The 144179-nt window shown below is 41.8% G+C and overlaps 2 long non-coding RNA genes across 2 annotated transcripts; one reads left to right on the forward strand and one right to left on the reverse strand.

The window, feature by feature from the left end:
- Positions 1–39529: 39529 nt before the first annotated feature.
- Positions 39530–103789, reverse strand: LOC309378189. The gene is made up of 4 exons (XR_014171848.1): positions 103706–103789; positions 89692–89794; positions 63539–63622; positions 39530–39692 (listed from the first exon to the last, which is right to left on the reverse strand). It is a non-coding gene; the product is annotated as an uncharacterized lncRNA (long non-coding RNA).
- Positions 103790–117008: 13219 nt separating this feature from the next.
- On the forward strand, positions 117009–136166 carry LOC309378194. Its single transcript, XR_014171849.1, has 3 exons — positions 117009–119943; positions 129577–129690; positions 135899–136166. It is a non-coding gene; the product is annotated as an uncharacterized lncRNA (long non-coding RNA).
- Positions 136167–144179: the final 8013 nt, after the last annotated feature.

Below are 144179 nucleotides of genomic sequence, written 5' to 3' on the forward strand. Positions count from 1 at the left end.
GTGAAGGCAGTAGGCACATTCCTACTACCACTGCGGGGCATGTTTGAACACTCCTACACTAAAGTTCGTATCTCCATACGTTTGGCTGCAGTCTGCACAAATGGCCACGTCAAAATTTGCTTCTGAATCCCACAAAACCAGTAAGGAGGGCAACACCTGATTTGACTTGGTGCCAAACCCTTCAGAGGCTTTGAGTTTGCACTTTTCTTATGATTGTTAACATGGCTTTGCAGCAATGAGGAGAAAGCTCTGATATGGTTCTGATGTATCACAATGATTGTTCATGCAGATGACCCATTCATTTAAGCAAGATAACATTTGCTGCCTTCTCACATCTCCATGCCTTTAAAAATGCAACTTGGCCTCCCGCATAACACACACACACCCTCAGAAATGCGCTTTGCCTGTTCTGTGCAGTCCCTCAATATACACCCCCCCCCCAGTGCTACCACTTCAGGATCACTTAAGAGTCATTGGTGAAAGTGCTGTTGCCACCACCAACACCAATGAGTTCAACCCGATTCCAGAGGCACACCATATCCACCTCTGTCAAATATCCTACCCCTTCCCTTTTCTGGTGAACGGTGGCAAAAACTGAAGAGGGCCATTTGGGTTCAGCCTTAAATTTAACTTTTGCCCTGAGGAAGAAATCCCACATTCAAAATGCATTGGGATTTTTACCTGGCAATAAAATATTACTTGCACTCACTGGCTTTCGGCTTTTACACCTGTTTGCAGTGTTTGATTAAATAATACACTTGTGGGGTGGGAAACTTGCCAGAGGGATGCTGATATCTGTCACAAGTGGAGTATCTCAACCAGTTACATTTCCTCACCTACAGCATCCTTAACTTATGGAATCTTTGACTGAGACCTTCTTGTGATTCTTTGACATGACAGTAATCCAACAAGCCCTATCAGGCTATTTTACAAAGGCACATCTTCAATATGTCACCGATGCAGAATTGAGCAAAACGAAGTGTATGTGATACATTATACTATACAAAGTGGTTTTAGAGCACCACAGCTCCTTAATTTTATTTCTTCTGATGCCTTATTTTCCTCTCAGTTTTAGCTCTACCAACAGTGTATATTTGGAATAAAGTAATCATAATAAGAGTGATTTTAATAATACGATCCTTTGATTAAACTGCTCTTGATCTGCGTCTAGAATAAAAGATCAAGTGATAAATTAAAAGCATAATATCCTTGCTAATGAAATCTGTTCTTTTTGTGGACTCTTTGGTCATCTCCGTCAGTATTTGCTCTCTAAAATCCCTAATGCAGTCCATTTATTTCAATAAGTTGCAAGTATACATACGTTTTATCAATATTATAGATTTCAGTTGTCAGGCTACATTAATTTCAATGTCAACGCCATCCACCATGTTCCTGGGTTTTGAACTGAATAGCTCAATGTACCAGTAAATACACATTATTCTTATTCCAGGATGAGTGACTTTGCAATGAGCTACTTTCTTTTCCTTTCATCTGAGAAGAACGCTTTCCTTTTGGTATCCCTCAGGTGTGAGTTTTAGTTTACACATAGTCAAAGCAAGAGCTTGAAGAGCTCCCAAGGTTTTGTTTTTTGCTCTTCTTATTACATGTCAAAATCTTATTCTGTAGACAGCTCCTTTTCTAGCAGGTTGCGATAAGCAGCTAAATCTGGATTCATCCTCCTTTCGCTAGAGGGAATCACCTTGCATCTGTTAAAACTAAGATTATCGCCTGATTAGAACATCTGAGATCAGAAATGCTTTACATCAAGCTCAGGCAACAATCTAAATAATGAGGGCAGGAGAGAGAAAGAGTTGGAGGGAGAAAGAGAGATCGAGGATGTGGCCCGCATACTCATGCAGAGCTGATGACACATCTTGAATACATAGAGTTTAAATGCTAAGTTAATACAGAAGCATAATTGTGGATTTTTAGGCAGGGAGAAAAAGACGTGAATGGTGTATGCACGCCTGTATTTATGCACTGGAGACTGAAAAGCGCTTCCAATATTCTGTAAAAATTTACTATCCCCCCCCCCCCGTAGAATGAGCCATATCCTTTATGTTTTTTTAATGACTCTGTTTCTCTCCCCCCTCCCTTTTAAGAATCTACATTCAACTTAATGTTTACTCGCTACGAGGAAATATTAGCAGGATAAATGGATGCTTGGTAATCGGAAATACATTCTGTCTCAGAACCACCATAGTCAACAATTTCCATGTAATAAATGCAAGCATTTGAGAATAAAATTTGTAAAGAAAAAACCCCTGTATTGCTAACATGAATTCCAAAGAATCTGATGTGATGCTCCAAATTAGTCAAACCATAGAGTATCATTTGAATTCGTTTAAAGATAATTCTGATGGGTGTAGATGTCTACGAGATGGGTTGTGGGGCTTGTTCATATAGCACTGAAAGTGGGCTGATCTGGGGCTTATGGCGAAGCGGCTACATGTTCAATGTATGCCAGCATTTTCCTGCAACACTATGAACCAATTCCTAGTGTGAAAACAGTTGACAGTAATGAATTTATGATGCCGGGTTAATTCCTTGTAGAATAAAGGTTAGGAGAGAAAGGGTTACAGTTAACTCCTTCCCCATTAACTACAAGGAATTTACTTATGCAATAAGAGGGAGGAAAAGATCACGTCAATTACATACTCATTTCTTTGAAGAGGCACAGAGGAGAGTAGGGAGTCAAACCAGATTTCCCAGAAGGAAAAGTAAAACACACATACATACTCAACATATGCATCCTTTATTGCCATCATTTATAGGTCATACCATCTGTTTTGCATGAAGAAGGTGCCTAATTCAATCCTTAGGATATCCAGGTATAGCTGGGAATTCTCCCTGCCTGAAACCCTGGAGAGTCACTGCTAGTTACTGCAGAACATTACTCAGCTAGATGGGGTAATGGTCTGATTCTGTATAAGGCAGCTTTCTCTGGGCCTATGGACCCCTAACCACTTAAGCTAATGTGCAATGCAATCCTAAGGATGTTTACTAAGTTCAATGGGACTTAGTAAAGGTAGCTCATATACAGGTGGCAACCATTTTAGGCATGTCCAGTTGACACATGATCACTGAAGCGTGGATCCTTTTGTACCCAGAAGATGGCAGAACGGGGGTGGAACAGAGCACAACAGAGGTGGGGCAGGGTGGGGCATAACAGGGCACAGCACATTTATTCATGCTCCGCTGACATGCATGGGGACCGGGAATGGAATGCCCACACAAAATGATCGCCACCTGTATACATGTAGATAATGTAAGTTGAACAGTTAATGTGCATAGTAACCAAACATTGTGCACATTCACCAGGCCTCATACAGAATGTGTTCATGAAGAGAGCATTGTGCACATTTTTTTAGTCAATATACATATGTAGGGTTGCAGCCAACTAAGCTTTATGCAGAGTAGACCCCCTGAACTGAAGGAATCTACATTAGTCATGGGTGGGATTCTACCAAGTTGTTGCATGTCTGGGACAAGGTCTATTCACGTAATAGGACTTCCTTCCTCTCCTTCCCCAGTGCCCCCTCAATCTGTCATGGAGAGTTGTGAGAAGCATGACAGGAGAAAAGGGGGTTGTGCCAGCAGACCTTGTTCTCTGTATGCATACCCCACCTAATGCAAGATGACCACCCAACCTCTGCTTATAAACCTCCAAGGAAGGAGAGTCCATCACTTCCCGAGGGAGTCCTTTCCACTGCCAAACAGCTCTTACCATCAGAAAGTTATTCCTAATGTTTAGTCAAAATCTCCTTTCTTGTAACTTGAATCTATTGTTTAGTGTCCTCCCCTTCAGAGCAGGAGAAAACAAGCTTATTCCACCTTCCATGGGGCAGTCCTTTCAATATTTGAAGATGGCTATCATATCACCTCTTGGTCTTCTCTTCTCCAGGCAAAACATATCCAGCTACCTGAACTGTTCCTCATAAGGCTTGGTTTCCAGACCTTTTATCATCTTGATCGCCCTCCTCTGCACATGTTCCAGCTGGTCTCATTCCTGTACATGTTCTGCCTCATTCACTTACTTGCCAGAACAAGAAGGATTCATCAGTTCCTCTTGTGCTTCATCAGATGATGTCACCGTTTCTGCTCTGAAAGAAAAGGTCCTGTATCTTTGGTCCCTTGTGTGATCACCGCTACATCACCGGCAGGCAACAAGGCATTGGTAGCAATTTGTGTGGAAAGTCTGAGACCAAGATGAGCATGGAAAGTGCCAGCATTGTGTAGTGGTTAAGAATGGTGGACTCGTAATCTGGCGAACCGGGTTTGATTGCCTACTCCTCCACATGCAGCTGCTGGGTGACCTTGGGCTAGTCACACTTCTCTGAAGTCTCTCAGCCTCACTCACCTCACAGAGTGTTTGTTGTGGGGGAGGAAGGGAAAGGAGAATGTTAGCCACTTTGAGACTCCTTAAGGAATAGGCAGGATATCAAGCCCAAACTCTTCTTCTCCTTCTTCTTCTTCCACTTCAAGCATCAGGTATAGAGTGAAGGGTGCTGCTAAAACAGTTGATATTTATGTCACCTTATCATTATAGGCTTTGGCTTATTTCTTACTAAATCACACAACTATCTTTGGGTCACCTCTTACTCAGTCATGCAACTATTGAAGACTAACTTCTTCCATATGAATCTACACAAACTATAAGTTCTTCTTCAGTGGACCTGCTTTGAGTGACCCTCTAAATGAAGGAAGGTGTGGACTACCAGGAGAGGATCTTTTTGGTTATGGCTCCCTGGTGACAATTCAGCCTTCCCAGATAGGCACCATCTTTGTATCCTATTGTTGCCTGGTGAAAACCCTTTCAGATGCCATGTGAAAATAACTTATGTTTTAGAGTCTGAGCCTTTAAGTTGTTTTTTAAAAATAAAATAACACCCTGTGATTTAATTGTGTTTCTTTTTAAGTGTGATATAATTTGATAGAATTCTGACTGAGAGGCGTGGAGAGAGAGAGGAGCAGAACAGGATGATCAAGAAGACAGTGATGACAACTGTTATTACGAACCTGACATCGAATATTCTGATTTTTTTGGATTGCCAGAAGAAGATGATGCTCCAGTTAAGAGAAGAAATACTGTAATGTATTTCCCCAAATACACAGAACAGTGGACAGATCTGCTCCCTGCCTTGCAGGCCTTTTTCCACCTGGCCTGGGACCGTAGGTCCCTGACAGACTCCAGCTACAAAAGCTGAGGCTGGTGAAGAAACTCTTGGGCCGGGATGTTGTTTGGGGGCTGGGGGTGGGTTGCGGAAGGGGGTCGTTGCCGCTGTTGCTGCTGTTTTCTTTGTATCTTCATTTTAGATTTGATTTAGGTGGAAATTGTTCAGTTTGGTTGTGCATTTTTAAAATGTTTTATTATTGTTTATGACTGCTTTTCTTGTAGTTATGTATTTTTTTCATGTAGTGTACCACCTTGAGCATGGTTTGAACTGTGGAAAGGCAGCATTATGTATGTATGCAATAGCTCTTATTATTTTATATTATTTCAGCCCCAGCCAGCATAGCCAATGGTTAGGAACAATGAGAGTTATAGTTGAGAAACCTCTGGTGGACCACAGGTTTCCTATCCCTGTTTGATAATTGTGTTTTAATTGTTCTATTTGTTTTGTGATTCACCCAGAGTACAGTTATCCAGAGTTCTTCAGCTATATACTCCCAGTATGTCAGTCAGTCGGTCAATAATTAGGAAGATGGCACTTGCTCTTGCTGTACAATAAAACAATGCATTGCCATTCCAAATGCTTATGTTGTTAAGCCGCTGAACATCTCTTGGGTAAGGATGTCGAACTGCCTACATGATAAGCTAATTACTTATCTTCTTGCATTTTTTTTCAGACTCGTAAAACTTCAGATCACACACAGATCTGATTCCCTTCCCAGTTCAACACAACTAGCATCTAATGGCACTGTCTTCATCAATCTGGTATCCTATAGAAATATAGAAATACCTTATTGTCACTGTACCATTTGCTTACAGTGAGATTAAACTCCAGATGTTTTCTACTCTGACTCCCATCAGACCCAGCCCGAGCCCCAAACATCTGGATGGCAGTAGCCTGCACTAGGGTGTTGTTATATGTAACAGTAAAGCAAAACCTAAATCCCATGACAGTTGACAGCTATGGTCTCCCCCCCCCCACCCCATGGCATTATTCCTACTTTCTGTAACTGATATTCAACAAAGGATCCTCCACTTTTAAGACCTTTGCTTAACATATTTTTATTTATTTTTTAGGGACATGGATCACAGACTTTGTTTTTTTAAAAAAAAATCTATTTGGAACTTGATCAATGCACATTTGACTTTTTACCTTATTTATTGCGCTTCTGTGCATGAATTATGACTTAATGGCTGGCATCCTTTGAATTCCTTAGCATGTTTTTTATACCTAATAAGTGAATCATCCTGCGTGTGTGCATTTTAAGGCAGTCTTTATAAGTCCTGTGTTTGAACATCTGTCAAGGGATGGAGATTAGCTGAATAGATACAGGATGCAAGTATATTGTATTCTCTGTTATCCTGTATACTGCAATTATCTTGATCCTCAAACAACTCTGTGACAGTTACAGCCACTTTTGCAGACTTGTTATTACTGCAAATTCAGAAATTTATTTTACTTGAATCTAAATTAAATTGATATGTAACAAGGCTCTACCCCCCCATTTCTTTCCATTGCAAAATCATATTTTAAATGTCCTTACCTTCATATGATACAGTATCATTTATAAATGCTTTATAGTGTATTAATTTAGAGGTTTTTGATACCTTGTATCTACACCTTTGGGACACGGGTGGTGCCGTGGGTTAAATCACAGAGCCTAGGGCTTGCCGATCAGAAGGTCGGCGGTTCGAATCCCTGCGATGGGGTGAGCTCCCGTTGCTCAGTCCCTGCTCCTGCCAGCCTAGCAGTTCGAAAGCACATCAAAGTGCAAGTAGATAAACAGGTACTGCTCTGGTGGGAAGGTAAACGGCGTTTCCCTGTGCTGCTCCAGTTCGCAAGAAGCGGTTTAGTCATGCTGGCCACATGAACCGGAAGCTGTACGCCGGCTCCCTTAGCCAGTAAAGCGAGATGAGCACCACAACCCCAGAGTCGGTCACGACTGGACCTAATGGTCAGGGGTCCCTTTACCTTTTACCTATCTACATCTTTAGACTATAGGTAAAGGTAAAGGACCCCTAGACGGTTAAGTCCAGTCAAAGGCGACTATGGGGTGTGTCACTCATCTCGCTTCAGGCCGAGGGAGACGGTGTTTGTCTGCAGATAGCTTTCTGGGTCATGTAGCCAGCATGACTAAACTGCTTCTGGTGCAACGGAACACTGTGATGAGTGTCAGAGCGCATGGAAATACCAGTTACCTTCTCCTCGCAGCGGTACTTATTTATTCATTTAAACAACATTTCTGTAGAGGGGGCTTTGCCCTGCCAGACTTAAGACTTTATTATGAATCAGCAGCATTCTGCTGGTTGAAGCAATGGCTACTTCTTGAGGATACAGACATTTTGGATCTGGAAGGGTATGACAATAACTTTGGCTGGCATGCATATCTATGGTATGACAAGGTAAAGGTGTACAAAAGTTTTAAAAACCATATTGTTAGGAAAGCATTGTACAATGTTTGGAACCGATACAAAGATTTGTTGGAAAGTAAAACTCCCAGGTGGTTGTCACCAATGGAAGCTAAGGCAGTGAAAAAACTCAACATGGATTCTAATTGGCCTAAATATTGTGAAATTTTAGAACAAGATGGCGAAAAGTTGAAGCTTCAAAGTTATGAGAAGCTAAAGCATAAGGTTCGAGACTGGTTACATTATCGTCAGATAAATGAGACATTTAAGCAAGACAGGAAACTAGGCTTTCAGAAGGAGAGGTCGAAGTTAGAAACAGAATTGTTAGAACCCAATACTAAGAATCTATCTAGAATGTATAATTTGCTGCTGAAATGGAATACACAGGATGAAACGGTGAAATCAGCTATGATTAAATGGGCACAAGACATCGGTCATGATCTTATGTTTGCTGACTGGGAACAGTTATGGACCACCGGTATTAAGTTTACGGCATGTAGTGCCTTGAAAGAGAACATAATGAAAATGATTTATAGGTGGTACATGACCCCAGTCAAGCTTGCAAAGATCTATCATCTGCCCAATAATAACTGCTGGAAATGTAAGGAATCTGAAGGAACTTTTTACCACCTTTGGTGGACCTGCCCAAAGATTAAGGCCTACTGGGAAATGATCTATAATGAAATTAAGAAAGTCCTTAAGTGGACATTTGTAAAGAAACCGGAGGCTTTTCTCTTGGGCATGGTCGGCCAATTGGTACCAAAAAAGGATAGGACATTTTTTATGTATGCAACTACAGCAGCAAGAATCCTGTTGGCAAAGTATTGGAAGATGCAAGAACTACCTACTCTAGAAGAATGGCAGACGAAGGTGACAGAATACATGGGACTGGCAGAGATGACCGGCAGAATCCGCGACCAGAGGAAAGAGACAGTGGAGGAGGACTGGGGAAAATTTAAAGTATATCTTAAAAATTGTTGTAAAATTGTGGGTTGATAAGATGTTAAGGGGTAAGAAACAGAGAATTACAGCTGTAAATGTTAATCTTAAGAAAATCCAAAAGAGAGTTAATTAGAAAAATTGATTTAAGGGTTGCTAAAAAAATGGAAAAATAAGGATGCGGTAAAAGGGAGGTATGGGGAAGTCAATTTTATTTGTATGTTTTTGTTTTTTGAGATATATGTGTTTTCTTTTGTTGTTGTTTGTTGTATGTCATATGTTTTGAAAATCATTCAAAATTATTATTAAAAAAAAAAAAAACATTTCTGTGTGCTCTGGTTTCCATCACAATATTTCATTGCTCCAGAAGCGGTTTGGTCATGCTGGCCACATGACCCAGAATGCTGTCTGTGGACAAACACCGGCCTGAAAGCGAGATGAGCGCCGCAACCCCATAGTCACCTTTAACTGGACTTAACCATCCAGGGATCCTTTACCTTTACCTTTTATCTACTTATTTATCTACTCACACTGGTATGCTTTTGAACTGCTAGGTTGGCAGTTTGGAATATACTATTTCTGGGCTTGATTAAAAAAAAAAAAATCATTCACACAGTTTTAATAAAGAAAATTAGCAGAATTGATTCCATTGGCCTAGGTGTGTGTGAACCTTTTCTTCCATTATTTCGTTCTTCCATTAAGGATTCTTTTTTAGAAGCATTCTGAAATCCTGAACCAAAAGTTAGTAAGGGGGGAAGGAAATGTAAGCATTGCTTGTTAGGTTATGTGAGTCTAAGGCTGAAATCCTATACACACTTATCTGGGAGTAATTGCTCAACAAAGTCTACGATTTGACTGTGAACTACGCTCTTCTAAAACTCCATGATGGGCTGTAGTTACATACAACTCCCTGCTCCCGGATCCTATCAATTGCTTCATCTAGCAGGCCTGATCCAGCAAGCTTTCCTTATGGACTTGGTAACTGGACACACCTACTTGCTTTCTTTTCTCTATTACTGCAGCTTGCCATCAGTATTCCAGCTGCTGGAACAATCTTTGGTTCCGTCTATGACTCCGACTTCTCTAGTGTTTCCCGAGCTCCTATTCTTCTTCACTTCTATTCACCACAACTCCCATCACTGCTGGCAATTGACCATGGTGGCTAGAGCTGATGGAAGTGTGAGGTCAACAACATCCAGAGGGCCATAGGCTCCTCATCACAGCATCAAAACTGACTTTGAACCTGTCCTATCCTAAGAGTGGGATTCAGCTACGTTTTACACAGAGGAGACCCCCTAAAATTGATGACCATGACTAAGTTATGTCCATTAATTTCAGTGGGTAATTCTGAGACCGTGGTTCCCAATTAGAATCATAGAATCATAGAGTTGGAAGAGACCACAAGGGCCATCGAGTCCAACCCCCTGCCAAGCAGGAAACACCATCAGAGCACTCCTGACATATGGTTGTCAAGCCTTTGCTTGACAATTAGTAGTCTGAGGACCATATGGGGTCCACATAAGCCACTCAGGGGGTACATGGCACCATTCACAGAACAAAAACTACACTAGAGATATCAAAACTTTCAAAAGTAAGGAGTCCATGGCTTGGCTTTTGAAAAACAAGGGGTCGACAATTCTTAGCTAATTTAGAACCACTGCTCTGAGTAAAGCATAGTGGAATACCACCCTAAGATTTCATGTGGCAGCAAACTGCATAATGCACATAACTCTTCAACGCAGTCTGGCCACATTGAGGTCAATAATGACACTTCATGGACAGACTCTCATTGTCCCATTCTGGAATATCTCATTAGTTAACCAACTTTAACTTATGACTTCTATGCAACTCTATGTCAGTGCAGCCATACCCAAATGGCTACACACTTAGCCAAGTGTCTCATTATCCACACATTTTGGATGTCCTCCAGACTATTTGGATAAATGAAGATGTGCTTTATAGCGCTGCTCCATTTGTAGAATGAATTCTCACATTTTTTATTTTTTTTATTTTTTTACTTCAAAACCACAACCACTCTATCGTAACATCACGTGACCCTTTTTACAACCTTGAATCTTTACTTAAAAGATTAAAATTGCATCATAATATAATGATGATATTACAATGCAATTATTAACTTTCTTTCTGAAATAAAGAATTTCAATTTGGCACCAGCTGCCAATAAAAGTGTTTCATTGTACTTTGTTATCTAGTTATAAAAGGCTCTTGGGCTGGCAGATTCTTCAATACACATTTATTTGCCTATTATCTTTTTTTCTTTTTTGTGGCCCGATCCTATAACCTTCCAGTCAGTCATTTCTGATAAATTGAAACGAAGGACCTATCATAGACATATTTAGATAGATAGATGGATGATAGATGGATGATAGATGATAGACAGACAGACAGACAGATGATAGATAGAAAAAATTTCTGTCATTATCAACAACAAATATAGTTTGATAACAGTTATGGAAATACAGAATATGCAGTCAGAGACTATATGCAGATATTTTCATCCGTCTCTGTGTTAAAAATCTTCTAAAAATACAACTGCCATTTCCCTAAAGTACATAATGATGATTTCCAGTAATTTTTGCAGGTTACCATCAGCCCATTAATGTACATGGGCAGTATTTTTCAAATAACACAGACTTTATCTATGCATTATGATGACAGAAAGTGGGTAGTGTTTTACTTTAGTGTATTTTATTGTATTTAGGCTTACAGCCTTTTGAATCTGTCTCCCCCAACTGGGTTCATCCTGGGGGAAAGTGGCTATGAGAATCCTATGTGGTCGAGCACTTCAGAACCGCATAGCACCAATCTTCAAGCACTTGTACTTTCTGCCTATATGTGACCAGGCTGCATATGTGCCACCAAGCCTGAATCTAGATGTTGCTGTTAGCATGTATGCTACATGACTTGAGACTCAAGTATATTGAGCAGTGTCTCCACCAGAATGGGGTGGAATTAGCATTGCTTCTGCTTGCCAGAAGAAGAAGAGGATCGAGCTGGCACTGAGGTCAGGCCTCTGTGGGTACACCAGCAGAGTCTATCTGGTGCTCGCACTGGTGACCTTGGCTATAGTTCACTCCTCCCCTCATTTCTGGCATTGTGGCTCTACTCCACCAGGTGAGACATTTCTACTATCAACCTGCCCATGAGTTAAGATCAGCAGGAGAGGGCCTTATTGTTGTTCCATCACTGAGGAAAACTTAAGGTGCAGTGGCACAGAATAGGGTCTTCTCTGTGGCAGCACCTCCTTTATGGATTTCTCTCACCCATGAGGTGCATCTACATGTTATTTTACTCTGACACACATCAGCCAATATGGCTGATGTTTAAAGGTGATGAAAGTTGGAGTCCAGCAACATTTGAAGGGCCAAAGGTTCTCCACCCCTGCTCTAAACCAAAATTTGGAGGTTCAGGATGTATGTACTTGCTCTTTCCCTCCCGATTTTCCCTCCTTCCTTTCCTATCATGAGTCGATTTCGTCTTTCCTTCCTTAGGTTAAGAATCTTCCTAGATAAGTTATGAGACCACATTGGCTTTTTAAATCTGAGCTCTATAGGAGCATAATGTTCACCTCATATTCAAAGCAAGCATTATGAGTTGCTGAGATTCCTCTTTATCAGCCAGGAAATGCAAATCGTGGAAACATTGCAATTCAAAACCATGGTTTGAAATGGGTTTTCAAACTATGGTTAGGAAACAATCATGGTTAATGCAAGCTGTAGTTTGCCCAGGTTGGATGTTGGCAAATTTTGGTTATAGGAAAGTAGGCAAATGAGGTGTCTGAAGGAAGAGGAATTTTGTAATGAGCCAACAACATGCTCCTGATTCTCCCATCCATGAGGTCTGAGCTGGACTTAGAAGTTATTTATATGGAAGAGAAAACAGAGAAATGAGACATGCACAGCTTCTCTCTCTCTCTCTCTCTCTCTCTCTCTCTCTCTCTCTCTCTCTCTCTCTCTCTCTCACACACACACACACACACACACACACACATACACACCCTCTCTCTGAAGGGATGGTTTTACATTTGCAACTGCATTTTAGAGATCAAATGAATTAAACCCCCGAGTAGAGCTGGGAGGGTGACCACATCAAAGGGATTTTTAATTGAAAAATAAGCCAACAACAAAAGACAATAATTTATACAAATGTTTTCAATCCAAAGTATCTGATTATATATGAGAAGGAATGACACCTGTTAAATGAAACCATTTAACTTTTTTAATGCATGCTGCCTCTGTCTTTACAATTTCCTTTCTCCTGAGAAATAAACAGTTCATTATATGTGTCAATATATATGTGTGTGTGTGTGTGCTTATGTGTGTGCAAAGATAATCCACTAGACATTTAAACAACTTTATATTTACAATTCTGCTTCACATAATTTTACAAAAGTAGGTCTAGATGCATTTCTTTCCATCTGGCAGCAGGGGGCAGTAGGCAGTGAAGAATCTGATCTCAAAAAGCCCACTACTGCTTAAAATAAAAGCTAAAACGAAATATGTCCAAGACGTTTGCTGCCCTAGAGTTATGAATTTATCAGATAGAAGAAGAACTGTCAGAGAGAATTTGTAAACCGTCTTTTCTAAACAGGAGCTTTCACAAAATACAAGGAGAAAGCTAAATGAATAATAAAGCAAAATTGAGGCTACTGTTACAAGAGTGCATTTGTAAGAGCATCTCCGTGTGTGTACAGAAAAGTACAGCTCTGGTTTAAATTCCACACTAAAGTTCAGGGGGGGAAACTTCTGCTAGCTGACTTCTTCAGTGGAACTGACTTGGGCAGCTATAGATTAATGGAACTATGCTGGCTATGCGGTGATCACAATTATTACAAGACAGCTTGACGATTTGAAGTTTCCATTAAGCATAGACAGTTTTAGTGACAGTTTTCATGGGCCTTGAACCTATCTTACATTTCTCTGTTATTATCCCAAACACTCCCTGCCACTTCCCACTAATCTCAGGTAAGCAGGACTTAGAAAGGCCTGTGCCTGGAAAGACAGACCCCTCTCCACTCAAAAAACTCCTACCACAAACTTTGTTGGGAGTCTCCACTTCTGTGTGCTAAATATTAGTAGCTAGAAGGAGGAATGGACAATTCTAGGGATTTTGTTTCTTTCTGTTTTTCCCAATTTTAAATTCAATTCTTCGCATTTCCACACCCATCTGTGGTGTTTTTTTAAAAAAAAGAAAAGTCAGCATGAAAATTCACGTGTATTTTTCTGTGCATTTCACTTAATGTATGCTTTTTGTACACAATTTTATCTAATGTACACATTTTTGCGAGCGACTTCTGCTGACTCTTGCACATTAAGTTCAGTAATATAAACCCTTTGGTGTGCACATTCCCCAAATAGTCATTTTTATACAACACTTTTTGTTTTTCATAATACAGTACAGGGAACTGTTCTGATGGACAGCTGTATTTTGCATTTTGGAAGTGTGAACTGGGGTAGTTCACCATTAATGCAATACACCCATAACTTGTAACAACTTTCAGAACAGCATTTCTTCCTGGAAATGAATGAACATATATTTTCAAGCAGATGGCATCCTGGGTTTCAAACCGTACACCTGAAAGGTAATGCAAACTGAAAACTTGCTTAATTATTTTTGAGAGGTGTGTAGAGGCAGGAAGACTAAACCATCTATGGCTGTATAATGGGTTCCATATCTCTTCTGTGGGTATAACTGGAAGGCTGGCGGTAGACAAGAGGAAAGCTGACTGGCAGCTTAGCATATATAGGTTGAGACAAATCGATAGCAAAAGAGAAAGCCTGAGAACAGCAAGGTCGTGTTAAGGTATGGCCTGCAGCTTCAAAGTTCAGAATGTCCCTAATGAAAGTCACAAATATTTCATACCTTTTATGCATTGAGAATCTTTGGTTTGGCATGTGTAGAAATCTCCCTACAGTCCTGAGTGTCAACAGGGCCTCTCTCACTTCCAAAGCAGAGTTTGGTCTACTAAAGATGAAATGTTGCAGATCAAGATAATCCCAGGACAACTAAAGTTTGATATTAAAGCACTCTCCCCCCCCCCCTTATATTATTAGCTTTTTCAATCATAGCTGCTTCGGCTGAGTAACACAACTCTTATGTTAAAAAGACATCAGATTGTTTACAGAGTTTCCCTTTCATGAATGGAGGGTGTTTTTCTTTCCACTCACATAAGGGATTGCAATTCAGGGGTAGCTCCCACTGGAGAAAGGAAAGTGTGGTTTTTACCGATTCCCTTTTGCCCCTGAAGCTCCTCACACCACTTCGGAGGGGTCTCCAAACTCCTGGAGCAACTTTTCAGCAGACACAAGGGGCCAAATGAACAATTGTAAAAATTGTAAAAATACAAAGCTCAGGTCGGGGAAGTCCTTAGTCCCGGTCAGGGACTTCCTTAGCTTATCTTAGGTATCTTGATAAAACTGAGGGATGCAGGCATTCTTTTAGGTATGCAATAAATCACATCGAAAGCATGAATTGAGTAGTGGCTGAAACAATATAAGGTGTCAGCTGAAGCTTCAGGGAAGTAAAGAATCATGATGAGAAAACTCAGAGTAGCCTTGCATTTTATTCAGGCTTTTTTGAGCCCTCTCTTAGAATACTTGGGGAGAGCTTTGTGGGTGGTATTTTTGTTTTGTTCTGCTTTGAGAAAGCTGAAGGTGCCTGCCACCTTCCCCACACCAATTCCTTTCATCTGTCCAAGCAAGATGGAATGATCTAGCGGTGCAGAGTAGTTACTACAGACAGAACATGCCTGGTAGAATTGCACCCTTTAGGCTTCAGTGTGCCTGAGCAGTACTCCTTCTAGAGGAACCTCTTTCGGCTTGAGGGCTGCATTCCCTTGCAGGCAACTTCCTAGGGCAGAGGCGGGTTTAGGACAGCATGACTGGTTCCGCCGCACTGGGTGCCAAACCTAGGGGGTGCTGCAGAGCATTGCAAGTATGACATAGATGGATTGAGCAGAACGGAAGGCAGAATCTGAAAGACCAAAGTCTAGCCCTGCCCAGGGCCTGTGTGCCCATGGAGGAAAGGGCCAAAGCCTGGAATTGGTGGGACCTATACCACATAAAAACCTTTATATTCCATTCACATCCTTCCCCCATTCATACATTTACATCCATCCACCCACTTACCTAAGGAGCAATCTCTTCCATCATGGGCAGCTCTGTAGTAGGATGGTCAGCAGCCACTCAAAGGTTACGCTGCTCATCTGATTAGCAGTAAACACCTGAGCAGTGGGGGAAATGGGATTGTGGAGCAGGTGGGGCCAGGTATCCCACCCTGCTATGGAACCTAAATCTGACCTTTAACATGCCTCTTATGGGAGTTAAAAGCAATTCATTGATAGCAAGAGAATCCCCATTTGCACCCCATTTGTTTTGTCCCAGTCTATTCTGCCCCAGGTGATTTCTGCATGATGAGGCCACACGAGTCAGCATGTGAAGAAAGCAGACCTACATAGCTCACTGGCTTCTCGTGTGCTTGACAACCCTGCTATTTTGCAGCCCAAGGAAGGGCAGAAGAAGTGGCAGGCTCACCATGCCCAGAGTGGCAAGTGGTTCAGCTTGCTGAGTCATAAATAGTAGAGATCTGGGCTTGCCAATATAGGATTTTCACCATATGGACCAATTGCTCTACAAGTACATCATTTATTCTTGCGATTCAGCAAAGCCTAGTATAACTGTGTTACAATTGTCTACTTGAAGCAGCGTGCCTGGGATGCCCTTGCAGTTATGAAATGGACGAGAAACCTTCTTTTGGGGGGCTAGATTTTCTTTGCTTTATTTTTAAATTCTTTGAGAAATATTCATTCAGCTGACATTTTATTCTGCAACAGTACATAAATCTCTCTCTTCCCCCCTTCTCGGTTTGGAAGCGCATACCTCAAGGTTTGACGATGTGTCAAAATTAATTGAGAATGCTTTAATTTAATCAAGTTCAGTTCATTAGGCAAACATTTAAATTATTAATTTAAATACTAGGGTAGTTCAATAACATTTATGACAGTAACAAATACAAAAACATCTTCTTCTCAAAGCCTGATTTCTCAGAGATGCACAGCTCAGTAGGTTGCTGTAATTACCATTGTACACGAGCAAATAGTTTTCTTCTTCTTTGCCAGTGTTTAAACTTTTTTTAGCGCTGCCATTTCAGTGGGATTTCCTTCTGATTAGATATGCATAGGATTGTACTGTTAACAAATGTTACGAGCTCATAAATGTTACATACAAAACAATAGCAGGAGGGGGAATGAATTGTTGAACTGAAGCAGCAATAATATAGCCAGGAGGTCAGGGCATGGAAATTTAACACGTATGTAGGAATGCCTGCCATGACAGAAAGGTTTGTCAAATTCTATATTCAAGAATGCATTTACCGTGATATGTTTTATCATTCTAAACTACTTTGCAATGAGGGGGTGGAGGATCCAGAATTCAGGTCAAGTATTACGGTTTTGTCAGAGTGGAACTGAATCCTGGCCTGCTAATCTAAAATCTACCAGCCATCTAGAAGCATGATGCTTAATCTCAACAGACATGTGTGGGGTGGGATAACAGGCTGCTCCCATTTCTGCCAATCCCTGCTCCCTAATTATCATTTCCTGCCAGTGAACACAAAGATCCTAGTTCCCTTGGCCTTCAGATTTACCGTATTTTTTGCTCTATAAGACTCACTTTTTCCCTCCTAAAAAGTAAGGGGGAATGTGTGTGCGTCTTATGGAGCAAATGCAGGCTGCGCAGCTATCCCAAAAGCCAGAACAGCAAGAGGGATTGCTGCTTTCACTGCGCAGCGATCCCTCTTGCTGTTCTGGCTTCTGAGATTCAGAATATTTTTTTTCTTGTTTTCCTCCTCCAAAAACTAGGTGCGTCTTGTGGTCTGGTGCGTCTTATAGAGCGAAAAATACGGTAGTTCAGGAATCTAAATCAATTACCCACTCAGGTGCCTAGGCAAGAAATCACACTCATCTTGACCAACCAGCAGAGCATCATTCCCAGTTACTGAGAGGCTAGCATGGCCTGATTGTAATTTAGCCCTCCCAGTTACAATTAACTTCTGCCTTGTCTCAAACATTGCTTAGGAAGGGGGAGACTAATGGGGCATGTGTTTTATTCTTGAATTTGAGGGGGGTTAGCTTTCATGAAGAAAACTAGCATGCCTTTTTAAAATAGTTTTCAATGAACAATTTTTAAAAATGGTTTTCAAGGCAAGCTGACAGAAATTTGCTCATCACTCCTATAATTTCTAATTTTAGAATATCTCGATGTTTCTTCATTTTACAAAACTGTTTACTTACATATTAGGCTGCAGCTTTTTACACTGAATTATCACCCAGCATGGAAATAGCCTGTTTTCCTATTTACTATGCAGAATACAAAAATATTTAAGAAAATAGTCTATATGCTTCTTTAAAAATGGAAAAAAATCCATATCATAAAATAGAGTTAGGATCATTAATAATTCTTTGTGCCTTGCCTTCTCTGTCAGGAACCATGCTTTCCTTTGAGTATTAAAATTATTTTGTAATGAATATTTGACACAGCTCATAATTTGCAAAAATGCATGAGCAGTATGTGTTTCATTGCAAATATTGTGCCAAACTTGGCCTATGCTATAATGATTTTTTTCTCTCTCTCCAAGATTTTTCCATGATTGGAAGCAAAATAGCCTTTTGTGAATTAATGGAGAGAGCTTTGATTAATAAATAATGTGTGAGATATTAAATAATAATGGTATGATTACACATATGACTCCTGTGCCCACACCCAAAGAGAACCATATAGAACTCAACAAAGCCTTCTTCTACATTCTGTGCTCATGCATGGGCTCATGGGTAGTCGACTAGGACAGTCTGAGGAAAAGGAGGTCTGTACACATCTTTCATATCCCCATCCTGCCCACCTCCTTTACTTGATTAAGTCATGTGAGCTCCAGACCTGGGTCAGCTTGATGAAGCAGAGAAAGCAGGCTGTATGGGGGACATGGAAGGCGCACACACAAACCCCCCTTTCTGCTGACTGCACAAGGCCAACCTTCTTATTTAGCAGAGTGAGGTGGATGCTCACTGAGGCACGGCGGTTTGAGCATAAAGTGCCAATCCTGGCCTGACTGCACTGGCTGCCAATTAGTTTTGGGGCCCAATTCAAAGTACTGGTTTTGATGTATAAACCCTTATATGACTCAGGTACACATTATCTCAAGGATTGCCTCTGTCCATATGAACTGACCTGGACCCTGCGGCGATCACCATCTGAGGCCGTTCTTCAAGTGTCCAGGGGCAACATGAGAACAGACCTTTTCTGCGGTGGCTCCTTGCTTGTGGAAATCCTCTTCCCAGGGAGGCTCACCTGGGGCCTAAAGTTATGTAACAAAGGCACTAGGCAAAAACATTCCTCTTCTCCCAGGCCTTTGGCTAATTAAACACTACAGTGGTACCCCGGGTTAAGTACTTAATTCGTTCCGGAGGTCCATACTTAACTTGAAACTGTTCTTAACCTGAAGACCACTTTAGCTAATGGGGCCTCCTGCTGCTGCTGCGCTGCCGGAGCACGGTTTCTGTTCTCATCCTGAAGCAAAGTTCTTAACCTGAAGCACTATTTTTGGGTTAGAGGAGTCTGTAACCTGAGGTACCACTGTATGTGGCATTTTAAACTATGGGAGGTATTGTTTTTCTTTGCTACTATATTACATATTTTTGTGCTGCCATGCGATACTTGGATGAAGGGCAGTATAGAAATTTAATCAATGATAATAATAATGTATCAGGCAGAAGATGGAAGTGGCAGCAAGATGTTGGAAGAAAGAGCTGGATGTGCCACATAGCTTGTACTGCAACTTCTAAGCTTGCTCTCAAGTGCAGAAGAGGATGCTGTCCTATCACTAGTGCTGAAACAAAATTCTTTAAGTTGCCATCTTCTCCTTCACCTTTGGCAACACAATGTCTTGCGCTGGCCCTGTCAATACGTGTATAACAACAGGCAGAGAAGGAAGAAATAGGATTCTGCTGAGCTCTGTGGGAATCTGCACAAGCAAATAATACCTCCAATGTTTGCAGCTCAAAAACATGGTTGGCTGAGGAAGGTATACCACTACTTTCAATAGAACTTGTACCCATGAGGCAGAGGAATGTTCATCTAGCCATTGCAAGGGTGGGTAACTGGTGTGGCATTCTAAGCCACATCTGAAATATAGCATTCATGATCTGGATTACTACAAGCTATCTGCAATCAAGAAAAGAGATTTGGGAAAGCATCATTCAGGTATGAAGATTTGGCAGTCCTGATCCAGAACACCTCTCAGTTTTGAAGTTTCTGAAAATCCATATCATAATGCACTTAAAGATTTGTAATGTTGTATTTTATGGTATTATTGGCAATGGAAATTGTCAGTGAAACCTGTGGTAATTATGGGTAAGACAGGAAAATGGGTTTCTGGGTGACTACGGCTGGACTACTGAAATTCTAAAGATCCCCAGCTAACAACTGATGGAGGTTTTTAAGAATTCAACCCATGTGACTGGAGCCTTGTTAGACACTGGACAGTGCTTGCCTGTGGGGAAACCATGCTTGCCCACAGGGAAGCCCAGACAGTGACCTGTGCTTTAGTATCTACTGTACAGATTGTGTCTGATAATAAATGAAGAAATCACTTTCAACCAGTTCACCAGCTACCACTGATTGGAAGGGCAAGTTCATGCCAGGATCCTGGTAGAATCCAGTGCAGTGCAAAGGGTGGGGTAAGGTCAAGAATTCAGGCATGCTGCTGATATTATGATGATATTGGCCTTCAGATGAAATACACAGTGCCAAATGAATTTCAACAAGCTGCTGCAAAATGCTTTAAACTGACATCGGCGGTGAACCAGATGCTTCCCAGGGAAATACAAAATAGGTGTGGTTGAGGTATATGGACAATGACATGTGATTCCTGAGGTGCCCAATCTTGCACTAAGGAGTGATACAGGATCTTCAGTAGCTGTGTAGCCTTACCAGCCATTGTCCATAACTTCTGGTAGCAACTGCAAGTCTCTCACCACACTCAATGCAAACTTAAAAGAATTGTGTCCAGTGCTGACACTTACAGTGCTGACACTTTGTTAATGCATGGCTAAACATAGCGCAGCATGGGTTTGGTACAACTTACTGTTGTCCACTATCTGTCAACCAGAAACAGAAGACAATGATAGCATGTTCCAGAGATGGCATTTCGTAACATAGATCCAGCGGGATTTTGTAAGATAGATTGATCGATAGGAGTTCTGCACATTTTTAGCTAAATTTAAATCCCACATTTCTTTAAATTGCAATCATTTACTATTAAAATACACATTTCATGATGTTTCTTTATTTAAATAAATGTGTGTTTAATTATTTAAAATGAAGATAAAAAATGCCCTTTTATATTATTTTGAAGTGCCCTTTTGAGTTCATTCCTCCTCCCAGTGAAAATTCATTTAAAAAACCCTGATTTCCTGTGACCTCAATCTGGGATAGGCAATCACATGTTTACCAAGTATGAATTCATGGTGGCTTTACTGCTCAAACAATCTAGACTGTCCTCACCCTCGATGACACAAGTCCATCTTTAAAAGCTCAAATGATCAAGCTTTTCCAACAGCATGATTTTCTCAATTTCCTTTTCTCTTTTTGCAATACTTCTCCAATAACATTGCAGAACTGTAGGAATGTAATATTATTATTTTTTCAGCAAGAGACTAAATCCTCTGTGCTCTTAAGAAAAGCAAAACAACCAACTTCTAGCTTTCCCCACAATTAAAAGTAAAATAGATAACAAATATAACTAAAGTGAGTTTGGGTTTTAAATCTTTTTGCAATCTTTGTTCCTCAGTTAACTGGTTTAAGAGATTCCATTATTGAAAACAGGTTTTAAAAGCACAAAAAGCCTTTCTTTGCACAGTGGGGTTTTTTTTAATCTAGCCCTATATTACAGGTATAATAATGTCTTCTTTTATCTCTCTATTTAATATTTTTATTTCTCTTTGATAAGATTTCTGTTGAAGTAATATAAATGATTAATGTGAGAAATAGACAGTACTTTTTCAAATCACACAAAAAAACACAGAATACTGGGCATTTTATTTTCATTTATTTGCACCAGATTATTCAGAAATAAAGATATTGATTCCTACTGTTAATGAGTTACATTTGTTTTGTTAGGTACAGAGTAAGAGAGACCCATATAATCACTCAGTGCTACGATTGGTACTATTTGTGTTTTGTTGCATATACTATTTATGATGTCATCCTAAGTTTGTGGGGGGTGGAGCAATGGCAAATGCCTCTCCCCAACAGGGCAGAGATAACTGTAGAGAAGAACTCTCGCACTCCTCCATCTGTTTTGCATCTTCCTGCTTTTTGTTTCCAGAAGATGGGATGCTGGTCTAAATTACTTCCCGATTTGGGGACATATCTGGACCCTAACACCAGCAATACATAGGCAGGCAGGAACAAGTAGGTGAGATAGGAAGGAATGCACCATATAATTACACTTCTTTCTCTCCCTCCTTCAAAAGTCCTTCTTTCTGCAGCAAATATCCAAGCCACCACCAGCACACTAGTGAGTGAGTAAGTGGGAAGGAAATGAGGACAGGGATGAAGCGATCCCTGCTATTGTTTTCTTCACTCTCGCTACTCAAAATCACTTCTGGGCAACAATATAAGCCCTCACCCCATTACCATCTTTTGAGTCCAAACACCTCAAAATAGGCAGACAGGCCTACCTTTGGCTACAGCCACCTTCCTGACTAACTCAGAATTCCCTCCAAAAAGAAGGGGAGATTATTATTTCACAGTCAAACAGATTGTAAGGGGACGAGCCATTGCGTGGCTATTCCCTCCCCCCCCCCACAGGTGAATAAATAAAGACACCAGACACAAGTATTATGGTTAATGGGCGAAAATGGCCACAACTTTATTGATTACAGGTAAGAGAGGTATTGGCTTTAGACATTGGCCCCTAACCGACTATCCGGTCTAACCGGGAAGGGTTAAACACCAACAGGGGGAGCTACCCAAGATGCATGTCCCTAGGCGCTCCCCGAGGGGTTACCGCTCGGGGGCGCGCTTTAGGCCCTAGCCTCCGTAGGTTTCGGACGAGGCGTCGCCCCTCGGAGTCCTTTAACGAACTACCCTTCAAGTATTGGGGGAGGTGATGGCGTTCCTCCCCCCCGATCTCATTTGCATGACAATACCCCAGCCAATGCCTACCGCCAAAACCGAGGGAGTTGTGACGATTTGCTACGAGGTAGGCGAAAAAACCAAGTGGCTCCAAACCAGCCAATTAGCCAAATGGAAAAACTCCTACCAGGCCCCTTGCGGCGACCAGCCAAAGCCCATAGCAAGGTCAATGGCAAAACCTAAAGGGTGGGTGGGTGGGAAACCGCGTCAGCTGCAAGGGAGAAAAGGGGCGAGCCAAGGGCTGCCCCGACCTTAAGTGGCCTCTGGAAGGCCCGCCCCCATCGCCAGCCGATTGGCTGGCGATGCGGGGGGATGCAAATTAAGGGAATCCCTGCATCCCGTGAGGCTGACGCCAGCCCCGCGGGAGTGTGGGCGGAGTCGAGAGCCCGCAACCCCCCCTCCTCCTGAAGTTCGGTAGTGGCATTGTGACTCCTGGAACTGCTCTGCAAAGCAATATGAAGCCCGTGTCTCTTACTTCAGGAATATCTTGTTTCCAGTCAGGTTGGTACCTTGCACATTTTGATTCATAACTTGGGAGGGCTAGAGACTTGCTTTTCTAAAAAGTAAAGCTAAGACTTTAACCATCCCGCTCCCTGCAAGCATGCAATTGTTCCAGTTGCACCATGGATAATCTAGCCTTGGGTTCTTGGGTACAGAATAATGAGTCAAGTCACCTCAGCGTTCTTAAGTGCTTAGGTAACAAAGGTATGCCATTTTGAGCTGAGAAGCAGGGACAGAGAGGGGTGTGGCCTGGAGAGAGTTTTGAATGGCGGATAGAGAGGCCAGGAGGGCTATGTTCAGCGCTTGGGCCTGAAGTTACTCACCTCTGCAGAAAAACAAATCAGGATCCAGGTAGAATAAGCCCCAAACCAGGGTGGTGGAATATTCTAAAAAGAAGCTCAAATGTCATTGAACATCTGAGAGAACAGGATGGGTTTCACCAGGCATATAAACGACCACAATGAAGATGCCAGGCGAAGATACTTAGGGAGGTGGTTTCAACCTTGGTTAGCCATCCCTGAGAATATCATCTCACCATTAGCCAGGCACCTAACCTCTTAGAGTGGGGAAACCCAAAGAAGGACTTCTGATTTGCCTGGTGGGTTCATAAGGAGAACTATAAAATGAGGAAATCACAAGGAATAAAGGTTATGAGGGAATTTCCATGGCTACACTGACAGCTCTTCCGAGGTGCAGCAGACCCTCCCCTCATTGATTTTACCAGTTCTGTCATTACTACAGAGGAGTGGAATACAATGTGGAAGAATCAGAAAGGACACTGCTTAGGAAACATATGCCTCAGGATTGATAAAACAGGCTTTTCCCAGACTGTATCAATTTCCCACATGTTCATTCATAAGTCTGTCATGTCCCTGCATTAATCTGCAATTTTTTATCTCCACAAACAGTTTCTTTAAATATGTATTTTAAAATGTATTTATAAACATATTTTATCTCAGAGTACACATATCTAAAAGCATTTTATCATAAAATTTGCATTTTTAAATGTATTTTGGCATGCCTTTGAGCCCAGAATTGCATCACAACATTTGGTGAAATGAAAGGTCTGATTTATATGTTAGTTCAGGATGTGAGAATCAGATCAGTTTTTGCACAGGAGTTCTCAAAGACAGCAAGCACTTCTTCAGCAATACCTGGATCTTGGTCATTCCCATTCACAGCATTTCTCAATGAAAATGTGTAGGGTGTCACTGCAGCTACTGTTTACATGATCCCTTAACCTAGAATGAATGAGAGGTGACTCTAGTCCCTGACCTGTCATGGTTGTTGACTCTTTTTCAACTCACTGCTACTTTTGATTCATCACTTGAATGTATACTACAGGCCAGGGGTTGTAATCTCAAGTTAGTTGACTGTACAAACAGAACCTTAATAGTCCCAATGTTTTTTCAGTATGATTTCTAGAGCAAACACATACGTTCTGCCTTTCACTTTTACAAGCAGGGACACCACTAGTTACTTAAAGGACTCAAGCCCCATCATACCAATTTGCATACAATTTTCATATACTAACTTATATGCATAGATGCAAATTTCAACTGACATTCAAAGAGGGGGGAAAGTGGACTGTGTCCCCAATCCCAAAATGAAGGCTTAAGAGAACAGATTTGATATCAATGTTATATACATTTAGTGCACTTTTTGTGATTATACTCACAGGTATGGAGTACTGACACCTCCTTTTTTGCTCCTCATGACAGCCATTTTGGACTGGTGCCCATGACGCTTTTATAAAGAGCAATAGCACCTCATTTTTTTACACACATACCCCCAAAGAGACCACTTTATCATTTAATAATATAACATGTGGATCTGTGCCAATAGTTCGGCTTAACAAGTGTAGACAGCTGCAGAGGCACCAGGTTGCCCCCAAGATTGGGGAACCTGACACTCATTGTGCATGCAAAATCACGCATGCAACACATGCCGTGTGTGTGTGTGATGTCTCACACATTATATGCATGTCATGACGCAAACACAATGTTAGAGTAACTGAGAAAGAGCCATTTGTTTCCAGGAACTGTGATGAGATTCTTGAAGCATCAAGGTGCAATATGATTTAGTCTATAGCAGCTATAAATAGCTGTGGACTTGTGTGATTCCTACAGAGGAGAGAAGCTGAGCTGAGGGCAGGCAGCTTGTTCAACTGAAGTGTGCCTTACTATCTGTGCGGTAGAAAAGTTGTAAATATTCTTCTACCAGCAAGATTGTCGATGCCTGTCAAGTAAACAATGCTTGACTGAACTTTACTACTTCCATGAGTGTTTTACTGACATCGTCTGTGCACAACTCGAACCTTCAACACTTAAGCTGTGTGAGTGTTACTCTGCTAAGCAAGGGAGCTAGCATACATGCAAGGAAGTGTTGCTGGACCATACATTCTTCATACAATGTTCGCGTGACACAGGAGGCCAAGTCCTCTGGAGGAGCCGGCCACTGAACCAGTGCACAACATGTACAGGGCCACCTGAAGATTGAGGGGGCCTGGTGTCCTTAAAAACAAATATTGAGGGGGCCAAGGTGCCTTTGACCCCGTAGAGTTGGCATGCCTGGACAACTGTAATCTGCATAGATAGCATGGGCAGACCTGCTGCCAAGGCCAAGGCCAAAACCACCCCAAGAGTGTCCCACCATTCTAAATGGCATGATGGGACAGTGTCCATCTCCCTTGAAAAAGGAGCATTGGGTGTATGTAACCATATTGGCAACCCCAACCCCTACTGTTACGTATAAAGCAGATGGCACCCACCAGACCCCCAAGAGCCATTAAAAGGAACAACACCCATCCATGATAAGGCAATCTAATTAAGGATAGTGTGGAAAAAGGTGCACCAAAGACCAATTGAGGTGGACCCTGAAAATTCATAACCACCCCCACCCCACTTCCTGGGTGGAAGAGCTGGATGCTGCAAATAGCCAGAGAGATATGAGAGGATGGGGGTACCACTTTTTATAGCACATACCAACCCCCATGCTGATTGGCCAAACAGTCCATGTGACTGCCTCCCTCACCATTCCCTTCAGAAACAATTCTATTGAGACTCTCTCCTCATTAAATGCCCGCCCCCATCAGAGTGGTAAAAATGTCATAGTGGGTTCCTATGGGTATTTCACTGCATGAGGTGGGTTGGCCATCATGCTGCTTATAAATGTATTAAAACTAACACAAATTAAGGTGGAAGATGGCTGGGTCTCCCTGGTGTTGCATTTTGTACTGTGCTCAGTCACTGTGTAAGCATGATTTAAACACACACACAATTTTATTTTATTTTATTTTATTAAAAAAGGGGGAGGGGAGGCATGCAATTAGTGGTCCAGCAGAAAAAAAAATCTCTGGCACTCATATCCTTGTTTACAAGAAAGAAGCCCAAGTTTGAAATGCAACTCTATTGTCTCTCGTTCTGACAGATAAGAAGCAAAGGAGGTTTAAAAACTTGTTTCAAGCATCTCAAAAGAAATGAAAAGGGTTAAAATAAACCCCAGAAATGTTAGGATGAAAGATTACAGATACCGAACAATAACCGTCCACAGTAAACTGTTGATCTGGGTATCTGTATTAGGTGGTGTTTGTAGTCTCTTCATGTAGAGTGATGGAAAACACAGATTAGGGCAGTGAAAGTTGCACAACAATGTAGTCTGATGCTTTGTTTCCACTTTTCAAAGGCTTTTTTTTTTATTTGATAAGGCCCAGGAAATTGTTAGCGACATGCTGGTGGGAACCTATGGAAAAGAATACGCACTCTATCAATGGCGCAGTTCTTATCCCAAGAGCTGTGTTTGGTGGGTGTGGGAATAGCATGCTTTCAGTGTCTGCTGTTGCAAGGAGATAGCATTGAGAGACCAGGCTGGAGAACAGTACAAATTCAGTCTAGGGAACTAGGGGCTTTATCCAGCTGTAATGTGTGTACAGACAATGTGGCAGTATATTTGGCCGAACAACAAAGAACTGTAAAAGGATTTGATAGAAAGGGATTGGCAGAAATGCTGGATTGGTGTGCAGTATAATAACAACCTTTTTAAGGCATTTAAGTGATATACTTATGACCTAAAAAGAATTTGAAACTATCCATTATCTTTAATAGGTCTCATTATTTTTCAGTATGTTCATTTGATACAAGATGAGTAGCATTTAATAAAGGCTTTAGCAGGTTCAGTTACTTACATTATAGCTATTGAAAAGTGTAATATATACTATGGCAGGAATGGGGCGAAAAAAGGCTTAATAATCAATTAATTTTTATAGGCATGAATTCAATTTGGATTGCTGAAAAGTCAAAGGTGAGCACAAAAATTTTACGGCATATAATGTATCAGATTAGTCCCCACATAAACCTTCATGTCCCTTTCCTATCAAAAATTCAAAAGTGTGCTTTGTGGCCCTGATAAGGGCAGAGTGTTAAAGCTTTCTCATGAAAGCACTGCTGAATCAGGAGTAGATTAGTGATACATGCAGTTGCGCCGATATCCTGTTCTTTTTTGACACATCTTTTTCTCAGAAAGCGCCGATTGCTGGGTAAACAGCCGAGACTCTCTTCCTAATTGTATGCAAAGGAGGAGTAACTTTGGGCAAGGTAGAACTGTCTCCCTTACCAAACTCTGATGAAAGTCGATTACCTTTTCCAACCAATTTGAAGAAGCCTCAGACATCCAGTTCCACCCAGTGCAATATTGAATCAGTAAGATTCTTATCCTCTATCCTCATTGTCACAGACAATTATATGGCCTAATCTAAAACTTTGGAAAGAAAAGGGACTTGGACTTATGGATAGCTCTGGAATGTTTCAGAGAGGAGGCTTGCCTAGTTACATAAATTCTGGGATATGCAAAGAAAGCTGCATATCAACTTGCATGGTGTTTGGTTTTTTCTTTTTCATTTGTTTGCTATTTATGTTGTTTCTGCATTTTAATAGCGACAACAAAAAGGGCATCTTGTTCTGGAGTGGCTTAAGTGAAGCACATTTCCCCCACCATTCAGATTCTAGTCCCTCCCTTCTGTACCCTGCCTGGCATCCTCTGAAGCAGGTCACTTCACGCTCCTACATTGGAGGACAGGACACAAAAAAATTGCTAGGTTTAAGATCTCATGATGTAAGTGGCAAGTCCAAGTTCTGCAACAGACCCCATGGTTTTCTTTATCTTAAAAAAAAGATGTGCAGAGAATCTTCATGTTTGGGTGATTCTTTGACATCTAAGTACATATTTAGCTTGGGCAGACACGCTCCTTTTCTTGCATGAGTTCTTTAGCGACCATTTGCCAAGATGGCAAATACACAAAAGAGGATCTGTGATAGCTTGGGAAAGTGTGCCTATAGCAGAGGCTGATGTCACGCAGGCAGCCCTCTGAACATTGAGGGAACCAGCGCCCTTGGCCTGTACAAAGCTAATTTTGGTGCTGTTTCTTATTTCAATAATTATTAAGGAAATACACACATATCATTTTCATCCTACTCCTTACTCAAGGCAGTGCACATGTTCCCCTCTCCTCTTGCAGCAGCAGCAACCCTTCTGAAGAGATGGGGATTTGCTGAACAGCACCTGCTGAGCTTCATAGCTGAGCAAGAATCTTCCTAATCCAGCTTTCTATATCCACTAGATGAGGGCCACATTGGCTCAAATCCAAACCTCTAAGGGCCATATTGAAAGATGTGGTAATGATTGTTTTTTGTTAACACCCTAAAAAAGGTAAGAAAAAGTGCAATTGCTCTTCAATAGCTGTAAGAGAACAGAATGGAGAGTTATAGAAAGCAAATTAATGCACTCAAGATGTCTTACCTGTAATTATACCACAAAATGAAATCACTGGAATATTGACTGTCCTCATGCTAAGCACCATGTTTAATTACAAAATATCACGTGCAGACACTATTTTCAGCATTTGGAACATATATATGGAGTGCTAAAAATCTCCTGTTCATGGCTGTTTATCTTCAGGCACTGGAGAGTTAAAGAAAAAATATTAAAATTGTGCTGAGGAAGAGGGGCGAGTGAGAAGAGGCTTCCTTATAACATATTTTCATTTATTTCAGTGTGTAATCTCCCCCCCCCCTTTTCTTTTTTTAAGTGGATACACTTCAAAGATAATGTGAAATTGGAATTATGAATATCCCTGCTTTGTAGTAAATGCATTGCAAGCTTCTTAAATAATTAAATTATGTGAGTTCTGAAAATGGAGTGTAATTAGTCATTAAGGAGCAAACTCTATTGCTGTGCTGGGCCGCTACTGTGCTCTGTGAAGAATATCTTAGAGCTTGAGAATATTATTACAGGATAGTTTCAAATACCAATGGAGCAAAATCAACTATTGTCTACCTCATGATGAGAAAAACTAAGCTGTGTTTCAACCCAAATATATTAAACAGCAGTTTAAGAAATGATTGTACATCACAGCCTTTGATTCTCTTGCTTCTCTCACAAATTGGAAACAAGGCCTGAGCCAGACCAACACTGGGGGCTCTCATGGGCAGTCTCTTAATTTGCAGAAGGCAGCAGTCGCTGAGGACAACGGTGATAGTGAGCAGGTTTCAGTTGGGGTGCGTAAAGAGAGTTCCAGAAGGCGAAAGGGTCACAATAAGGTTCAAAGGCCTGCTTGAAAATTAAATTGCAAGAGGCAGACTCTTCCAGCAGCATTCCTTATGGTTATTTTTTAAATACCTCCCAGGAACCAGAGGTAAAGGCAGTAGCGTAGCACGGGGGACACAAGGGCAGTTGCCCCAGGCGCAAAATTGTTAGACGACACAAAATTTCAACACGCAGTGCAGCCTCAATACAACTGTGCACTTCTGTCGCTGGGCTCCATTGAAAACTTCCATGCCAAGCAGGAAATGACCTCTCCAGACAACAGAACAACTCTTCTTTTCCTATTTCTGTGGCTGCAATCTCCTGGGTGCCGTGGACGCTGTTAGGCCATTGAATGAGCATGCGTACTCCATTTCCCTCCCTCCCTCCTTCCTCTGTGCAGCCCTGGGCGCTGGCAACCCACACTACGCCACTGGGTAAAGGTATTCCTCAGTTGGGGGTGGGGGTGTAAAAATCACATGTGTTTTGAAACATTGGGAGAGAAACACCACCCTTTTCCTCTGCTCAGCAATGGAGCCCTGCCTGAAGGGACATTGTAAGAATGGCAAGGGGGAGGTGAGTGTGGTTGTTATTTATTTGAGGGAGGGGGTTTTTATTCGCCAGTTCCCATAAGGTTCTGGGGCAGGTTACAACAATTTAATTATATATTTATAAGAACAGGCAAAGTAAGTAAACCTGTCCCACCAAAACAGATTCCGCCAAAGGAGTGGGTCCCACGAAACAAAATACCTCAACTGTCAAGAGATAAGTCTCCAGCATACAGCAGAAGGTGCTAGATGCACTGACGGAGGAAGAAGAGTGCGGGGGGAGCATACCGCCCCCCGGCAACGTGATCCCGGTGGGGTGCCATTGCGGCTGCCCCCTGCCCATGCTGGGCACCACACCATCACGCCCCCATAGATGGAGAACCACGCTCCCGCCTGCTCTCTGCCCCCCTGGTGCTGAAGCGTGAAGCTCCGCCACTGACTAGATGTCCCTCAGAGGGACTTTCGCAATTCATGGACAGCCTCAGATAAACTCCTCTCCAAACCCACTTTCCACATGCACCTGAGGGCGAAGACACTTGTAAGATCTTAACAACAATTTGCAGATCTTAACAACTGAGAAGGTCTTTGGTGATGGACATATTTGAGGCTTTCAGATATTTGAGGCTTCAGTCAGGTCTTTCATTTATTAGGGGAAGAAGGAAGTCAAGATGTGCTGGCATAAAAATGTAAAAGAAAAATTAAAAAGTTGGACATGGCATCAAAACTAAGAAATAGGAGTTTGTATTGACATGCAAGTCCTGGTCCAAAGTGCCAAGCGCTCAGCAACACATACACAGAGCTACTGTGGACAAAAACCAGTAAGATTTATAGGCACTGGCATGTGGCTATAAAATGGCATGTTAAATAATGAAAGGCATAGAGAGAGTCAGTCTAGCATTCTTGTTTTCCCTTTTGTTTTACTACTTAAGTACCAGAGAGTTGACCAATGGAATAGTCAAGTAACAAATAAAACATAATAGGAAAAGTAATTTTACACTGTGCATAATTATCAATTTGGAGTCCGGAATGGGAAGGGGCCACCATGGCTGGATTATTTGTCTCTATGGGACTTTATATGGACTTATCATTGAAACAATAACCACAACTGCATAAATAATAAAAGGATGTGCCACATGCTACGGGGAATGCGACCTAATTGTTAAAAAGCTGCCTTGCAAAATCGAATGCTTAAAAGCTTTCCTTTGCAAACACTGTTCCTGCTTCCTGTGGGTTGCTCTTGTGCCTCAGTTTGACCTTCTGCCAAATGGGGACAGGAACATTTGTTGTACACCAAAAGTATGTGCCACAGTTTAACTATGGATACGAACAAAATGGTGGTTGTGGGCCCTGTATGGAACATGTCAGCAGCAAAGGGCAAATACACTGGTGGTGCTGGCCTTATGCCAACTGTGATTTGAGGAAATGCATGGTGTTCATTACCAAATCCTTCTTTAGGTGTTCCTCCAAGTTAAGTGAAAGTGCATGGGAGGCAGCAGGGACAAGAACACTCACTCTGCCCACTGGTTCTGCTCCCTGCACTCCCCACAAGTTCCTGAATCTCCATACCCTTTAGAACTCTGATTTTCCAGAGGGAGACTCCATGAGTAGAGAAGACTCCCCATTTTGAGAAAAAGGACCACTCCCACCCCTTTAAAGATCAGGCTAAGCTTATAAATGGCAACTGCATGGCTCCAGGCATTGAAACACTACCTCAGACCTTGTATCACGAAGAGCTTGACTTGAAAGGTAATATTTGGAAATGTTCTTGAGTCAATTTCTCCTGAAGGACTGATTTGTGAATTGAATTAGAGGAAGATTTGCTGTGGCTTTTCTCCTTTTGCTGCATTACTTTAAAGAATACGCAAAACATTCATATGGGTGACGCTTAAAAGTTGCTCTGAGCACAATAAATATGTTTAACTAATTAGTGTTTGCAAAGTTCTTCTGGTTATTTGATAAGAGGCACTATAGATGTGCAAAAGCACAATTATTCAATCATTTATTAATGATTGCTTGCAATATAAAAAACACAACTTAAGTACTATTTCAAAAAAACAGGAAAAATTTAGCTTTCTGATATTTGCGAGCACATTGTAAGAAGACCTTTTTGTTCTTTAAATTTATATTAGAACTGGTAGCAAAAACACATATGGTTACTTCTACTGTTGAAGAGATGCTGCATGTTGATCATCCTTTAGTGCATTTTGAATGATAGTTGGTCTATGGGGACCAGTGAAGACCTCCAATTAATTATTACTGGAGAACATGAAATCATAAACAAAATTCCTTGTAATAAATTTTTAAAATGAGATTGCATGTTTTATTTACAGTACTGGTCCATTTTGGGCTTTAAATCTATGAACAAAAACAAACATGTTTCTTATCAAACTGAAATAAAAAATATATCAATAGTATTTCTTTCCTATCAAAGTAGGACACACAATATGTGGAATGGACTTCTGGTGTGGGGGAGGAGGAAGGAAGGCATTGCTGAACAGGAAGAATAGAATTACTGTATTCCAATTTGTTGAAAGGGAGGAAGGAGAATGAGGAAAAAGAAAAGAGAACAATAGCACATTGTGCCTATGTATGATGGCTAACACATGCTATTGTTTGTGGAGATGTTTGTTATTTTAAACCTCAGCCTGCTATCCAATTAAATCAGCAAAAGATTTAGATGTCTATTTCAAATGGACTTCAGTTTAATTCACTCTTCTCTGCCTCAGGATCTCTTGCCCACAATTTCTCTGCCCTCACCAACAAGGTACAAGGTCTTTCCTTGGGTAGGAATATACAGAGCCAGACTATTGGTCTATCTAGTTCAGCAGTGTCTGCACTAAAGGGGCAGGGGCTCTACAGTGTTTCAGATAGGGAACATTCCCTGCCCTGCCTGGTGACACTGGAGACTGAAGCTAGAACCTTTCGCATGCAAAACAGCCACTGTACCACTGTGCCAGGGCCCTTCACTCATTTCTTCTTTTCTGAAAATTAGAAGGCAACAAGGAACACATACAAGAATGATTTTTCTCCAAGGAAGCCCAGACTGGTGTACCATTGTCCCCTCTTCTATCCCCACAACAGATTCAGCTGCAAGATACGCTTCATGGCTGAATGGAAAACAGAGCCAAATCTCCCTAGTGCAAGACTAACAGTCTCCCATGGAAAGCCAGCATGATTTCTAGCTTAGCCTTCTCCAGTCATGCTTTATTCTGAAAATGTAGATGAGCTCTGATATCCAAAGGCCTTTGGGGATAGGGTTGTCCGCTTGGGGTGTGCCATGCTAGCTACTGGGCTCCTTCAGCCTCAACATTAATTAGTAGTCCAAGATGTCTGCTATATATATGCAGGGGGAATATTAAGCCTAGGGGCAAATTATGGTCCTGCAGTGCTCTCTATCTGGCCCATAGGACTCTCCCTAGGTCACACTCTCTTCTCCATTCCACACTGGCCCTGCTTCTGACCACCTCTAGTTATATTGCCTTGCTGGAAGGACTTTTTGAAGTATGATAGTGTTTCTTGCTTAACTGGCTGGGGGTGGGGCAGGTACAGTATTTCCCAACTTTTGCCTACTGCACAAAGGTAAGTCTCACACCCAGTGCCAGATTTACGTATAAGCTAAACGGGCTATAGCTTAGGGCCCCACTCTCTTGGGGGTCCCAAAAAAAATTAAAGGGAAGAAAAACTGGATACATTTCCAAAATATAAGATAAAAAAACAAATAACATAAAACCTACATACAGTTAGAGCTTAATAATTATTTCACTATTAATATACATCTTCTTAATTGTATTTAACTATTAATAAACTTATTCTTAATTTTATTTCATTTCAACAATTACTTTGCTAAAATACATATTTTGTTATGTGCAAATGGCTTTAGATACCTATTAGGTCCATAAATGGGACGCGGGTGGCGCTGTGGGTTAAACCACAGAGCCTAGGACTTGCCGATCAGAAGGTCAGCGGTTCGAATCCCCGCGATGGGGTGAGCTCCCGTTGCTCGGTCCCTGCTCCTGCCAACCTAGCAGTTCGAAAGCATGTCAAAGTGCAAGTAGATAAATAGGTACCACTCCGGCGGGAAGATAAACGGCGTTTCCATGTGCTGCTCTGGTTCACCAGAAGTGGCTTAGTCATGCTGGCCACATGACCCGGAAGCTGTACGCTGGCTCCCTCAGCCAATAAAGTGAGATGAGTGCCGCAACCCCAGAGTCGGTCACGACTGGACCTAATGGTCAGGGGTCCCTTTACCTTTACCTAGGTCCATAAATTACCATATAGCATATATGCAACACAAAAAACAGCGACAATTTGTTGTTGACAAAGGACAGCTGGACATATAAAGGGCCCCATTACCTTCAGTAGCTTAGGGCCTCATCACACCTAAATCCAGCCCTGCTCACACCTGCTACCCTGCCCAATTTTGCCTCTGGCCCCAACTGCCACGGGCATGAGGCCTCTGAGGGATTGAACTCACTCCATTTGGAAAGGAGAGAGAAAAAGGGGGCATGCGTGCTGGAGCTATGCTTTCTGCTCTTAACCTCTCTGCCTGGCTGGTTTTAAGTGGGTTGGCCAATGCCAACAGCTACTATATTGTGAACAAGTGTCTGGGAAATAAGAAATGTTTACATCTGTAGGGAAAAGAGGCAGCCCTGTGACCATGCTTATGGTACATGGAGATAAAGCTCTGCAGATAAGACATGCCATGTAAGGAGAAAGAGCAGTCTTGCCATCTCTCTCCACCCACTGTTGTTCCCCCATACAAAGTAACTATGGTAACCTTGCCAGCTTTCCCTTAGGCCTCTTCATGCTGTTACTGAATACTAGTTCATGGTCTGGTGTGTATTATGGAGGCATGGGTGGATGATATGGAAGGAGCACTAGCTCAAGGCCTGTCTCCATGCTTCCTGGCTAGCAGACTACCAGTTTTGAGTTATTGTACCTGGTCAAATGGAACAGATCAGTGGTCTGCTAAAGCATAGTTATCACCTCACACATTATGGTTTTCCTGCATGGAGTTAATGTTCACAAAGAGAAGAAAAGCTGCAAACTTTTACTTGTGAAGGCCAGCACAAGTGTTGATTTTACTCTGAGAAGGTGAGTTGAGAAGCATACATGTGCAAGTGCTTTTCATCCTATGGGGCAGATTATCTCTCATTTGGAAAACCATGTGAATGCCATGTGTGATTTGGCTTTTACTGCCTACATTAAATAGAACTTTCTCCTCATTCTTATTCCATTGAGTTGGCATCTCAACAAAATAATGCCTTCTTTACAAAGGTGCATGGCACACTGACAGTGCATCAAAGCTACTTTGGTATGAATCAAACCAGAGGTGGGAGTACTGTGATTGGCTAGTCCCTTTATCAAAGGCATCCATCAATACCCTTGGGCATTTCTCCGGATCAAAGGGCCTTGTGTTCATAAATTTGGTTTACTGGCAGTTCCTCTGTTCAGATTATGAATTGTCACTCTTGCTGCTACTGCTTCAGGTCAAAGATGACACAGAATCATAATAGTCAAAAGTTTTTGTGATAGTAACATCAGAAGGAGATCGCTGAAGTTTCAAACAATGTCCCTCAAATCCCCCAGAGCAAAACATGAAAATGTGATTTAGGAATACCCCAGGCAAATTCACAAGTTGAGGAGGAAGCAGCTCTCACTATTGGCTTGAAAGTTACAGTATTTCCCCCTAACATTATTACTTTGTTCTGACAGAATTATTCACTCTCAGGTGTTGTTGTGGGTTTTTTTTTTTATTCCATTTGTAATGCCCTCTGATAGCTATCAAAAAGGAGACAAACTCAGGAACTCTTCACAGTTTGGTATAGGCATTAACACCTGAGCAAGATTTCTCACTGGGTTAATTTATGTGTCATCTCCTTTACATATATGTGTTGTTGTTGTTGTTTAGAAACAAATAAAAAGAAGCCAATCTAATAACTTTCACGGAATTACAGGTCTTCATGTGTAAAATGGGAGTAATATTGATTAAAACAGGAGAAATATTGATCTTTCTTTGTAGCTATTGTTTGGGATACTAAAGCCAAGATGGAAAATAGGGCAAGTTAATGTTTGAAATGAGTCTGTAGTTAGTTTTTCACTCCTGGTATAATAGGGTGAAATGCATATAGATTGAGTAAGGCTGTGAACATTCAAAATCTTCAAAGCACATTGGAAGCAAACTACAGTGCCCAGAATTCTTTGAAGGTGTGTGTGCTTCAAATGTTCTTTATGTGCGCACAGTCCCTGAGTAAAATCAGAGTAAATAAACTCTGGCAGTTTTGTGGGAGATACTGACGATTTAGAGATACTGGAGTTGATGGGAATATTGTGAATATGGGAATATTTTTTCCTTATTCATGTCCCTTGCCCTTTAGAAAGTGTGTTCCATACCTGGTGCACTAAAATAAAGTAAAATTTGAGTAGTCAAGTCCTGAGGTGTCACCTTTAGACAGAATTTATCTAAGATGTTAACAACATGGTTACAATATCATAATCTGTATGAAGTATTTGAAAAGGATATGAAGCGGGAGTTTGGGGAACAAACATCACAACTAGAAAGAGACCTGTTAAACTGTAATGTTAAAGAAATATCTAAAATGTATATGTTATTGGAATGGGAGACAAAGGACGAACAAGTGAAATCTTCAGTGATATACTGGGCAATAGATATTGGTGATAATATAGAAATGGATGCATGGGCACATTTATGAAATGTGGATATAAAATTCACAGCATGTAATACTTTAAGAGAAAACTATATGAAAATATTATATAGATGATACCTAATACCTAGTAGAGTAGCAAAAATGTATAAATCCAAATTGAATATGTGCTGGAAATATAAAGAGAAAGAAGGTACCTTTTTCATATGTGGTAGTGTAATAAGGTTAAATCTTACTGGGAAATGATACATAAGGAACTGAAAAAGATGTTTAAGATAACATTTATTTAAAAACCAGAAGCTTTTCTTTGGGGAATTATGGGATCAGAACTACCTAAACACTATAGAAATTTATTTATGTGTGCAACCACAGCTGCAAGAATATTATTTGCCAAAAAAAATGGAAGGAATAATAGATCCCAACGAGGGAAGAATGGATACAGAAGTTAATGGACTACACCAAAATGGGGATACTTACCGGGAGAATAAGAAATCAAGATAATTTTTTTTTTTTTAGAAAGGAATATAAATGGTTTATTGGGTATTTACAAACAAACTGCAAACAGATTAAGACATTGACAGGATTAATGTAAAAATCTGCAGTTTCAAAATATATCTGGGATATATACAGGAGTAAATATATAAAATAATATGTTGAGATAATTTGGAGTATGCAGGAGGATGAAAGGAAATGTAAGGACCACAGAAAAGGGGGGGAGGGAGTTGGAGTTTGAAATGTTAAAATTATGATTGAATAATTGTTGTTTTACATATATATATTTATAATTTATATATATATATATATATATATATATATATATATATATATATATATATATATATTTGCTTTCGTAGATTTTCACGGGTACAGGAATGCAGGTTTTGGTGTCCTCGGGTGTCTTCCCGTGTAAAAGTTGGGGTGTCTAGGCGACGTTTCGACGAGGTCTCACTCGTCATCTTCAGGCTGGTGCTTTCGGCTTCTTGTTACTGGAACAGAGCAGGATCTCAGTGTTTGAGTTCCTATAAATACTGTTGAGGGGGTGTGGTGTATAGCCTCCAATGTTCTGGGCAGAGAGGAAGTTCCCAGGCTAGTGTGCCTTTTCTTCTTTTGTTCCTTAATTACTTGAGGGATATCTTGAGTGATTTCTTGAGTGATATCCTGAGTACCACTTAGGTGGGTCATTAGGTGTGGATTAGTTGCTAAAGTCTTTGTGTCTTGACCTCTTGAACTTTGTGAAGAGTTTTTCTGATGACCCACCTAAGTGGTACTCAGGATATCACTCAAGAAATCACTCAAGATATCCCTCAAGTAATTAAGGAACAAAAGAAGAAAAGGCACACTAGCCTGGGAACTTCCTCTCTGCCCAGAACATTGGAGGCTATACACCACACCCCCTCAACAGTATTTATAGGAACTCAAACACTGAGATCCTGCTCTGTTCCAGTAACAAGAAGCCGAAAGCACCAGCCTGAAGATGACGAGTGAGACCTCGTCGAAACGTCGCCTAGACACCCCAACTTTTACACGGGAAGACACCCGAGGACACCAAAACCTGCATTCCTGTACCCGTGAAAATCTACGAAAGCATATATATATATATATATATATATATATATATATATATATATATGAAAATTATAAATAAAAAAATAAAAAAGAGATGCAAAAGCAGTGGCAATACCAGGGGGAAAGGGGCAAAATATATTTCCGGGTGAGCAAGTTGTTCCCCACATATTAAGATCTCTGAAGCAAAATAACGATATTTGTTAATGGCAGAGTCCAGCAATGAAGGCAAAGCTTTTTGTTTAGGAGAAGCCTAAGAGTATGGGCACTTCTGAAGGGGAAAGGGAGGCATGGAATACCCATGGTGGTCCTGAGGATGTTATGGAGGTGCGACAGGATTCACATATTGAAATTGATTTGGGGAACAAGAAAACGCCTTTCAGTTGTGGCATCACAGGTATGGAATATTGTTCCCATGAGAGCCATCTGGCACCAAAACCAGTGCCAGGTTAAAACTTTATTCACATGCATTTTGATGGTTAATGTATTTATTCCTTAGGATTTTTTTTATTGATCTGTTTGTTGTGTTGATTTTGAGAATTTTTATGGGGCTGGGTGGTTTTAATATTGTATGGAAAAAAACTGCCATTTTATTGTTTTTAAAAAGATGCATAATTTGTATGTTTCTGTAAGTCACCTTGAATCTTTGTGAGAAGGTTGACTAAACAATTTAATGAAATAATCATAATATATTTTCCAATTTCTTTATTTTTTTAGGAAATGTTTCATTTCTTGAAATATATTCGCCAAAATATTACTTTCCTGAGCCCATTTCCAAACTGAGATGGCATGAATTTTCCCATGTCTAATGAAAGAGAGCAAGCAACCAGAGGAAGAAGATACTACTAATATGATATTGATATAGATATATTAGATAGATAATATATACAGTATATATAATCAGATATATTTTTCTTTAGCAGGGTAGACTTTAGAAGAGCAAATGCTGACTTTAAAATAAAAAAGCCCACCTTTAATATTGTGAAGAATAGAAATCATAAACTGGGTTTTAAAACACCCATTTGTGGCATGCCGTTGTAAGGAAAGCAAACAAATAAAGAATTCTTGAAGAGATCTGCCGTTGGTGTTTGAAGGTCTGTGGCAGCATCTGAAAGACAAAAAGGGAAATAATTGATTAGTGGGTTTTGTTTGATCTGTTCAGGGATCAAAGGGACAAATACTGTCTGCAAGGATGAAAGAAAGGGAAACTGCTCCCTGTACTGATTCAGTTATCTGCTTAATCATACACTCTTTATTGTGCATTAGAGAGTTGCTGCTACCTGACCCTGCCTCAAACTTTGGGGCCTAAGCACTTCCTGCTGTTGCTCAATAATCTCACATGAATTGGCCGCTGAGGAGTATTGTTGTTATGCAGATCTATAAGAGTGAGATACTTATTTTCCAGAACATGGAATTTCATTGCCAGCCTATTACGTAGCTGGGAGTAATAGGTTCTCAGCTCGTGAATGAGAGCTGCTTTGCCCTCATCTTCCCAATCCCAGGCGCCGAGAGTTATTTGGAGACCCCTCACGGATCTTACAGTTCCCAGCACCCTTAACAAACTACAGTTCTCAATATGCTTCAGGGGAAGCCATGATTGTTAAAGTGGTACAAGTGTATGGTGTGTTTTTGATCTAGATCGAATAGGCTTGAGTGCTGATTTTGGGTGAACATAAGCAGAAATGTCTTAATGGTAAGAGCAGCTTGGCAATGGAACCAATTACATAGAGAGTGGTGCCCCTCCTCCATTGGAGTTCTTCCATTATCTGCAAAAAGGAAACATGCACATTGGATCTGGTAGCGTTATTGGTCATATTATTTCAGCTCTGCTTTAGAATCATATGCCTCATGTGCTTTGCCATCCCTTCTACTACATTGCTCCTTTGCATTCCATTCTTCTTTCCCAGAGTCTGGACAGTTTCGTTTTTTCTGACATAATGAAGGGAAAGCACTGTCAAGAATTAAATTGGCCAGGCTCATGACAAAGCATCCAGTGGGTTTGTCTTTCTCTGTCTGTTTATAATCATGCATGCCTCCTCTTGCACTTATAGTTGCAGAGTCAAGGGTTGTGAGACTTAAGGAAACAATACTAACTAAGTTATGAGAGTATTGGCTGGTGACAACAAGGTCACATGGGACCCTGTGAGGCTGGATCCACAGGATGTCACAGTCTCAGGCTGCCAAGAGTGGCTAGGGTTAGAAGTCAATCCTGCTTAATTGAGCTCTCACCAGCCTTCTCTACAACATAGAGGTGAAACCCAGACGCTCTTCTTTGCCTGCAGATGGCAGAGAAAAGACTGAGAGACATATGAGCACTACTGATAACCTTAAATATCAAGTGGCCTGTTTTTGTTATTCGCTTGCTGCTTTCTAGAAATCAGTTGTAAATGCATTTTCCTAAATGTCTTTATTTATAATAGCCTGGATTGAATCCAAGGATGATCTTCTACATGCCACCCATTCAAAGAACGACTGTTTTCTGCCATACACTACTACAGTGTGGAATGAGAAAAAATGAGACCAGCCCTTCAATCCTGTGGTCGATGGGAGGGCATCCTAGGGAGCAAAGGATGTTTCAGATCTCCCCCTCCAAGGGTAGTTTGACCTCAGAGATCCGATCCACAAGGCCTTTCCGCACAATTGAAGAAACCCCTGCAGCCCTTGCCTTAGTGACATCAGAACATCAGCATCGTTGGAAGTTGAATGAGGTGTGTGCTGGTGTTAGGCTTAATTTTGTGTCAACATGCTTCAGCAATAAGCTAAATTAGCAACAAGCTTATGTAGGCTTAGAAAATCATATATAATGATCATAGGGGCGTCTCTGGTACTATTTTAAGTATTAAACCTTGGTACAGTGGTACCTCAGGTTACAAATGCTTCGGGTTACAAACGCTTCAGGTTACAGACTCCACTAACCCAGAAACAGTACCTCAGGTTAAGAACTTTGCTTCAGGGTGAGAACAGAAATCGCACGGCGGCAGCGTGGCAGCAGCGGGAGGCCCCATTAGCTAAAGTGGTACCTCAGGTTAAGAACGGTTTCAGGTTAAGAGCAGACCTCCGGAATGAATTAAGTTCTTAACCACAGGTACCACTGTATTATATACTCTGGTTCAGGATGCGCACCATTAAGTATGAGGCTTTTAGAAGTATTTTAAATGTAACTGCCCGGCTGCTGGAACAGAAAAAGGGCTTAGTAGTACAGGTTCAAAAAGTGAGAGTCTGGTTGAGAGGGAGAGGTCAGCCAGTTTCACCTGCCCTTTTACCTGACACTGAGAGTGTATCTGTGATGTGACAAGATCGACTGGGAGAATCCAAAGAATCCATAGCTTTCCCAGGCCTCCAACCTAGTGAGACAACTATAGTAACCCTGGAGGCTGTGACGGATCTTGGGGTCTCAAATTTCAGTGCACCCTGTATGATGCCTGAAATATACTCAGAGTCGCATGGTGATTTCATGCTCTTTATTCAGCTCATAGTGGTGAGGAGGAATGAATGAAAGTCCCCTCAAAGTATCTGCTTTATATACATTATTTACACAATGGGCTGCACATGATTGGCTAATTCCAGAATTCTACTGTAAGCCAATCAGGTTGTGGATTCACTTCAATCTGGAGCATGATTGGGTGCTTCCTGCCAACTAATCATACTGCTGCATTGTTCTAGGACCAATCAGACTGCTGCATTCTGAATCCTATTGTTCTAGGACCAATCAGACTGCTGTCTTTTGGATCCTATTGTTCTAGGACCAATCAGACGGCTGCAGTTTGGATCCTATTCAATTCAGTACATAACAATGCCATACCCACCCACCTCTACAGTTGGCATACATCCAGAATTCCCTGGATATAACTGACAATCAGAAGCAGTGTCTGGGCAGAAATCGCTGAAATGTCTTGGAAAATTTGGATGTATGGCAAAAAAAAGCTCAGCAACTTTGACTGAAAAAAGCAAAAAGTTCAGCAACTTTTCTGTCCGGATTCTCACTTTTTGAAATGTGGTAACCCTATATTACCTTCCATTTTGCATCATAGTTGTGGTGCCCCCACAACACCCCCAAGGCTCCATGCCCAGTGCGACTGAACTGATCACGCGCTCCTAAATCCATCTATGCTAGAAGTGGCATACAGTATTTCTGCCACATCATTCTCATGGATGGATGTTGTTGAATGAAATGTCCTTGGATAGACTGGGGCAGGAAAAGATGGAGGAGCAAAGGAATGCTGCTCTGTTCTCTTTTCTGCCCTGCCAGCATGAGCCAGACAGAACACAAGGTACTTATGAGGTGATCTGCCTTCTTTAAAAGATGTTTTACAAGAACTCAGGCATTGTATAGAAAAAAGATGGCTGTCCCCACTGTTAAAGGTAAAGGTAAAGGGACCCCTGACCATTAGGTCCAGTCGTGACCGACTCTGGGGTTGCGGCGCTCATCTCGCTTTATTGGCCGAGGGAGCCGGCGTACAGCTTCCAGGTCATGTGGCCAGCATGACTAAGCCGCTTCTGGTGAACCAGAGCAGCGTACAGAAACACCGTTTACCTTCCCGCCGGAGCGGTACCTATTTATCTACTTGCACTTTGACGTGCTTTTGAACTGCTAGGTTGGCAGGAGCAGGGACCGAGCAACAGGAGCTCACCCCGTCGCAGGGATTCGAACCACCAACCTTCTGATCGGCAAGTCCTAGGCTCTGTGGTTTAACCCACAGCGCCACCTGCGTCCCACTGTTACTTGCATACAATCTCCTTGCATGTCATCCCTCTCCAGGGCATTTCTGGCTTCTTCTCAACCCTTGCGGTAGCTGCTGTGCTTTCTAGTTGCACCAAGCAGCTAAATCTTATAAAAAAACAAACAAGCAAATAAATAAGTATAAAGGAGAAAGGGAGAAATATTAAAGACAGCCCTCAGGCCACCTCATAGAACTTGGCAGCAGTATAAATTTTGGAACAAGCCACATTCCAATCTAAATATTAATCCAGAAGCTGCAAATCAAGTGAGTTTGCCCTGGAATGTGGACACCTTCCTCCCCAAATTCCTCACCCTTTGTAATACCATCACGTCAAGACTACTTTCTTAAAATGTTTCATCAATGCACACATGCACAGTGGTAATGCAGAGCTGGGAAGAGTCTGCAAAAGAAATGAAATCTAACGGAAGAAAAATCTCCTGGTTAAACCAGAATTGAGGGCAGAGTGAAAAAGGAAGCCCAATGAAAAAAGAAATGGGGGGTTATTTCACCCCCGTAATAAATATAACACATTGTTCAAACAATGTCAAACACAGATAAATAGTCCCTTTTGGTTCTCTTTTCCTCAATTATGCAAGATCTGGAAGTCTGAGGAAATGTTTGTTATTCCTTCTGAAACCAATCTTTCCTCTTTCTGTCATCGACCCAAATAAAAAACCTACTCTGGATACTTATTCTGCATCAGAGTAGCTTGAGCAGCTGTTTGATACTGATTGCCAGATCCCCTCTTAGTAACAGGAAGCCAGACAAATTCCCAAACTTCTTCAGTGTCAAACATGCCTATCTTCTTTTGTTAAAAAAAGAACACAACCAGACAATTTCAAAAGTTTATATACCATCCAACATTTCTCCAGTGAAAATAGGGACATCCTATTTAATGATGATGATGATAATTTACTATTTACACTCCGCCTACCCTAAACATTAACGAACGTCACATACCTCCATACCCTCCAGCATTCCTCCAATAAAAATAGGGACGTCCTAAGAAAAAGTGGGATATTCCAGCATAAATCAGAAACTGGGACAGCTTCTGTAAATCCAGGATTGTCCCTGGAAAAAAGGAACACTTGAAGGGTCTGAGATTATAAAATACAGTACATTATTTTGCATTTTCTTACTTATTTGGTAAACAGTAATCGCCCAGATAATTTGCCAGCATCACCTTTCCCTGGGAGTGTTGATGGATGGTTTGTGCATGGCTTTGATAGCTTTGTGCTCATACCACATTTTAATCTTTTTCACATGACCGGAAAAGAAGGGAAACAAGATGAATAATTGATTTGTTAACATAAATTGTGCTGCTGGACCCTTTAGTTGTTTCTGCTGCTGCAACAGCCTAAGACAGTCTTCCAAACATGCCCCCAAAGAAAGATGTGCAAACTCCCATTGGGAGGTTATTCCCCAACTAGGAGAGACGGGGCAAATCAGAGAAGTCCAAGGAAGAGAAGTTAATAGTTTGTCATAGCTTTTCCCAACCAAGTGCCCTTCTGATATTTTGGACCTCAACTCCTATCAGCTCCAGCCAGCATGGCCAGTGGTCAGGTATGATGGGAAAGTCTGGAGGACATCAGTTTGGGGAAGTCTAGCTTATTCTGTTCTGCTTCCTCTGTCCTGATGTGCAATCATGACTAAAGTACCCCATCAAAATTTTATAAAAGATACAAAAAAGGTATGATGCTAATGATCTCCCTTCCTTCCAGAAATAACTCTGCTGCAGTGGTCAGTTGTCCCTCTATTTATTTATTTATTTATTTATTTATTTATTTATTTATTTATATAATGTATAGAATAACCAAAACACATAAGGCAAAAATTGTACTTCACTACTGAAAAGATTAGAGTAGCTTAACCAGGGAAGAGCTGAAACTTCTCAAAAGAAACTTTCAGCAGAGGTAGATGCAGAGCTTTGTCAAGGTATGAGGTGAAATTTACTGGTGCTACCAGAGTTTCCAACAGAACATCAATCAACAATGTGAGTAACCAGGCAGGGCAATAGGATGAAAGGTGCTTCTTCATGCAACCTGGTCCCAAGTTGCTTAAAGCTCTGTAGGTCAAAACTAAAAGCTTCAGCCGGGTGTGGTAGCATATTGGCAGCCCACCCAAGCTGCACTATTAAGAACAGTGTAGCTAACGCATGAAAAGAGAAGACTCCCTGGAAAAGACCCTGATGCTGGGAAAGATTGAGAGCACAAGAAGGGGACGACATAGGACAAGATCGTTGGACAATGTTCTTTAAGCTACCAAACTGCATTTGACCAAACTGCGGGAGGCAGTGGAAGACAGGAGTGCCTGGCGTGCCCTGGTCCATGGGGTCACAAAGAGTTGGACATGACTAAACAACTAAACAACAACAAAGCTAATGCACACTCCACTCAGGACCCTAGCTGCTGCATTTTGCACTAGCAGTAGTTTCTGGACACCACCCTTTTCTGGCCTGAAAATGAGGCCACAACATGGTGGAGAGAGAGGAGGCCTGCCCTAAATAAACATATTACTCTGTGTGGACTGCTGCAGAACACAATACTGCACCTCTTTGCCAATTTAACTCTCACACAACCACTTATTGTTTAAGTTCTTTATACATTGGATTTATTGATGGAGTTCTAGGCATTTGGTGAGTTTGGAGACAGGAATCATAACTCATATTCCTTCTTAAATGGAACAACCCAGTCTGATGCTTGTTTGCTTGGAAGTATGCCCCACAGAGTTCAAGAGAATCTACTTCTAAGAAAGTGTCCACAGGTGTGAAGTCTCACGTCCACTTCATCTTTGAGCATCACCTTTTGTTTAATAATAATATGGGCACCAAGCCTTAGTTAGATCAGCATTTTTCTTCCAGGTCAGTTTTTGTAATGGCATCAAGGTAGCATATGCAGTCATTCACCCACATATTCTTGACTGTACTTTGCCAAATGCAATTAGTAACCAGTTTTATGGCTTTCGGACAAACAAGCTATTTTCAAACATCACAATGAGCTCCTTATTCCTGAGCCCTGTTGAAGTCTCAGTAGGATACATAGGAATTTGCCTTTAATTAGGGCTTCTAATAGAAATGTCAAAAGAAAGATGCAGCTTAACCTTAAGCATAATGGAAAATTAACAATTTGTTCAGCTACCATATTTTCCTAGAAACAGACCCCTTTTGATGTTGGAACGCAAATAAAGCAGGCCAGATCCCCCATAAAAGAAGGTTAACTCTCATGTCATTTTAAAATAAAGCTAAATGGATGAAACTGAAACAACCGTCTCTGTTTCTTCCCATGCCAAAGGGTAGAACATGCAACCATTTAAACTATTGCATTGCTTTCTTATACATTGCTTTCTGATAAAAATCAAAGCATTTCATTCACTTTTCTGGTTTTCATGTTTTGTTTGTAATGTGTGAAGAAGGAGTGGGGCTAATAGCCACGAGATTCGCTTTGTGTATTGCAGTAGTAGAGACAGATAAAGTACATTAGAAATTGCTCATGATTCTGAAATGCTCAATTACCCATCATAATGAAGATACAAGTCATGAATGGGATGAGGGTCACTCACTGTGTTGAAAGAAGAGCTTTGCAACAGATCTCTCAGATAAAGGTCAGAGCCTTCAGTAGAGAAGTGCACAAGAAGGTCAGTGCATCATATCCAATTCCCACACTGGAAAATATAAGCCCAACAGACAATTGTACACATCCCTGTTGACTCACCTCCTAGCCATTTCAATATGGTTAGGATGGTGGGCTCTACATAAAAAATGGTATTCCAGCATCTCAGACCAAACAATCATGAAATTAAGAATCCAAGTCTTTAATTGCCAGATATCCTGACTGTGAAGACGAATAACTAGTAATGTGCACCATGCACAGGTTAAGATCCCAAAACTGAATGGACGCATTGCGAAACTTCTCTTTCCAAAAGCTACCACGATAGGGAGCAGTTTGGGAAAAGTCAGGCTTTGAGTTGACTCTTGAGAAACCCAACTTTCGAGTTAGTGTTCTGCCCACCAATGCCTCTTGGGAAATGCCCCTCAAACCAATTCCAGCAGTAGCATTTGTGAGCAGTTCAGCCTTGAGCAATAAGGTACTCCTCCAGATAGAAATGCAATTGAACTGTAAAGTGCACCTTCACATAAGCATGTTGGCTCTCATGTGAGCTGCACCCTGTGAAGATGATCAGCAGTAACACACTATCTCGTGTCTCAACGCCTGTGTAGAAAGGCATACCAAGCAGCCACCACCTCACAGGCAGAAGTAAAGTCCCTCACTAGTTTCTGAAGCTGCCTGAGAGTCACACCTTTGGCCTTAGAACAACTTTCCAGTCTCTTTCTGGAGGTCAGCAACGTACTCTAAGGGAGGCAACCAGTCTCAGTCACCATGTCAAATTGGTGGCTGGCACCTTCATTTTCTCCACAGCTAAGAGGAAGCCAATATAATCTGTTGATTCCTTAAATTAATGTATTAAGGGCAAATATTGTCCTTAATTGGCAGGGCCTGCAAAAAGCAAATTATTGAGATAATTAATGACACAAAGCAAACCAGCCTTGCCTTGAGGATCCACCATATCTCTATGGTGGCTGGTATCCATTGGGACTGTAAGAGCTTAAGGCAGGAAGCCAACAGTAGGTCTGATCAGAGCAAATAACAGGTGAAACCACAGCCAATGGCAGGCAGAACCAATTAATTATGGTTTTGTCCCCATCCTCATCTCTGCTGCATTCTGCAAGAACAACACTCAGAATAGGAAGGAGGAAGCTGACAGCCAGCATCAAGCTGACCCCCCTAGACTGGTTGTGTATGAAGCTGGGGAGATGGGGGTGGCTGAGGATAGACTGAGGTTGGTGAGGTAGTGCCCATTTGTCCTAATGGACTGGTCTTCTCTCTCTCTCTCTCTCTCTCTCTCTCTCTCTCTCTCTCTCTCTCTCTCTCTCTAGCACATTTTGGGCTGCACAGGGGCTGCAGGGAGGATGAAAGGAAGCCCAGTTATAGGAGCAGAAGTCTGTTCCATTCACATGCAGACACCACTGGATTTCACCCTGATAAAATTATTATGGCATAAACTTTTGTGGACGACACTTCACTTCATCAGATGCAGGAAAATATCTTGGGACTGTGGTCTAGCAAAAGCACACGCACAATTCCAATTAGCTGTGCCAAATTCCGGACTGTTTTGAGGATTGTTTTGTACAGATTATTTGCCCTGTTGATTAAACTGCTTGCAAAGCAGTCAATTTCCAGATACAAGTCGAGTCCCAGAAATATTATGCAGCCCGCAATTTGCCAGTTGTCTCTTGACAAAGACCGAGAGTAAGCCACTTACTACTCTTTTTATACAATGAATCACTTTTCCCCCCTTCTTGCAAAAAGGGAATCGTCTAATGAAAATTCAAATGTATTGCTTTCCAGGATCCAAACATAAGCCCAGGCACTTCATATACTCTGTAAATAAGCCTCATTTGCCGCACTGTGTCAGCTAACAAGTGATTTTAGTTTTACATGCAAACTCCAAGGGGAAATTTTTCAAATAAAAACAGGTAGCTTCATTTCACGTCCAATAAGCAAACATTTTCAAAATATTTAGACATCTGTATATAATAGACTTTATAAACTGTTTGTTCGGAAGCGTAAATAGATCTCTCGGTGTTTGAGTTACCGTCTATGTTTCTCATTGTAGAAAGCAAAACAAAAAAATTCTACCTACAATGCAAAGCTACATGTCGTATTCTTCTTTCCTTTATCTTAAAGGTTTTCAGTCAGGCCTTTACAAAACAAGGAAACAACTTCTTGTTCATGAGGCCTGATTCACCAGTGTGGTGGTGACCATGTGGGTGGGCACTTGGCATTGCAGATGCATAGATTTTACAACATGCAGAACAGTGTAGAAAGCACCTCCTTGTGTAGTTCTCAAAAATGTATGGAGACACCAGCTGGTTCAGAATGCAGCAACTGGGATATTGGATATTGACAGCAAAGCACTGCAGCGGTTAGATCCCACTAGTTCTTAAAGATCTCCATGGAAATTTATGGAGGATAAGGTTTCCAATGACTACTAGTCATGATAGCTATCTTATACCCCCTAGTGTATTGGAGATCTGTACTAGGGAGTCAGTTTGTTTCCAAACACTATCCAAAGTGTTGCCCTGAACAGTTTGGTTTCCATGTAGCAGAGGGTGCAATCCCATGAAGCTACAGATTCCAGCACCCATTTGACTTGCATAACAGCAGCCTCCAACCCACAGTCACTGCACTTGTGAAGATGGTTGAAGAGAGGGTGCTAACTCTTATCCAGGATGGAGGCAGACCAGGCAAAACAGAGAGAAATATGCACATGTGCAAGAACAATGAACATTTGCACAGTGTTAAGACTACAACAACCTATGATGCAGTGTGAATGCGTGTAATACAGGCATAAGCAAAAACATTCATGTCCTTTGATGGAAATGAACAGTTGACAGAATTGAAAAAATAGTGAGGGCACCACAGTTCATATGAGACAAGGCTGCTTTACTATGAGTACATCTGCATATGAATTGTCAACCCGGAAATAAACGTTATTCCAAACCAACCCCATATTCATAGTTCCATTTACAACTGCAGCATTCTTTATATTACCTTCACATTTTTGAGCTTATCTCCACAACCATGAGTGACAGAAACACTTTTAATGCGTGTGGTTTTTATTTTTTGTTAAAGTATCTCAGAATTATAACAAGAAGTCGGGGGACACAACAAGCCACATCACAACTCTGTTGAACCCATGGGCCATGTTGCTCACTTTTGACTGAAGGAATCATTAGGACAACCACCAGCTCAGTTTTTTTTTCGTAGCTAATTTTGCTACTTTTGAAAAGAAATATATTTTATTCATCATCGTATCACTTGGATATCAAGCTGGCTCCCTTTGTGAATCATTAAGAGTATGCCTTTTGTGAAATAATATAAAATCATCCACCAGAGAAAAGGACATTAACCGCTTGTGCTTTGGAGCCAAAACTTATCTAAAGAGTATTTCTACCAGGCTAACTTTTACTTATTTTGCTTTGATATAGAGGGTGCCAGCATCCCAACCAGAGCCTATGGAGGCTGGGCAGGGGGGGAATCTCATTTGTTAACTGCCTGAGAAATACTTACTTTTTAACGAAGTTCACTACTTAAAGACTTTACATGGTATGATATTGCTGGGAGCTGGAACCTGACACCCCCTTCTCCTGCCTTGCCTTTTCTTTCTTCACATATTTGCTTTTATCAAGTCAGTTTTACTCAAGTGACACTGAAATATGGAGATTTTTCTGATCCTTTCTTTTTCGAGAAGGAGCTTATCAGTTGTAAAGCCTACATTTTTTAATGTGAGCTTTGATGTTAACAGCCCCAGTGCTTTTCTTTCTTATTTGGGGCATTAAGTTCAATTACATATTCAAAGTATCTGTTCAGTGCTTTTCCTAGGATTTTTTAATAATTCAAATAGCTAAGGTTTTTTTAAGGTCTCTTTCATCGATGTTTCATATATTTTAGATATGTGATTCAGGTTCAGTCCGGTCTTTCCTATCCATTTTTCCACTTTAGTGGCTAATACTGACCAGCAGTGAATACTTTAGTTCAGGTTGTTTCATGCATGTGGAGGAGCAAGGAATCTATGGAGTAAAAAATAAAGTGGAACAGCTGGAATAGTCAGTACTGCCCTCAGTATGTACACTCATTTCCCAAGCACTTCCAAAGAACTGTGTCTCCACAACAGAAATGGGGGATCAGTGGCCAGCAAATATATCTCCAAATTTACATTGAATTTTCCTGTAAGCAAAATCTTGTGGAGCTCAGGGAAGGGCAGAAGCCCCCTCAGAAACTTTATTCTCCTTATTGAAATAATAATAATAATAATAATAATAATAATAATAATAATAATAATAATAATTATTATTATTATTATTATTTATACCCTGCCCATCTGGCTGAGTTTCCCCAGCCACTCTGGGTGGCTCCCAATCAAGTGTTAAAAACAGTACAGCGTTAAATATTAAAAACTTCCCTGAACAGGGCTGCCTTCAGATGTCTTTTAAAGATAGGATAGCTGCTTATTTCCTTCACATCTGAAGGGAGGGTGTTCCACAGGGTGGGCACCACTACCGAGAAGGCCCTCTGTCTGGTTCTCTGTAACCTTACTTCTCACAGTGAGGGAACCTCCAGAAGGCCATCTCAGTGTCCAGGCTGAACAGTGGGGGGCTGAACAGTGGGGGTGGAGACACTCCTTCAGGTATACAGGACCAAGGCCATTTAGGGCTTTAAATCTCAGCACCAACACTTTGAATTGTGCTCGGAAACGTACTGGGAGCCAATGCAGATCTCTCAGAACCGGTGTTATGTGGTCCCGGCAGCCTCTCCCAGACACCAGTTTAGCTGCCGCATTCTGGATTAATTGCAGTTTCCAGGTCACCTTCAAAGGTAGCCCCACGTAGAGCGTGTTGCAGTAGTCCAAGCGGGAGATAACTAGAGCATGCACCACTCTGGCAGGACAGTCCGTGGGCAGGTAGGGACTTAGCCTGCGTACCAGGTGGAGCTGGTAGACAGCTGCCGTGGACACAGGATTAACCTGCGCCTCCATGGACATATGCATATGGCATTCATTTTATATAAACACACAAACTCTTTTGGCTTTCCCCTCAGTTTTTTTCAGGTATTTTGCCTAAGAATTGTCAGTGTGAAAGCCTGAGGTCATTCCAAAACTTCAGACAGAGCTCAAGCCACTGTTAGTCACTGTAATTGCTAGTTTCCCTCCTTCCAAAACTTATCCTGTAGGGTGAAGGAAAGGGGGACTGATAGGTGCTGAGTCCTAGTCCTTAATTTTTCAGTTTTCTGGCACCAGTGAAGGGTTCCAAGCATACTCAGAATCATCCATTGACATTAGACATGTGGCTCAAGCCGTAAACCAGGAAAGTTGGAAACTGCGTATCAGAAGTCACCCATGGCTTATGATGTCTGCTGTGAGGCTTCCCAACAGCATTCCTGCATCACAAGGATTAGTTTAGGAAGAGGGTCTTGTACCAGACTGAGCACATAACTTCAAGGGCAGGGGGTGGACTCAACATCAAATGAGCTCAGGGAACAAACTCATGAAGCCACCCTTCCAACCCCCTCCATTATGAGGTATCCCTTGCTCCAAAATAAAATTGAAAAGTGTATCTTAATGCTACCGTTTGACAGGAGACAAAGCACTGAGAAGGAAAAGTTGCTTCTTGTTGGGACTTTGCTCTGGCTTCCAACCCAAAGCCTTTTTAGCTCCGAGCAGCATAAAAGGGTAGTTCACCACTGTAGGAGCCTCCTGCCTCCATTGCAGAATTACTAGTCACAACACTGGTTTTTGCCATAATCCTGAATGTATTCCAGCAAAAGACTATACAATTGGCTGCTCTACAGCATTCATATGAACCTTCCAAGAAAGTTTTCTAAGGCTGGAATTATTTGCAGTCCCAGTGCCATTTTGATTGCACAATGTGCTCATATTGGCATTGTACTTGTAAGGAAACTTTTCAGAGTTTATTGGAAATACACATTAATAATAAACAGGAACCGAGATTGGCTATATACTTGCAAACTGTCCTCCCGTAGGGACTATGGGACTGTGGCTGCTGATAAGTTGGAACTGCATGGGCACCCCTTGATTCTATACCTGCCAACATGTGTCCCATTCACAGGAAGAGGATGAAGAGCTAGAAGAGGAAATGGGGTAATGTTGTTGGCCCCATTCCTTTTAACATTATACTCACTGAGACTGGACATCTAAGTATGGGCGTCTGAACATGGATGCTCATTGAATGTAGATATCTTACAAGTTCAGAGCTAGATGTGCATAGGCATGAACAAGATCTGGAACTCTGAACACAATACTGTCACAAGTATGCATGGAGCCCCTTTCATGGATGAAACACATCAAGAAGCACTTCAATGTTTGCTTGATTCAGGGGGGGGGGGCTCAGAGCGGTTTGCAAAAAAACACAAAACAATAAAATTATCAGTAAGAAAAATCAGCAAAAATAATTTGAAAAGTTAAAATAACAATAGACTAAAACAGATTAAAACTCACACCGACTTTCTAAACATCTGGGTTTAAATACCTGTCCCTGGTTTTCAAATACTAGACATTACACAGGAAAGACACAGACGCTACCCACAGAATATAGCATTTACGTTAGATGCTGCTGGATGTGGGATGCTATGATTAAAGAATTGGGAGTGGGGATGTGGCAGGGGAGATGAGAATATGCTGATATAGGGGCCCAAGGTGGGTCTTGAGGAGAGACTTGAAGGAGGTCCAATGAAGAGAGAGAAAGATGCTGTTCTGAAGCAAGAGAGGGAGAAAGGACAAGAAAGGATGAGTTGAAAGCCACCCCCCTCCCCTCAAAAAAACCAACAGGCAGCTATGGTTTACCATTTGGATTGCATATTTTCCACAGTATAACTAAAGCTTTTCTTTACGTATGAGGTATCTGACCTGCTGTACAGAAACAGTGTAACTCCAGTGTCCACACAATGGCCGCCATGTTAAGGATAGGATGCTTAAACTTGCTTGGGGGAAAGGATGTGGAAAGTTGTGAAAATGGAGGCAGTGCAGAGACTTAAGGGAGACTGTTGACAGGAAAATAGTGATGTAAAGGAAATACATGTTTAGCAGAGAACTGCTAAACTGCTGTTACTAATACTTTGTGCATTTGTGTAACTTGAAAATGTGTTTTCTACTGGAAAGTTTACTTTGATGTGATGAGCGATCTCAAAACAATACAGTATTGAACAGGAGGGGAAATCCTAGTTTCCTTTGCTTTGATTAAACAAGTGTTCACATAATGGTTACTGGATTAATTGCACAATTATTTAATAAATAACCTTAGGGCCACGTGATGAACTTTTTTTTCTTAAAAAAACAGCAAACCCTTAAGAATCAGACTCACTAAGCAATTCTTCTGCTAGAGACTCACCACTGGGCAATCATTAGGAGTGGAAATGAGTGGTTTGTATTATTAAACACTTCTCCAAACTCACCTATTAAGTAAAGCAGCAGAGAAGGAGGATAAGCTAAGTCTTGGGCTTAATGTGCTACTCTTTTCCCAGTAAAAGCCTTTAGAAGGACAGAAAGCTAAAACAAAAGCAGATTTGTAATACAGCATCCCATCTGAGTGAAGCCCCCCCCCCCCCCCCGCCCGGTCTGGTGCTTTATTAAAGACCAGGACATACTTGATACAAAGAGTTCCCTTGCTCAGATGAATACGCCTTTCACAATTTGTTTGGGAAGTAGGAAGGGGAGGAAGGGGAGGTTAACACACAACAACAGCAGCAGTAACAACACAAAAAAGTCCATTCATGGGATGAGTGGGGAGGGAGGGGAGTCTGAGGAGATTTTGCTTCATAACTCAAGTGAGAACATTAGTGACACAGAGACCTGCTTAGAAACCTTAAAGTGTGTTTCAGTGTTTAACAGAACAAGTCATTAACAGATATTCAGGCTCAAAACTAAGGCATCTGCAGAAAAACGTGTAATGACGGACCCTCACACAGCATTTGTACTTTCCTAACAGTGCAATAAAGGACACAGGTGGCGCTGTGGGTTAAAGCCTCAGGGCCTAGGACTTGCCGATCGAAAGGTCGTGGTTCGAATCCCTGCAGTGGGGTGCGCTCCCGCTGCTCGGTCCCAGCGCCTGCCAACCTAGCAGTTCGAAAGCACCTCCAGGTGCAAGTAGATAAATAGGGACCGCTTACCAGCGGGAAGGTAAACGGTGTTTCCGTGTGCGGCTCTGGCTCGCCAGAGCAGCGATGTCACACTGGCCATGTGACCCGGAAGTGTCTCCGGACAGCGCTGGCCCCTGGCCTCTTAAGTGAGATGGGCGCACAACCCCAGAGTCTGTCAAGACTGGCCCGTACGGGCAGGGGTACCTTTAGCTTACTTTAACAGTGCAATAAGTAGGTTTGAGATATATAGGGTTAGCCTACCCAAAGCAACAGAATGCTATTCCATTGACCTCTTTGCTTTACTTGTTTTAAAGACACAGAGATGTGCTTGCATACAGGTGGAGACCATTTTGCAGGGGGGTTCTGTTCCCCTCGTGCATCGACAGAGCACACATAAAACCAACACAACCCATGCCGCCCTTTTTGGGCCACTTCCAGGTTGGCAGCGACAAGTGTATGCTTGATTGTGCATCAATCAGATGTGCCTAAAATGGTCACTACCTGAAGATGCTGGTTCAACCAAACCAGTTGTGTTCCAATAGATCCACCTTTGTCTGTGATGCAAGGACTTCCACTTGCACAATGGAACTTTTTCCTCCTCTTCTTCTACCTGGAGGGTTAGGGGGGGAACCCAGAAGAGATTTTGGAGGTGTGGGAGGATACAGGGAGAAGAGAGGGAGGGGAAGTTCCATTGCACAGCCAGAAGTCATTGTAGTGGCAGGTAGGTACATACTGCCCATTGTTTCCTCTTTGGGGTGGGGGTGGGATATATTTTTGTCACCATAACCTTCAGTGAACACTTCTCTTTTCTGAGGCAGTTGCGTTGGTAATCCATTTGAACCAGGAATCATGTTGCGTGTTGAGTTCCACAGTACCACCCCCCAAAAATTCACACATCACACGTTAATTTTTGTTTAAGGTTTTTGGCATATTTTTTGGCCACAACTTTATTAAAATACAGAAAATGTGAGTGGTTGCTTAGGCATTGGTTATGACTATCTGTCCTTGCCCCCAAGGGCAGAGCTGGTCCCTTCCGGACACCACCGGAAGCCAGAGGACAGAGCTGGTCCCTTCCGGGCACCTCGGAAGCCAGCGTGGGAAACAAGTATTGGGTGAGAAAATGAGGCTGGGACACAGACCATCACCTCTCACCCTCATGTTCCGGTGGGGCTTGCACGGCCCAAGCCCGGCACCACGGACAAGGACGAAAGAATGGCAAGCCCCTGGATTCCTTTAACGGAATTCCCTTTCGCATCATTTGGAGGGATAGGCACCTTACCCCTCCAAGCACCAATTTAACCAATGCCTAACCGCCAACCTTACAAGTTGTGACGATTTGCTACGCAGTAGGCAAAAACCAAATGGCAACAGCCAATCAGCCAAATGGCAAAATTCCTACCAGGCCCCCGCTCAAAGGCGAACGACCCCATGACAGGCATAGCAAGGTCAATTGAACCCAAGAACCACCCTATAGAAGGGAGGGGGGGCGGGTGATCCGATGCAAAACGGCCAAGAGGATGTCCTTTCGTCTATCTCCTCTACTTATAGACTCTGACCCCTCCTCCGAATTGGCAACACTCAAAAATCCCCAGCAACCCATTTAACCCTTTACAGGCTTGGGTTCCCAACAAATTTGCCTAGTCATGATGGTGGTCTGTTCCCCAACCGCAACACGTGCTCTCTGCTAGTGAGAACACGCTTTGCGTGTTGAGTTCCACAGTACCACCCCCCAAAAAATTCACACATCACACGTTAATTTTTGTTTAAGGTTTTTGGCATATTTTTTGGCCACAACTTTATTAAAATACAGAAAATGTGAGTGGTTGCTTAGGCATTGGTTATGACTATCTGTCCTTGCCCCCAAGGGCAGAGCTGGTCCCTTCCGGACACCACCGGAAGCCAGAGGACAGAGCTGGTCCCTTCCGGGCACCTCGGAAGCCAGCGTGGGAAACAAGTATTGGGTGAGAAAATGAGGCTGGGACACAGACCATCACCTCTCACCCTCATGTTCCGGTGGGGCTTGCACGGCCCAAGCCCGGCACCACGGACAAGGACGAAAGAATGGCAAGCCCCTGGATTCCTTTAACGGAATTCCCTTTCGCATCATTTGGAGGGATAGGCACCTTACCCCTCCAAGCACCAATTTAACCAATGCCTAACCGCCATGGAGCCTCAGCTCACCGCCAAACCACTCACAGCCCCAACCAAGACCTCAGCTTGGTCACCACCGCACCAATCCAAGCCTCATTCCCTGAAGCAGAAAGGTGCACGCCATCAGCTCTGAAAAGGATGGCCTCTGAAAAGAAATCTCGGGGTGGGAAATCACATCACCACCCAGCTCCAAAGCCTTTTTGACCACTGCCAGCATTGACGCATCTTCTGGCCCTTTCAGTGGCGGCCGAGCAACGACTGCCCCTCCAAACGCAGCGTTGCAAAAGCTTTGACCAAAAGATTCTCGCTGTTGGCACCATTGCCCGCAGCGTCTCCAGGTCACCCAGAATTGCAGCACGTAGTGACAAACAGTCCATGGTCACCAGGTCATTCTCGCTCAGCTGCACCACCATAGCAGCTGGCGGCCCCTCCAGGAGCAACTGCCTCTGGATACTTGGCAGGAACTCTGACCAGCGCATTCCTCGTCTGGACAGCCAAGACAACCGAATGTGTGGAGGAAGGCCGAGATCTGGACCCCATCCAGATTGCCGTGCTGCGACGCCAACCCGATGGACGATACTGTGTCCCACCATCCAAATGCGGACAACCGCTAAACCTAATAAAAGTATAAAATAAAAGCAGTGTAAGACACCAATTGTCAGCGAACATAACCTTTGAACGCATTTGATTTCCAGCGACCCAAATCCTTTATTCTGGCAGCTGACAAGCCCCAGTGGGCTGCTGTCGTGGCAGCCCCTATCCTAAAAGAATGGGGGGCGAAATCTTGGGCTGTGCCGCCACAAGCCAGAATCGCCTTACGCATCACCTTTGCAAACTGGTGTCTTGACAGGGGCAAACCATTCTTATGCCATAGCAGAGGCCCATCCCCTGGGGCGCATACCGCCAGGTATTTATTAAGATCTTTTACAGGGCAAGGGCCTGCTTCCCCCGTAGCAGGGATAAGATAAAACAAGCAAAATTGTAAGACACCAATAATGTTAATGAACATAACCTTTGAATGCATTCGATTTCCAACAACCTGTATTTTATATCCACTGCCTTAGTAACACACTTTCCGGCCTTCTCGGTGGTAGTTTATCTAGGCATTGGTTCACGACTAGCTGCACCTGACCTCAGCAGAGCAGCACTGACGACTGGGCCCCACCATATCGACAGTACCAGCAACATTGTGGGGGAGCAAAGAATCCCAAGGCAATTGCATCCCGCCAGGTGTCGTTCCCCTTAGGGGAAAGATGCACCCCATCTGCCCTAAAGAGGGGAACAGTCTTGAAGAAAAATAGCAGGGTGCAATATTACAGAACCACCTAAAGCAAGGACCTATTTTATTTATTTGATATTTTATTTACTTTATTTATTTTATTCTATTGTCCATCGCCTTATTAACATGCTTCCTGGCCTGCTCAGTGGTAGTTTGTCTAAGCATTGGTTCCCGACTAGCTGCACCTGACCTTAACAGGGCAGCACTGAGGACTGGGCCCCACCATGTCGCCAGTACAAATAAACAGCGTGGGGGAGCAATGAAACAGGATCAGACTCAAGCTCACCCCCAAATGCTCCCAGGGACTCTTGCGTAGCCCTACCCCTCGAAAGGGGTTGACAAAAACATAGTGAATCCTTGGATTCCCTTAATGGAATATCTTTGCGCATTGGAGGGGACAGGTGCTCCAACCCCCCCCCTCCAGACCACCTTGAACCAATGCCTTAAATTATTTTGAGTCCAGGGAGAGCTGCCATCAACTCAATCCAAGTCCTCTTGCATGCAGGAATGCAAACTTATGCTGGAGGAAGACAGCAAACATTCTCGCCCAGCTGTACCACCAGCACTGCGGAAGGACCTGCACAGGTCACACTCGACCACACCAAAGGAAGGATCTCCTGCCAAAGCATTCTCCATCAGGACATCCAGTAAATGTTCACATGGGCAGGAAGACTGAGATGGCGCCCCAGTCCAAACTCGTCAACATGCTTGCCAGCCTAGTGTACGATGCTGTGACCCAAATGTGCACAGCTGCTCCTATGAAGGAAAAGAAAAAAAAAGGAGATAACAGACAAGCATCAGCACAGACATCATTGTGACACTTCCTGATATAACCCTTGTCAGCGTCAGACTTCCAAAGACCCGTATTCACAATCCTGTCTACTGACAAGGCCCCCAGTGTGCAGCCTTTGCAGCAGTCCTATTCGGAAGGAATGAGGTGTGTTCAGCGGTAAGCAAGCCGCAGGCCGTAATAACTGGTGCACGACGTAAGCACATTGATGCCTGGCTAATGGGAACCCATTTTCATGCACTAGGAGCGGGCCAGCCCCCAGGGAATGAAAGCCAAATATTCTGTTATCCATAACCGGGCAAGGGCCTTCCTCACCTGTGGCGGGAACCCTGATTGTGGCACTCCTGCCCACTAAGTCTGTTTTTGAGTTCCCGACTCTAATGACAAGCTCCAAAGGATAAGGAAAAGTCCTGAAGCAATAAGCCTCCAGACTCTCATCCCCGTGCTGGCACCAACAACCATTTCTCCAACCCTCAGTGCGAAAATGCAATGGACTACTGAAAGGAATCTCGCCTTGATCTTTAACCAGCAGACAAGTTTTAACTTGTTGCAGATACTGCATAGGTGAAATTGACCAACTTCCTGCCCGCTGTCCTATGAGGTTGGAGCCTATTCCAACCTTCCAAGGCCCTACGCACTACAAATTTTATAAGGGTCTCTGAAAATTAAAGCTTCAGTGTAACAGACATTGCAGCCGACTGAATTCTGATAGTTATAACAGCACGCCCAATCTGCAGCAGGTGGACCAAATACTGCAGGATCTGCTCAGAGGATGGGGACCAATTCATCTGAATGGCCAAGGACTGCCAGCTTAAGGCTAAGAAATCCATCCAGGCCATCCCATAAGAGCTAAAAGCAGAAGAGGAAATGGAAGCTGCTGCTCTCTATAAATGCTAATTGTTGTCACAATGCCACAGGTGGTCTGGAAAAGTCTGGCAACAGCTGAGTCTGGAGCCCAGGATCTGAAGCGCTTCCTCTGAAAATGGGATAGAGTGCCAGCAACACCATTAGAGGATCCCGTAATTTGGAGAGTAGAAAGCACAATATTAAACCTTAAGCGGCGCAGCTCGAAAGCGTGAGCGGAGGGGCGGAGAATCTGCTGGAGCATGAGGACTGTTTTGCCAAAACGCTCACCACTACCTGGTTATCAGACCAAAAGCAGATCCGATGGCCACTGAACTCCTTGGGCCACATGTGAATTGCTACTACAATGGGGAAAAACTCAAGAAAAGTTATGTCACATGATTGCCTCATCACACCGGGCTTGAGGCCATAGCTTTGCACACCAGCAGCCCTTGAAATAAAACCAAAGGGCAAAGATCCAGCAGCACCAGCATAAACCTGAAAATACTTGTGCGGGTACAAGGTATCCTGCCATGGCGAACTACTATTTCATACATTCAGGAATTGCTACCATCGCCTGATATCTGCCTTCACCACACTTGGTAGGCATACACAAAGGTAAGGGGACCTCAGGCCGCAGGCAGCGTGGCCTAGTGGGAAGATTAATTAAGTGACCCAGCAAGAACGGATCTGATGAACCATCACTTGCTACAGAGGAAGTATTACAAAATAACTTCCTTCAAGGCAGACAGCTTCTCCATAGGCAAGTGGTTTGTTTTAGCAACGATATCCCACTGGATCCCTAAATAAAATGGGAATATGGGCAAAAGGTATTGAGCTATTGCTTGCCAGCTTCCAGCCCCCCACTTGGGCAGGGGCATCTAGTGCTGCCATCATGATATGTAAATTTACAGGGCCGACGCTGGCCAGAACCCCTAAAGAAGTCCTGACAAAGTTACTGCCGAGCCAGCTTCCTTTTCCAACACGCACTCTGTGCAATGCAACTACACACTCTGTGCAATGCAAAAAACACGCTCTGTGCAATGCAACTATACACTCTGTGCAATGCACACCCAAACCCTCCGTGCAATGCAACTACAGACTCCGTTCAATGCAACTACACACTCTGTGCAATGCAAAAAACACGCTCTGTGCAATGCAAATGCACACTCCGTGCAATGCACACACAAACCCTCCGTGCAATGCAACTACGCACTCCGTTCAATGAAACTACACTCCATGCAATGAAACTACACACTCTGTGCAATGCACACACACTCCTTGCAATGCAAAAACAGACTCTGTGCAATGCAACTATACCCTCCATGCAAAGCACACACATTCCGTGCAATGCAACTACACACTCCGTGCAATGCACACACGCGCACACACTCCGTGCAATGCAACCCCACCTTCTGTACAATGCAACAACACACTCCGTGCAATGCAACAACACATTCCGTGCAATGCAACAATACACTCCGTGCAAATGCAAACACACCCTTTGTGCAATGCAACTGCAAATCTCTCATGCAATGCAATGCAATTGCAGCCCGTGCAGCACCGTGTCCTGCAACGCACAGAGCAAACTGCAATGCGGGCACGCAAAGGGGCTTTCTCCCACTTGCATATTGCAAGTGTGGCGCCCATTACATCCCTGGCAGTGAGGTAACCACCAAAAGGACCTAAGTGTCCAGGTAGACCAGTATGGGAGCATGCAGCTGTCCCATACAGGGACCAATCCTGCAACCTAGGCATTACCGGCACTATGACTGACCCAGGGAAACCATTGCTTATAGACCACATGGGGACACTATTCAGGCTGGAGATGCTTCCAGGCCATCGAATTCTGGGGCAAAGCCCTAGGAACACCTGCTAGGCCAGGCATAAATGTTTCCAGTGAAATAGGAGAGTTGAGGTAGCCCACCGCTTGTCCAGGTACCCCTGCTTGCCCTTTTACAGGGAAGCACCCCTTCAAGAAACCCAAAGTTCTTTTATCACAAATGGGCAGAACTACCCAGCAACAGAATAACCTAAAAGGAGCAGTTAGTTTTGTTTTGTTATAACAATGGCTAAGAGGGGGATATGAACCCTGTCTCCCAGGTCCTAGTCTTACACTTTTGCCACTAAGCCACAATGGCTCGTCTCTAAAATGGCAGTTGCCACTATCAGGGCAAAACAAACTTAAAGAAAATAAACTTGTTCAGAAATGGCATAGTTCAAGAGCATATGCAGAGTACTCATAGTCCTTGGAGGCACAGAGAGCCTCTGGGGCCCTCTGTCTGCCTCAGATATACATTAGGAGCAACTGGGCCTGCAAGCAGATACATTCCTATAGCAAGAATGAGTCACGTGACAGAGACTTAACAATTAACTGCTACCTGTAGCACTTAGGCTTAGAAGTTAATGTGCAGGCCGAATAGGCCTCCCTGTATCTGCTCTTGAGAATCTTAGTCTCATAGCAATATTAAAGGAAACCAAATTAGTGCTCCCACCCAAGGCTAGCTTAAAATTTGGCCAACAGCGCTGCACACACTCAAATTAAAGCCAACCTACGGGGATACTATAAACGAAAGTGATTCCAGCTAAGCTGGGAACAGCCCTGACTAGCCCCACAATTTCAACGAGAGAAATGGGGGAAACCTTTTGCAAAAGAAAGCCCCTAACGGGGGTTCTCTCCCTATTGGGAAAGGCAAGCCACGGATACAGGGAGAATCTTCCCACAGGGCAGGGTAAGGGATGGGGTGGGAAATCGGACAGGAAAAAGGGGGAATTAAATTATTTAAGGGACTAGAGAGGATTAAAAAGAAAGGGGAAATAAGAAATAAAGAAATGTAACCAGACAATGAGAAGATTGTCCCAGTGCTCCATGTGATCCGATGCAAAACGGCCCAAGAGGATGTCCTTTCGTCTATCTCCTCTACTTATAGACTCTGACCCCTCCTCCGAATTGGCAACACTCAAAAATCCCCAGCAACCCATTTAACCCTTTACAGGCTTGGGTTCCCAACAAATTTGCCTAGTCATGATGGTGGTCTGTTCCCCAACCGCAACACGTGCTCTCTGCTAGTGAGAACACGCTTTGCTATACCACCAATATACGTCTGGTGGCATTATTCACTTGCACAGTTTACACTATCCCACACCTCACCATCCATGAATTGACAGGAAATGTATGAAGAGGGGAAGCTGCACTACATAGACTGCCTTTCGTGATGTAAAACCCTAATCATGCAGTGTTCTAAATAACCGGGGGAACCTAAACTCCTAGAGGAGATTCCTCTCTTTATATGCTTCCCAATCCATGGATAAAGAGGGTTGGAGCCACGGGGTGGGGTCTCACCCGCCCCCCCCCCACAATGTTAGTTGATTATTGGTACATAAAATTATTAGGCTAATAGAACTGACTCAGTGGATTAGCTGGTTGGAGAAATACCTGTGACAACATTCCATTCTTACCTAAGGAGCAGCTTTCAGGATGCTGCTATATATTCTGATGGAGGCTTCCTGGCCTGGAGTTTTCAGATGGGACTGATTCACCACCTGTTGGACGATAGGCACCTGACCACCATCATTCATGTCCAGCTCAGACTAGTGTAATATGCTCTATGCAGGGCTGCCATCAAGAGTAGTCCATAAATGCCACTGCTCATTTGTTGACTCATCTTGATAATCCTGAACATATAACACAATTTCTAGAAAACAAGAAGTTGCCATTCCCCATTTGCGGTAAATAGTGAGTAGTTTGTTTACGCTGAGCTTAATTACACTCAGAAAATGATTGCAGAAATTCAGTATAACATCCTGTTGCAAACAATTAAATTTAAGTTTTAAGAAGTCCGCATGCATTGATAAATGAAAATACCTTTTTGTTTTCAGCATAGGAAATTAGGCAGCAGTTATAGCAGGCACAATTAATATGATGTGGCATTATTTGTTGTAATCTACATGGCATTTTGTACCCTTTCCTAATCGTTCTGATGCTCCAATGACCCAATAAAATCCCAAACCATGTTGTCTACAATTTTGTCTGCATCCCTGCTTGACATCAACAAAAATTACTGTATTTTTCATTACTTTGGCACCTTTCCAGTTAGGAAAATACAAGTCTAATGTGATTTCTTTATTGGCCCATAAATGCTGCCAGTATGATTATACATGAGACCTCTCATTTCATATGCTAACCCCAATCACATTCTTATATTTTAGTAATTATTATGGGTCAGCAAGAATTGATCGGGCATTGTGGTTTTTCCATATGAACTTCATGCTTTTGTGACAAACACATGCCTTGATGCAGTTTAGCTTTGTTAGCCCTTATTATAAAGAAATCAAGAGTAGGTATTATATCAACATTTTGCATGTTATTACATTGGTCTTTGACATTAGGGTGACACCAGACTTTTGCCAACAAAAAAAACCTCTAAACAAAGGGAGCTGCAAAAAGTTCCACATTACATCCCCTTTGTTTACCTTTTCAATGTGCTACCTCTTACCTGTTCACAGCTGTTTCATTTTCTCATCTGCAGCTTTGGTACCCTTTTAAAAAATAACCAGAGGCTTCCTCTTGAAGTAATCCCAGCCAGGCTGGGCGATATGATGAGTTATAATCTTAATGATTATAATGAGTAAGGGCAATACTTCACAGGGGGAGTTTTCCACATACCATGCCCTATGTCTTAACTGAAACATATTTGATGTACACATTCACTCATGCTGATGGTAAAATATTGACTTTGTTTAATGAGGGAGCACTACCTATTAGAATCTGAGAAATGCAGGACACTTCATATTTTAACACTAACCATTAAAGACAGACTTTCTGTAGAAAGTTAAATCGTATACTTCTAGTTCAATTAAGCCAGTACATATTAATAAAGTGCCATCTGCATCCTTTAAAATCTACTGGTTGCACTCAAACGCTGATTTTTAATGTAAAATGATTGAGAACTTGTTCACCTTATTCACTCAGAAGGATCAGCCTCTCTGATGGAGGCCAGTATAAGATATTTGAAATAATAGCTCTATAATTGGGCACTCAGTCCCCACACACAATTAAAATCAAGTGAGCGGAGCGAGGTATTTGCCCAACCACTTCAGTTGTATCGGCCCACATGAATTTATCTACTGATATCTGCTAACATACAAGGGGTGGGGAACCACCCTGTGGCCCCACCCCTTTCTGTCCATGCATTGGAGGGCAGGATTGTTGTGCAGGAACGCCTCATTGAATCTCCCTCATTTGTGCAAGGTTCTAAATCATGGGGAATGGGGGCTTCAATATGTGCAGCAGACTCCCCAATGTACACATCATTTGTATAAAAAAATTCCTTCCAGTAGCACCTTAAAGACCAACTAAGTTAGTTCTTGGTATGAGCTTTCGTGTGCATTCACACTTCTTCAGATACATGCATGCACACGAAAGCTCATACCAAGAACTAACTTAGTTGGTCTTTAAGGTGCTACTGGAAGGAATTTTTTTATTTTGTTTTGACTATGGCAGACCAACACGGCTACCTATCTGTAACTATATCATTTGTATGTTCTCCATGCCTAGTCATCCATTCCCAGGCTTATGTTACTCCATAGTTTAACGGCTTTGGGGCACACCTAGAATAAAGCTTTACTAAGTTAGCGTATTTACCAGCATTTTGAACTTGAGTGAGCATCTTTCATAGGCTAACAGCTAACCCATTAATTTCGCTTCTGTGGAATTTATGTGTTGTTTTTGTGCAGGCACCATTCACTTTGCTTTTACTAAGGAGATGACAGGATTTGCATTTTGGAGGTTATAAGCTGCTCTCAGAAACAACTACACTAGTGGCCATAAAAACGTATCCCTGGAAAAACTTGGAAAACAAAATGCCAGCAAACTAACAATGGGCTCCAAATGTTCCAGGAAGGACATCTGGGAGGCAGCCAAAAGAGAAAATGTCATAATCATGTGTGTCTTCAATTATCCTCCCACCAACTGAGTAGATATATATCTGGATAATGACAAAGGGACAACCACAGTTCTAGATATGATGAATGATTTGTTTTAGAGCAATTACAACAAGCCTTTGATTTAATTCTGAGAGGTGCCCAGAACCTTATTGACGTAGTTGTTGCCAAACCACTCGGAAGCACCAACTGTAACACTGTATTAAACTTAGCCAGTTTGTGTTCTTTGAGATGGGACACCTCTGCCACAGGAGCAAGTACCCATGCTTTGACCCAGCCTCCCCTAAGACCTCAATCCAGGAAAGGACAGGCTAGGGCTGCAGCATCATGTCTTAAGGTCAGTGTGCCCCTCTGCCCATGCCCTTCAGGGTCTATTGTGTTTGGCAGAAAGGGACTCCAATGCAGCCACGTGTATCAGTTCTCAATAGCATGGAAGTCCTATACACCTACAGTGGAGGAAGACTCCATTTTAGCAGAGATTCCAGGAAGGGCTTAGCATTGAATCCTGCTGAACTGAGCAGGCTTTTCCCTCTCTCCCTCCCCGCACTCCTCATCTGATGAGGAGGGCTAAATCCTACTGCCTTGGTAGAATTGCACAGCCAGTGCAGGATTTAACCTCATCTTCCTTCCCATCAACTGACGGTAGGTGACTGTGGTTTGGGAAAATAGCCTGATAGGCCAGTTGGGGCTTCCTGGCAGGCCAAGATTTGACATGTGTGTCTAAGGTTTCTCAACCACTTACACTCTGTTCTCACAACTCAAACACACAGGAGAATGAGAACCCATGTGAGGAACAACCTTGGGTTATTTTCTTTGGAATCCCTCCTCCAAATCACTGTGATTGGCTTACCGCTGGAAAACATCCCACTATTATTAAAAGTTGGCCTTGTACATCAAAATACCCCCTTGTCTCTCTTCCACACCTGATCTCCTCTTGAGCTCTGAGAGTTTTCCTAGCTGGCTTGGTTTGTTTCTCAGAAAAGAAGTGGGGAAGGTTGCATATTTAACTTTTTTGAAAACCTGAGGCAACAGAGCTACTGTGAAGGTTGGAAACTCTCTGTTCTGCCTTGACAAGCCTTATTAGCAAGCAACCTGATTTGGGAATACTTCAGACCACCCCAATTTGGCTTGTAATTTGGAGTATACACACAGAGCCAATGCACACCCCTAATATATGCTGCTTTCAATACAGATATACCATTCTCAGTGGGAGATCCACACCATGGAAGTAAAACCATCAAAATATATGTGTATTTTCCTAAGAATCAGTGATAACACACCACCAAAAAAGTCCAATATAATCAGAAAATACTCATTAGTGATCCTACCAATTTAACATACATGCAAGTGTGACAAACTATCTTTATAAACTATAAACACCCTCAAGAAGCCATAATAATAGAAAAGCTATCTGTACCCAAATATAACATGACAGTACTGTAGCACCAAAAGAGAAAATGAGAGAGAGAGAGTTACAGACCAGACAAAGACAAAGTTAATTAGTGAATGGGGAATCAGAGCCAAGTGAATCCACAGTTTATTCTAAGTTCTACTGAAACCTTCTAAACAGGAAAGTTGAGTGAATATATGTATTGAACCATGCTTCCTGTATGAAAGTAGAAAGGCAGCACATCCTGCAGGATGATCTTATAAGCATAACTTCAGCTCTGTGTAAGGATAACTTTAACTCCATGCATGTACACATTAACCTAAACATGACTCACACAATACGATATTCCAGTAGCTGTACAGAGAAACAGATGTTGCAAATAAGCATTTAGTTTATACTAAACATAAGAACTCAAATATTAGTCTAATTAAAATTGCTTGTGCAAAACAGGCATGATCTTATGGTGAATGGCCAAACCAAGGGAATCTGCCAGAGTTCACAGAAATGTTTCCATTTTATCTTTGGTTTCTTTCACCTTTTGAAATAAAAATTACAGCAATGAAACTAAGGTGGAAAGCTGGGTCCAAATGCTGAGAAAGGTACCTTCATATTTGTAACCTTGGATTATTACATTCCTCTGCCAGGTCTTATAAATCACCAAAACATCATGACCAATGGTATCCAAAAGCCACTGAAAGTTGAATTAGATCAACAAAGAACATCTGCTTCTGTCAATATCCAACTAAAGATTGTGTATCAGTTTTCTTCCAAAATGGAAGCATCTACAACCACATCCACAACAAGTCCTCTCCAAGCTTTTCCTACCCAGCTGACACTGGCCAAAATGGCCAATAATCCAACCTGCAATTTGTTCCCTGTTTGCCACCCTCTACCCAACACATACCACCTCTGCTTCCCTTCTACACCTGTAAGTGATGCCAACTATAATTGATCCATAAGCTGGACACAGCTGAACTTCTCCCACCCGGAATTCAGATTCTTTTTGAAGATATTGGTGACTTCATCTGAGAGAAAGGTGGGGAATTCAACACAACAGCGATTTACCATCCAGTCACAAGGTAGAACAAATGCAATAGAATGCTCTCAAAATAAATGCTGTCACTGAATAAAATGTTGGACCTTCTATGTCAAGCATATATTTTTTTCTTTCTTTGAGGAAGGGTGCAGTTTAATCTTTAAAGGCTTCTATTCACCCAAAGGTTCTGCATGAGTGAGGACAGCTGTTTTCACTACTGAATGATCCAGTGGCAGATCTCTTGAAAGGATATTTACTGCTAATATTCACCTTTGGCATAGGTGGGACCCATTTGCACTGTGTCTAACCAAGAGGATTAACACTGACAACAAGCCATTGCTCTTTTTGACAAGGGGGCCAAATGATTTCATGATGCCTCTCCTAAGTGAAAACAGTTTTACTGCTGTCAGGGATCTAAAATATGTTCATCTTTCTCATTTTATTGCAGGAGGAGACAAAGCACAGACCAAAGAATAGCGCTTTTTTGTGGTCACCATCTTAATTACACCCAGGAAGATGGAGACAGAACCTCCAACTTCTTAAAAAGGGAAGTGGTGAGCCTTTTTAAATGTGTGCGGATAGAACACATTATCAGTGACACAATAGAGAACAATAACAGAGTTAGGGTTTATTTATGGAGTGTGCATATATACTGACAATGTCTTGCATTTATAAAAAAAAGAGTGGGAGGGGGAAAATGTTTTTCCTGGGTATTATAACAATGAAACGACTACCAAGGAACAGCATTCAATCCGACCAGAGAAGTCAAAAAATTAAACAGACAACCACAATAAGGTTCCTTTTTATAGTTTTATATGTGCACACCTGCAAAAGAACTCAGAGAAATGAATGTTGTGGAGGGTTTGTGTCAGTCAGTGTAGACAGTGGTGAGCTAGATGAACCAACACTCCAACTCGGTATAATGTGGCTTCCTGTGTTATTAGCTAAGCAGGAAGAGTGGAACTTAGGGCAGAGTTAACCAACTGAACAAGAAGGAACAGAATGAGTGAAATACTTTCAGCCCTAGTCAAATCCTCGAGAGCCAAGACCCACTGGTACCCATGGGGAGGAATTCAGTGTTGTGGAACGCCCTCCCATCAGATGTCAAGGAGATGAGTAACTATATAACTGTACAACCTTTAGGAGACATCTGAAGGCAGTGATATAGGGAAGCCTTTTAATGTGTAAAGTTTTATTATGTTTTTATATATGTTGGAAGCCGCCCAGAGTGGCTGGGGCAACCCAGTCAGAAGGGCGGGTGTACAAATTAACAACAATGATGAAGATGATGTTAATGAAATTGTTCCATCAGTGCAAACATTTCAGCTTGCCAGACAGAACAGTCCTGCCCTTCGTCTGCACTGTTCTGGAGGTTCTGCTGGACACCCCCAAGACAATGGCAGGATTCAGGGAGAAGAAGGTCCTTGCACAAATTTCCACTGATGGGACTCATTAGTTGAATCCCACCCATGCTTTTCACTATTGTTTCTCACCTAATCTAGGATCACATTTCATTTTTTAAAAGATACAAGGAATTATATCTTTCTATCCTTAATGAGGTTTTCTTTTTCTTTGCATGCCTTTGCATTTTGATCGGTTCTGTTAAAAACTGTGTTTTGTCCAAAGTGGTCCCCATAACCACCACCACCAGACCAAAGCTCCTGAGACCTGTGTAGATTATAAGGTTTAGGGAACAATAATCTGTCCTTTCTTTTGTATCTCAGTATAGACATATACACAAGAAATCTTCTGAGAAAGCTCACGGTATAATGAGGAAATTCTGGGAATAATTATGCAAGGGATAGTATATACTCCATCAAATGAAATACATCTTTTTATTTAAAGCAATGTTTTTTACCACCAACTTGCTGCAATTAGGAGGTTGTTGGAAAGATATCAGTTGAGATTTGAAGCCTTATTTCTGAAGATGTTTTGAATTAACAACTAATTGGTAGCTTTCTTTGATAACTATTTTATTGTAGGGTGCAGCTCAGATGAAAATCAACCACAAAGGGAACTCAATTTTGTTTGTCATTAATTTAAACAGATGATTTACATAGACCCGCTTCTCCGCCTCCATTTTTGTGTGCCTTACAATTCCTTAATGCCAACTAGCAGCAGTTGGAATTGATGCTGTGTCATTTCCTATTTATATATGTTACAGAATGTTTCCTGTCATACATTAGCAGTGGGTTGTGGGAATGGCTGGAACACTGTGAGAATCCAAATGGGAGCCCTTGCAATGTTATGAAGAAGTGGCAAACAGAAAACATTGTAAGGGCATGGCTGTGTTTGGGTTAGTGAGGCCATTCTAGTCCCACTGGACAATTCAATCTCCATGAATTTACACTTGTAGCACTCCAGGTTTTTTTAAAAAAACTCTCTGTGAACTTGTAAATAAAACTACACATATCTGATTTGAATCAGAAATTATGCAAGTGACCACAAATACCCACACATTATCTACAATCCTCCTATACCTGATGCACCTGATGCAAGAGTTTACGCGTTTATATTTTCTGGTAACTATGAAAGGCATGGACCATGGCTCAGTGTCAGAGCACATGGTTTGTATGCAGAAAGTCCCACGTTCAGTCCCTGGCATTGCCAGTTAAGAAGATGAGTTGGGGGGAGATGAATCAGGCGGCTTGTGATGTGAAGAACTGAGAGCTTGCATATTCAGTGCTAGTCAGGGTAACAAAATGCTTGATGGACTAATAGTGTGATGGGACATTAGGCAACTTCATTTCAAGTGATGACTTGATCAGAATAAGTCACAGAATTCATTCTGAGAATGCACTGGCAATTCACTAAAAAAAAAAAAAAAGCCTCACAACTTGCTCACAGGAGTGGGCTAGTCATGGAATCTTCTGGTACACCTCTCTCAAAGTGTGGATGGGAGAAGGGGTATTCATGAAATCTTCAGAGACCATATAACACCAGTCCTGAAAGACCTACATAGGCTCCCAGTATGTTTCTGAGCACAATTCAAAGTGTCGGTGCTGACCTTTGCAGCCCTAAATGGCCTCGGCCCAGTATACCTGAAGGAGCGTCTCCACCCCCATCGTTCAGCCCAGACACTGAGGTCCAGCACTGAGGGCCTTCTGGAGGTTCCCTCACTGTGAGAAGTAAGGTTACAGGGAACCAGGCAGAGGGCCTTCTTGGTAGTGGCACCCGCCCTGTGGAATGCCCTCCCATCAGATGTCAAGGAAATAAACAATGATATGACTTTTAGAAGACATCTGAAGGCAGCCCTGTTTAGGGAAGTTTTTAATGTTTGCTGTTTTATCGCTTTATTATTATTATTAATATTCTGTTGGGAGCCACCCGGAGTGGCTGGGGAAACCCACCCAGATGGGCAGGGTATAAATAAATTATTAGAATTAGTATTATTAATATGTTTCCTGCCCCCTCAGTTCCCAACCTTCCTTGTGTGATGTGGGGAAGGTCTGCACTGTGCTTGCGTCTGCTGGAACAGGAACAGGTTTCTCCACACAATCAGGGAGCCTGCTTTACTAGGTCCCTAGTTGTGATGGGGGTTCTACTTGTGTAGACCATGTATTCAAGTGAACAATGAATTGCTTGGGACCTAGCCACCCATGATTGCCTTCTCTTTCTCTTTGTGAACTGGAAAATTTAAAAGCTTTCCATTTTTTCCTTTCATGGAAGAGGGGCTATGATCTTGCACTGAGTTCACGGTTCTGATGCAACATTGTTTATGAGACTGTTTCACTTTGATTACAAAATTTGGCTCTTGGGGTGTTGTAGGAATCAGTTCAGGGATAGTCACAGCAGCAGTAGTATACACTAATGGGCATATCCATCTTTGCACATAAGGGGTGTGTGTGTGTGTGTGTGTTATTAAGTGTTGCCTGGCTCTGAGGTCCCACCTGCCTAACCCTATAATGACATGGAATACTCACAAGCAATCTAACTTTTTAGAGGGAAACTGCCAGCAATAGAATATTGCCACCTAGGGGGAGAAATGAAGAGTGAGCTAACTAGTCAAAATCCTGCACAGAGCCTAGGGAAATGAAAAACTGTGTGCGATGTGGCCAAAATTCACAATTACAGGTTCAGAATATGAATTTGGCACACTTGTATTGTGCACCTGTATTCCAAACTGGGCATCATTTCCCCCAATTCCTGTCCAGCTTTGATTATATTCATAATGTATGACTGTACGTAAATTTTGGAAGCATCCAAGAGGCTTTGTTCAAATCCTCTTTTAATCCCATGGTTGCTACAGGCCTCCAATCCACAGATCCTTGCATATAGCATGAGGCAATAGTGTACATGGATATTGAACACCGATCTATGGTGCTAGAGACAAAGTAGCATGAGCTGAGATTGGATTTGAGCTCAAAAGGATTCAGAAACTGTGAGTTAGTACAATCCCACCTGTGATTTGAAGACAGAGCCTCCAGATAGACTTGACTCACTGGCATGTACTTATTTTTAAGAAAGAACACAAAGAAAACAATTGCAGAAAGGTGTCTGGCCTGGCTTGGGTATCCAGTTGAATTTGCATTAGAGGTAGCTAGACAAATAAACCGTTTGAACTGCAAAATCTGTAAGAACTATATGTATGGAACATGTCAAGAGAAAATAAATCCAGATCACCACAATCCCACTTTTAGAAGGTAGTTTTTGTAAGAGGAGTGTTAATCTTACTTTCAATACAGCTATGAAATGTTTGGCTTTTCTGTATAATATTTTAAAGTCCCCGATGAAATTAAAGTGTCTAACTCCTTGAGCAAAAATGTATTTTTAACAGCCTTTCATAATTGGGATGATCATTTAATTGGACAGCTGTGTAAATTATATGAAGGGAAATCTGGATTTATACAATGTCCCCTTAGTTTGATATTTCAGAGTAGTTCTAAAAATTGTAGATTAAAAGTATTTATTTATTTTACATTCAACCTGCCTTTCTGTAGAACAAAATATACTCAAGATGGCTTACAATTAAAACAAAGCAAGGAATATTGCACACACACAGCTCCCTAGAAGTATAATACAATTTAAAAAGAATCAGCAGAGCACCACCACAGCCCAGTTCGCTGGGCAGCACCACAAAATGCTTGCTGGAGAAGGTTAATTTTAGTCTGTCAGAAGGCAAACAGTGGTGGGGCCAGGCCAATGCCCTTGGGCAGCGTGTTCCAGAATCTCAGTGGCATCACAGAAGAGGCCCTACTTCTTGTGCCTGGCTGATTTCGGATGATGGAGGAGGCTACAGAACAGGACATCAGTGGCTGATCATAAGAGTTTAGCGTTTTCATGTTCTTTTCATATGGAAGAATGTAAGATAGATAGATAGATATAGATGATAGATGATAGATAGATGATAGATGATAGATGATAGATAGATAGATAGATGATAGATAGATAGATAGATAGATAGATAGATAGATAGATAGATAGATGATAGATAGATAGATGATAGATAGATAGATAGATAGATAGATAGATAGATAGATGATAGATAGATAGATAGATAGATAGATAGATAGATAGATAGATAGATGATAGATAGATAGATAGATAGATAGAGATAGATAGATGATAGATAGATAGATGATAGATAGATAGATAGATGATAGATAGAGAGATAGGGTACCAAATGCCATCCTTTGCGTCATCTTTGAATCCCAGTACACTGCTAAAATTCCCCCTTTTCAGAAACCTTCTAGATCAAGTATGGGAAACCAGTGGCCTTCCAGATGTTGCAACTCCCATCAACCCTAGTCATTGATCATGTTCACCAGGACTGCTGGGAGTTGTAGTTCAGCATCTTCTGCTCCTGCCCTCTATCTTCTCCCTCCTCACCCCCATCTTCCTCTTCCCAGGCAGTGGCGTAGCGTGGGGGGTGCAAGGGGTGCCAGCCGCACCGGGCGCAACATTTTTGGGGGCGCACTCGGAGCTCTCTGCCCCTACCTGGTCCTGGTGGCTCACTCTCTCTCTCACAGTGCTGGCTGCGAAGGAAAGGACGAGGCTGCGCGCTCCCCAGCCCAGGCGCCGCCTTCTGCGCGCACACTCGCTTGCAGCTAGAAGCCCTGCAGAAAAGGCCGTCGGGTGCAGGAGCGGCGCCTACGTCGCGCTTCCCGGAGGGGGCGCGTCGCCCGGCATTGGCGCGCGTTTGGGCGGGCTGCGGAGGGCGCGAGCGCTGCGTGCGCCCCAGGAGGCCGGCGAGGGCGGGAAAGCGGGCGGCTCGCTCCTCCCGTGCGCCCGAAGGGGCTTTTTTGGCGGTTCCCCCGCTGCTACGGAGTCCTAAGCAACGAGAAGGAAAGCGCCTCATGAGCATAGCACTGGAGGGTGAGTCTCAACTTTTCTGGACGAGCACTCAATGTGTTGCAGATATTAAGCATAAGAAACGCTCCTCATTGTCCACACCCATAAAAATATTCATTTATTCATAAATATTTTATTAAATTTTCAAATACATAATACAAGATCCCTACACCAAAAAGCCAGAACCAAAATACCAAAGAGCCATATAGAAAGAAAGAAATAAAAAAGAAAAAAGAGAAAAATATAACCAACCATTCAGTACAACTTTTCTTATATAACTGATTGGACTTCCTCACATCTCCTTACCCTGCATTATTTATAATAAGAATGTCAGCAAATTATTACCTTGTTTCATACCTTATTTTGTACTTTCCAAATATTATACTTCTAAATTTAAAACAATTTTTATCAATTGCTCATACCTTAAAATTAAACGTAGTGTTGCCTTAAATTTCGACCTTTTCTTACTTATAACTTAATTTTCTATTTTACAAAGTCTATTTGCTGGAACTGATATTTTCTAAATCGTGCAAATACTTAACATTCATACAACTTATAATGTTTTTGTAAATAGTCCTTAAACTTCTTCCAGTCCTCTTCCATTGTTTCTTCTCCCAAGTCTCGGATTCTGCCAGTCATTTCAGCCAATTCCATATAGTCCATCAATTGCGTCTGCCACTCTTCCAGTGTGGGCAAGTCTTGTGTCTTCCAATACTTTGCAATAAGTATTCTTGCTGCTGTTGTCGCATACATAAAGAAACTTCTGTCCTTTTTTAACACTTTCTGGCCGACAATGCCCAAGAGGAAGGCCTCCGGTTTCTTAACAAAGGTATATTTAAATCAGTGGCGTAGCGTGGGGGGTGCAGGGGAGGCCAGCCGCACCGGGCGCAACATCTGGGGGTTAGGGGGCGCAAATCCACGGGTTAGGGGGCGCAAATTACTTGCCTTGCCCCGGGCGCTGACAACCCACGCTACGCCACTGTTCCCAGGAACCTCTAATGACCTACTGCCATAACTAAGAGGCATGGTTTTCAGGTTACCTTGGCTGTGTAAGGATATTGGGAACTCAGCAATATCAAGGGATGTGCCATCATAGTGTGTGCTGTGAGCACAGTGGACAACTGGACATGGCTCAGTTAACAATGGACAGACTCTGCTTCTTTATTTAAAGGCTTTAAAAACTTCTACGCTTCCAAACTTCCTATGTTCTTTGGTTAACTCTGGAGCAATGTTAGGCTATGCTACAAGAGACTGGGGCAATGACTCATGCGTTTGGGCTGCATGGAACATGCCTCACGAGGCTCATGGCAGAAGGCAGGGATTCCTCAGCAAACAAATCAACCTGACAGGTGTTTCACGAAGGACAATACCACTGTTTAAGGCCATTCAGTCACCCTCACAAGGAAAAAATAAAATTGGGGAAGTTTTCTTCCCCAGTGTCTTAATGTGCACACAAATCTGGCACCCTCAAAATAAGTGGATATGTAACTCACCTTGTCATGTTCTCAAAACCACTTTAGAATTATGGCATTGTTCTGGGCACAAATATCTGTGTATTTACGAGGTGTGCGTGCAGGTATGAAGTGGCATATCACAAAAGCAGGTTGTTAGAAGCTACATTAAATCAGATAGTTTAGATTGTTCATATATGCAGCCGAAACGGAACAGCATTGCAGCAAATGATAATTCAAGTATGCTAAAATGTGTGTGCTGTTTTGGAGTCTTCAGAAATGATTAGAGGAGAAGAGTGTTCTGGCTCTCCTGGATAGCGTTGCAGACTGTGAATGCTTTTAAAAACTAAACAATTTATCTACCGTATTATTCTTTAATATGTATTTAAGCAAGTCATTCCACTGACTCTTGTATTACATTACTTTCTGCCCTCTCTCGATATAGTCCACCATTTCCTAAAATTATAGCTGTAATCCAAGCTGCCAGTAGCTATTTGTTTTCCAATTTAGAGCCAGAACTATGCAGTCCGGAATGGGAGAACACAGACAAGCATAGACTGTGTCCTAATAGAAGAAGAAAAGAGTGACCATAAAGTCATCGGTAGCCCAGTCCAGAAGAGACTGCAACGTTAGCCACAATGTAACTTCAAGGTGCACAGATTAACGTGGGAATTGCATGAATTTCACCTTCTGTGAACAATGTCCCAATGCAGTAGCTGTTCAGCAGGGTAGATGTTATTCATAGGACTACAAGGTGCCATCTTTATCTGAAAATGTGTGTGTTCTCTATTAAAAACATTGTTGTATACGAACAGAAATTTGAATCCTATGTGGAAGAAGGACTTTCTGTAATATCCAGTTGTTGGCATCTTTCTGTCTCACAAGACAATGGAGTGTACCTCCACCCTGGGGTACAAGCCTGGGCAGTGTGTATGGAGGTCCTGGGTGCCCAGATGACAAGACTCCACTTTCAGCTTCCCTAATGTAATCTAAAGGAAAGCAGAGCAATATATTTGGCACCAGCTAGGCTGCAGGAGTTATCAGGAGGCAGCACACAATATGCCATTCAACTGTCTTAGGGACTCCACTCTAGATACATGTAGGGTTTACTCCTTAACCTTTTATTCTCCCCAAGATGTCCCACAAGCAGTGGGTACAGATTATTCCTTGGGATTTACTCCTGAAGCCTTTCTCACGAATGAGTAGAGCCATAAGGCAGCGGATGTTTAGGATCTGAGTTTTCCTTCTCCTGATATTTAGTAACTCATGGTATTTAGTGGGTTTCCTACCCAATCAAAGCTGCAGATTGCTCTTGGGTTCCCTAACTGCATGATTCCTTTATGGGAGATAGGATCCAGACTTCCTGTCATGCTTAGAGTAGGAACATTTAGATCAAGGGAACATAAGTTCTAAGCATGACTAAGTCTGGCTCTAACCCATTAGATCTGCATACTGTAACAGCCAATATTGTGTGTGTGTGTGTGTGTGTGTGTGTGTGTATTTGTTTTTCTACATGGTGGGCTGCATTGTTTTCCTGGTTTAGAGTTTTACTGAGAAATGCACTATAGTCAAACATGTGTAAGAACAGCAGGCGTGGAAGTGATACATACTCCATTTGTTGCTTATTGTCTTGTATAAGAAGTGAACTCATATTCTCTTTCACGGGACTCTTATTGCATGGGATTCTTATCCTTTTCTCTCATGCATCTTTTTTCTCACAGAGCAAACTGGAAGTCCTAAGAGCAACATTTCAGCTTCCCCTGTGTGTGTTTCAGGCAGAGGACAAAGAAATTCACAGCAATAGTCAAAAGTATGTTCTCAAAACTATCCAATGTTAAATGACAAGAAGCCATTTTTTAAAGAGTGTTTGTTGTGGTTCCTTTGTATGTTCATCTCATGACAACTATACTTTTGTTTATTGATTCGCTATGACATTTATAAACTTCCTTTCATCCACAGCACTCAAAGTGGCATACATTGTTTTCTCCCCACGCTGCTGTCGCCATTTTTATTCTCAAAACCACTGTTTGAGGTAGGTTCAGTGAAAGACAGTTATTGGCTCAAGGTCATCCAATGAGTTTCATGGCTGAATTGGGACACTCAAACCACAACACTGTGTTGTTCCTCTAGATATAGGGGTTTCTGAGAAATAATCCCTTATTGTGTGAAACATGGTATACATATCCTGCTCCTGGCAAGTCCCCATTTTGAGTTTAGGCTATAGGCCTTGAAATGTTGACTTATGCATCACTTGCACAACTATTTGTTCCTGCTACACGTTATCATGTGAGAAAGAGTCTTCAGATTAAATTAAATTGAGCCCAATTGTAAACAGTTTCTCTTTTCTTTTTTTAAATAAAGGAATAAAAATAAATTCGAAACACCAAATGAAAAATCTATTTTTCATATTGATTTCAGATTTAGAATGTAACGGAAGTGAATTCCACTGTATCAAATTTGTGTTTAGCAACAGAGACTGCTTTACATTAAAAGAGTGAGAACAGATTATCGTGCGGGCTGTTTCTTCCATGGTATCAAATACATTTGTAACACACAGCCTTCTAAAGAATCTGAGGTTCTACATGTCTCTCATATTCTTTTTATAAAAAAATGTCCAGATGTTTCCCTAAACATTTTAGAACTTTATTTGAAAAACATTTTTCTTCTTTTCAAATGAGAATATCTGTAAAGTGCAATTAAACATGTTTTTCCAACTAAGCACACTAGCTTAAACTGTGTGGCAAGAAAAGATAAATAAGGAAAAATAAAAACAAGCTGTGACTTAGAAGTGAACAAAATGTAGCATCCTCTAGTTTACACCAGTTCCTGATTCCAGTTCATGAAGCTGCAGCATACAGTCTCCATGAATTCTAGCTTTGTGTGGCCTTTAATGCATTCATTTCTAATCTTAAACTAATCAGCACTTACCAGCATTCACATATTGCACTTAACAATGAGGTGAAAAAATGAACTGTATGTTGCACATAGAGTTTATGAAGAAATACGTATGAATCGTCAAATGCTTATGTGAACATCCTAACATTTTAGAATCAGAATGAAACCACCATACACTCATGGCTTGCACAATCTCCTATACTGTTTCTCTGCTTTCCCCCAAAATGAACCTCAATTATATTTCAAAACTGTGAAATGATTTAGGCAGCAATCCCATGCCCACATCCCAGAAGCCATCCAAGGGGCATAGTGAAGATAGGGGTCCAGTCACAGAGGCCTCCTTGCAACAGGTCTGCTGCTTTTGCCTCTCTGCCTCTAGGGTTTTATCAGCAGAATAAGCAAAAGGGGGTCTTTATCATGATTGTTGAGGCATAATGGGGTACAGAGGAAAAATCCTGTAAGCTGAAGGAAGAGGGGAAAGGAAGATCAATATCCCTCTTCCCTCCACTTCTCTTATTCTGTCCATCATTTGAAGTATTATATTGGATTATGGATGGCAGTCCCAATCCTGTAAGGGTGATGTCTGCCTTGAGAAATCCAACCTTTCTGCCCCAATTATCTCATAACAATCATTATTTTGTTTGTTTGTTTGTTTCTGCAAGAATTTAACTTAGCTTGCCGATTCTGTTTTGCTAAAATATATGGGGGGATGCATACCTGCCAATTCCCATCTTCTTTTTAAACTGTTTGGGTGCTGGGGGCATGCCTCTATACTTGGCTGGCTCCTATAATAAACAGGGTACTGCAAGGAGCTATACGTGATACTGTACACTTGTCAATTACATATATTTATTTTGGTTTGCACTCATGGTATTTGTTTCTCTATGTTCCAGCATTCAGAGTGCAATGCTGACACTTCCTTTTATTGTATTCTATTGTGCTGTCAGCTCTGGTTTGCAGCACAGTCAAGTCATGGAGGCTGATAATTTGCATACTTGTTATGAGTATTCACAAACACATTACAGCAGTGCAGGTAGAAGATTAGCCACCAGATCTCAACAATCTGCACTTACAGTAAATATTCCACTTTTGGAGAATGAGAATGATGCTTTAAATGTCGGTAGTTCTTTTAGAAACACTCTGTCACATTTATGGATCTCTGCGTCACGTTTATGGCACCCGGTGTCATGGTAAGTTGTCTAAAGTGCCTGTCAGCTTCACTCACAAATTGAACAGAAATGAACACCTCACAAGACTAACATATGTTTTCTCCCCGACCCTGGCTTCTCAATGCAAGGTTTCTTTTCTACTTTTCACCCAAGGCTTGGATCTATAATTTCTCTTGTTCCATATAAATGGAGCAGTTCAATAGGTGGAAAAGTTATAAATACTGAAATCTTATGAAGTGAAATGTCTGTAATTACTCTTTAAAGCAACAACAACATTCTAGTTGAGGGGTGAGCAGAAGGTAGACAGACCGGAAACTACTGGTAGACCTTAGGCTGATCTGCAGTAAATCAGTAAAGTTTTCTAACACCCAATTGTTTAACAATAGCAACAAACAAAACTGCTTTTACCACCTAATTTCAGTTGCTAAAATGAAGAAAACCTACTAAGAGTTTCTTTTTGTATGAAAGATTTGTGTCCTGCTCTGGTAGTGAAAACAAATTCCTAGGCTCTGAATGTTCCTTATTTCTCTTTGGCATCTGGCTCTGGCTGAAGTTTTAGTGAAAAATAAACCTTGCAAAACACAAAAACAAAGGAGATTTAACAAGTCTGAAGTCTGCCCTCTCCTGATCTAGATCTATTAATCTGGATTCAGACCAGGCTTTCGAATAGAAACTGTTTTCCAGAGCGATCCAAGCCACAGATGCTCTTCAACAGAAGGGATTTAGGTGGAGTTAATGTGTCCCTCCATCATCCCTCCCTGGTGGGAAAGCTTTCTTATTGGTGGGAAAGACCCACCAGCAAGGAGCACCCCAAAGTGCCCACGCAAGCAGCAGGTAGGAAGCTACTGCCAGCAGTATCCCTACCAATGGTATAGCCAGAGGAAACCTCCCTCACCCACAATGGGGCATTGTGAGGGGTGGTTCTGATAGCAACAAGGGCAGTCCAGGCCTCTTTACTATGTCAGCCTGTTGGTTTCTGCTTTCTTCTCTGTGCAGCGAAGTGCTTGTCACGAGACAGGTTGTTTACATTCCACAGAGTCTGTACTGTTGGTTTTCTCACGGGAACGGGAGACTGGATATGACGTACACTGGTTTCCTGTTTTTCACTGTGCTTTGCAGTTTCAGTTTGTGATTCTCTCCGTGCTTCAGAGGAGAGATGACGCTTTCTCTGCTCCGGCAGAGGGAAGATGTTTTTCTGTAACTTACCAGCTTTGAACTGTAAATAAAGTAGTATAGAGCATGTTGGCTCATACTTTTCATCATTCCGCTGTGCACTGGACACTGCTTATCCCCAACATCTGGTTCCGGGCCCAGAAAAACGCAGTGTTTTGAGAATGGACTTCAGAAGTCGGGCTCCTGGCAAAGGAACAAAGGAGCACAGAGACGAAGTGCCGGCAAAGCATCGGAACAGCGGCAGAGAGACGGAACGCACGGTATCTGCTCTGCGCGTCAAAATGATTGATGAAGGTATGTGCTACTGCTCCGGGCAGCCTGCCAGCTTCTAATTAATGGCTTTAAGGCTGGACTTTGAACTTTTAAAGCCGTTTTCCACGGCACAAGCGTAGTGGCTTGGATGGCTGGGAAAGTGAAAGTAACTTTGAATTTGCCTTTGGAATGAGGTTTGAAGTAAGAAGAGCAGCACAGGCAAGGCAGAGGCTGTTTTGAAATTGCCTTTGGATTAAAGCAGCTTGATTTAAAGCAGCAGTGATGGCTAGCTGCAGAAGGCTGGATGAGGCAAGTGGGGAATTTGATACCACTGATCAGCCAAATGCTCAACTCACAGTAGCTTGTGATACTGCCATGATTCAGAATGAAGCAGATCGGCGGGGTGCTGGCTGCATGGGAAATGGGGAGACTTCACAGTCGTCATCCCATAGTGCAGTGGAACCACCAGATGGCGCCAAAGCTTTGAAGGCAGTGAAATGCTACTCGTGTGGACGTCTAGGCCATATGAAGAGGGAATGCAAATATCCCAGGGCCAAGACAGAGCAGCGCAGCGAAAGCTCATCGCGTGGAAAAGGCCAGAGCAAAGGCAAAGGTCCGGTGTCCAGGACAACGCAGCACAAGGCAATGGTCTCACGCTACGCTCCAAAGGTTGCAGAGGTTGCGGAGGTTGCAGAGGTCCAGAAGACGTCTAGATCTTTCTTCGTTGTTGATTCAGCTGCAACGCATCACATGTGCAACGATAAGCGACTGTTCGTGTCTTTTACACCGCAGGAAGGTGCAATTCACCAGGCGGATGACCACACAATCCCCAGTAAAGGCTACGGAACTGTTGTTCTTCACAGTTTGGACTTATCGATACAGGATGTTCTTTATGTGCCGGATGCGAAACATAATCTGCTCAGCGTTGGACAGCTGATTGAGAAGAAGATTGACGTTTCCTTTAAAAACAATAGATGCGTCATCACCAAGAAAAATGATTATCAATTGTATGCTGAATTTGTTGATTGTTTGTTTCTTTTGTATTATGATGATGTTGTGCAGGATGACACTTGTTGCATTGCAGGTTCTAACAAAAGTTTGCATGCAGAATGTATTCACGATTTTCATCGAAGATTTGGTCATTTGCATTTTGAGGCAGTATCTAAAATGCCTGCCTTGGTTGAAGGTATGACTATTAAACCCTGCAGGTACCACATGAAGTGCAAGGCATGCGCAGCAAACAAGGTGAAAATGGCTGCGAAAGGTAAGGTGTCTAGTAGGCAAGCTACAGAACCATACCAAATTATTCATGCTGATTTGGTTGGACCACTAGCGCCCTCTTTGGGAGGAAATAGGTACTTCATGGTTCTCCTTGATGCATTTTCCAGGTATATTTTTGTGTACAATCTCAAGCAGAAATCAGAGGCTTTTCCTAGGTTCAAGGAATTCTGTGCTTGGTTGGGAAATGTGCATGGTAAAAAGATAAAGACTCTTTTCAGTGATCGGGGGGGAGAATTCACTTCTCAGCAGTTTGAAGCTTTTCTGGCTGAGAAAGGAATTCAACACGATTTGTCTAGTCCTCGCTCGCCATGGCAGAATGGAGTTGCGGAACGAGCAAATCAGACATTGCTTCAAGGGTTAAAAACCTTGCTGCATGATGCAAATCTTCCAGAGAGTTATTGGGCCGAAGCTCTCTCATGTTTCACTTACAGTTATAATCGCAGGTTATCTTCAGCGATTGGTTGTACCCCCTATGAGAAGATGTTTGGCAAGAAGCCATACATCAAACACATGAAAATTTTTGGTTCGGACATGTGGGTTCACTCACCACAAAACTCCAAGTTAGACAAGCGTGGATTGCATGGTATCTTTCTAGGTTATCAGAAAGGTTCTTACAGAATAATGATGACTGACTCTAAGGAGATTAAGCTCACAAGAAGTGTTGAGTACAATGCCAAGTGGGGGGAGAATGTGGGAATTTTCCAATGTTATCCTGATGACAGTGATGAGACTGAGGATAGTCAAAAGCAACCACAACAACCCACACCCACTGATGAAGGTTCTGATTCTGAGTCTGAAACTGAATCAGATGATTCAGAGGATTTCAAGAGTGCGAAAGCCTCTATGCGACCCTCTGAAGGCTCTGATCAAGAATTGGAGGAACCATTGTTCACAATAGGTCACTTTTCTCCTAAGAAGGAAGAGGAGAGTGTTGAAGACTTAAGGCTAATTCGCAGGTCACAAAGAGCCACAAAAGGCAGACCTCCAAAGAGATTTGCTGATGAGTTTGCTAAGATAGCAGTAACAGCTGTTAAAAGCTCCAAGAAGGTATTTGAACCTTCAAGTTTCCAAGAAATCCAGGATTTGGATTCAAAGGAAGCTGAGCCATGGTTAAATGCCATGAAGGCTGAGCTTGATTCCTTGGAAAGGAACAAAACATGGGAGCTTGTTCCAGTAGTTCCAGGAATGAAATTGCTTGGAAGCAAATGGGTCTTCAAAGCGAAGACTGATCAAAATGGCAAGATAGTCAGACACAAAGCCAGATTGGTAGCCAGAGGTTTTGCACAGGTACCAGGTGAAGACTATCACGAGACCTACTCACCCACAGTGAGGTATGAGAGCATTAGGCTTATGCTCAAGCTAGCTGCAGAGGAGAATCTACACATTAGTCACCATGATGTGAATACAGCTTTTCTGTACGGATCTCTAGGTGAATCACTTTATATGCTTCCACCTGATGGCGTACAGGTAAAACAGGGATTTGTTTGTGCTCTGAAAAAATCCCTTTATGGTCTCAAACAAAGTGCACGGTGTTTGCACACAAAACTCACTGAAGTATTGTTTTCTCTAGGTTTTCAGCAAGGGAAAGCTGATCCATGTGTATTTATCAAAGAGGAGGGGCAAAAGAAACTGTATTGTTTGTTTTATGTTGATGATCTTTTATTCTTTTGGAAGGATGTCACAATGTACAATAACGCCCTAGCTCAACTAAAAGAGCACTTTGACATGAAAGATCTTGGTGAGGTAAACAACTACCTATCTCTGGAAATAGAGAGAGATCAAGATGGTAACATTCTAGTACACCAGTCACGGAAAATTGCTGATGTGTTAAGCAAACTAAACCTGATGGATGCTAACCCTGTAGACATACCGATGATAACAGGTTATCAGGTAGATGACACTGAAGAAGCATTTTCTGACACTACACTGTACAGAAGTGTGCTAGGCAAGCTAAACTTCATTGCCAGATGTTCAAGACCAGACATTGCTGTTAGCTGTAATTTGCTAAGCAGACAAATCAACAATCCTACTGTTAAGGATTGGAAAGCTCTGAAACGCATAGCGCGGTATTTGAAAGGCACTATGCATTACAGACTGAGATTTAACAATCAGAAGTCTGGTGGTCTTGAGATATTTGCAGATGCAAGTTTTGGAAGTGACACTACAGACAGGAAAAGTACGTCTGGAGTTTGCTATAAGTACAATCAGGGTCTATTTGATTGGTCATGCAAAAAGCAAACAACAGTTAGCTTAAGTACTTGTGAAGCTGAACTGAATGCACTGTCTTATTCACTTAAAGATTGTGAATGGTTGTTACAATTGTGCAAAGACATGAAAATTCCTGTCAAATGTCCAATCCAGGTTTACCAGGACAACAAAGCATGTTTGGCTTTGCTGAATTCTGAAGGTTGTAAGCAAAGCACGAAGCACTTGCAATTGAAGGTGCAACATGCTAGGGAACGTATTCAGAAGGGACTCGTAACGGTGTCCTGTATGCCAGGTAATGAAATTCCTGCTGATGTATTGTCCAAGATTGTATCAAGGGATCAACACTGTACCTATGTGCAGAAGTTGGGTTTGTACTGATATTGTACGAACACGCTGCCCAGAGATGTTCACAGAAAGGGGGAGGATGTTGGTTTCTGCTTTCTTCTCTGTGCAGCGAAGTGCTTGTCACGAGACAGGTTGTTTACATTCCACAGAGTCTGTACTGTTGGTTTTCTCACGGGAACGGGAGACTGGATATGACGTACACTGGTTTCCTGTTTTTCACTGTGCTTTGCAGTTTCAGTTTGTGATTCTCTCCGTGCTTCAGAGGAGAGATGACGCTTTCTCTGCTCCAGCAGAGGGAAGATGTTTTTCTGTAACTTACCAGCTTTGAACTGTAAATAAAGTAGTATAGAGCATGTTGGCTCATACTTTTCATCATTCCGCTGTGCACTGGACACTGCTTATCCCCAACAGCATCCTCATCCTTATTGCTGCCCACCTTCTTCCCTGGCCTGTGCAAGCAATGGGTCTGTGGTTGCAGTGGTGGCTGCATGGCTCTACCAAGCCATACCACTGTCAGCCAGGGGCAGACTTAGGACTGAGATGAAAACTTATAACATTATTATTTTGGTGACTTGTGAGGGAGTAAAGAAGGAGCAAATTCAGGCCTTCAAATAGGGGCTAGGCCTACTCTTCGTTATTGTTTCCTTTAGCAGTGGTGGTGGCAGCTTTCATATTTTGTTTTTGCGATTCTCAACGAGCCGTTATACTTCCCGTTCTATTGTACAATCCCATCTTATTGTACAATCCCATTCTATTGTACAATCCAGTTATACAATCCCGTTCTATTGTACTCCATCCTCTTTTACAACAGAGCAGGGGTGCCAACTTGAATAAAATATTGTGGGGGCCCAGGAAAGCCCTTCCCCTGCATAATTGATCACATGACACAGTGCGCGCACACCATTTGAATGGGAATGCCCGTCATCTTTGGGGGGCACCTGCAGACTGTCTCGCCAGAGTGGTACATGCTCTGGTTATCTCTCGCTTGGACTACTGCAATGCGCTCTATGTGGGGCTACCTTTGAAGGTGACCCGGAAACTACAACTAATCCAGAATGCGGCAGCTAGACTGGTGACTGGGAGCGGCCGCCGATACCATATAACACCAGTCTTGAAAGACCTACACTGGCTTCCAGTACATTTCCGAACACAATTCAAAGTGTTGGTGCTGACCTTTAAAGCCCTAAACAGCCTTGGTCCAGTATACCTGAAGGAGCGTCTCCACCTCCATCGTTCTATCCGGACACTGAGGTCCAGCGCTGAGGGCCTTCTGGTGGTTCCATTGCTGCGAGAAGCCAAGTTACAGGGAACCAAGCAGAGGGCCTTCTCGGTAGTGGCACCCGCCCTGTGGAACGCCCTCCCACCAAATGTCAAAGAGAAAAATAGCTACCAAACTTTTAGAAGACATCTAAAGGCAGCCCTGTTTAGGGAAGCTTTTAATGTTTAATAGGTTATTGTATTTTAGTGTTTTGTTGGAAGCCGCCCAGAGTGGCTGGGGAAACCCAGCTAGATGGGCGGGGTATAAATAAATTATTATTATTATTATTATTATTATTATTATTATTATTATTATTATTATGGCCAAAGCCCCCACAGCCCCTAGGAGTTGACTCCTATGCAACAAAATACAAAATGTAAACTTCTTAAAATACACTAAAACGGTGCCTTTCTAGCGGTAAGGAAAGAGAGCTGGGGTGTGGTGCTGGGGAAGAGATTAGGAGCTCTGCTTTTCATCATATTTAACCTGAGATGTTGGAGATCTTCCCAGCAGGAAATATGAGCAAGAAGAACATAGAAACTCAGAAAGCTGACCGTCTAGCCCAGTATTATCTACAATAATAGACAGTGACTCGCCAGGGTTTTAGACTGCGGCCGCTCTCTGCCGTTCTCTGCCTTGCTTTGAGGTTCCAGGAACTGAACCAGGGAACTTTCACACTGAAAGTAGCTGCTCTGCCACTGAGCAATTTTTCTATCTTACCTGAGGATATCGTATCCTATTGATCCCAGTGGGACAAGCAGAATGAGTTTTTCTGGGCTAGTGGCGTGATTTTTGTAAGAGAAAATATTGGAAAGATAAGACAGAAGAAGGAAGGAATGCTTTCCTTTCTGCCAAGGTGGTAGAAAGATATTGTGAGCAGTGAGGTTGGTGGTACAAGCAGCAGACAAGTAAAGTAGAAACAGAGCTAAGAAGAGGACATTTAATTTGTTAGGAATAACATCACTGGAAAGCTTTTGAAGTGATGATCAGGGATGGAGCAGAAATTCCATTCAGGTTGCATCCAAAGGCTAACTTACCAGTTACATACTTTCTGAACCGGTACATTACCCAAAACACAGATATCTTTTGAAATTTGCACTTCTCCAAATTTTATAACACAAATCTCCAGTCAGGCAATGTGCACAACAGTTATTAGGTTAAAGTGTGCATAAAAATGCATATATTAGTGAAAGTAACATGCAAAAATACATTATATCAGGGGAAGATACAAAAATGTGTATTTTAGGAAAAACTACATGCAAAAATGTGTAAATTAGGAGAAATTCACGCTAAAATGCTGATGAATTTTCATGAGAATTTTTTCCCTCAAGGAAGCAGATTTAGAAATGTGGAGAAGTGAAGATTTTTAAAAATGAAAAACACGGAGTAACTGAAATGGGCATTTTTGCCCATCCCAAGAAACAAAACAAAAAAAGTGGCAGTAGGAAGGAATGAGTAAAAGCTGGAGTTTTCTGCCCAGCCTCAATGCACTAGACATTGCCACAAATGCCTTGAAATATCTTCTCTGTGAGGACAATGTGATCATTTAAAATAGTTTTCCAGATTCACTTGCTGGGGAGCAAACATTGCATTGCAAACAATCAGAGCGTAAAGGAGCCATTATGTGTGTTCCAGCTTTCAATGTTTTCGGTACTTGGCCCTCTTGACTCACCCATTACTACCCTCAGTGTTCCTTATTTACATGCACCTGCCGCACTATTAACACCTCATTAAGATACACACCTGCTGTGGTTCATATTTAAGTCCACTGTACCACAACCATTAACCTGCTGTATTTCATTAGGAGGCACTCAGCACAATGGCAGCACAGAGCAGAGCTCATTAATGGGTCACATTGCCACTGAAAATTGGTTTTCTGGGGGGAGTCTCCTTTGGGTTCAAATTCCCTTTTATTAGTAATTGATTTTGTATTAAATATTTTCCCAGAAAAAAGTATATATAACTGGAACACGCATAACATTAAATCCAGCTGAAACAGCATCGTTTTCAGACACTGCAGACTAATAATAGGAAAGTGAAATATATTATAATTAGGTAACAAGGTCAGCTTTTCAGTTAAACCTAAGGGCTTAGGCCTGCCACAAGCTCTTGGCTGAATAATGCAATCTCCCCAGACCGTGGCTCATTCCTATGAAAAATGGACACTTCTCTGTGAGTGAAACCCATACAGTTGTGCAGTATATGGTTTGGAAGCCATTGTGGCATAGTGGTTAGTTACACGTTGGCAGGTTCAAATCTGCAGTGAGCCATGAAGATCAATGGGAGGAGACCTTAGATATTTCTCTCTCTCTCTCTCTCTCTCTCTCTCTCTCCTGAGAATTGCAGGTGGGCAGAATGCTGTTGTAAACCACTCTGAACTGATGAAGGATTTTAAATGTAAATTAATATGGGATGATTGCCATGGAGGACACAAGAATGCCCACACAGAGGACATCTATAGCAGAGAGAGCAAGCCCCCCCCCCCAAATTCCCCTATATACCAAAAGTACTGGTCCAAGAACATTTGGCACAGCCTTAGGTGGTGGTTTCATTTGTCCCATAATAATAAAACCAAGAAATTGTATAAGTAAATACTCTTTGTTTGTGTAAAGCACAAAATATGAGGTTCTTCACATTTGTGATTCTAGTCACTTTCAGAATGTAGACAATAAAGAATATTGATAGTCCCATAACAATTTCTCAATATCAGTGATCAAGTTAGTTAAATCTGACAATTGTGTCTTGAGTACTGACTTAAGCATTACTCATTATATCTACATCCCAAGCCAGTGGGTTCCCAAGCAGTCTCCCACACCAAACCAAGACCTGCTCAGCTTCTGCAGGGTTGGTGCATTATTTGCCTCCGACACCATGACTCACAGAGAACCACACTGCACAGTGCATCTTTTGATTCTTTTACCTGTAAGAGCAGGTTGTGTCATTCAGGTTAATGTACCGTAGCTCAAAGAGCATCTTCTGGACTACAAAGTCTGCATAGGCTTCTTTGCACTAGAACAAGTTCACTGCAGGGATAGAGAAATATGTACTGTGTCAGCTAACATGAATGAATGATTGATGTAAGCAACTATCTATATTAGTTTATTTTATATAAATGGCACCGTATTCCTGACTATATGATTTAAGGACTGCAGATACAGTGGTACCTCCGGTTAAGTACTTAATTCATTACGGAGGTCCGTTCTTAACCTGAAACTGTTCTTAACCTGAAGCACCACTTTAGCTAATGGGGCCTCCTGCTGCCACTGCACAATTTCTGTTCTCATCCTGAAGCAAAGTTCTTAACCTAAAGCACTATTTCTGGGTTAGTGGAGTGTGTAACCTGAAGCGTATGCAACCCGAGGTACCGCTGTACTGCCGTTCACATGAAATCCATGGCTAGGAATCCTACAAGTATGAATGAACAAGGTAACTGATGCGAACAACACTGCTGGTTTTTTTCTGAGAAAGTGGGCTTCTGCCCATGAAAGCTTATGCCACAATAAAAAAAACTAATATTAATGGTGCCACAGGACTCCTAATTGTTCATATTACTATATGGTAGTTTCACATCCCATATTTTGAGAGACTATTTTAATGAACTGAAAGCCACATTCCAGTGAAGATAAAGTGGTAACACCACAGAAATTCTTCTCTTCAGCATACAATTCCAAGAGATATTTTCTGATGAAAAGGCTAATAAACCAATGGCAATGAGGACACTTAACATATGCAAATCTGTTCCTGTGAAAGAGTTAAAGTGCTTTATAATATAATTTTGCTTTCAGTGCCAATATAATTAGATTGTAACAAGCAAATCCTCACAACATAACACAGTGAAAATTTGAAAATTTGATTCTGCCTGGCAAACAACCAAGTCCCTGTGTGTGCGCAAACCTGACATTAATAAGCTACAAGAGATTACATGATTTAGAAAAGAAGCACTTGGTGTTACAAAATCAAATAATAGATCTCTAGGCTATAATTAGGAGAATTGGGATTCAACAATGAAGTCATAATAATGTAATTTAGCTGTAAGTAACAGAGCCATGGAGTCACATTAGGAGGTGTGATCACATCTTTCAGCAAAGCTCCACTGTGTAGACTTATTGCTGCTCCGTTTAGTCGAGTTCCCAGCAACCTGTTGGCACCGAATCATGAGCTGTCGGCCTCTTGTTCTCCAGGGGCAGTATGGCAAGGCGCCACCCATGCCTTTTTATTTCAGCCTTGTGACTTTTAAGTTCAAACAGTAAAATTATATATACTGAGTGCAAAGTTGCCAGCGAACATTTGTATAAACAGCATGACTGTAGGGGCCATCTGAGAAATAATAATGCATTAAATAATCACACAGTTAAAGCAATGCGTTAGATGTCTGCTTGGGTTGTGGGCATGTTAAATCTAGTTTTTTCATTAGTCCTGGAGCATTTTTTGTTATTTGAATTCTGTTGTTATGATATCTTAGCTGGAAAAGTGTGGTTGTTCCCCACCCCCATAAGTTAAGAATGTATTTTATTTATTGAATTTGTATACCTCCCTTCATCTGAGGATTGCAGGGTAATTTCTAATATAAAAACACAAAACACATAACATAGTAAGTAACAAACACAAACACACTCTGTTTAAAAGGCAATAGATTGTTTAATTGGGCCTTGAAACTAGTTGGCAGCCAGTGCCGTCAGGCTAGGATTGGCATTACTGTATATGCTCAAACCATCTTGCTTGCCTTCGCTAAAACATATTGTTACTTTTTTAAAAGGACAATGAATGTTGTACATACACTGGGAAACCAACATAAATCATTTATGCAGCTAAGTACTTCATCTGAATGCTGTTCTGACATTTGATATTGATTGCTGATTTCCATTTGTAGAAGACTCTATAGCTGGGACTGAAGTCTCACAGACTCTCACTGATAAACTGATACTGACATCTGATTTGTGTAGGGCTGCCATACGTACAGGTTTCCCCGGATGCATCCAGGAATCAGGTGGGTTTTTGCTGAATCGGCAAAATGGCTGGGAAAACCTGGACATATAGCAAGTAGGGTGATTTTTAAAATAAATTAAAGCTTTAAAAATCCAAGAGAATAAATTAAAAGTTATGAGGGGGGGGGGCCTCAACAACTTTGACTAAAAACAACATCTGGGATATATGACAAACCTAGATTTCTGAGACACTGCAAACTTATTTTATGATCTCTTTACAATATGTGAACTCCATTTTCTTGCATTGGGTCGTTCAACACAATACCCCCACACACACACATACAAGTGTGCAAGGGGGTAAACCCATAGGATGTCACAGAGTATGCTGGTCAGTAATTGCACAGACCAAAGTTGGAGTTCACTCTTTACTAGCAAAAACACAATTCACAGACTTGGCTGAGCATCAGGCCTAATGAGCACAGCATCTCATTCCTGGTGGGTCTTACTCCATCAGTTGCTGAGGCTGACAGTCTCCCCACAGCTGTCCATGTTTCCTCCTCTCCAGGGCTTTTTCCCTCTGGGCAGCCAATCTCTCCTTCCCCCTTTTCATGCCTCTCCTTGTTCTGAGAGACGGGGAAGTTGAGCATGTTGCAGCAGGTGGGAGCTACACCCATGACTCTTCATTAGCCCAGCTCATTTCTGCCTCTTGACCTCCTTCCCACTCACCAGCTTCAGCCTCTGATTCTGGGCTTCCCTCTGCCACAGAACCACCCTTCTCACCAAGCCTTGTCGCCTCCTAAGCTTCTGAACTTCCTCCTGCCAGTCTTCTCCTTTCTCTGACCACCCATCACCTTCCCTGTCCCTGCAGCTCTGAGCCTTCTTCCCTTGGTGGTTCCCCAGTTGGTTCCTCCCAACGTTCCTCTGCGTCCTACCAGTCCATGACAAAGGAAGAGAAAAAGCTCATGAACGCTCATGTACATTACTATGTGCACAAATCATGAATGCATATATTTTAGTCCATCTGCATAGGTTGGGAAGTTGTAATTGGCAAACAAGCTCCTCATGCTGTAGATCAGTTGTGTCTTGTGGTGCCTTGGTGTATACTTGTTTTCCTACCTCCATGTAGGAAAACTACTATGTGTGAAATAGGTCCCAGTTTGGTTACTGGGATCAAATCATGAGGCCTTTTGAAATCTCACTGCATCTTCTTTGTACTGATATACACAATTAAAAATAAGATAGCTACAATGAAAACTGTGTAAGTATAATGTGACCAAAAGTTCATAATTTCAGAACAAAAGACACCAACTCCAACAAAGCTTTCCTGACATTTTCTCTAAATCTGAGGGTTTATCATATGGAGGAAAGCGAGATCCTTATTATCTAACTCTGATCAATTCATCACATTTATGACCATTGTTTTACCACTGTAGCACAGTTAAGGACATCTTGTTATCCAAGCTTGTGCTTTCTTATTGAACTGCAGGCCTTGAGTTTTCCTATCATTTTCATGTGTTGAACTTTCTGAAGCAAAGAAAATACTGTTAGCTTTCAGGAGCCTGTTTCTAATTTGAATTTATTTGGTATGTGTTAGCCAGGACTGTTTCCTTGGCTCATATCATCTACTCATTGTAACTTAATAAAATAAATAAGTCAGCTTAGTTTTGTGAGTTGTGACTTGTGCAGTGGCTGGCACCTCATTATGACAAAAATGCTAGCCATTCACCGGGCAAGAGCTATGCTTACGTCAGTCGAGACGGCTGGGTATACATACAGTTTTCATTTATGCTACACACTATCCTTGTCTGAGTCAATTATCTCGCTGTGTGAATGAGAAAAGAAAAGAGCTACAGTCCTATGCAAACTTACTTGGGAATAAGCTCCACCAAACTCAGATGAACCTTCTGTCAATCATACATTTGCTCAGCCTGTGAGGTTGCACCCGTATACACGTTGGCCTCTGAATTCAAGACTGCAGTTATTTTTAACCTTCTCTTCAATAATATTGATTTAGAGGACATTTCCTGGTTTCAGCCATTCATTTCTATGTGTAGTGAGGGGACCAGTGGAGGGCAGGACAATGGTGGGAGATTCAGGACAGTCAAAAGTGAGAGCTTCACACGGTACATTGTCCATCTGTGGAACCCACTGCCGTGTGAAATGTGGTGATGGACACCAACTTTTCCTCTTCTTTATTTTCTTTACTCACATGTCGCTATTTAGAATGAGGGTAGGTTTTCCCTGAACTGAGAATAGCTCCATGATTGTAGTCACATTCCTAATGTACTCTCATGTTCCTCCAGCAAGCAAATGTCAGAGTTATAAACATGTGCAAGGGAATGCCCCTTTTTTGGCTTAAAAATTTTTAATGCCTAATATTCCGTAATACTGATCTTGTTGAAAGTAAAGGAGATTAGACGAGGAACTTTGTGACTCCCTGAGCAATAGGCAACATCAACAACCTTGTTCTTGTCATGAAATTTTATATGCGGCTAATGATTGCTGTCATGGGCAGTACTTTGACACTTCCATCTGCCCAACCTGTCCTCTGAACTAAGTTCACAAATTGACAGTTTGCACCTGTCAGAGGGAAGTGGCACAAAACAGATGTCTCCAAAACCACCCCCGACAACCCCAATACAGAAAGCAAGATGGTGCCTGTATGTATTCCACATAATGGAAATTACTGAGGATCCAGCCGGAATCTTTCCCAAAAGTCTTTTTCAAAGTGGTGTAGGGAAAAGTAGGTTTTTGAGAACATTATCATACTAGCTGAATGATTTCGTGTGATAATCTGTCCAAAACATCTTTTAAAAGTTGCAACTATGCAACTATAAATGGTGCGAAAAGGCCTTGAGTCAAAAGCTTTTGGAAAGTCGAAGTTCACTATGTCCACCGGGTCACTTCTGTCTATATAGTTGTTAACACTCGCAAAGAACTCTAATAGGCTGGTGAGGCAGGCCCTGCCCTTCCAGAAGCCGTGCTGGCTCTGCTTCAGCAAGACTTGTTCTTCTATATGCTTGGTTAAAGGTAAAGGTAAAGGTACCCCTGCCCGTACGGGCCAGTCTTGACAGACTCTGGGGTTGTGCGCCCATCTCACTTAAGAGGCCAGGGGCCAGCGCTGTCCGGAGACACTTCCGGGTCACATGGCCAGTGTGACATCGCTGCTCTGGCGAGCCAGAGCTGCACACGGAAACGCTGTTTACCTTCCCGCTGGTAAGCGGTCCCTATTTATCTACTTGCACCCGGAGGTGCTTTCGAACTGCTAGGTTGGCAGGCGCTGGGACCGAGCAGCGGGAGCGCACCCCGCCGCAGGGATTCGAACCGCCGACCTTTCGATCAGCAAGTCCTAGGCGCTGAGGCTTTAACCCACAGCGCCACCTGCGTCCTATATGCTTGGTTATTTTCTCTTAAACAATACTTTCCACTAGTTTTCCCAGGGCAGAGTTTCAGCTAATTAGCCGGTAATTTCCAGGCTTTCCCCTGGACCTCTTTTTAAACATTGGTATTACATTGGCTACTTTCCAGTCTAACACCTTGAATTAGACCCAGTAACTCACTGACACTGCTTAGAGAATTTTTTAAATATCAGACAATATTTAAATAATTTCAAATAAATAAATAAAAATGCAGCACTTTCAAGACTAGTGACTTTATTTAAATAGCTTTGTCATGGTGTCTCCTGCTTGTGGGCTTCTCAAGAGGCATCTGATTAGCTAAACCAACGGAGCTAAACTTATATAAGTGCAAGGGAGGATGTGAGCCTATACAATATCTGTGTATATGGATGGGGCAAGTAATTATAAACAATTTCATTGAGAGCTTTCATCCAGGTTTTATTTTTAGTCAACACTTTTTGGGCTACCCACAACCTGGATTTTATGGCATATTGCTATCCATATCTCCAATGCTAACCATTTATCCTAAGTAAGAGAACACCAAATTCCGCCGAGTAGAATTAACCCAGATCCATTTTGATCCAATTTTATAGCATTCACAGCTATAAAATTAGGCTTTGTTTAACTATAATGGACACAAAGCTGAGATTCCCCAAATCACAAATGGCAAATAGCTGCCTCAGTACTTTGAATGTCAATTGTCGTAAGGTACCCTAACTGTAATTTGTTCCTTGGCTAATTATTTCCCCTAATCCCTACACAATCCTAAACATTTATGTCCAGGATATCAAGAGAGAGTTAGAACAATTCAGATGTGCTAATGAAGCATCAGATGCCATGAATACACAATGATTCATTGGAAACTATTTGTTGGCTTCTTTAAATAGCAGAATACTCCAGATTCACTGAAAGGAATGATGCTGTGTCTTAGGACTACTTTATATAAGACATATTATAAATCTTAACTGATTTTAATATTCTGATGTAAATTGCCTTAACTTAAATAATATTATATTGTTGTAACCTGCATTGTAATAGCCCACCTTTTTGGTGAAGGGCGGGTAAGGAATCCCATAAATGAACAAATTTTGTGGCAAGGAAATGATATAAAATACACGTGCATACAATCAGTTAAGAAGGACATGCATTTGTTTGCTGCCGTCAATGTGCTTGGTGCTTTATGGAAATTAGTTCCCTGCCCCAGGAAGTTTGCAGAGTGGGATGTAAAGACTTTAAATTTAAAAAAAATACCCAAGTAAGCTTGGTTTAGGCAAGAGCTGTAGCTCGGTCTTAGGGCATCTACTTTACATGTAAAAGGTCCTAGCTTCATCTTCAGGCAGGCCTGGGAATGTCTCCTGTAGAGCCACTACCAGTCAGTATTGACATTGCTGAGCTAGATGAACCAAGGACCTGACCCAGTAGAAGGCAGCATCCTAGATGATGATGATTAAACACATGACTGCGAATCCTCTTTTGTTGGTGGGGAGTGCTGATGCTGTGTATAGGTGTATAGATCAATTTGGCCAAGATGTTCACTGCTTAACTATGTTTATATGTTCCAAATTTTTTATGCCCCAACCCAAAAGCTATTCTATGAACCACCCTGTGATCTTTGGATGAAGGGTGGCGCACAAATTTAATAAATAATAATATTCTATGAATTAGCCAAAGAGCAGCCAAATTCTTGAAATAACAGAGCCCAGATTCTCCCTGTCTAAGCTGCTATTCAACACAGCTGGGCTGGAGACAGTCCACAACCCCAACCACCCTACCCAATGCTCAAAAAGGCTACAGGAGATTCTTTCTTGCATGTGCTGGTCCATTGGTAAGATGAGAGGTTTCCTGTGAGGCCTCTACAGTATGTCTCTGGGGGTTATGTGCCATCTCATTGCACACAGAGAGCAACGCCTGTTGGACTGAAAGCTGGGCATTCCAAGGTTGACATGACTAAATGCAGTGCAAGAGCAGGTGCTCCTCTCTGTTGGAAATGACAGGTTGCCTTGGGGATTCAGAGGTCTCTGGGACAGCCTATGGGAAGCTGCCTCATTCCAGGTCATAATCATCCATCTGTCTAGCCCAGTCTTGTCTACTTTGACTGACTGAGGCTCTCTAGAGTCTTGGGCAAAGTTTCCCATCACTTGCTCCTTCTTTCTGAAGGAGAGATGGTGAAAGTTGAAGTTGGGACCTTCAGCATTCAAAGCAGTTACTTTAGCCCTGGGCTAAGTTCCCTCTTTCTTGGCATCCCTACACTTCCCAAGTTCCTACTTTCTAGTACCTTAAGTTGTGTTAACTTCTAAAGAGAGGGGAGGGGGGCTGAGCATGCTCAGTTGATATTCATGAATAAAGGCACTCTACTAATGCTATTGATAGGGACACGGGTGGCGCTGTGGGTTAAACCACAGCGCCTAGGACTTGCCAATCAGAAAGTCGGCGATTTGAATCCCCGTTGCTCGGTCCCAGCTTTTGCCCACCTAGCAGTTCGAAAGCATGTCAAAGTGCAAGTAGATAAATAGGTACCACTCCGGCAGGAAGATAAACGGTGTTTCTGTGTGCTGCACTGGTTCGCCAGAAGCGGCTTAGTCATGCTGTATGCCGGCTCCCTCGGCCAGTAAAGCGAGATGAGCGCCGCAACCCCAGAGTCGGCCACGACTGGACCTAATGGTCAGGGGTCCCTTTATCTTTTTACTAATGCTATTGACCTCATATGTTCCATTTTTTTTAAAAAAACTGTATTATTTACCACTTAAACAGCCATTTAGATGTATAGTTAAAAAATAAATAGTCCTAGTTAAAAAATTAAAAAACTGGATTATTCATCTCAAAGCTGCAATGCAAGGATGTAAGGTGACGACTTCCAACTCTACATTTCTATGTTTCTAACTCAAATCTCTCTTTGTCAATTTACACAGAGCCATTAGTCCCCCTTAAAGAGGGGTATTTTCAGCAATTTTTCAGGTAGTAAAAGAAAGAGAAATAAGCTCAAAACTCTGTCATCTCATCTTACAATAGTAACCTCTCCTGCCCCTACAGAAACTATCCTAGTCTTCACTTGACCTTTTCCCTCTGTCCGTGAAATTGTTGGAAAAGTGTAGGATGAATACTTTAGCCCAGCTCTAGACATTGGCCTTTGCTTTTATAGACTGGAACCCTATAATGTGTTGAAGAGGGGACTGCTCAGTTACTCAGAAAGGTGGGAAATATGTTCTGCATATGTTCAGAGACATTTTCCTGCTGTAAAAGCCCCAGATAATGCTAATATAACTTGTAATTGATCCCAGAAGTTGGTTGGGGGTAGCTGTGACTATTCTAAAAATAATCATTTAAAAAATATATCAGCACATCTTTCTTGTTTGCTGTTTATTTATCTTCCAAAAACTCCCCTACATACACTTTAAAATTGAAACCACTCAGGACATTACAAAGCTCCAGAAATGTACCCCACAAAAAAGTTATTAAGACTGGTCATGTATTTCATCTTCCATTATATTTCTGACACAACCTTAACATTTCAGGCACTACCACTTCTGAATAATGAAACTGGCATGGTGCTCTCTCTCTCTCTCTCTCTCTCTCTCTCTCTCTCTCTCTCTCTCTCATTAAAGAATAATAAAAATAAATTATTTACAGCAAAAAATTGGACAGGGTTCTGTGAATGGATTCCTGCCTTTTTAGAGATTTGCTTTACTCTCCCTTTGTGCCTTTTGGGTTGATAAGCCAGAGTAAAAGCCAGCAGCCCATTCCCTCACCTCCTAAAATAAACCCACCAGCAGCTGCAGAAACAAAGAGATCATGAAAAGTAAGTACTGTACAAATACCAAGTATAGAAAGCAAACATAAATGAGTGTAAAATGAAGACAACATTGGGGAGAGAGGGAAGAAGAAAAGGAGTATGAAAGAAATACAGATTTCCCTAAAACACCAAAATGAAGGACCCTGAAAGCTAATAAAATGATCCACCAACAGGGAGAAAATATAAATAATTAATTGGAACAGGGCAACAGGTGACAAGAATGGCCTGTCCCCAAAAAGGAGCTGGAAAAGCATCAGAAAAGAACAACCAAAAAACCAAAGGGGTGGAGAACCTCCCCTATTTGGAAAGGTTATATTTGGGGCTTTTTAGTTTAGAAAAAAATGAGGGTAAAGAGGTGAGGGGCAGGATAGAGCTGCATTATATTATTGATGGTATGGAGAAATACTAGAACTCAGGGTGATCCAATGAAAGCAACTGGGCAGAACTCATCAGCGGCATCACCTACAGGGCCTCCTCTGCCAATTGTAGGGGCCGAGATGGTTGCTATTGGTCAAGATGTTCTTTCACTACTTGGTTCCCAGTCCATATGGTAATACTAACACCTTGAACTGCGCCTGGTATCTCACTGGCAGCCATTATGGCTTTGGAGACACTGGGTCCCACCAGGCTGCCCCATTGCTTCTTCAGACCCAGAAATCTCCCCCCTAAATAAATTCACACATGACTCAAATTTTGGTTTGGTTTTTGGTTGAATTTAGGCTTTATGTATACAGAAAGTGACTGGTTGCATAGGGTCTGGTTTGACAAGCTCCCTGCCATGCAGGTAGTGCTGACCCAGGGTTCCAGCATAGGTCAGCAAAGGGTGAACACCTGGATAAGTGGAAAGCTGGGAATGGCCTAACTCCGCCACCCAAATGTCCCCCTGGACTCAGGCATGGCCACAATCCCCTCTCAGGGCTTGACCAACCATCGAGTCCCTGGATTCCTTTAACGGAATACCCTTCACATAGGGATGGCGAGAGCGTTCTCCCATCCCTATCACCTGAACCAGAGCCTAGCCATAACCTTACAAGTTGTGATGATTTGCTACGTGCAGGCAAAACCCAAATGGCAACAGCCAATCAGCCAAGTGGGGAAAATTCCTGCGTGCCCCTGTCACAACGACACACGACGGCATAGCAAGGTCAAGCACAAGCCCTAAAAGTAGGGCGAGGTGGGCAGGTGTTCCGTATGCATGCGCTGAAATAGGAAGCTCTGGGTCATGTGCATGGGCATAAATAGGTCCCTTGAACTGTTTAGACTGTGTCCCATTGGCCAGATTGCACCCAGCTACGAGGCACCTACCAATCGGGTCTTGTGGCTGACCAATTGTACCCACCCACAACACAGGGTGTCGGTTGTCCAGGTCTCACTGCAGTACGGTGAGGACCTGATTTACCGATTTACCTATCTAGCAGCCACATTTTGCACCAGCTGCAGCCTGTCTTCATGTGGCATGAAAGGACAGGTGAGCATGGCTTCTCAAGTCTCGGCTGGGGAGGTGCATCTGAATAGGCTCCCCCCCCCCATCTGTCTGAATCCAGCTGGCTAAGAATTATTGGGACCATGTGTTCACCCCTTCAGCACAGTTCTATCTCTCTCTCAAATAGTGAAGGCAGCAACAGCTGCTTTTTAGGAGGAGGTGCCAGGTGTTGTTCCCAACAAGTCTGCTGCCTCTCCTCCTGCAGTTACTAGACCATGATGAACGAATAGAAAAGCCCAGCAAATTTGCCTAACAACTACCAGGGCTTGTGTTCTGGGCAGCAATCAGAGATGAGCCAAGAGCCAGGGAACATGATACAGGTCAGTGATCAGAACCAAAGACCAAGGCAGGAGCAGAGACCAACCAAGAACACAGCGACACACCAGAACTCAGGAAGACTTTCGGTGGAAATGGTTCAGAAGGAAAAGAAAGCTGTGAATACTCCTTGCTGCCCAGATGATCTGATGGCAAGCCATGTAGGTGGAGTCAATCAAGACGGATCTTCATTGAGAGAATGCTACCTTCAGCGGTTCACCACAAAAGGCAGCCATAATAATTATAATTATAATTATACCTTTATTGTCAATGTACAACCTGTGTACAATGAAATTAACTGAGCCTCCCTCCCCCCACCCACAAACACTCAATCTCATTGCACTCTGTGTGCTTGTCGCAAAACACACCAACCCCAAAAGTCAGTTGCACTATATTATTTTCCGTTCAGCAGCCTAACAGCCCAAGGATAGAAACTGTTTTTTAGCTTGTTGGTACGACTGATTATATCTCCTGCCCAAGGGTAGAAGATTAAAGAGGTGCTGGCTGGGGTGTGAATCGTCCCTGAGAATTTTTCTCGCTCTCCTAAGGCAACGATCCCTTGTGATGTCATCTAGCGGGGTCAGGGGACAGCCCATGATATCATGTGCTGTGTTCACCACCCTCTGTAGATACAATACTAGAGGACACTTTCTATTGTGGACTGGTAGAAGGAGGTCATCAGTTGTTGTTTAACATTGTTCTTTCACAAGACCCTGAGGAAATGGAGTCTCTGTTGGGCCTTCCTGTCAGGAAACTGCCATCGAAGCCAGAGGGAGAGGGAGGGCTCCAGAGGGATTCCGGAGAGCGTCCCGGGAGGGAGAGAAGCAGCCCATCTGCTGGGGAAGGAAATCAGCGTAGCACCAGTGGAGAAGGGGGGCAGATGGGGGAATCGGCGAGGTGGCTCCATGACTCCTCGCCGGAGACCAGCGGGGAGAGCATGGGTCCTCCGCTGCCCACACCCTCCCTGCGCAGAAGGCTTCCACGCAGGGAGAGTAGACGGAGACTAGGCATCAAAGAGCTTCTTTGCTGGAAGAAGTTCAAGAAACGCCCACTGACAGATTCTGCCAACAATTGAGACAGCCACGGGTGAATGGCTGTCTGGACAGAAAGAGTTCACCCAGGTAACCCAGCCAGGTGTGGCGCCGATTTACGCACGAGCAACCCCTAGAACCATTACACTTCCTAACCACCTAAATTATATTGTTTTTCCAAGTGAGGTCTTCACTAAGGTAAACTCCCAGGAATTTAAAGGAAGAGTCTCTCTCCACACAACCCTCCCCCCAATATACAACGGGGCTAGTTCCCCTCTCTTCCTCCGAAAGTCCAACACCATTTCCTTTGTCTTGCTAATATTTAGGTGCAAGTTATTCTCTTGGCACCATGTAGATACCTTTTTGAACCTCCCCACTGTACGCTGATTCATCTCCACCAGCCATACAGAAATTCCAGCAGCTCTTGACAAAAGAATCATATAATTATAGATCTGTAGAGTCAGAAGGGACCCCAAGGGCCACCGAGTCCAAACCCTGCAATGCAAGAGTACAGCAGACAGGAAAACAATTACCTTCACACGTGAAACCTTGCAGCTCTGAACCAAGCCAAAGAAAAAACACAATGGTAGTGGACAGTTCATTCAATCATATAGTAATATATAATCACAGCTTAGATATTTTTAAACATGTTATTTATAACTGTATGGGAATACTTTCACAATGATGGTTGAGTCAGGAGCTGAGGCCTTTGATATTGACATGTATTTGAGCATACACAAGACTCACGTGCCCCCCCCCCACAAAGGGGCTATATGACAACAGAAGTCCTCTCATGGTAATACCCACCACTAAACATATGGTTGTGGGAATCAAGAAGTTGATTGGGAACTTCCCTCCCAAGCAGTTCATCTGCTCTGCCTTTCCAAAAGCAGAACCATGTGTGTTTGCTGCTCGAGAAGCAAAACTGCACCGTCAGCCAAACGCATAGCAGCCCCCATTAGAGATCTTGTTTGCAAGATATGCATATCCCGCAGAACGAAACTTGAACATGGTACAAAAAGCGAAGTGCAGAAGTTAGCCTGAGGGCAGCCTGTGACTTACATGCCAGCGAGTTACATGGTTTTGCATAACTCTCACTGGGGAAAGGAGGAGATGAAGACATGGTGCAGGCCAAAAGCTGCTGCTGCTGCTGCTGCTGCTGCACACATTGCAGCACTTATAACCTAAGCAGGTGCTTTCGCTTGTGCAATAATAGGTTCAAATATCAGTTTATATTATATTGTGTTCTCTATTATTAAAATAGCCTACTTTCTCCTCCTCCCTTAAAAAATATATAGTAATCTGTTGCCATCGTGAATAATATAAATACTGTAATCATGTTCTTTCTTCTACCCTGTTACAGTCCTAGGGTGGGGGCATTGCTTTCTTACTAAGAGGGTTCACAATTATAATGGCCTAGGGCAGCCTTTCCCCAAGCTAGTGCCCCCAAGCTAGGGGGCACTCCTATCTCCCAGAAAACTGGACTATTAACCTGAAAGGACATAGGTAGTTGCCTTATACTACATTGGACTATTTCTCCATCCAGGTCAGTTATGCCTACTCAGCAGCTCTCAAAGATCTCAGACAGAGGCATTTCCAATTAGAAGATAACTAGATAATCCCATTGTGTATATAAACAAAAACAAAGATCTGGCAATGGTAGGGCTTTGAACCATGTGCGTACACATCCTGAAACATTGAGCTGTGGTCCTAAAAACTGTTACAGAAGTCTTCACAATCAAATTTACATCTTCTGGCATTCAGTATGGATTATATTTGCTGCACTTCGTTTCCTATCAAAATGTACCATAAAGCCCATGCCCCTAAGGTCTACGTTATGCCTCTTCCATTAAGCTCCATAATAGTTTCTTTACAGGGACCTCTTAATGATTTGAAATCAAAAGGTGAACTAATCCATCTGTTTGTAACCTGAATTACATTACCCGGCATGCTTGAGGAATTCTGTCTTTGCAAATTCCAATAAGAACTGACCTGATCCGCGCCACCTGAAGGACTTGTGACAACTGGAGCACAGTCACCCTTCAGATTTTGCATTTCTTCAGATTTTGTGATACAGGGGGGAAATGCACATTTTAGGATAAAATATATTTAGATAAGTGTGATTTGTGTCGGGGGTGCATATTTAAATGTTTAGATATGAACTTCCATGTAGATTTTAAAAAATGGATAGATTAATGCAGAAGTGGCATGGGATGGACTTGGGTATGAACACATGTCAAACTAACAAAGACTAGAAACAGACAAATCCTTACTTTCCTTTATATTACAACTTATGCTCCAAACACCTGAGAGATCATTGCCCTCTGTACAGACCCTTCGGGCTGTTACGAGTACTGGAGGGAGCAGTCTTGGTAGTTCCACCTCCCTCAGAAGTTCAGGTAGTGGTGGCCTGGGAGAGGGCATGCTATGTAGCAATGCCTAAATCAGGCTTCCTCAACCTCAGCTCTCCAGATGTTTTAGGCCAAAAACTCCCATGATCCCTAGCTAGCAGGACCAGTGGTGAGGGATGATGGGAACTATAGTCTCCAAACATCTGGAGGGCCGAGTTTGAGGAAGCCTGGCCTAAATTGTGGCATTTCCTCCTCACAGAAGTGTGTGTGGCACCTTCACTATACTGTTTTGGGTGGATGCTGCAGCCACATTTCTTTACCTTGGCCTTTGACACCTAAGGGCCCATCCTATTCCTGTGACTATAATCTGTTTTAGCTGTTTTCAGTTGGTGTAACTGCTTTGACAAATGTGTTGGCTTCCTTCCGCAAACCTACACACTGAACTCAACTCCTTTCACTGCTCCTTTCTGTACTTTTTTTTTGTGGAATAATAATTGCTCTGGTTAAAACACGATATACCCTGTCACATGACTATAACTGAGCTAGTCGGCAAAAGTAATTTTATGTATCAATTATTTAAACAGAATCTGTGATTATCCATTGGAGCAATGTGAGGGGTTGTTTTTTTATTTTTTGCATAGAATAAGTCTTTTCTTTTTAGGGAATTGCAGCATGATAAATAAATGAATAAAGACTTGTAGCAGTGTATATCTCTGTGAAGAAAGCACTTCTGCTGTGGGAACATGCCTATCAGAAAACTTAGAAATCACAATATTCCCAAAGGTCCTACTGTTCTGTATTAAAAAATAACTAAAGACTCCAGATGTATGTTTCCTTCCAATACATAAAATGCATTTTATGCAACAATGCCTGAGATGAGAAACTGGCTTGGCAGAGCTTACAACTATTCCACATTACTTCTTTTCATAGGGCTGCTGCTGCTGCTACAGCAAAGCACATTTACAGGCTATTGTGGGTGTCACAGCGTTTTGCTTGGATTAAAATTCATGACAAATCTTGCTTGCATAAATAAATCAAAGAGGCAAAAGTAAAGTTTAAACACCCATACACAGCAGCTGACATTATGCCAAAGAAGATGCATAGCACAATTTCAAATTTGCTACATAATTCAGTAATTGAGAAGAAAATTTGCCATACTGAATGAATTATGAGAGTCAACACTATTACACACAGCATAGGGTGTATATACAAGTTAGTTCATGCCCCACCTCTATTACATAGCATACTGTAACTTGGGAGCTACAGACTATGGATAATTAGAAAACATAATCCAGTTGATAACATGTATGTAGCTGATTTTTGCTACGCATACATAAAGCAGCATTCAAGTCAATTTCATGGAGATCAGATGTAAATATTAGTGTTCAATCAAGTTTCTAGCCCATATGGAGATACCTTGGTGGGGGGGAGTGGTGAAGGTGTGTGCTATGTTTCTGGATCAAATAGTAAATTAAGAAGTACAATAATGTACAATATTAATTATGTTTTCATTAGTCCTTTTAGGCCATCTTAAAGATTTTTAAAGAGTTGTCCCAATTTTGTTCTAAATTGGCAATCCAAAAATACAGAAACTGCTGTTGCATATGTTCACCAGCTATGCGTTCATATTACTATGGTCATACAAACTATTTCTTTACAGTATTTACAGATATTTCTATACTACCAACATTAAAAAAGAAAGAAAGTTTCTCATCCCTGTTTATTAAAGGCTTGATGAAGAAACAATAACATTATGAAAACTCAGTGTTTGATCGGGACAATAAATGAACATCCGCATAATTTTACATGGTGGCACAGAAATTATCAGTCACCTGGATCCAATAACAAATTGTGGAAGTTAATTAAGAACATGGAACAATCTATTCCAAGCATAGTTGCAGTACCCGCAAATGGAATGATCACATAAGAGCCCTGCTTTCTCCTCCAGTGAAAGCATTTTTATAGAATATAGGAGGTCTGTGTGTGCTTCCTTAATTCCTCTCCAGCTTTCCTGTGTGATGCAAGCTACTTGAAGTCTGGAGAGCTCAAGCTCTTGTTAATAATGTATTAGCTCTCCAATTACAAACATTCTTTTTTAGTCTGGGATTTTAACTTTATCTCAAATAGTGGGCCAAAAGCTTCATTCTCTTTCTTGGCATATTTGTATTAGGGAGCATGCATTACCAAAAAAATGACCAGTTTTCAATATAATTTCTGAAATTTCTGAAATTTGGCCATGTTAATGTGTCTCAGATGGTCCCAAACCTGACTTGCATTCCTTGAGCATTAATTATATTCAGGGTAAACTATTATACAAAATATTGCAGAACTGCCCTTAATCAAGACTCATCGTCTGCTCACCTAGGTGACGTAGCATAAAATTCTCTCCCCAAAAAACCTTTTGATGTGGGCAATTTACAGAACAACAAATGTCGGAGATGTAGCAGCTCATGAGCAACTCCAGGCCATGTGTTTTGAAACTGACCTGTTATCAATCCTGTCACAGGGAAAATCTATTTAATCTAATCTTTGAAACTGGAAATCACACTCAGTCACCTGATTTGTGGAAAACATGCCTGTGGGTTGAACTGCCAGACCTTCAGCATTAGCAAAGTCTTTTGGAAGATACAGTCTGCACATAAAATGGATGTTATGGACTGGCTGGATGCAGAGGAGTGGTGAGAGGCACCAGCTGGGGAACCTCCTAGGGAACCCCCAGGGGAAGAAGGCTCAGAGCCAGGAAAATGGTCAGAGGGAGAAGGAGCAGGCCAGGTGGAGGAGGAGGTGTCAGAAGCAGAAGCGGTGACAGGGTTTGGTGAACAGGAAGAGGCTACGGCAGAGCACAGTTCAGACTCTGAGGCAGAAGCAGAGGCTGAAACCAGGGAGCCTCCCCCTCTTGCTGCAGCCAGCTCCCCTCCACCCTGGTCTCCTAGAACATGTAGAGAAATGAAACGAGTAGAACTGGTGGGGGCATTCTGATGTAGCCTGAGATTGTGGCACCTCCTGGTAGGCCGGGGGGGGGACACTCTGGCCTAAAATTCTGGGGAGCCACTGCCAACCAATGAAGATAATCAGGGCCAATTTTAGATTTGATGAGGCCCTAAGCTACTGAAGGTCATGGGACCCCTTAGATGTCCAGCTGTCCTTTGTCAACAACAAATTGTCGCTGTTTTTTGTGTTGAATGTATGCTATATGGTAATTTATGGGCCTAATAGGTATCTAAAGCCGTTTGCACATGCAGAATATAGGCACGCTATATACTGAAATGAGCAAACCAGTGATATTTTAGGGAGCAGGCTAGCAGGCCAGGCCCATTACTTACATCATAGAAGCCTACAGAACACAAAACACTGTTGCTGTATGTAGGTTTTATTTTATTTGTTTTTTATCTTATATCTTGGAAATGTACATCCAGGGGTTTTTACCCTTTACATTTTTGGGGGGGCCCCAAGAGAGTGGGGCCCTAAGCTATAGCTTGTTTAGCTTATACATAAATCTTGCACTGAAGATAATATTGAGCTAAATGAACCAATGGCTTGGTATAAGGTAAGTGATTCAGATGGGCAGGGTAATGAATAGAATAGAATAGAATAGAATAGAATAGAATAGAATAAGTTATTTTCAAGAAATGACCCACATCCATCAAAATACATATCCTATAGGAGGGAAAATAAAGAAAATTTCAGTGCGACCACTTCCACAAGAAGTACACCATAGCAGAATCACATTGAACATGCAGCTTTCAGTGTTGAAGGAAGTATGTGGCTTGCAAGCTTCCTAAGCACATCAGTTGCAGGTATGTAGCCTGGTTGGTCTGCCGTAGTCGAAACATCTGAAGAAGTGTGCATGTGCACAAAAGCTCATACCAATAACAAACTTAGTTGGTCTCTAAGGTGCTACTGGAAGGAATTTTTTTTCCATCAGGTTAGCCACTGTATGGACAGGATGCTGGACTAGATGATCCCGATCCACCAGGACTCTTCTTATGTGCCACAAGACCATGCGATCAACCTAAGGGCCAACTTTCTCCATGAATTAACACTACCAACTTAGTTAGAGGGTATGGCGACACCACCCACATCTCTGAAGCTTCAGCCTACTCATGTGGTGTATATTAACTCATGCCTTTCAATAGCCATTGGCAATCTGCATTGTGCAGACAGGGCTATGTTTGAGAGAAATAATGGATGGATACAAGTCCTACATTAAAAAAAACAAAAACACAAAGACAAAATAGAATCCTTTGAATAAACATTTTAACCTCCCTGGACACTCCATCAGAAACTCAGAGTAGCTATCCACGGGAAAATCAATGCCTGTAGATATATGGAGCGTGAGATGGCAGAATAGGAATTAATTTTAAAAATTGGCTGTGTCAATCAAAGCCTAACCCAGGGACTATGGTTTCCTCTTGCATTATAATAGCTGGAAGGAGCACTGCTGATTTTGTAACTCAATGTTTGCAAAGTAGACTTTGCAGCTTGTGTAACTGTCCCTTTAAAGACTGAAAAGGACCCCACCCTACACCCCGATATTCAGCTTTCACTTCCAGGGCAGTATCTGTTGAATTACATAATCACCTATGAAAGCTCATGCTCTTTCAGTAAAAATTTTAGTCTTAAAAGTGCAAGTTATAATCTTTTTCTGGTCTTTATCCACATGCAAATAGTCAGGATTTTGTGGGTTTTCTTTGTTCTACTTCTGCAATGGATAACTTTTAAAACTTCTTTAAAAATAAAACACCTTAAGAATAGACATTATTGTGTGACTTGTGCCGTTATGCATGCAACTTTTCACAGTGTCCCCACGTCATTATAGGTAGCCCATATTTTCTCCCTATTCAATCTACATTTACCATTCCCATGGAAAGTGGAATTAATTTTTTTTAAAAAAAACAACAACTTGTCAACAACCTGCTTGCAATATCTGAATGACCTATTTGTGATATTAAGCTCTTCTCGCAATGCATTTTGTGTGTTATTTTCATTAATATATGCATTTTTATCCACAGTCTGCTCCAGCATATGCATTTTTGTAGTCATTATTTGGCTGGGAATAATGAATTTCAAAGGAGGGGTACGCTTCAGCTTGCATATTGTTTCAGAAAGTGAGAATTAGGGAGGTACACCTTTAAATGCAAAGAAAAGAAAAGCAAATTCCTCCCACATCCTTCATGTCAAGGGATTATGACTTAAGGTTACCAGACATCCCCGTTTCCCAGGGACAGTCCCTGGATTTACAAATCAGTCCCCATACAAAATCCATTGAAGTTGATAATTGTCCCCGGATTGATTGAAAAAAATCTGGTAACCTTATTCTGACTTCCACTTGTTTAACAGCAGCAACACCAAAATGGGCACTTCCCCCTCCCTTAAATTACATTGTTGAAACAAAGAAACTTGGGGGAGGGAGCTAGGAAAAGGATAGGGAGCTGTATGAAAGAATAGTAACCATAGTTCTGGTCTGGAAAACAAATTCCTGGGCTAAGTGAGCTCTTAGAAGTGCCCCATTCCTTATTTCGTAGGGTACATCATATGCCCTACCGAACCACTGTTTCGTACCTGGCTCACATTCACACAGAAGCCTCCAAAGAATTCCATAGAAAGAGAGTCAAAGAAAGCAGTACAACCCCCAAACCGAGGACTGAACATCAGTAAGCAGCTGTGATATGCACAAGATGGCAGAGCACTTGCCTGGTACTAATGAACAATGTTTCCAACAGCATTGATTCCCTGGGATGATGCATAGCCACTGAGAGTTTATAAAGTAATGGTGTGCACAGTGTGTAAATTGGAACAAAAATGTACAGTTTTCAGCCTGCCTGATGCCAATTGCTTATTTTGGACAGCATGACTGTGATTATTTTTCTGTTTCCGTGCTATGTCAGCTCACCTAGGTAGAATGAGCAGACTCAATTTCACTGAAAGTAATGGAGTGCGATTAGCTAGAATTATTTCCACTGGGCTGAATTTGTGCACCCCTTCTGTTAGGAGAATAGAAGTAAACAATGAGGCACCTTCCCTGAAACCCAAGAAGCTTCATACTACTTACCTCTTCATAAAGATAACATTTTCATTCTAGCCATGCTCAATTAACTTATCCAAGAACTGATCCAGTCAGAAAACAAGTTCATTTAAGTGAGTTAAACTGGGCATCTGTTGGGGGGGGGAACCCTGATTACCCAAAGTCTCCTTTCACCAGGAGGAAATGAAATGTTCTCTCTCCACATTTTAAAACATATGCCACTTAAAGTGCATGTTTGTGTTTCTCTATGAACAGGGAAGTTTGTATGCAATAAAAAACCTGACTTAAAAGATGTAATACCCTGAGCACCCAGCGCTGTGCTAAATGAGCCAACATTTCCCAGCAGATATCTTTTTCTGAGAAAATTTCTGAAGTCTTTCTTTTTCTTAGCCACTAGAAAAAGAAGACTATATCACAATTATTATCCACCATTTTGTGATGGTCACCATCTCTCAACCTTTCCAACCCCAGGCCCTATCAATGTCCTGGAGCAACACTGGGTTCTGATAGGCACTATACATTTAAAGCAGTATCACACCCCTTTAAACAGTAATGGCTTCCACCAAAGAATCCTGGGAAATGTAGTTTGTTATGGGTGCTAATAATTGTTAGGAGAACCCTACTCCCCTCACAGAACTACAATTCCCAGAGTTCCATGGAAAGAGGGACTGACTGTTAAACCATTCTGGTCCAAAACACAGAAGACATAATTGCACACCTTGGAAAAGATACACCAGATCAAAATAAATAATGTTAGTGTCTAGCGTACTGAGTTTTGTGGAGCTGGCATAAGAAACAGTCTTAAATTTGTATCCATTTAAAAAAATAAGTCATATAAAAATCACCATGTGAAGAAATTGCCACTCTATGTCTTTCTTTCTTTCTTTCTTTCTTTCTTTCTTTCTTTCTTTCTTTCTTTCTTTCTTTCTTTCTTTCTTTCTTTCTTTTTATAAGGGCAGATTATTAGTCTCACAAATGACCTATCTCTGCTTACTCCCTACAACTATCAGCTTAGCTTAGTAGAGTCGATGCTTTAACAAGGTGCTGTTGATTTCAATGCTGGGCACACAGAGTGTGACTTTGAATTCCTTGCATACTCAAATTGCTATTGCTCATTGCTTGGGACGTTTGCTTTCCACCTTCTGCTTGTTGTTTGGAACCAATGAATCACAAAATAAGTATGCATGCCCAGTTTTCAAAATTATTGCTTTTAGAGAATGAGATCCTGATAGCAAAATAGTGAGATTTGTTTGTTTATTAGACTTACAGAGTCATGCAACTTTTGAAATGAACATTTTATTCAACATAAAACGAGAGGCGGCAGAGCTATCCAGACTTTGTGATGTTCTTGCTCGTTCAGTATCAGTGTACTACATGGAGTTTTTGTCTCCTGTCAAACGCTGGATGGCACCAGCTGTTGGGCAGTTTGGTTCCCAGGGGTGCAAAAGGGCCTCTCAGCAGCATGACCTAGCTGAGTTGCCACTGACTGCCCTCCTTAGTAGGGCCCTGGGTAGCCATTTTAGCGGTAGTGGGCATCAGTGCACCTTTTGAATGTAAGCCAAGCTTAGTTGCCATCTGTGGCGTCTACCTGCCATGTCCACTTACTCTTGATGGTTCAGCAGCATTACAGGCCGGCACCACCTCCCCCAGCACCACTTGAGAAGGAACACTCACTGCAGAGGGTTTCCCAGCCAATTGGAGGGAGTCTTTGAGAGCCCTGATGTGTTCATCTGTTATTATACCCACTGAGCAGACCAGAGGAGAGGAGTTTTTCTGGTCCGCTCCTGGGCAAGACCCCTTATCCCTGGTGTGAGGCCTGATTGGCTGCCACCAGGCAACCAATCCAAGGTCCTGCAGTGCCAACCCTGGAGCCCAGTTAGCTCCCTTCCTCTCACATGCCGAAGCACAACGAGGCCCACTATGGATTACCAAACAGTTGCATGCTTCCAAACCTATGTTTAAAAAAAACATGCCTAAACTTAGACAGTCCACAAACCATCCATTTGCAAGTAATAAAGGAAAATTAGCTAATAATCTGCGACAGTATGTGAACAATTGCTGCTAATCTAAGTTGCACATAGGCAACAGACACCAATTTGTAAACTACCCAAAGCCCAAAAGCTTTTTAAGTATTTCCAGTCCCGGTGAATTTCATTGTGCCACTTTAAGGTACAATATAGACAGAGGAAAAGGGAGCAAACTAATCTATTGGAAAAAGCAGGCATGCAAGAAGTTTTCTAATGCCACTATGAAATCCAGATTCTGAAATGTTGAAAGAAGGGGAGAAAATACCCAGAAAGGATTCAATAATAGGCTTACATTAAACTAAATAAAATCATTTTGAAATGACTGAAGAGAAATAGTGTACAGGGGGGAGAAACGCCCTTGGGTCTGCAGTCTGTTTATGCACTGCATATTATACCTTTTCATCACAATTACCTAAAGTGGTACATTTGTATTTCTGTAATGTATGGAATTCATTACATAGTTTTGCAATGAAATTATCACACTGTGGCTGGGACATCTGCACCCTGTCATGTATCATTCTATTCATTTCTAGTTAATTTAATCTTAATATCTGCCTACATGACAAGACAGATGTTCAGCTATACTGGAGCTTCTATAGTTTCTGCCTGGAAGAAACTTTCAGACATTGCAAGAAATGACATATTTCATGCAAACACCTTATGGGCTTCAAAATATGTTTTTTGTTCAGCGTTTTCTGTTCAATTAGCAGTCGCAGTCATAAAAATCAATGCATACCAATGAATTCTTAAATAATATTGACCTGAATGTCCTTTTCTCTCATTTATATTGAATTGATTTCTATAAAAAATAAACTTTTAATAGCATACTGAATGTGAGGAAATATCAAGTATTGTCGCTCAGAGAAATTAACCTAGAGCTTTCTTATGCTGTCATTAATTTTGATCTCTACTTTTATATCAGACCATTAGCAGGTGAAATGACTGGCAGTTGCCTATAATGACGCATATCAAGGGTCTGAAATGACAAGGTGCTAAACACATGATTTTGACCCAGTGAAGATATTAAATATGAGCTTAGCATTAGCAGAAGAGTAATTCCATTTCTGTGTGTACTGAAATGGCAACAGCAATGCTACCATATTAAATTGCCAAGAGAGGTACTAATTAATGGAATAAAGAGAGCAATATATTTAAATATATATAAGTGAATCAAGGTGCTTAGGAGCCAAATTATTAGGTGGTAATTGTAGTAGTAGTAAATAATAATAATAATAATAATAATAATAATAATAATAATAATAATATAATTTATTATCACATCTAATATATTGGACATTTCTGCACCACAGCATGCCCCAAACATATTCTAGTTTTTTTTCATGCTACTCTGGAATCTCCACAAGTCACTCATCAGTGGCAATAGTGAAAAATCCATCTGCACACAACAGATTGCAGAGCTTTGCTGCAGGGAAGATATCTGTGCTGATGTTTACCTCCTTTGTTCTGCGTTCTTTAAATATATCTAGATAGATCTGCACAATGTTGCATTAGAATGAGAGAGCAAAGATAAGCAGAAAGCATATTCATAGCTTCTGCCAATCTCCCTGTCTTCCTTTAGCACGTCTTTCACTATGTCGTCTGATGGCCCAATCTCCTCCTTGGTGGTTTCTTGCTTCTAATGTATTTACACAAGCCTTGCTATTAACCTTAATGTTTTTAGAAATGTGTTCCCAAAATTATGCTTTTGCATGTCAACTTATATTTGTTTTGATCTGGTTTTGTTCTCCATTTCTGCAGAACTTACTTTTTAAAAAATGAAAAGTTCTGGTTTTGGATTGTGCTAATTAACCATACCAGAATCTGTTGGACTTGTTGGCACCTTTCTTGATCTGTTGCATACATTTTACCTGAACTTCTTATGCAAATTTCATTGCAGCTTGACATTACAGCTTTTAAGTTCCAATGTTCTAAAAAACATTGCAGCTTTTGATTCCAAAAAACCAAAGTTCTGTACAACTTTGAAGATGGATTTGCTTAAAACAACAGTAAAGGTAAAGGTAAAGGTACCCCTGCCCGTACGGGCCAGTCTTGACAGACTCTGGGGTTGTGCGCCCATCTCACTTAAGAGGCCAGGGGCCAGCGCTGTCCGAAGACACTTCCGGATCACGTGGCCAGCGTGACATCGCTGCTCTGGCGAGCCAGAGCCGCACACGGAAACGCCGTTTACCTTCCCGCTGGTAAGCGGTCCCTATTTATCTACTTGCACCCGGAGGTGCTTTCGAACTGCTAGGTTGGCAGGCGCTGGGACCGAGCAGCGGGAGCGCACCCCGCCGCAGGGATTCGAACCGCCGACCTTTCAATCGGCAAGTCCTAGGCGCTGAGGCTTTAACCCACAGCGCCACCTGCGTCCCATTTAAAACAACAGTACTCTCACGCATATAAAGAGTGTGGAGAGGTTATCCAGTTTCTTAGTAATTATAAGGAGAATTTTCTGAAAATTCTTGAAAAGCATTGACAACACAACAGGATATTGTTTTCTTCAGTGTTTTCAGAACTAAGCCCTCCAATATTCCTACTCCAAGAATATTTCCCAGTAATTCTAAGAGATATACATTGTACCATAGAAAGACAGATTACTGTATTGTAATCCTTTAGAATCCTTGTCTCTAATTCTTCTGTCTTACCTACTCTCTCAAATGTCTTCTTTGTCTTTGTCTTTGCATTTACTTGATCTTTTAGGGAATTAAACAATATTTAGCTTATTTTAAAGCAGTGTTTTGGGTGGAGGAAGTGAGGAGGGAAATGTGATGTTTATCCCTGGTTGTTTAGTGGTATTCCATATCTCCAGCAGTGGTGGAACTTGGGGTCTTAAATTTCAGTTGCACCCTGAATGATGCCAAAATTCTCACCTGCAACATTGTTGCAGCACCCCCTGTGGCACACCCAAGGCTACATGCCTAGTCTTCTTCTTCTTCTTTGGTGATCACTCGTAACATACCCATGGTTTTAGCAGTGAGTCTGTAAGTGACTGTAGAGGCCAATTCTGAATCCACGTGCCCTTTCACGGTGGGGACATAGGTTTCGAGGTGGGAGTTGATCACGGTGAGGGTTTGCCAAGCATGCCTTCTTCTTAGCATGTTTCTCCCTTTCGTCCTGAGTTTGAGCGTCTTCAAAGCCCATGACACCTTTGGTAAAGGCTATTTTCCAATTGAAGCGCTCACAGGCCAGTGTTTCCCAGTTGTTGGTGTTTATACTACATTGTTTTAGATTTGCCTTGAGAGACTGAATCAGTTGAATTCCCTAAAATTCACCTGTCTCCAGGAAGCCTTTCTGAAGTGACTTAAAATCTCAAGTTTCACATGTGCTGGAAAAGAAAAGGGCCCCTTGTTTGCCTTTTTCACTATCACAGGTAGCAGAAAAGTATCTGGCTCCCACTCAGTACTTTGACTGTGTCTGAATTAAAGTCACTATAGGCTTATTCAGAAGTTTCACTGAACACAGGTACAAGCTGTTTCTACCCATGAACAAGCTGTTGTGTGAATGATTATACACGTTGATTTGTGAAGCTCAACTATTGTGCATACAGTTACACAGACATGAGCAACTGCACAAGCATATAATTCAGCTGTTTGTGTACATAAGTACAGAGATTGTTCACTCATTGAATGCAATGTGTGAATACCCCAAATGATTCTCTGAGTTGCTCTTCTGTCAGCCTTAATTAAGGACTATATTGTAGTCAGGCAAACAACAGTCAGCCATTACTGTTTGTCAAGCAAAAGTCTCTGGTTTTGATTATGATTCCTCATTGGGAACGTATATAAGGACGACTGTAACAGAATTAAGTTAAATTCCAGTACCAAATGGCTGAATATTGGTATTATGCCTAATACATTTGAGGGGGTTTAAGTTTCTTAATATGGAATAGATTTATGCTGGCAACAGGCCCAACTCTCTTGAGAGACATAAAACAGTAGCCTCGGCCTTGGGACCTCTTGTGGGTTCTCTAGGATTATTTGTTTACTTAAATCTGTTTGCCTTGACTGTTCTTTAAAACAAAACCCCCCAAAGAAAAGAGAGTTCCTGTCTACGGCTGCTACTTAGGATTCCCACAAAGCACCCAGGAGGGGGAAGCTGGGTTGTTTCATGACAATATATAACAAGATTGTTAAATTAGAAACACATGTGTTGAAGGAAAAGTGAGATAGACTTGGAATGGCAGAGATTTGGTTAAACCAAGACACTGAGCAGAAGAATTAGGACCACAAAGGCATAGAGGCAAATTCAAAATACAAGGGGTGTTGGAATGAGAAATAAAGGAATTTGTTTAATTGTGAACTGGAGAATGTTATGACATTTCTTCTGCTCAGTAACTGAACAGAGACCTGTAAGGGTCATACCAATTTTTGATTTTTTGTATGTTTCTACAGTTTCAGCAGAGGGAAGGGGCCAAGATTCAGCAAGGCACACCCTTGAGTATTTTTGAGCTTAATTTTTTAAAATAAAAATAAAGTACATCTTAAGAGCACTTGTATTTAGTTTGTTTTGTGTACTTCATAACACCAATGTCATCCTCACTGACCAGACAGGTACTTTTGTTTGAAGAAAAGGGATTTGTGCCATTTCAGATCTTAAACATGGAGCTATTTCAGTGTGTGGAACATGACCCAGCCAGGACAGATTTCTGCTTCTGCTTCCCAAGCTGAATGGAGAGCGATAGCAGGAAGCTGACAATGAACTCGCTGGGCTACACAAAGCAATGCAACATCAGGCAACACAACATCAGCAGTTGGCGTCACTGGGCATCTGACATTGTTCACACACCAGCAGTTGAAACACCATTGACCTCTGACATCAGGCTTGCAGCTGTTGGTTTAGGGATGGGTAGTGTTGGTATGGAAGACAAACAGCACCTCTGAAAGTTGGCCTGTCTTCCCTCTTCCTCTGCGTCTGATACAGTGGGGTAGCAGTGGCTAATGTGAGATCCTGGTGTTTTCCTCTTCATACTTGCCTGTCCAAATTTTTCTCATAGTGGGAATTGAACCCAAGTGGACAGGTCAAGCAGTGCCTGGTGCTGTTCTTCCTTTTGCTCTCCCTTTGGAATCAATTTTCACCCTGGGATTGTGGTGAGAGCAAGGAGGAACAACAGAAACGCTGCTATTGCCAGACTGCCAGTGACCTTGTATGCCATGAGGTGGTGCCATGAAAAGTAATGGCATTTTGTGAACACGAGTGCGTAGGCAGTACCTCAATTCTCTCCTAAATCTTTACATCTTAACCTGAGAGTATCTTGCCCACCTCACATACAAAACATTTCAAGTTTAAGAGGAAAGCTATATGTTATGATTTAATGGTTGAGTAATGGTTAGCTAATGAAATGGGTTGTGGTTGTGCTGAGCTGAATATATAGGGTCTGAGCAGCTGTTGTTTAACCAGGGCCCAAGGGCCTTTTGTAAGGCATGCTGTAAAAGTGCTTTCTAAGTTAGAGATGTCAGTTTTCTCTGCTTGAGTTATTCCTTGCAGACAGTGCAGTGTTTTGTCTTCAGTGATGTCTAGGAGGAAAACATTTGCACTATTTCATAGGCATTCAAAGTTGGTCATGGAGCCCAGATTACAAAATGCAAACTCCAGCTTTATTATTTTGACAGATACATAAAGTAGAAGCGAAGCAGCATGTTTAGTTTTCATTGAAATCAATAGGGCCTAATCACAAGTTAAGCATTTAAGACCCACTGATTTCAGTGGGACTTCTAACATTATCTGGCTATATATTTAAATATCCTTTTTTGGACCCATCAACCTTAACCTGTTTTAGGATTTAAGGAAAAGAAATTAGTACAGCCAGCAATGTATAAAAAGGAGGTGGCTCAGTCAGGTTTTCAGTTGGGTCAGTTACACACACATCAATCTTTTTAACAATCTGATAATGCAGTTGTGTGGGTTTGAATTTGTTTGTATGTGACCAATGTATGGTATCACATATAAAGTAGATCCCACTGTTAAGCCTCTCATTAATAATTCTGAATCCTTTAATTGCCAGTTTAAACATATGAAACTGTCATCAGCTTCAGAGGAATGAAGTGAAACTGAACTCAAATGGTGATTATTTAGAAATTTAAGTATGTGCTCAAATTAGAAACTACTGATTTCAACAGAACGGTTTGAATGCTTTGTACCTAAAGTGAATGCTCATGTATCTGTGATAAGGGGACTTGCTAGTCTCTTGAATCAATGACCATCTCCTTGGGTTTTCATGACTTCATCTGAAAGAAGATCTTATGAATGTCTTGTTTTGAAAGATCATGTTTAACAAGTTTCATTCTACTTGTTTGTATGCTCAGTAGTTCATCCTCAGTGACACTATCTATGAGTGGTATTCAACCAAGTTTTACTTAGGGCAGACCCATTGAAATAAATGAACATGGATCAGCTATGTCCATTAATTTCAGTGAGTCTACTCTGAGTAAAACTTAGCTGAATACCACTCTATACATTCAAGATCACCTTTAATTCCTATGTGAACAACAGTTTAATTCTGGGACAGGGACACTTGTGACTTCTCCATATTATTTCTGCTCATTTATTCTTTGTTCCTAAATTTCCTGGGAGCTTAAACACTAAAATCCATAAGCAGTTTACATAAAATATATTCTCTCTCTCATACACAGATACACACACACACACACACAAAAGAGAGAGAGAGAGAGAGCCCAGTCTTTATGAAGGGTAGAAAATAATTATATATAAATCAGTTCTGAATTTTGGGATGAATCAGTTTGGGATGTTCACACCCTAATAGGACCAAGATGTCATTTTAGATATGATAATATAAGCACTTAAAATGGCACGGGGTGGGGTGGGGAGAGAGGATAAAAGACTGGTGTACAGAACAATTAGTCTGTGCTTGTATCTATGCAACCCACAGATTCACCAGTTAAATATAAACTTCAAGAATAAAGGCAATGTTCTCATTCAGCTTCTTTCAATTCTGTTGTTGCAGAACTAAGCAATTAAAACAAGAACACTGTTCAGTGCAACTAAATAAGCAACTCACTTTCTCTGCAGCAGGTCCAATCAAACATGAATATGAAATTAAAAATGGAGGAAAGAGCTATTTAAAGCGCTTGGCATCAAACTAGATGTGACAGCAACGGTTGTGTGTTTAAACATGGAGCTATCAAAACCACATAAAGTTGATCCAGTTTTAATAGAAAAAGTATTTCATTGGAGCTCAGCTAAGAACAGAGGCTACATACATGAAGGCAAGCCTCATCCATATGACTCTCTTTGTTGTAAAAACCAGATACCTCTCCAGCTTCTAGAGCCAGCCCTACCATTAGATAGAGATGGCCACCTCAGGTGGAAGATTGGGCTGGCCCTACATTAGGCAGAAAGTGGTGCCTGTGTATGCTATGTGGTGTACCCATGCCCCCAAGGTAGCTCACTTTCCATAGGTGTGATGATGGTTGCTGCCAATCCCCAGTGTTGAAGAGAGCCAACTGCCACTTCTGTTGGCTTCTGTATGTGGAATGGGGCTGCCATCTTGCCTTTTGCCTCAGGCAGCAAAACATCTTGAACCATCCCTGCCTGCTTCTGCAGTCTTTAAACACATGCAACCTGCTGCAGTCAAATGTGGATTTTTTAAAAGAAAAAGAATAAAACATCTAGCAATTTTTCAATGGGTTATGACTTAGATCCAAAGTACTGCCAGCAGAAGGAAGCTCAAGCAAGGAACCTTTTGTTGTGGAGATGGGAGGACGATTAACAAAATTAATTCTCCTGGCAAACTGGGAATATCCCCTAACTCACCCAAGTTTAGGATATTCCACACCTTTCCTCGGCAGAGTTTCTTTTTCTTTGAGAAAAGTAAGTGGCTCATGTAAATGTATACTAAGCTTTATTAATAAAGAAAATTGTAACAAAAGAACATGATGAGAGAAGCTAAACGCAATGTGAGGCAAGTCTGAGGCAAGAAAAAAGAAGAGGAAGTCGGTCACTCTTAACAGACATTCTTAACTGAACATACTGAAGGGAGAGGCTGATTCGGGAGCAAAACACACAAGCTCCGCCCACCAGATACCAAGCACTCTACTATTCAAATTAGGCCCCAGTGCTACAACAAACTTACAACGTTCCCACCCCCAACTCCCCCTCCAGCCCCATGAACCCTTGAAGATATTTTTATGGAATGGCAAGGAGGATCCGCAACAGTGTGGAATGGGGGCACAGGGAATTGCTAGGAAAATGCCCCAAATTGGACAGAGCCACCAACCTCAAAATAATGGATGATTGACTCTAGAGGCTGAGTTTAATTCTGCCTTAAACACCCTGCAATCAAATGGGAATACAAAAGCATTGCTTGGTTTCTCCTATGTCACCAATGACATTGGTGTCATTGGTTTCACCTTGGTTTCACCTTGTGTCACCAATGAAACCTATACAAAGCAGGGGGACTGCTATACCAGGGCATTGTGAGAAGTAAAGTCTCACAACAAGAGAAAAGCTAGGGCAAAGCAGCACAACGCCACTAGGAGGGGACAGTCTTACATGGGACAGAGTTTCTTAGCTTTTAATTACATACTGTGTCTGTGAACACAAATTAAGCAGTTAAAGCAAACATAGTTCAGGTTAGGACCAATTAAACACACAAGAGCTGGGGGAAACAAAACAAAGCAATGACATTCAGTGATCCACCTGGAAGCCTTAACTTTGTGCTGCATACTGTGGTAAATAGTGGTCAAGTCTGCAGATGACTCCAAATAATTCAGAATAGTAAAATACAAAGGAAAGGACTTAGCTCCTGAATAGCCTGGAAACAGAATGCCAAGCTTGAAAAACAGGAACAAAGCAAATGTCCTTCAGGCAATGAAGGTCAGGGCGCATACTGGAGTTGTCACACTGAATTTCCTCAGGGAGACACATTTGACACACCATGTTTTGGTTCTATTTGCTAGTCTGCCCTGCAACTAGCCCCCAAAGTCCACCAAGATTGGTGTGTGTGTGTGTGTGTGTGTGTGAGAGAGAGAGAGAGAGAGAGAGAGAGAGAGAGAGAGAGAGAGAGAGAATTGCACAGTGCCTTTCTGATCAAATTTCAATAGTACACATATTAAATAAAACTATCCAATGGCAAATACAAACTGTACCACAGCACAAAATGCCACTTAAAAATTCTTTGCCAAATGCCCTCTGCAGTCTGTTTGTCCAACAGCAGTGGCTCCCCACTATCATGTGGTTTGTCCCAATGCCACTGCAGAAATGGAAGGCCAATCAGAAGCCGCTGTCAGCATCAAAGCCTCTGTGAACATCTCTTAATATTGCTTAGGTGGTGCCATTTCCCCTGCCTTTTTGGCCTCATACCCATCTAATCCTACCGGCTGTGGCAGTCCCTGTGATTTTGTAAATAATGTAATGAAACCAAATCTGATGTTAATAATGTCATAGACAACCATAAGCAAAGTCCTGTGGGGATACCACAGCTAATTGGATTAAACAGCAGTGTAGATAAGCAAGAGGAGGAGGAGGATAGTGCTGAGAAGCAGTGCCATTAGGGGCAAAAGGGCACCAGACTGTACTAAACTGATTCAGTGAGTGTCTTTTCAGAATAAGAGTGTATTTTCACAAGAAGCAGCCTGTTGGATCAGACCTATCTAGTCCAGCATCCTGTTCTCACAGTGGCCAACCAGATGCCTGCAGGAAACCCGCAAGGAGGATTTGATCACATAACTATGCTCCATAATTGCTTGGCTGTATCAAATTTACTTTCTTCAAGGCAAACATCAAAATTGGAGAATAGTGGCATAGACCTACAGATCCAAGCTCCTGCTCTCTTTTATGGCTCCACAAAACATGGGAAGAGGAATGGAAATTTAGTTTCTATCCTGCTCTGTTTCCTGCAAATTGAGAACTGAAGTCCGCTAGGAGCCTCTCCCAAAACATAGGAAGATGCTCTTAACCGCTTTCTGTCTGTGGGATTTTGACACAAGTTTGAATTTTAGTGCAAATCTCTGTGGACTGGTGTATTATTCTTCAAATTTGTGCTGTTGGTTTTTAAAAGTAACCCTTTTCTCCTAAGCAATTGGCAACATCTTTAACATTAGCTCTTAAAAATAAAATACACATTATTTTAACTATTTTAAGTTGCTGTTTATTTCATTTATTTGTTCCAAATATTTGCTCCAAATATCCAAAGCAGTCTACAAAAAGTAAACCACATCTTAAGACAATGAAAAACAAATTAAGTAAAACTAAGTACAGAAATTCAATTCATCACACAGTATGTGGCAGTTGTAGGCAGTTGTTATTGACCATGGGGCAACTATATGTCATTTTGAAAGCCTCCATGATTTTTATAAACACAACCATTCCAATCTGCTGCTATGTCTGCATTTAGAGACCCCATTCCAATATGTGTTCAATGCTGTCCAAACTGTCACTGTTCTTCATCTGTTCAGCTTAGCTGCAAGAAGCCAGTCTGGGAGACATTTCTCCTGCCCTACAGATAATCATAAATGTTCTGTGGCATTTATGTGATAATACAAGAGCATTGCTTGTACAGTCAAGGATCCTGAGGTTGAGTTCTTTCCATCACTACAACCATTTGCAGAAAGGTAGAATCAATTCATGTGTGGAAAGTATGCATAAATATTAGTTCCTCTGGAACAGGGTGTCACCAGGCAGCTGAGATAAAGGCTGCCATCCTATAACCACATTTACCTGGGAGTAAGCTCCATTGAGCTCAATAGGATGTACTTACGAGTGAAAATTGATACACAATTGCATTTAAGCCCTGGTCTGCAAATGGAAACTTTATATTTAAACAAACTTAGGTTTGGTTGTTCTTAAAAAAACACACACACACTAAAACATACAATGGCATTTTTGGCTAGTAACTCACATTTAGATTCCCAGTTTTTTTAAAAAAAAAAATAGGGAAATGTACCTAGTTGTTTTCTTATTACAATACGGCTCCTTTTGTTCACTGTTCCATGTTTTTCTTGGAATGCACTAAAGTGGAATGTTTTAAATTATGAGGTTTTACTTCAGGCTGTCCAATATCTACTAAATATCCATCATCTCATTCTGAAATTGGGAAGCAGCAAATGTACTCTGGTAGCCAACAAAGCGTAGGTTTTTTTTATTCCAGAAAAGTGCCCTTCTGTTCTGAATTTACTGCAAAGTGTTCCGCAGACAGGGGGGGTCCTCTACCAACCCCAGGTTTCGTTCTTTATAATGTAACTCTCTATTCAAACAATCTAGCTTTACATAATATAAACTGTGGGGAAAGTTTTCTTCTTCTATAATACATAGTAGCAGTTGCTAAGCTTTAGCTGATCTAACACCAGGCTCTTTTGTTTATTACCAGTAAAAATGAAACTATGGAGCAAATGAAGGCATAAGATACCGTGGTGAATATAAATCAGAGTCATATTGTAGGCTCTAATTATGAACAGATTTGGAAATGTGAGGCAAAAATTAGATTAAAGGGCTATAGATATCATTCCTACCACTGGAATCTGCAGCGTTATTTCCATGCCCCCCCCCCTTTGAGTCCCAGCCACAACTATCACCATTGTTAGCTACATATGCAGGCTATATTAGTACAGAACATGTACTGAGAGAAACATAAATAGTGATGCAAGAATCTCATTATGAACCTAATAAGCATCTTCCTGTTGGAATGATTCTAATTTGAGACATGTGAAGCTCCGGAAGCCCTGCCACATAATTCCATTGCTTAATGACAGGGAGAAAGTCTAGTAAGCTGAGGTATGGAGTTGGGACTTGGAAGTTGTGGGGTCAAAAACAAACAAAACAGGTCTGCTACCAGCACCTTATATGATCCTCAGCAAGACAAATGTTCCATTTATCCTCTGTTTCTGTGCACACAAAATGTTCAGCAGGTAACAGACTTATGAAATCTTTCCAAACCTTCTCTGGCTCTGTACAGTGCCCCAAACCTCTTTTTTTTAGACATTTAAAGGAGCTCTAAACCCACAAAGAAGTAACTGACAGGCCCTGCCCCCATGCTATGTGAGTTCTATCACACATCAGTAATGTGGAATCTGTAGCCCCCCGAGTCCAACTCACATAAGAATACAAGCAGAACTCTTGGGATCAAACCAAAGAAAAGAGATTCCTACTAAACATCAGCAAAACTTTTCTGACAGTAAGAGCTGTTCTGTTTTACAATGGAACGGTTCCCCTCTCATTCACTGGAGGTTTTTAAGCAGAAGTTGGATAACCATCGGTCATGCATGCTTCAGTTGAGATTCCTGCATTGCAGGGAGTTGGACTAGATGACCCTTCCAATTCTACCATTCTATGATTCCAAGGTCCATCTACTCTACTCCAGCATGGTGGCCAAGCCAGATGCCTCAGAGAGGTGGAATTCCCAGGGTGGTTTAACAATCAGTTCCCCTTTCCAGGAGGCCTTGGGGATCTGTAGCTCTGTATGGAGAATAAAGTAAAGGTAAAGGGTCCCCTGACCATTAGTTCCAGTCGTGGCTGACTCTGTGGTTGCGGCGCTCATCTTGCTTTACTGGCCAAGGGAGCCGGCATACAGCTTCCGGGTCATGTGGCCAGCATGACTAAGCCACTTCTGGCGAACCAGAGCAGCGCACGGAAACACCGTTTACCTTCCCGCCGGAGTGGTACCTATTTATCTACTTGTACTTTGACGTGCTTTCAAACTGCTAGGCTGGCAGGAGCTGGGACCGAGCAACGGGAGCTCACCCCATTGCAGGGATTCGAACCACCGACCTTCTGATCAGCAAGCCCTAGGCTCAGTGGTTTAGACCACATCGCCACCTGCATCCCATATGGAGAATAGGAGTCTCTTAATAATGCTCAACATTCTTAACAAACTACAGTTCCCAAGATTCTTTGGGGGGGGGGAGACAGGACTGTTTAAAATGGTATGCTACTGCTTTAAATGCACAGTGCAGATGGGATCTTAGCCATGCATACTCATCATTGCTGCTTCAAAATAACTTGCATAGATTTTGGTACAAAGAAATACATTCTTCTTCTTGCCTATGCTACTTTTTAGTTAACATCCCATTCATCTTTGCTCATTGTGCTCCATTTTCCTTTTCTACTGTTACCTTGGTCTGATTATTTTATGTACTGCTTTGTTTCCACTGTTCCCAGACTTCTCCCCATTGTGCCCAACACTTTTAAAGTCTATACTGAAGACCTACATACCATAACTTCTTGCTTATTTTTGATGATTTCTCAAGTAGTGAAAGGCTAAGGCCAACCCAGCTGAAATGCCCTTTGCCACTGTAAAATATTCCTGTTGTGTAGTCTGAGAATTGTTAAGGTTCAGATTCAAATGAAAAGTCTTTCACTGGTTTCCAGGCATTAAACAATCTCAACCCAAGTTTTTTTGAGCGAATCTGTCTAGTATTTCCTAGCAACAGTTCAACTAATATCTACTATATTATATGCTAAAATATTACTTTTTTTTACTCACTGTATAAAGAAATATGGTTGATTATAACCTCACATCTTCAGGTCTTGAAACACGTGCACTAGTTACTTGTTATGACATCTCTCTTAAAATAATAATTTCCATTAAAGAATCTTTAGACTACAAATACCAATACTGAATTATATGCAACAGCATCAGAAAACATTAACTGTGTGAGTGCACACACAGGCAGGAGAGAAGAAGGTGTATGTATGGTAATTGAGTTCTACTTTATGCCTAAAACACCTGTCACATTATCTGAAAATAAAATTCAAGATATTTTTGGCACAAGCATGAACTTCTGAAGTGTTACCTAGTTTATCTTATCATTCACCAAACAGAATCTTAAGAAAGCAAAATCCAGTTGCAAATACCTATTTCTCCAGTATTATTTAGAGATGTCCACTTGAAACAGAATATAGAGGGGTTCTGGAACTGATTCTTAATATCCATAGCAAGGATATATAATCTTTAGTAATTACTGTTGTCAAATCACAGTAGAAATCTACCATGCATCCTAGATGCAAACCTAAGGAGAGATTCCGGAATCTGATAAACTGTTATCAGTTGAGACTAGGGAGACACAAAAGCCCTTGATGAAATGCAATAGAATTGCACCTAGCACAAAACAACAGAAAGTTAGATGTTAGCAAACAGCAAACTGGGAATGTATCTATTTTATCTGTTTTATTGGCTACTGAAGGGAAGAACTTTAAACAAATGTTTCATTGGCAAGTCTGATTCTGGTCATAGTTGAACAGAAGCGAGAAGCAGCTACAAATGAAAGCCTTGAATCAATTTTCAAGAATTTCCTTTTCCAAGCAAGTGCAAGCGTGCTTGCCTTTTTGAACTGGCTAGCCACAATTTTTCTTTTTTTTAATAATCACATATAATATATTCACTTCTATTCCATAGGTTTATTTTTCAAATTTCTGTGAAAATCATGCATATATTATACACATATATTAAATTTTTTATACTGTGATTTCAAGAATGTGCTCAAGCCCGGAGGTGTCTTCATTAATTGAAACTATTGGTTTAACACCAGGAAAAATATTGCTCATGAAGTTAATTTCACAGTGGGGAAAAAGCAAGGCTTGAGTTTATTTATAATCTCTCTACATAGGACAACTTTGTACTTTTCTTTTTCCATTACATATGCTGGACCATCTACTATATATATAGAGAGAGAGAGAGTATTAGAAGCCGCCGCCCCGCCTCCCCCCATTCTGGTACTTGCTGAAGCCATTAAATTGTCTTGAACTTAATGCGTCTCTATATATGTCTGTTCAGAAGTCAGCTCCACATAGCTCCATGAAGCCTACTCCCTGGTAAATGGGTACCGATTGCTGCCATATTCTGTTATTAAGAACATAAGAACAGCCCTGCCTCACAGTCGCCAACCAGATATCCCAATGAGAAGTCTGCAAGCAGAACCTGAATGCAAGACAAGAGCACTCTGCGCTCCTGTGGTTTCCAGAAACTGGTATGGAGAAGCATACTGCCTACCACAAGGAATGAGTGCTGTTTGCCTCCATTTGTGTACTTCTTGTATTGGATTTTTTAAAAAAATATCTAAGTTTTGTAAGTCCCTTCACAAAAGAAGCCAGTGGTTGGCAACACTGCCCTAGAAAATCCTCACCACTTGCCCAAGTGGGGAGCGTGTAACAATGTAATTTGGGATGAAAATAAAGATATATACATAGTCTGCACAAAGATCAAACTTTTTCCTGGCAAGTTTAAGGCAGAAGTCTGGTTTTTCAGCCAAGCTGCTAAGCTCAAAACACTGAGGTTTATAATGGAAAACCTGACAATCTCTTAAGTGTAATGGAGTAAAGATATTATGACAACAGGGCTTTGTCTACCGAACACGGCTGAAAAAATATACTCCATGCTAATTGTTAACCAAAATGAAGCATACCCTTTCCCTTTTTATTCAAACCTTTTTGTCTGAGGGAGATGTGGCTATCTAATTTCTTGGCAGTTGTATTATTTTATAACAGTAACCTACTGCTTAGGCTGCTGGACTTCCAGGTAGCCACGAGGCTATTATTCTGAATTAACATATAAGTCATGCTACTTACAGGACGAGCCAAGCAGTTCTTCAGCCTTACTGTCTTCCTTTGTTCTGGCATTTACTTTATTCAGATTTTGATGCCCCCCATCTCCCCTCCCTCTTCGAACACTCCATATTTACATGAGCTGCTGTGCTTTATTTCAGCACTGTGGTTTAGACTTAGGAAATGAGCAGCAAAGTTAATGACAGTCTGAAAACGCTTCATGCAAAGCACATCCAGAATGTAACAAAGAAAGAAAGAAAAAGAAACCCCCACACACTTTAGGCCAGATGTACATTTGGTGTAAATCCAGTGATCATAGTGATGAAGGGTTCGTAGGATGTTGGCTGGATCTGCTATGGTCTGGTTCCATTTCTTCTCCCCCATGTGTAAAGGTGCATAAGGTGGACAGAAGCAGGCAGGAATCTAGTCCCTTCCTTACAGATATTTGTCACACAAAATACAAGAGGATACTGCATCGTGGCACAATCATTTAATCAGAATTTATCTTTTGTTACAAGTTTTGGTGGGGTTGCTCTTCCAACTGTGGAACCATCATTTTCTGAGGGGGGGAACATTGCTATAATACATCCTGGGCTTTCTTTAGTTGCATAGTAGATAAGAAAGTGAACAACAGATCAGGAAGTCCCTCATTAAAATTTCACCTCAGCCACAAACACACCAAGCAACCTTAGGGCTAACCTAGACATTTTATTAATCACATGGTTAGCAACCAGAGGATTTAAAATTTCATTCCACATATGGGGGGGAATTTTCATCAAGACCACAATGCATGGGGAGTGGGAATTTTGTTTTGTTTTTCCATGGTCTCTTCTAATAATATTTTTAATTAATTTTTCATTAATAATAAACCAATATGAGCCACATTGATACAATACCAAATCATAATACAATTTAAAAAGCCAATTTTCCATTCCAAATTAAACATTTTTGGGTGACTTCCCATGTTCTGATTTTGGGAGATGGTGTTGTTATTCCTTTTCCTGCTTCCATTCTTATTTAATCCAAATAATACAGTTCCGATGTTAATCCTTTATCTTAACAGCCACTGACGTAATGACTTTCATTCGTATTTAACTGTTCCATATCTGTTAATTTGCCAGAGGGGTTTATATCTTGTAACTTTCTGTGTGTAGTATATTTTAACATCTATCTCGGGGAGCAGGAGTTTAACCTTAACATCCCCTGCTGCAAACTTGAAAAATAAAATCCACTGGTGTGGCAATTTGACTTAGAAAAATGCTCCCATTTGCACCATTAGAGTGAATGGGAAACTGCCTCCCACTTCATGTCTGTCATCAGTCACCTCTCTGCTTCCTTACTTAGAACCAGCTCTGAGGATGGCCCAGGTTGTGGCTTCCTCCTTCTTAAGGCTGGTCCATACTTCTACTTGTCACGCTGCTTTCCCCCTGGAAAACCTGCTCTTTGCTGCTATATCGAAACAAACACCAGTTGGGTTTTCTGCAGATTGACATTTGTTCCGATTCAGCAGTTTTCCCAGGGAAAGCAGTGGGGCAAATGAAAAACCTCTCAGAACTGTGCTTAGAAAGCATGGAATAAGTGGCAGTGTGGATGAGTGCTTAATCTCAGGTTTGCCCTTGTAGAGATCAGCAAGAGAAGGAAGACAAAACTAGAATTAATTACCAGTAACTATGTCTGTCTTCCTCCCTACCAGTCCCAAAGGTCACCAACTGCCACTGCTGCCAGGAGTGTGCCTAGGAAGAGATGCTGGAGAGGTGAGTGAGTACCTGTTCCAGGCAAAGGCATGCCTCTTTAACAAATCCATTCTCTAGCAAGGAGCCAGTGCCTAGGAGATGTATTTAGTCTGAGGGACAACATTAGGGTTTAGTTAGCACCCAGCACTTGTTGCGAAAGGTCATTCCTTCCCTGGGACCTGTCCAGGGTTCTGAAGGATTAATGTTCTTATTACCCTTGCTTTCTAATTTTCAGACTTTTGAATAGCTATCCCTGGCTGTCAGTTCCTGCCCTGACTTCCTGTTCTGGACTACTGCCTGGCCCACTTCATTCAGACTACTGTGGGCTCATCCTTGCCAGGACTTGACAGTATGTGAAGCACTAAATCATTGCCTAAGTTCTGCTTCTTGTTGTGGTTACTATTGCTATTATTATTACTGCTTCCCAAACATTCCCTGAGATTTGGGAATACCTGGTGTAGTTCATGTCAGATCCTGGTGGCTGGTGCTCCAAGTTCAAATGTTATTGTAGGAAACTTTTCTGCAGCGTTTCACTTGACGATTAAACCAACCAAGATGATCCAATTGTATCAAAGGCGATTACCCACTTCTGGAGAAAATCAGCAGATGGGAAGGCTTCCAGCTTATTGTTTTAAATGAATATGGAGTCTCTCCCAGAAAGCAGGGCTCCATGCTGCCAAATGCAGGGTCTTCAGTCATGTGAAGAGAGCCTAAGCATTTACATGATATATTCCATAAACTCTGTTCTAATTCTGGATCAACACAAGCAGTTCAGGTGTATAGAGAGTGGGCAGGATCCCACCCACTCCTACCTACATAAAGCATACGTGCATTTTTAAAAGTATCTAAAGGACTTTGCTGTTTTCACAGAAGGGTATGATTGTGATAGGATTTCTGGGGAAACAGTTCACCACCTTATCTTGTTTTGAAAGAATAAGGTAGTGTTTTATCTATTGATATCATTTAGCCAGTGTGGTGCTTTCCAGACTCTGGATTAAATCTCCCAAACTAATGGAAGAATCTGTATCTAAAGTACGGCCTTCTTCACAGACTAATATTATTCACTATGATGGTATTCTGTGCATTAGTACATAACTGTATGTTGGCAAGTCCTTTGCTAATTTTGCCTTAAAAATACATGTCCCATGTTTCCTGGTATTAAAATGGCAGATTTCTTCTTTACATCAGAGACAAGAAGATTTAGAGAAAGTAATCTCAAAATAATACACTTTGTTAATTTCACCATGCCCCATTATGCATGTGAAGTGATAAGATGTCACAGAGTGTGAGTTGTATTCAGTAGCACAATGTGATGATGGATGTGAAAATCGCAGCATGTCACCAATGTGATAATCACATTCAAAAACCATAAGACCTAGTTACAGATAACTACATAAGACCTAGTTTTCCTTTAGTGATCCTACCATTCTTTTTCAGGCAAAGTTTCAACTGACATAACCAGGAGATGGAAAGCATGTCCCATATATTGTCTAAGGATAGTCAAGCTATCAGGGTTGCGGGTGGCGCTGTGGGTTAAACCACAGAGCCTAGGACTTGCCGATCAGAAGGTCAGCGGTTCAAATCCCCACAATGGGGTGAGCTCCCATTGCTTGGTCCCTGCTCCTGCCCACCTAGCAGTTCGAAAGCACGTCAAAGTGCAAGTAGATAAATAGATACCGCTCTGGCGGGAAGGTAAATGGCGTTTCCATGCGCTGCTCTGGTTCGCCAAAAGCTGCTTAGTCACGCTGGCCACATGACCTGGAAGCTGTACACCAGCTCCCTTGGCCAATAAAGTGAGATGAGCACCACAACCCCAGAGTTGGTCACGACTGGACCTAATGGTCAGGGGTCCCTTTACCTTTACCTTTAGTCAAGCTATAGCAATTTAAGAAATATAAAGTGGCATAGTATTCATGATAACTATCAGCATATGTTCATATTGCATTTAGTGGTCAAATATATCTAACATCAGCCAAACTAGATTCAGGTAGGTAGTCTTGTTGGTCTGATGCAGTATCTGAAGAAGTGGTATCTGAAGAAGTGTGCATGCACACGAAAGCTTATACTAAGAAGAAACTTAGTTGGTCTCTAAGCTGCTACTGGACATTTTTTTTAATTTTTTCATATATTTCATCAGCCAAACTGTAATACTTGAGCCAATGTGGTTCCCTCCAGATGTTGCTGGACTACAGCTTCCATTGTTCCTGACTACTGCCTATTGTTTGGGGGTTATGAGAATTGTAGTCCAACAGCATGTGGAGGATGCCATATTGGAGACCCCTGCTCATTAGCAAAAGTCAGTGTATATCAGACTTGGACTGGGAAATTGGTTTTAAAAAATCACAGGGTACTTTGCATCAATTTCAGTCTAAGAGTCATTGTGAGAGAGAAATGGGATACATCCATGTTTGCTACCTGGGGTCCATAGAGGAAAGGGTGGGGTTGCAACAAACAAACTGGAGTTGCTACAGGAAGGATTAGTTATATTAATAGGCATGGCTTGGAACCATAGAATCAGAGTTGGAGAGAGTCCTATAAACTGTGTGGCCCACTCCCCTGTTTCATGCAGTAAGAAGGCAAAGCAGTTAGAGAGAGATTAGGCAAAAGTAAACTAGAATAGATAAAAGTTTTAAAATATTTTAAAATAGAATACAAAAACAGAAAAACTAAAGAAGGTAAAGAAATTCATTATTTAGAAGAAATGTGTTTAGATTTTTTTAAAAAGAAGCTACAAATTAAAATTTAAACTATTTAAGTTGCTCAGAGAATCAGATTCTAAAGCAGTTTCCTAATAGGACTCAGCACAGCTCTTATTTTTTTATGTGAAGAAAGCAACGATTTGCCATTAAAGTTTAAAAGTAATCTTAAAAAAAAAACCCAACCCAACCCCCATGTTTTTGTGGGTTTGGCGCATGACTGTGCTCACTTACAAACAGTGTGTGCCCCTTCAGGGCTTAGTAGACATTTGCTTTTGTGGGTGTCAAAATCAAAACCTTTCCAAAACCATTTAATAGTTTATGGGGATCCAAACACAAACAGAAGCAACAATATATCTGTGTTACTTGCTGTCCTGGCAGTTTAAGCTGCATTTAGTCTGGGGCAATGTTGAGCAGCCTGGTTGTTGTGGACTCTCCCATTCTTACATTTTGATAACAACAATATTTGAAGACATTACCAGTTAGTGAACTGGAAAGTCTCCCCTTCTTCAAATATCCACCTAATCCTTGTCACTGGGCATTATTATATGAGGGTGAACCAATCTATCGTGATCTGAGAAGTGAGTCAAGTACCTTTTAAATAGGATTTCCTACTGAATTTTCAATAGATCTTTCCTTTACGATATTTCTTATCAATTCTCTAGATTAGGTTGGGAAAATAACCTCTCCTGTCTACACCGTCAAATCTACCTGGAAAATAATCTCTCGGCCACTGAGAATTGTCATTGTGAGTTACGATGATACAGAATAGATGGAGTCATAAAAACATAAAGATTGCCGTGCTGGATCAGACCAAAGGCCAATCTAGTCTGTGAGTGGAATTAGGGCTTTCCCCAGGACTCTTAAGCCTGTGCTCCATTCCTTTATGCAGGTGGCCAATCATATTGTGAGTACTTTGGGAACAAAAATTCACTGTTCCCCACTCCTCCCTAATCATAAAAGTATTAGCAGTCTCGAGAAAACCCCAAAGATTGTAGGTGAACCAAAATAATATTAAGAAAAATGAGGTCAGATGTTGAAGGCTGACTGGCTAGGGAGGAGTAGCAAACAGGAAGGAAGGGAATGGAAAGGAGAGGTTGGAATCCTGAATGATAGCACTATCTACTGCAACATTTTGTTGCAGGTCCTCACTTGTCACCTTAGGATCGTATACCAGCCTATATGTGTGTCATTATTAAAAAGAGATAATCTTCCTGAGTGAGAATGCGTACCTTCCAGCTGCCCTATCCCAGGTGTTGGAGAAAGTATCAGCCACTTTACATTCCATACAAGCTGATCAACATCTGCATGTGTAGGTCAGCTCAGCTGGGCACAGTTGCAAGCCTATAATATGCATGGATAGTGGGTCTCTGGAACATGTTTGGTAGCTTGGATGTGCAAGGCAGCTGAACCTCATGACATAGCCCCTTCCACACGAAGAAACTGCTAGATTGGGACCTATGACATTAATATTGTAATTCGTGCTTCTTCAGGTGAGTCTGTAGGAGCTGATTTTAAGAGACATTGCATGTCCCATCAAACTCAGTGTTAAGTTGTGTGACCCAAACACTCCACAGTTCCTGTAATCAAAAGTGCACTCGAATGATTTGTAAGAGAAATAAGTAGAAAAGTCAGAATGCCTAATTCCTTCACAACGCTTAATGTGCAGCTTTGCAGAGTGTCAGTATTTTCCAACACCAACAAAATTATGCATTTTTTTCCTCACATCATGGATAGAAAACCTGCCCAATGTTGCCATTACTTGAGTGAAGGAAAGTTATTTGGAAATTAAATCTTTGAGTAAATGTACTGTGGTGTTCATGGGCAATAGTTCTTATAACTTTAGAACACAGGTATTTCTTTCAGCAGCTATGGCTTTCAGTAGTTCATCAGTTTGGCTTTGCACGAATGTGATTTACCTTTCAAGTACCAAAGGCCTACAGTACAGGGTTTGTCTTTAAATAAACGGGTACTGTAATAGTGCTCACATTATGATCTTTTAAGGGGAAAAAACACCATGCCAAATGTATTCCAACATTTTCTGAGCAGTTAATTGAGATGCAAACATAGTTTGGGTACATTAAAAAAAATGGCATTAACACTGCTGTTTTGTGAGCTAGAAATTGTGTCTTGTGAAATAGATTAGGCAACTGCTGTTATTTTTAAACAAAATTATTGGTAAATGACTGTGAGAGCTGAAAACTTCAGCTTTTAAGGAACAACAGAGCCTACTAGACTGAAATGAGACACATAGGAATGAAGGACCCCCCTGAATAGGGTGGGCTGTGGTTTAGGAGAATTAGGGGGAAGTGGGATCACACAAAATTGGGCCAGGACACCTTCTGTGAGTGGAGTTTCTGAAGGTAAGTTAATCCAAACCAATTGCTGCAAGCAAATCACATTCTACAAGAGTGGATCTAAAAACAAATGATCAGATGATTGAGTAATTTTCCCTCAACATCATAAAATCATATAATCATCACAGAATTGTAGTGTTGGAAGGGGCTGCAAGGGTCATCTACCTCAAATATTAGTACTTGGTAATAACTATCCTTGCGTCCATTCAGTTGATGTTCGCTTAACTGCATATTGGAAGAATCAGTGGCTGAATCCAGTGGGTGTAGAAATTAATGCATTTGTTGGTAAAATTTACCCATAGGTTGTCAACTCATGCACTAGGCAGATGCAGTAACAACTCCTGTATTTGAAAAAAAAGGCAATAGCTTAGAGCCAAGTCATGTGACCTATCTGGACCTCATTTGTCATTTCATTTTCTTACCTACATTGCAGCTCTATCCTTCCTTCACTGAGTTGGTTGACCAGTAACCTCCCTTGCTTTCTCCAGTCATCACTACTTTCCTGTGCATCTGGTGAAATAATAATAATAATAATAATAATAATAATAATAATAATAATAATAATAAATGTATTTTAAGAGGCAACAAGTAGGGATGTAGTAGCACTTTGATTAAGTTCACATTTAAAGGTGAGCCTACCTAATTCAAACTTCCCAAAACAATGTGAAAATTGAAACACAACCATCCTTCAAAATCTGAATTTTGTAATGCATTTCATCAGCTAAGTAATATGTAGAAAAATGTGTACATTAGGGTAAAGTGCATGCATCGGTCATAATAACATACAAAATGCATTAGGTAAAATTGCCTTACAAACATGTATATTAGGCAAAATCGCATACATATACAGGGGTACCTCGGGTTACAGACGCTTCAGGTTACAGACTCCGGTAACCCAGAAATAGTACCTCAGGTTAAGAACTTTGCTTCATGATGAGAACAGAAATTGCACAGCAGTGGCGCAGCAGCAGGAGGAGGCCCCATCAGCTAAAGTGGTGCTTCAGGTTAAGAACAGTTTCAGGTTAAGTACAGACCTCCGGAATAAATTAAGTTCTTAACCAGAGGTACCACTGTATGTGTATAATTAAAAAATGTCTGCTAAAATTATTATTAGTTTTTATGATACCTTTTTTCAAATTAACAGTAATAATCACAAACTGATGTGGAAATGTGAATTGAACTTAAAACTGGAAAAATGCAACTCCGAGCAAAACCGAAATTGGCATATTCGCAGGACTATTTATTGCTGTGCTTGCTGCACGACGCTAATACCGTTACCTATTTGGAATTACCGTATTTACTCGAGTCTAATGTGCCAGCAAATCTAATGCAGATCTTAATTTTGACAATGTAATTTGGCCAAAAAAGGTGAGCATTAGATTTGAGCAATTACAGTACTTCTCATTGGCATCAGACTACATTGGACTTGTTCCAACAGATACTGGTTTTGTCGTGGCTAAGGAGGGGTGAATATGCATTAATTTTACTGAATATTTTTTTCCAGGTGAAGGGAGAGAATTCAGTTGATGCCCTCACACTCACAGAAGTGTTTTTGATCCAGCTGATGCCACAGGAGAGGTAATTTTTGCCAATCATCATTATGGTTATTGAAACATTTTGCCATTGACAACAAAAGAAGCTGAACCCAACTCTTAGCCACGAAAGTGACAATAATGATACAGTTCTACAACCTAGCTTCAATTCTAAATGCAATTTAATTCCACGATGCATTTTTGGTTGTTTTTCACTTCTCCACTGTCCCAAATGTTTCTGTTTACAGGAATTGATTTATACGATAGAAGCTTTTACAACCGCACTCAGTATTTAGAAAGGAAATTTAAAACCAACCATGGAACTTTGTGAAAAAACTCAGTAAATCAAGTCACTCTATGCACTATTTTACAGGAAAGGATTGTAACCTATCCAGGTAAAAAAAATAAAAATTTAAAAAATCATGACAAGTCCAAATAGGAATGGGAGATTCCACTGTTGTGATTCATTTTGTAGCAGCCCTGCAGGAACTGGAAGAGAGAAGTTTCAGCCCAATATTAACTCCTAATTGGTTCCCGGGGATTCTTAAAATCTAGCTGAGCCAAGTAGCCAAAATGTTGACAGCTTTATTAGCATATATAATTCAAAGAGGCTCCTATGTTTTAAAAGATTTTAAAGCTATCTTTCAATGTCAACATAAATTCCCCTTAAGACACCTTCAGACACCAGATTTTTCAAAGTATCTCTTTCAGTGAGTGGGTTAACTCCAGCCATCTTTATGTTTGTTATGTGTCCACCTTCCCACTAACCACAGAGTTGCCCTGGGCAACTGGTTTTGAAAAACAGGAGTGAAACCATGTACTTGATTTCATACCAGCACGTCCGAGCTGCTCTCGTTTGAAGCATTAAGTATCCAGTTTAACTATGCACTATATTCAGCGCTTCAAACCTCTACAGTTCAGATGTGCAGGTTTCTAACATACCACCTAACTTCATTCTGCATTGTAGACGACAGGCTGGTGTGAGCTATGCAATTTGCATGGCTGGCTTTCAAGAGTGGGGACACTGTTGTCCTGTGGTACATGCTGTTTCCTAGGAGATACCCTGTATTTCTTCTAGCTGTATAGCACTGCTCTGAACTGAAAGGATGGGAGGTATGCCCCATTTATAGGAAGCTGCCTCTGTAGCTACCTCCTAAGACCAACTGCACACTCCTGAAGGCAGATATTGTTTATCTAATTTTATTGCTCTTTCTATTCCCAAGGAGCCCAAGGAGGCAAACAGACACACAATTTAAAAAAACAAAAGCAAAGCAGAAACATTTTGAAACAGATAAAACATTCTGAAAACAAATATAATGAAAAACATCTAAAAGCAGTTACAATTAAAAACATTCTAAAAGCAATTAGAATTAAAAACATACTTCCCTCTAATGATCATGGGATTGCCAGGAACAGTATTCTTCTACCACCAAACGCCTGGGTGAACAGGAATGCTTTCCAAGTTGTCCCGAAAGCTAATAGTGATGGAGACTGATGTACCTCACATGGAAGAGTATTCCATAACCAGGGAACCATCACAGAAAAGATCCAGTAATGTGTCAGCACTAAATGGGTAAACCCAATTATACTAGGCATACAGAGCTTTCTTTCTTTTTTAAAGCAATGCTTTGGATAGAGGATGAGAGGGGAGTGGGTGGGAAGACAGCTCTTTGCCTTCAGGTCAGGAAACTCTTGCTTTTGGTAGTTGGGGATTTGTCCAATTGATGCTGCGTTATCATTGGTCTGATCACTGGTTTGTGTAGTCCAGGATTGTCTGCTCTGATTGGCAATGGTTTTCCATAGTCTCAGGCATAGGAATCAACTCTTAAAATATATGAGCCCTCCCCCCCCTCCACACACTTCATGAGCATTGCCATTCAAATGGTGTGTGTGTGCTTGTCTTGTGATAGATTATGCGGGGCTTACCTGGGGCTCCCCAGTATTTTATTCAGATTGGCACCCCGTCAGGTCTTGATCTCTTCTAGTTCTGCTAACCTGAGATCATTTTAACTAGCAATGCAGGGGATTGAATCTTGGGATGCTGTGCATGCAAGGCATGGATTCTACCATGAGCTGCAGCCCCCTCCTTTGACTTCACTGGGAGTCAGATCAGGCCTTAGATCAGGGGTTGAACACCAACAAACAAGTACTTCCTTTTCCACATTTTCTTATTCAATGTGTGTTTGTGCAATTCCTAAGGCATTAATTTCTACAGACAATGTCCCAGGACTGCTGGAGTCATCTTTATTACTTCACTGATTTGAATTCTCTCTCTGTGTGTGTGTGTGTGTGTGTGTGTGTGTGTGTCTTATGCATGTGTGTGTATGTCTTATGCATATTATCACACACTTGTGTTCCCTCCTTTAATCGCTCCTTATTTTGTTCCTCTCTCTAGTAGTTTATAAATGCCACTTTTCATTAATGTGACCAGAATGTCATCAAGTAGTTTAATGCTCTTTAATGTCCTTGTATCGTTTACGTTTTTTGAACAGTGTGGAAATGAATCCCATCTGTGGGTTCCCTGACATCAAAAAAGTTTGACAGGCTATTTAGACGTGCTACTTCACATTGCATTAGCGTGTACAATGTCAGGCAGGCAGGAGTCAAAGCTGGGCTGCAGTGAGCTGCTTCCTTCCTTGCTCCTTTCACTGGTCTAAGAGCGACAGATCACTTACCTTAGAAAATCAAAGTCAATCACAGAATATCTTGGCCTGGACAGGAGCCCACAGGCCCCAGGAAAAGTGTGAAGCAGAAATAAAATTTTAAAAAGAGAAATGAGTCAGTTGGAGAAACAGGAAAAAAGCAAGCTCTTTCTCTTGCATGATGCCAAGTTACCTTTACAGTCACATTTTTTTCATCACATGGCTATGCAGATTCGCCACTAGGCCATCTGACTCATTCATTAGTAATCACATTTTTATGATTTGATTTTTTTTACTCTCCAGGAGGCACTTTTAATTTGTAGCATAGAAGCCAACTGAAAAGGACATTCTAAGCAGCATATTTAGGCTACAAGCAGACACGCCATACCCCAAGGACTTGATTTTTTCTGTTTTGCATAACATTGGGATAATTCTGATTGTCTTCATAGCATGTCTCCAACCTATACACACGTGACTTGAAGAGCTTTGTATGAAAGAAAGACTTTTGCCACAATCCTAAATGAACTCCTTTCGCCACATGACTACTAAGCCTGAGTCACACATTATTGTTGCAGTGTGGCGCCACTGGGTATACCCCACCCCTGTGGTTGTTTAGAGGGAAAGGGAAGACTTGGTTCCCTCTTGCTGCTGAGGTGACTAGAAGTGAGGGAAAATGTGCTTTTCTTTGTGTTGCCTGAGCTTGCTCCCCTCAGTCAACACCAGGGTCCTTCTGGCATTAATACTCCAGCGTGGGTATGGGGACAGGCTGAGCAGCCCTGCCTGCTATCTTTCACACAAAGAGCACAACTGTTTCCACTGAGGCAACTTTGACATGTTAAGCTGAACACATGAAGGCCTCTACGTGGCCCAACATGCGGATCACGCCTTTCTCCAGGCCACGTGGAAGCCTTCGTGGCTACTTCCAAATAGACACTGTTTGTGCAAAGTTTAAGAGACAAGGCTTCATGGCAGGCCCTGTGACGGCGCAACAGCACTTTTCCCCCTGGCACCCTTGGGCCCGCCCTCACTTAAATATCATGCACCCACCTCACAGAACACCACTTCCACGAATTCCCACAAACTAACCCAGATTATCCTGTGGGAGACTTGTGTGAGGGCAAACTTAATAATTTGGAGTCTCAGGCAGTATTTGATCAAATAAAACAATAAAGATTTTATTTAACAAAGGAAGTTTATGACACAAGTGGATAAAACATAGGATACTTGAGATTATAATGTTATTTCACTTCAGTTCTTTCTCAGTTGTTGCACAGCTGTTGCCGCTTAATATTTTGGTTCTTAAACAAGGTGGTACTTCCTGTCAGTTGCACAGCCCTTAGACAACCCTACTCCTGAGGTACTCCAAGTAACAGACCCAAGGGATCACCACACCCCTCTTAACTGGTTTGGGAGTCTTCTCTTTTTGTAGAAGAATCTATCCCCTCCTCACTGGAATTAGTCCTAAGTAGACTGTATTCTCACAGCTTCTACTTCTCCTGGCTCAGGATCAGCCTCCCAGTTAATTCCTGGACTATTACTCTCACAGGACACCACACACTGTCCTTCACACTAAGCTCAGACACTCCTTTCTCTACCTGATATATTCCTCAGAGTGGTTGTTTCTACCCAGAACCAACTCTCTCTCCTCTCATTCCCTATCTCCCAACCTATTCTCCCAACCTCAATCCAGCCTACTCCTCCACTGTCCCTCCAAACCCTCTCCTTTTCAACTCCCCCTTCTGGAACCCTGGCCAATCAGAGGCTGCCATTCGTTAACCGTTTGCTGGCAGGAAAAAAGAAAAAGAAAACATATGTTGACCCAACCTGTCCAGCAAAACAAACTTTGCCATCACAGGCCCCTTCTCCCATGCTGAGTAACACAACTTTCTTGATAGTATGGCTCAAAGAGCTGTGAGACTTTAGCCATTTGTTCCTGAGATATATACCCCTATTATTATTATTATTATTATTATTATTATTATTATTATTATTATTATTGAGATAAGAGTTAGGTCATGGTAGATTTTAGGAAGGGCAACAGGGAGTGGGAGGGTAATTTCATGCAACATGTTATCCTTTATTTTCTGTGACTATGATGCTGATCACAGAGCTCTATCCTTAAGTGCAGGGTGCATTTTTTGAGCAATAATAATAATAATAAATACAAATTGCCAGCGGTGAGGCAGGACCAGGGAATCCAGATGAGAACCCTGATGGGTGTGTCCTGCTAGAGGATTTTCTCTTTTTTTAAGCCATTTGCTCTCTGCTGTTGGCCTGGCTTGGAGCAACAGGTGCGTGCATCTGTATTTACAGTGCTCTTAAACAATCCCATTTGCCTTTTTAAGTAATTCAAGTTGAATTGCATCTGAAGGTGGCAACAAGTTAAAAAGTTGAAGTTCTAATCCAGATATGGGTTTGAGCATTAAATATTAAGGGGGGACTGCACTTAAGGGTGTAGCTATGTGAGTAACAGTTTGCAGTTCGAAACGGTATCTCTAGTTTTTTGAAGCATGAACAGTAACCAGAGTAAATACTTTTTAAAGTACACTGTTACAGTTTTCTTGCAATTTGATCTGGAACATACCTAGGGCAAGCCTACTTGACGCTGGGAGATGCCCCTGATACATGTTTATCTTCCCTTGTACAATATTTAATTTAAATAATGTGAGAACCTTATAGAATCATAGAATTGTGTTAGAATACTTTTTCCTCAATTTTGTGGCTTCTTTGCATTCAGTATAATCATATATCTGCCCAAACCTCCCACAACTGTCAAAAATTAACAGAGATCCAAACAATCTCTTTTTGGAATTGTATGTATTTGTATTACATATGTTATTCACTTATAACAACTGAATGAAACAACTAAGGAACATCTAACACATTTTAGAGGAAATATTGTATCTGACTGTGCAGAAATCTGCTTTTCTTCAGCAGAAAAAACCCCTGACACCTTTTTCAATTTGTAGACTAACAAATTTATCGAAAGTCTGTAAATAATAGTATCTTCCATCTGTGATAACTGTCAATCACTATTTAATTATGCATTATATTTTGTCAACATAGTTAAACTGTAGTTTTGCTCCATTTTCTTACATTTTAATAATGTGCAACATTTTTGATGTCTTGTAAAATGTACACTGATTAATCAGATTGCATTTACTGAGTCATTACTGGCTCAGGAGTTCTGTTTCCGAAATAGAGGTGCCAGGGGTCATTGGTTCTCACACACAGACAAGGGAGAACAATGTTACAATTGTGTGTTTTTCCCGCTGGGTGCTTGGGATGTATGCAGAAGTGGGTGGGATGCTACAGTCTTGTCAAAGTTAAATCAGTGTTGACCCTGATGGCTGCTGGCATCTAGTGTAAGCCCTAAGCAGAACTGACACATTAAATAAGGTCCTTTAATGTAGGTTCATTAATTTCAGTGGGTCTACCCTGAGTAAAACTTAGTTGTCTACTACTTATTGCGCTGCTGAAAGTGGAGCCCAAATGATGCCCCCTCCCCTCTTAGGTCCAGCACTTTAAAAAGCTGTTGGGTAACCATACAAGATGTCATTTATTTAGAATGACTGTCTGGTTCAAGAAAGTGTAAGCAGTCTTGGAAATAAATAATAATAATAATAATAATAATAATAATAATAATAATAATAATAATAATTTATACCCTGCCCATCTGGCTGGGTTTCCCCAGCCACTCTGGGCAGCTCCCAACAGAATATTAAAAACGTGGTAAAACATCAAACATTAAAAACTTCCCTAAACAGGGCTGCCTTCAGATGTCTTCTAAAAGTCATATCGTTGTTTATTCCTTGACATCTGATGGGAGGGCATTCCACGGGGCGGGTGCCACTGCCAGGAAGGCCCTCTGCCTGGTTCCCTGTAACCTCACTTCTTGCAGGGAGGGATCCGTCAGAAGGCCTTTGGCGCTGGACCTCAGTGTCCGGGCTGAATGATGGGTATGAAGATGTTTCTTCAGGTATATTGGACCGAGGCTATTTCGGGCTTTAAAGGTCAGCACCAACACTTTGATTATGCTTGGAAACAGACTGGTGTTATATGGTCTCGGCATTATCACATGCTATACCAATGGAGGGATATTTTCACAGATTCCTCCTTCTCAATGTATCCCATAAAAAGCTGCTGCAGAAGGTTGGGGGTCTGTCCAGAATACCATGGGAGGTGATGCTAGCAGCTGAAGGCGGAATTGGCAAAAACAGCCTGCCACTGCTGGCTCCAAGTGTCATTTATGAATAGAATAAGACCTGCGGTCTGCAGAATGGCAACTCTGGAGCCAGCCCAGTATAAATACAATCGGCCCTCAGATGTCCAAACATACAGAATTTCACACAATGCCTTTGATTCTTCAGTTGGTTTAAGAGATCCACTGTGGTCCAGCAAATAGAAAATTGGACTCGGATAGGGGAAACTAACCTCAAATGCAGCTAAGCTAAAAGACTCATTGGAGGGCTTTTGGCAAGTCACCATTTCTCAGCCATCACCAGCTTGTTTTAAGAATGAATAAGGCAAGAGTGGGACAGCACAATGAGCATATACAGTGGTACCTCGGGTTAAGTACTTAATTCTTTCTGGAGGTACATTCTTAACCTGAAACTGTTCTTAACCTGAAGCACCACTTTAGCTAATGGGGCTTCCCGCTGCCGCCGCACCGCCAGAGCACGATTTCTGTTCTCAACCTGAAGCAAAGTTCTTAACCCGAGGTAATATTTCTGGGTTAGCGGAGTCTGTAACCTGAAGCGTCTGTAACCTGAAGCATATGTAACCCGAGGTACCACTGTAGATGGATATATACCTTGTAAACATTGTTTTGAAAACATTTTCAAAGGATGTCACAGATGTAATCTGGGTTATCATTAAGATTAGATTTGAGCCAAGGTTTAATTATGGAACTTTTTTATGCCAGGACATTGAAATATTTGAAGAAAGAATAATGGTGAGTGCTTCTGATCATGCACAGAGTGCTCTCTTCACCTCTGAGTAGACACAAACTGCTGCCACACACCTGGTAATGAGGGTGTTTTACGGACAGATCTGAGTGTTGGCATCCTGCTTTTTATAGAGGGATTTATTGTCCAGGTGAGCCGTGGGTGGTGCTGTGTGTTAAACCACAGAGCCTAGGACTTGCTAATCAGAAGGCCGATGGTTCGAATCCCCGCGACAGGGTGAGCTCCCGTTGCTCGGTCCCAGCTCCTGCCAACCTAGTAGTTCGAAAGCACGTCAAAAGTGCAAGTAGATAAATAGGTACCGCTCCGGTGGGAAGGTAAACAGCATTTCCATGCACTGCTCTGGTTCGCCAGAAGCCGCTTAGTCATGCTGGCCACATGACCCAGAAGCTGTACGCCGGCTCCCTTGGTCAATAAAGCGAGATGAGCACCACAACCCCAGAGTCGGTCATGACTGGACCTAATGGTCAGGGGTCCCTTTACCTTTACCTAATTATTTGAAACATGTGCCCTCCTTGTCTGTAAAATGCTCTCCCTAGACAGGCTTGCCTAGCACCTCCTTTAATGTATTCTCAGCTGCAGCAAATATTTTTTGTTCTCCCAGGTCATTTAGCATTTTTAAATATCCTTTAATATTATTGATATTA

The sequence above is a fragment of the Podarcis melisellensis genome (genome assembly GCF_964234715.1).
Source record: "Podarcis melisellensis genome assembly, chromosome: 1".
Classification (NCBI taxonomy): domain Eukaryota; kingdom Metazoa; phylum Chordata; class Lepidosauria; order Squamata; family Lacertidae; genus Podarcis; species Podarcis melisellensis.